Source organism: Anolis sagrei, chromosome 2, assembly GCF_037176765.1.
Source record: "Anolis sagrei isolate rAnoSag1 chromosome 2, rAnoSag1.mat, whole genome shotgun sequence".
NCBI lineage: Eukaryota > Metazoa > Chordata > Lepidosauria > Squamata > Dactyloidae > Anolis > Anolis sagrei.
This window is the reverse complement of record NC_090022.1, coordinates 223,344,902-223,477,055: the sequence shown is the minus strand read 5'-3', so window position 1 is coordinate 223,477,055 and position 132,154 is coordinate 223,344,902. Positions and strand designations below refer to the sequence as shown.

The following is a 132,154-nucleotide window of genomic DNA, read 5'->3' as shown; positions in this document are numbered from 1 at the left end:
TTTTTGCTCAGAGGTAAGGTTGGTATCAGGCATATAACCGGGGGGGGGGGGGCTCAGGGGGCTTCAGCCCCCCCCCCCCCCGAAATTCTCATGATGGTTCGCGAAAAGGCCTTACTGGTGCATTATTTAAACTGTTATGTTTACACATATCTGATCACCATACACAATATATCCCATATGCATGGGGGTATTGATACAAAAGGTTTGCTAGGCTAGACCCTCTTTCACTCAGACTCAGCCCCCCCCCCCGAAACTCAGCCCCCCACCCCAAACCCCCCCTGAAAAAATTCAGCCCCCCCCCCTCCGAAACGAAATCCTGGCTACGGGCCTGGTTGGTATGTAACTAATGTGTGGTATACGTGACATTCTTTGGTTTCGTTGCATGGCGTCTTTACAGTAGTGTTGCCACTATTAAAGTTCCAACCCTCGTATATGCTCATATACCATTAATGGGATTTCAGCCATAATGAGAGATGATAAAGACCATATCAAGTAAATTGCAAACAGCTGCCTTCAAACCATAATTTGAACACTCTTATAAAAGTCCATGCAGTTTGTTAGTCCTCGAAGCTTTCAGAATCCTACAGGGCTGTAAAAATAAATAGAAGGTCGAGATTCATCTTGTTATTTCCCATAGCCACACCCTTAAGGCAGGTTTTTAAAAAGTGGGTTGCTTGTTAGTGATTCTTACAACAGCAAAAAGCAGTTATCACATTCATTTCAAGCACAGTGGGGTCTTCTGTAAAGCTAATGGGTCTTAATTTCCCGCTCAAGTCCAAGCCATCCAGAAGTACTCAACATATAGCAGGGAGATTTCACAAAAATATGATGTTGCAGGAAAACAACATCCCACCAGTAACCCAGCACTGAGTAAGTATTGTGATTACATGAAGAAAGAAGAGGTAAACCTGGGATTATTTTGCTGCCCCTGATAATCTAGAAATCCCAGGGCTCTGATTCTACAAGCCCTGGCTCTTTTACTAGATCCTTACCATCTGATTGGGATAGGGGTAGGGGGAGTGCAAAGTTGCAAAGTTCAGAGACACAACAGGATTTCTATGTGGGCCATGAAGTGAGCTAGTTACAGCCATTTCTTCAGCTTCTGCAATTTGAAGATGCAGACAAGATACTTGAAAAGATAAAACCTATCAAGTGTATTCTTACCCATGAGGACTGTTGGTAAAAGGCCAAGAGGCTAGGCAGCAATTGGTACCAATACCGTCTTAAAGAAAAGTGGAGTAATTCAGGCACTTTACTAAAAATACTGGAACACGACCCCAATAATTTTAATAGCCATCACTCCATTTCAGATCGGTATTTGGGGCAAGAGTATGGATATATGGAACTGATCATCAGAGTGCCCTACTTAAGGACTCTTCATGCTTTCTGATTTATTATCTTGCCCAGTCCTGTTGAAATAAAAGTCAGGTTCTTTAATTGGTTTGAAAGAGATGATTTCACCTGGGGTTGCTTGCAAGATAAACAACACCTGCTAAAGTTTTTCTTCTTCTGCAGAACTCCAACTATGTTAATGTTATGGTTGGGGGTTACCACAACATGAGGAACTGTATTAAGGGGTCATGGCATTAGGAAGGTTGAGAAACACTGCTCTATACAAACAACTAGGAGAAGATAATATTGCTTGTGGGCTTTAGTGTTCCGAGTTGTGTTGTGAATACCATGATCCATCATGAAGATATGAAGTTGCTTGAATGAAGTACAAAATGTTTTGCTTTAACCCGGCCCCACTGAAGACCACTAGCTAATTGTCTCTGATATGTAAGGTAGATCTGGGAAACTCTCCAGATTTTTTGGGCACCTTACCATTAGCCATGCTGTGTGGACCTGATGGCTGAGTTGCAAACCAAAATATCGGGAGCATCAAAGATGTGTTTCCAACCTTTCCTTGAAATGCTGGGGACTGAATTTGAACTCTTCCACAGGCATAGAACAATATGTGACCCTCAACTGAGTGATGGCCTCATTTCTAATGCATCTTACAGCACCCTGTATATATTACTCAGCAAGGCTGGCCAAAGACTGTATTTTGCCTGAGGCAAAGGACAGAATGTGTCTCCCTAATGCATATGCAGAAGCTATTTGAATTGGCAGCTGAAACTTACTCAGACAGTTACTGACACAAGTGTTAGCATTTTCCAGCATACTATACTTAAGAGTAGCAAACAAGTTTATGGCTCATTTGTGTTTGTGGGACAATTCAATTGGATTTACTCCATAATTTAGCTGGCTGGAAGACTGTAGAAGTCAATCATCCAAAAAGTTAGTTCCGAGTTCTAGTTTACTCCTAGGTAACGAGGTATGGAATAACTTTCCCAAAGTGGCACCCTCCAGATCTTTCAGCCTCACTTGTAACAAGCATAGAAAACAGCTGGGGTAGATAATAGCAATAGTTAGCAATGACTTACAACAGGTTAGTGGAAGATGCATCATTTTGCATCTGCACTTCCTGCCAATGTGCTCCTCTGGGGATGGAACACACCCAACCAAAGGCAGTAAGTGTACTTGAAAACTCAGCATATCATCCTTCCACAGCTGTTCCTAATGTTCAGTGACAGGTGATTTTCTCCAAACGCAGCAACCAATTACCCATATGAAATGGGCATTTTAAACATATCTTCAGAGCTGGGTCACACACTGGTAACTAGTTGGTGCTTGTTTGTCCAAGGTGCTTGTTTGTCCAAGGTGCTCTGCTTCGCCGTATTGATTTATTGTGTCAGAAGTGAGTTATTTCATACATTGGTATCCCATCTTTCTCACCCCTGGAAGGGGACTCAGGGCAGCCTCACAATTAGTAACCTTTACATGCCCAAACAGAGACAATTATAATAACAATTTACATATAAAAGAATTGCTAAAATATAAAATATAAAACATCCAATTAAAGTTCAAGTCATATCCAGGTCAGTCAATTGTCAGTCCAATAAATCATTCTCATTATTATTGCTTTGTCTGCTGCTCGAATGCTTGGTCCCACAACCAAGTTTTAAGTTTTTTCCTAAAGGATGGGGGGGGGGTGAGCCAATCTGATTTCATTAGGGAGGATGTCCCACAGCTGAGGGGCCACCACTGAGAAGGCCCTATCTCTCATCCCCATCAGCTGCTCTTACAAGGGTGGTGGGATCAAGAGTAGGGCCTCTTTCGATGATCTTAGTCCCTGAGGATAGTTATAGAGAGAGATATGTTCAGATAAATAAGCTGTGCTGGAACTGTTTAGGGCTTTATAGGCCAAGGCCAGCACTTTGAATTGTGCTTGATAGCAAATAGGCAGCCAGTGCAGCTGATGCAACAAGGGTTGAGAGTACAATTAAAACACATGCAAAGTTTCAAAACTTAGTATTATGCTAAATGTCCTTTGACCAGAAACTGGCCACTTGGAGTGCCTCTGGTGTCGCTGTGAGAAGGTTCTACATTGTGCATGTGGCAGAGCTCATTTTGCATTGTAGTAGGTTTGCCATGAGGAATGGTGAATCCGGCATCCCATGCCTCACATCGCATGAGGGAAGCGTGAGTGCATGTGGCGCACACGGCTTCGCCCCATAGATCATAGCAACATGAGAAGCCTCCCGTGTTGCCGTGGGGGTGTTGTGCCGGTTCCGCCCTCCTTCGTCCATAGTGCCGGCAGAACGTTGTCTGTTGGGAGCTGGCTGGCTCCATGAGTGACAGCTGCCAATACTTTGCCACCGATTCTAGCTCCATATGACAAAATAGTATGAGCAAGTCACACTCTTGGAGGTCTCATCTACACTGCCACATAATCTAGTTTCTGAATCCAGATTATCTGATTTGATCTGGATCATATGGCAGTGTAAACTGTGTTGGAATTCAACCTCACACCACTCATGTCTGTAGCCCTTCGTGAGGAAACAGATAGATAGAATCCAGTAAGGTGAAGGGAATCCCTTCTCCCTCATTCCTGAATGCCTCTCCTTTCTTCCCTCATCCAAATTCATGATATAGAATGGAATTCTTCAGGGTGTGTGTTCCTTTGTTTTAAGCCCAAGAAGAAAGACCTCATGGTCATTCTTTCAGTCTGTGTCTCTCTAATTGTGTGTGACTGAGAAAATGCAGTCTTTAGAGATTTTTTTCCCTTTATTTGAACTTAGAAGTAATGAAGTTAGTTAGAAAGCCAATTTCTAAAATCAGTTGGAATAGTAAAGGTTAAAGCAATCCAAAAACATGGAAACTGGAAAGATTCACACTGGCTCCCTTATTTTTAAACATTACCAGATTGCTCTTCCTAAAACAGTAACCTTTGGGCAGCGTTAAAATAAATTATTTATTTTGAGGATGAGACATTTAATAACAGCTCTGGACCAGACCCTCGGGAAATGTATAACAAACGAGAAGTCGGAACGCAAAGGTTTCCAGAGGCAAAAGCCCCTCAACTGAAAGAATCCAGAAACAAGTTAAATATTTAAGAGTAAAAAAAAGCTCATCTATTAAACAAAGCATTGTGCAAATAAATAGAAAACATCTGTTCCATTTTTGTTCATTGCTCACAGCTTAAAAGGAAGGAATGTGCTATTGGAAAGGGCATTTGTGGAAACCTAGGACACACTTATACACATGGATTCACTACATGTGGCCTTCCAAATGTTATTATTGGAGTACAACTATTAATCTGTGTTACTGGCTGGCTATGCTGGCTAGGACTGATTAAGGGCCCTTCCAGACAGGTCCTATACTTCAGGATCTGGTCCCAGGTTTTCTGATTTAAACTAGATTATGTGAGTCAGATAATCTGAGATAAACAGATCCTGGGATATAGGGCCTATCTGGAAGGGCTCCTAGAGAGCCAGTCTTTTTGCCTCTGCTGAAATACAGAAAGTAGTGCTGGATTGAATATCTCACTTATCCATAAAACTAACCATACAGCAGAGTATCCAACAAAAATGGAAATATTTAAAAAGACAAAACATTTTTTTGTGTATGTCAAGAGCGACTTGAGTAACTGCAAGTTTCTGGTGTGAGAGAATTGTTTGCAAGGATGTTGCCTAGGAAATGCCCAAATCCCATGGGAGGTTTCTCTCCTGTCCCTGCATGAGAACCTGGAACTAACAGACAGGGACTCATCCTGCTAAGCATTGATAGCTAGTTATCTAGGATGTAAATCAGAACCCTAATGGAGGACCTGACATAAAAATGCAACACTTGTTGTTTTTCTTGATGTTGTGTTCCTTTAAATAGACATTGAACCATCTGTTCACCCTACTGTGGGGATTTCTTGGCAATATTTGTGCAGAGGAGGTTTGCCCATGCCTTCCTCTGAGACTGAATGAGTGATACTTACCCAAGGTCAGCCAGTAGGTTTACATGGCAGAATGATGCTTTGGACCTTGGTCTTCAAAGTTGTAATAGCTCCATGTTTAAAACAATATGCCTGAAGTTAAAAACTGCAAGAGGAAAACCAAAGTTTGACAAACTTTTTATTTTTGGTATCCATTTATTTTTTGTTGACTAGAAAAGTAGGAACAGCTATGTCCATCTACTCTGCAAGTCATCTGCAGCTGTGCCAGTGATGTGTCTTTTGGACATGTTTTGGGAATAGTCTTTTCATCCCATTTGATTTTCCATTGTATAATTGGTTGACAGTACACTTCCAGTGGCAGTCAGAGAAAGACACTGAGTAAAGCCATCAATGTTTTCAATTTTCCCATTCTTGTTTCCTTCTATACATATATATCAATTATGTATCAAATCCTCATTGAGCCTTCAAAAGCTATGGGTTGCCTATTTAAAAGGTGTTTCCTATGGTGTGTGTGATAAAACCCTAAATGCTAATGTAATCCTACAGCTTATGGGATGGATAAGATATAGGACCCCGTGTTATTACCCAAAGCTGTTTTTGAAACCTGCTTGGTGTCCCACAGCTCCCATCAAATGCACCTCCTTGAATTTCTGGTCTTCAGGTTTTTCCCCCTGTTCCTGGAGACTTCCACAAATTGCAATTTTTGTGTATTAGTAGTTGTAAGTCTCACCCTGAAAAAATTCAATCCATATGTAGAAATGGTAATCCTAAGTAGACATTTCCTTATTTTTTATGTTGTGAAATCTTCTTCATAAATAGAATCATAGAATCATAGAGTTGGAAGAGACCTCATGGGCCATCCAGTCCAACCCCATTCTGCCAAGAAGCAGCAAAATTGCATTCAAAGCACCCCCGACAGATGGCCATCCAGCCTCTGTTTAAAGGCTTCCAAAGGAGCCTCCACCACACTTCGGGGCAGAGAGTTCCACTGCTGAACAGCTCTTACAGTCAAGAAGTTCTTCCTAATGTTCAGATGGAATCTCCTTTCTTGTAGTTTGAAGCCATTTTTTAAGGATGAAGAATTCTTAATACCTTTCTTCTGAACTTAGGAAGAAAGTAGATTTTGTTAAGTTGTCATCAGAACAACCAATCACAGTACTCAACTTCTACACTGGCCAGTTTCAGTTAGAACAGGAAAGCTCATGTTGTGTATCTCTTTGTATGTAGCTGTTAAAGATATGAAACCCTGATTCAGCCCATAGTCATATTGCCATTGTTCTCCATTGTTGTTGTCCATTGTTGTCCACAAGTTGTTTTCAAATTACTGCAGCCCTAAGGTGAACCTACTGAGTTTGTTCAGAGAGGGCTTGTCTTTGCTTTCCCCTGATGCTGTGAGAACATCAGTTGCTGTAGTTTACCCGGTGGGTTTTTATGCCCAAATAGGCATTTGAACCATGAACATCCTTTAAACAAAGTGCTCAGATTCCTAGGTCTCAAGGGAGGAATGGGTTTTTTACATCCCTCATTCAAATCACTCTAAGGGCCCTTCCACACAGCCCTATATCCCAGAATATCAAGGCAGAAAATCCCACATTATCTGAGTGTGGACCCAAAGCAGATATTGTGGGACTTTCTGCCTTTATATTCCAGGATATAGGGCTGTGTGAAAGGGCCCTAAAAGTAGTCCTTTCCACCAGGTATATCAAGAAATGTGTGAGATTTAAGGAAACAGGTTTAAAAAAGGAAGAGTGTACCAGTTTTTAACGGTATTATCCAGCATCTTGCCCCAGAGGCAAAATTGCAAAGATACCAGAAAACAGCATTTTGTACCTAATGGTGCCATAGGAAACATCATTGTGACATGTTCTCCCTGGGTCTGCCTTTGAAAAGTATTCAAACACTTTGTGTAAAATTTAAGGAAACAGGTTTAAAACAGGAAGTGTACCAGTTTTTAACAGAATTCCCCAGCATCTTGCCCCAAAGGCAAAATTGCAAAGATACCAGAAAACAGCATTTTGTACCTAATGGTGCCATAGGAAATGTCATTGTGACATGTTCTTCCTGGGTCTGCATTTGAAAAGTATTCAAAAACTTTATTTGCCATGTTGATCATAAGTGTGACATTCACACATATTTACATACTGTCTTTCTACGTCAGACCTGAAATGATCCGTCTGATTTTTCTTGAACATCCATGAGCATGTAGTCCCCAGCATCTAGCATATCATACATGTGAAAAAAGAAATTCCATTTGAAAAGAAAATCAATATAAATCCAGTCAATGCTTGAGGTTGCTCTGGAATATAGATATATCAAAGTAAACAGAGTTGTGAATTTAACCAAGTCAGGTGAAGCTCTGCTCTCTAGTGGTGCTTTGGTTTTATTGCATGCAAAAAGGAGGCTACATCAACACGTTGGTTCAGTCATTCAAAAGTCACTTTTGTAGAAATAAAAGTTTTAATGTGAAATCAAATCATATAATTTGAAAACAAAACAGTTTTGCTAGTGCTGATTTCTAAATTATTCAGGAAAGCAGGCAAAAAAATCATAGAGAAGAAATGATAAAAGTCCCAAACATTCAGAGAAAAATCCATAGCAAAACAATTACATTTTCTTTTCTTTTTTATCACTGTAACTATTCTTTTAAAAAGAAAGATTATGGAAAACTTATTATAGTCATTTTTTGCTAATAAAACATGTTTATTTTTAATATTTAAAAATAATACATTTTTTCCTTTTCTAAATGTATTCAAACTGAGTTAATAACACTTACGACCTCATCATACAACAATTTTTTAGAGTCCTAGGATGCTGCCACCTCAGATGAATGACTGTGCCCTCTGCAGCCCATAACACAATGTAGCCTCGCTTCGGCCAGGGTTTGATTGTTTAAACTGGGGCAGCAGCATGGTAGGACACTGTGCCTCCAACACGGGAGCCTCCCCATGAAGGCTGGCAAATCAGCATGTAAAATGCATTTTCATTTTAGAGACAATGCTGTTTGATACCACTTTAGCTGCCATGGCTTAATGCTATAGAATAATAGGAATTTTAGTTTTATGAAATCTTTAGCTTTCTCTTCCAAAGAGTGCTAATGCCTCACCAAACTACAGCTCCCAATTATAATCATTATACAGTGTAGATACACCCTTAAGAGGGAAAGCTCCTAGTTGCAACAGTGGTAGTATTTTTCCAAAACTGATTCAGGGAGCCATCTGATATCTCTTTTTGTTAGCAGTTCTTACATGCAGGGGTTCAGAAATTACCAAACCATCTCTGAGTGATGTCTCCATTTTAGCCTGAGATCCAGCCTAGTGGGCATTTCATTCTACTGGCATATGCTGAATCTGGCCCACAGCGAGCAATCTACCAGGGAAACCCCCAGTTTGAATACCCTAAAAGCATTCGATCCCATCTGATCTTGGAAGCTAGGCAAGGTCAGTCCTTAGTACTTGAGTGGGGGACAGCCAACAAACACCAGGTGCTCTAGGCTAACTTTCATGGGGTCAGCATAACTCAACAAGCAATTTAATGACACTTACATACAAGGACCATGCAGTTTATCTGCTCCTATTCATTGGCATGTGGCTTGAGAAAGATCAGTTCCTATTGAATAGCATCCCCTAGATCAGTGGTCCTCAAACTGTTTAAGCAGATGGCCAGTTGATTGTCTCTCAGATTGTTGGGGGGCCACATTATAGTTTGGAAAAAAACCTGAACAAATTCCTATGTGCACTTCACATATCTTATTTGTGGTGCAAAAATCCATGAAAGAACAATACAATATTTAAAATGAAAAACAATTTTAACAGACATAAATGTACCAGTATTTCAATGGAAAGTGAGGGCCTGCTTTGGCTGAGGAGATAGTCAAATTAATTAGGATTGCTGTGTGCCTTCAAGTCATTTCAGACTTAGGGTAACCTAAAGTCTAAAGTTTAGGGCAGGGGCTGGGTAAATGACCTTGGAGAGCTGCATCTGGCTCATGGGCCTTAGCTTGGGGACCCTGTCCTTGATGTTAGGTAAGATGTTAGGTATGTGAACACACCAATCAGGCAGAATCAACTCTACTTTTCAATATTTAAAACAACTTTGCCATGAAATTTTTACATAGATTTCTCAGACAGAGCACTTTGACCTATCCTTTCCATTTGTGTGCCCTCCTGCTACCATCCCACTCAAAGCAAGAGGGACTTTGAGAGTCGAAGAATTCCCCCAAATATGAAATGCAGTAAAGAAACTACAGAAGGAAGGGATGTCAACAACCAGGGAAGCCTTCCAGCCATACAAAACACCATCTTTGAACCCAAACCACTGAAGATAATAAGAGAGATTAAGTTATTTTTCCCTATAGAGTTTGATGTGTATCAAAGTGAACTTTATATCATCCAGCTCTGAAGCTTTCTACATAAAGTAACCACCCCACTCTCCCCAGAGCATTATAGGGGTATTGATGCTTAAAACAATTTCCCCTATGATTCTATGATTTTTTAAAATAAGTCCTCAAATATTTAGCATTGCCAAAAGTGAAATTCTGAACATCATCCACTCCTAGAACTCCTGTATTGGCATTTTTATATTCCCTTGGTAATGTTGTCTGTCCCATTTCTTTGGATACCTAAAACATATTTCAGAATGCTAAACAGAGGTTTTATGTTACTGCAATGCTATAAATCTGAAGAATGAGAGAAAAGAATATTATTAAGACAGAACAGTGTGCCCATCTGCCATCTTCTTCATCTTCTGTTTATTTCTACACCGGTTTTCTCTCCACAAAGGAAGCTCAAAGCGGCTTAGCTACCACTGGTCTCTACAAATTTAATGACATAATTTATAGTATTGCTTGACCTTTGGAAAATTAGTTTATTATGTGATGGCATGTGAAAAAGTGGAAAAATAATGGAAGGTGATTCTGGGGTTGATGCAATACCTTTTTGAAACCAGAGTGGAACTAGATCCAACTTTATTTTATTGGGTCTACCAAATGAACAGAACAAAACACTGATTTTTATTATATGAAATGAAATGAAATGAAATGATACTTTATTTATAGCCCGCTCTATCTCCCCAAAGGGACCCAGGGGGGCTCACAACAAAATATACAGTGGCAAACATTCAATGCCAACAATAATATATAAACAAATCAGAAACAACTCAATAAATTATAAAACATGTTAAGTAAACCATATGTAACACAACACACATACCATAATTACAAAAAAAATGTAATGATTCTAGCAGTAAGAACACTTTATGCTCAAAAGCAGAAGAATACAAATTTCTGAATCAGTGCCTCAAATAACCCCATTAACAGGCCTAACACCAAGACACCAAGAATGTTTTTGTTGGGTTGTGTAATCTATTGTCCTCACTGCAATTCTGCAGACATGGGGGAACAGCATGAGGCAGTTTAGCCCAGCCCTCTCCCTATCTACTGCTATTTCAAAGTAGGGGATGGAGCACAACCCACCACTCTGTGGCTTGACAGATACCAAGCTGGTATGACACAGAGCTATGAGAGCAGAAAATTACATTCTGACTATTGTATCCAGAATTCTATGAAAAAAATATATTATTTTTGCATGAAACTGAATTTTCTTTTTACACCAACTTTTTTTTTAACAAAAAAGATAGGAAAGAATCTGCTGAACAGTTCTGGTGACTCAACAAACTACAACTCCCATGATTCTATATCACTGAACAATGGCAGTTGAAGTGGTGTCAAGTTGCATTAATTCTACAGTGTAGAAATCTTCCCTCAGTTGCTTCTGTCCCTAAACCTCCAGAGGGAAAAAATAACTCTATGCTCCAGTGGGTTTGATGAAGACTTGAGTTTTGACGACATACAGATGACCCTCTGTATCCCCAGATTCAACCATCCTTAGCATGAAAATATCTCATTTTCCCCTCCCAAAATTGTTCTAAAAAGTAAACCTTGGTTTTGTCATTTTAAATAAGGGACACCATTTTACTATGTCATTGTATATAATGGGACGTAAGCATCCACAGATTTTAGCATCCACAGGGGGTCTTGGAAGCAAACTTCAGCAGAGACCAAGGGTCCAAGAAGCTAAGTCCCAAATAGCCCTTTCCTGCTGGTTCCAGCACAGAATCTCCTTCTGACAGTGATAAAAATTTCACTGGGTTCTTCCCTTCCGAAATACGTAAAGTCCAGCATTGTTCAATGCACATGGCCTGTTTTGTAGAAATATTAGAAAGAAACTTATCTTCAATTATGTTGAGGTGGTTCTCCTGGCGCCCTTGGTTGAAGAGCTCCTGGAGGTCCTGGTGACTAAGACACCGTGATACGTGGGGGAGGAGCTCCTCCATTTGCGACACTGGGCTTTTCTTCCTGCTTACCATCTTTCTTGGGGTTGCTCTCTTCTTTTTCTTTATCCAGAGCACATTGGGAACAAAGGAGGGTCAGGGCAGGATAGATACTTAAGCTCAATGTCATAAAATGTGCATTTCTAACCATAACATATTCCAGAGAAATAGCCCGTGTTTACAATAAAATCTCTTGTAGTACCATATAGACTAACCGTTTTATTCTGACAGAACTTTTGTACACTAATGGATGAAGCATAACCTTAAATTAGCAGTATACGACAATGTTGTCAGATCACCTTCTCATTGCTCTGTGCTACTATTTTGCCAGCTTGTACTTTATTTAGTATATATTTTATTGCTTTAATGAACCATTTTGCTGCTCCATTCCCCTATCACAGTTGTATTTTTATTTTATTTTATTTTCTGGTTTTTAATGCTATGCTAGTATAAATGAATTTGGGATTTTGTGTGTTTTTTTTAATATGAAAGGTAGTATAAAATGTTTTCATCATTAAACAACATCCTTTGTCCTCCCTCCAAACAATATGTGGTATAGGCATTTACATAGTGTAGATGGAGGGGGATTACCCATTTTAGAACTGCTGAATTTTTTGATTTTATTTTTTTTGTGTCAGGAGCAACTTGGGAAACTGCAAGTCATTTCTGGTGTGAGAGGCTTGGCTGTCTGTAAGGACGTTGCCCAGGAGATGCCCAGATGTTTTGATGTTTTACCATCCTTATTGGAGGCATCTCTCGTGTCCCTGCATGGGGAGCTGGAGCTGATAGTGAGCTCATCTGCACTCTCCCCAGATTCGAACCTCCGACCTGCCAGCACAAAGGTTTAACCCATTGCACCACCAGGAATAATTTCTTGATGATATACATTTGTCGTTTACACAAAAACCTATCCTGGAAAGAATTTTTTAAACTACAAGCCATCCGGGGGGGAAATTGAAGTTAAACTACGTCGGAGTACATATCCCTAAAAATCTAAATAATATAATTCAAATAAACTATTATCAATTATGGAAACAAGTCAGCAAACAAATACATAATTGGACTAAAATGGAACTGGGACATAACAAACAGAATCAAGATAGTAAAGATGATTATTCTGCCTAAATAGTTATTCCTTTTCTAAGCCTTGTGCTATAGCATTCTAAATAAAATGAAACTTCTGCATCAGGAGGTAATAAAAGTAGACTCTTAATCCGATATTCTACTCTCCATTAGAAAATGGAGGGTGGAGAGCAACTACCCTACAGAGCTACTTTGAAGCTTGTCAGTTAGTGAAAGTATTAGAAATTGATTGTGATGAGGTATAAAGATGGGAGAGAAAAATAGAGAGAAAAATAGCATGTGGGAACATTGCCTGTGTTTAAAGGAAAAAGTGGACAATAAAGAAATAAAGAGAATGAAATGGGGCCACTGATTTCAACATTGGAATGTTGGAAAAAACTGTCAAAGTAAATTTCCAGTGGGAATTTCCAGTGGGAAATGGTCAAAAGTATGAAAATTGCATTAGGAACAACAGGGCTTTGCCAGAGTGGTGATGTCTGGCGGTCAGGATGGCTTCGCCACCACCCAGATTTGTCATGGAGGCTGGCTAATCATGACACTGGACTTCATCAATGTAATGTGGTCCCTAGACCAAAACTTAAAATGGAAAATAGAGAAGGAGAAAGGAATGGTGAAATTTATATATAGAAAAATGGTAGAAAAAACAATACAATTCCAATACAATGGTAAGAAGAATTAAACAGTAATGAGAAGGACACTGAACACTGGATAAATTCAAGCACCTAAAGATTAAGGAAACACAATGGAAAATATTGACAAAATGGGATTGAACCTCACATCAATTAGCTCATCTTACAAAAAGTGCATCAAAACTATGTTGGCATAAATCTGGTCAAATAGGAACTTTTTTATATGTGTGGTGGGGCTGTGACAAGATACAAAATGTTGATAGAAAAATAAAGTGTGAGATAGAGCTGAATAAAAACCAGATTTTTACTCAGCAAATGAAAGTTAAAGATGGGAATAAAGAATGGGTAGCTATTATATAATGTATTATAGGAGCAGCACAAGTGATAGTTGGCCTGGGATGGAAAGAATATAAAGAAATAAAAAATTGTAAGATTATCTAACAGATTATGTGCTTCAAGGTTATATTATTTAAAGGTAAAATAAATATACAAACGGATATCCAATGGGGAACTGGAACTCGGAAAGATCTGATAGCCAGAGTAAAAGGGAAAGGAAAATACGAGGAACTGAATCAAACCATCTTTATGATCAAACAAATAAAATAAAAGTGTGTGTAGAAAATTGGAAATTGTGTGTGTGTAGTTATAATAGAGATATAACAGTTCCTGGAGGGAGGGGGCAAGAGTGGGAGGGACAGATATAAGTAGGAGATAAGTACAGAATTGGAAAGGATACGAAAACAGGCTATACCAGAACTATATAAGTTATATCTAATTCTTATTGTCTCTTTTCCTCATTATTCCTGCAACATGATTGTGAAATGATATAATCCTCTTATACAACCTAATAAAAAATTTAAAAACACCTATATATACATTTATCTGAGTTGCCATAGCCCTAGTACTTCCAAAGAAGAGAACCCAACCTGATGTCCAAGATCCCAATATAAAGTCTGCATAGGCTCTCCTTCCTACTCCCTTTTCGCATTCCAGGCTCATACACTGCATATTTAGGGAACCTATAAATTGTTCCTAATAAAAAGATTGCCTACCTGAAGCTTTTGTATTTTGATACTTGCGTGCTGAGAGTTTTGTGATTTGGTGAGTAGGCTGTAGCTAGGAGCATGTGCTTGAATTGTTGGCTCATATAACCTTTCTTCTCCTTGTTTTGTGCTTATATTGGTTTGGATAATGTTCAGATGCATTCAGGCTGACTCAAAAGATCTGAGAGTTCCAAATTTTGTTCCTGTTCTTTCCAGTTTTCTTTTGGAGATCCATACATGTCTCCTAGCATATTTTCTATCAAGTCCTGATACAATCAGAAACTTTCTGTACCAGCTCCCCAAGTCAATTAATTTGAACCCAGTACAAATTCAGAAAGAATGGGAACAAGATCAGAAATCCAAGGCCCTTTATCAGGGGGTTGTGTGTGTGTGTGTGTGTGTGTGTCAGGAGCGACTTGAGAAACTGCAAGTTACTTCTGGTGTGAGAGTACTGGCCATCTGCAAGGATGTTGTCCAGGGAATGCCCAGATGTTTTACCATCCTGTGGGAGCCTTCTCTCATGTTCCCACATGCGAAGCTGGAGCTGACAGACAGGAGCTCATCCCACTCCCCGGATTCAAACCACCGACCTTTCAGTTAGTAGTCCTGCCAGCACAAGGGTTTAACCCATTGCACCACCAGGGGTTCCCTTTTATCGGTTAACAAGTTTGTCTTTTTGAGCACAGTTTACCCCCTGAGCATGGGGTTACGATGATGATCAAAGGCACCTCATAGCCTGCTGATAAAATGCAGAAAGGCAAAAAAGGGGGTGGGATGGGGGATATATCTGGAAGCAAAACAACCCAAGCTGAAAGTACTAATGCAGTTGAACAAACTAAATTTAGTGCAAAGGCTTTCCAGTCCTTTATTACCTTTTGGGTTGCCTTGGGTTGCCTGTTCAAGAGCTTCTCGTGCTTTCAGAGCTCTCTCTTTGTTCTTCCTTTTGTTTTCGTCAGCTTGCTGTTAAAGAAGAATGAAAGTAAATGTCCTGCATGATTCAGAAGTGAACCATGCAACTTCCTTTATCCCTTGCCATTGATTAGCTTAGGTTGACTCGGACTTATGGGAGCTACAATCCAACACCATTCAGTTTTTTTAATAGTGTCAGAAGCAGCTTGAGAATATACTGCAAGTCACTTTTGGTGTGAGAGAATTGGCCATCTGCAAGGACGTTGCCCAGGGGACAGCCAGATGTGTTACCATCCTGTGGGAGACCTCTCTCATGTCCCTACATGGGAAGCTGGGGCTGACAGATGGGAGCTCACCCCTTCTCATGGATTCAAGCCACTGACCTTCAGGTCTTCAGGTCAGCAGTTCAGCTGGCACCCATTGTGCCACTGGAGCTCTTTTAATAGCATTGGTAAGGCTGTACAATTTCTAACCTTGTGTTAATGTTTAAAATAGCCCAAATCAAATGTTTTTTGCAACATCCTTACACTTTGTAGTTTCTTCTTCAGCTCCAGGTTCATAGCCTTGTACCCTTTTGAGGTAGCATTGAGATAGTAGATACTCAAGCTAAAGGGAGAAGAAATCATATAGCTATTGTATGATGATAGTAATCAAAGATCACATCAAAAATGCTGATATAACAACTATTGCTAATATAAAATCTTTTTGACTGCTGAATTATTTCTGCAAGTTAACAGGATCCTTTACAAAAGAGTGGCTTGATGTCCATATAGTGGGATTACACCCAATGACACATATTACACACAAACATACACAGCCACACCTAGTTGTATCTTGTGTCTTCCATATTCTTGAATTTAATGAGGTTGTGATCAGTACAAGAAAAGAAGCACAAAAAGGAAAATGAGCCCACCCAACTCTACTCTCAGTCTTCCTAATCCCCTTCTCCTGATCCCAGTGTATAGTCTTACTGAATTATACGTGTAAAAATTAAAATATCAGGAAGAGGGACAAGAAGGAAGGGCATTATGGTTTAGTTGTGAGAGAAAGGGAAGTGAAATGTGATCCCTGAGCCATGGCAAGCCCAGGGGCCCCATTTTACAGCTCCCAGAGAATCCTATAACCCTTAGTTCCCTCATCATTTTTCTGGTAAAAAAATAAATAAATCACTACCCAAACACACAAAACAAAAATCCCACCCAATGGTTGTTTGGATCCCTTTTCCACACCAAACCTTCAGAATTGCTAGGTTAACCATATTTGGGTAGATTTCCAGAAACAAAAGTGAGATGACACAATTTCCAGTCATTCCAGTTATAGCTTGGCTTGCAGTGGGATTATAGAGGGTTGCCCATCCCTGGGGTACAGTGTCAAATTGAGACTGCGCAGACTCTAGTTCAAATCTCCCTTGGTGATTCAGAATCATTATCATAATTCCTGAGCAAATCATTATCATTTTTAGGAGAATAAATTCAGGGAAAGGGCTATGTATGGTGTGCCCTGACCATTTGGAAGAAGTATGCAAGAGAAAGAAATGTATTAATTAATAAATTATACATTCCCAAGAAAGCAAAGTAAACATGTAGTACGTACACCATCAGCAGTATGAAGGGTAAAATCACACCAGGATTTGAGGCAAGATTAAAAAATTTCCGAAACCAAGAAGGAAAATCGTGCTCCAGGGTTTCTCCGATGACTTCAAACATTCTAGTTTTTCCGCTGTCCATTCACACATAGAATCAAAGAAAGACAAAATAGAACTCTTTTTCAGTAAATGACAACAATAAAAGAAATAGTTACAATGGCAATGTGCACATGCAATAATAACAACAACAGCAACAATAGCAACAACAACGTTATTCTTATATCCCACCACCATTTCCCCGAAGGGACTTGGGGCAACTTACTTGGAGATCAAGCCCAGTATAAACAAGGGTTACAAAGTAACATACTTAAAATATATAGCATATAACAGTAAAATAGAATTAAAAAAAATAAAATCAAACCAATAGAACCACCTTTTTAAAACTTCAACCAATATCGTGACCAGTAGCTGGGAAAAGTGGGCATGTTCAATACTGATAGGTCAAGGCAGGGGTTTGTGCAAACACAAAACTGTAGGGCCAGGCTGGAAATAAAGTGCTGGGTAATCAAAGCAATAAGATAGGTTTAGGCAGTCCTAATCAGGCGCTAAACCATTATTCAAAGGTATGTAACCAGTAGCCAGGAAAAGTGGGCATGTTCAGATTTGATAGAGCAGGGCAAGGGTTTGTACAAATGCAAAAAAATGGAGGGCTAGGCCAGAAGTGGAGTGCTGGGTAATCAAAACCATAAGTTAGGGATTGAACAGTCCTAATCCGGTGCTAAACCGTTATTCAAAGGCATACTGGAACACCCAAGTTTTCAAGTCTTTCCGGAAGGTGGACAGACATCGTATTAGCATGTTTGACTACTATGGCAGATTCATTACATAGTAAACTACACATGGGTTTCATGGTTGTAGGATAGGGAAAAAAATTAAGGCTCAGAGTGGATTGTGGATATGGTTAACTTAGTCAGGTGTGACTGCTGATTTTCATGCCAAAAGGGCAGCCAAATCACCCCAGTTACAGTCTGAAATTTAAAGAAACTATTCATTGTGTTGAATCTATTTGAAGGATAGAAGCCATCCAGTGCTGTAGCTAAGTCTCTGAATTGACTTGTGTCTCACCAACTGGTGGTATGTACACAGCAGGAACTGATAAATTGGCCAGTTTTGCTCCCCCATTCAAATTTTTATAAAGGACCATTTTAATAAATCATAGTGTACTCAACATATCCGTGGGTGTTTGGTTCCAGGATTCTCTGTGTATAACAAAAACAAATGTGTAGGACAGCAGTGGAAGCTGTGGCAAACCCTGACCATCAGGCACATATTCTTCAGGCTCTCCTGGCTTGGGATAGCATGCTAGATGCCTGCTTCTGCCTTTGAGGCTGCAATACCTCGGTTCATTCCTTTACAAGAAAGAAGCAGTTAGCAGGTAGGCTCACAAGAGTCAAGAGGACACAAAGATTTCACATCTGGAGGTTGTGGCTCACTGCCACCTCCACTGCTGTACTATGCCATGTTATTAATAATGAACATAAATAAGACCTTATACAAGAGAGGTCTCATGAATAGTAGAGGACCGTATTGTATACCCCCCCCCCCAAAAAAAATCAGGTACTCCAAGTGTCCTTGTTGCTACCATTCCTCAAAGCTTGAAGTTGTTTTGTGCAGATAACACAAAAGATGAGAGACTGTAATGTAGAGAGACACAGGGATCTTTGAAATGGAATCAATCTAAGAATAAGGTTTAGAGACCTTATAAGAAGACTGATGAGACCGCAAAAAAACAACAACAGCATTTTCTACATAGGAATAATTGAAATATTATATTCTGTACACGAAATGCTGTTTTCTGTGCAAAAACACTATCCCCAATTTTTATAGAGAAAAAATCCCAAAGTACAAATAGTTTTCAAAATGTATGCAGTTTTTGGAGACTTGTTCAAAAAGAAAGTTGATAAGTTACTCACTTCATTCAAAAATGGTGTTAGTGAAGATGTGCATTCCCAGAGTTCAAGGACTACCAAAAGAAAGTCTTTCAGAACAAAGCCCCAGAGTGTATGCTCCTCACTTTCATGGGGAACTTGTTTCACTAATCACTGGGAAGTGATACAGCTATCATAGATGACATTTGCTGTGTATTATTCCCGGGACTCCTAACCATTTCTCCATCTTGAAGGATAGAGTAATTGGCCTCAAATTACCAGAAGACCCTGTCCTGTAGCCAGTGTTGAAGTAAACTTCTACTTGACGCCCAGTTGGCTCCTGTACCTGTGTGTGACATCTTTTTCTTTGCCTCAGGCACCAAAACGGATTGACTGCCCCTTGAGGCAGATTAAGATAGCAATAGTACATGATGGTTTAGAGCAGTGAATCCCAGCCTGTGGTCCTCCATGTGTTTTGGACTTCAACTCCCAAAAATCTGAGCCTGCTTCTTACCCGCTATTAGGGATTGTGGGAGCTGATGTCCAGAACACCTGGAGGACCAAAGGTTGGGAACCACTGGTTTAGAGGTAAACACAGACCTCTTTGCCTTCATCACTGACATTCAAGCCAGGCTTTTTGCTTTTGCAAACTGGATGCTTTTCATCTCTACTTAGAGCCAATTGTTGTGAAGAGTAGTTTCATCATGTTAACACTCACCCTCCCTGAATTTAAACATTTGCAAAGGGCTGTAACTATTTGTACATGTACAGTATCCTGCTTGAGAAAGTTTTGTTAAGGACTATTACATGCTTAATAGAATGGGCTGAATTGTTGTTAGTGATGATGACGCCAAAAGTGTACATATTGTGAGTTATTCTTTCTTCACTTGATACCCATTTGTGCTCATACTATTTGCCAAGTCCTGAGACTGCATGAGGCATTTGCACAGCTCCACCTCTAGATGTCATCCATGATTTTTTATAATTTCAAATCAAACTGGCTTTCTTCAATATCATCTTGATCCACCTTCCCTTTTGTCCTGGACTGAACCCAGATTTAGCCATGTCTACATTAAACCCACTGCAATCAATGAGACATATATAATCATAGCCAAGCTTACTCTCATTATTTTCAGCAGACTCAAAACATTAATGTGTTCATTACACCTATTTTATCCTTGTGAGGAGAGTGTTAAAGGTAGCTCATCTATCTGTTAAACAGACCCACAATAATTTGCAGAGGATGGAGCAATCAAGGAAAATATGTGAATTTCCAGAAGATTTAACAATCATCCCTATTGACACGTTCCACTTTTCTGAGGTATGTACAAGGCAGAAACAAATCAATTAAAGAGAGGAGAAGAAATGATGGAAATAAGACATAAGTGATAAAGTTATACAAGCACAGCACCATGAACTGAGTTTTAACTGGCATTAAGAACATAGACAATATTTGGTTTTGTTGGAAAGTGTGTGTGCACGTGTGTGCGCATGTGTGTATGTGTTTAAAGGAGACATCTGAAGTAAATGCCAAAATACTCTGAGAACATTAGATCCCATCTGATCTCTGTAAGACTTTTATTTATTGGTACAATTTATTTGGGCTTTTTAATTATTATTTTTATTTTCATGGGGAACCTGTGCCACTAATCACTGGGAAGTGGAGGGTCAACTGTAATAGTCCACATACCTTTTTAAAAATAGTCCATAAAGCAGTGGTTCATGGAATGCTTCAGAAGACCTCTCCCTGACCACCACCCCCCCAACTCTGTCCTTGATTTTCCCTGCACAATGTGAACCCACAAACTTCTTCCTTATTTCGTCTTCTTCCATTCCCTGTGTGTTTTGAATATTGTATTAGGATTTAAAATAAAGAGATTTAAGTTTCATCTGTAAAGCAGGGGTGCATTGAATTTCAATTAAATCTTCATACTTTAGTATGGACTTTCCAAAAAGGTTTTTAGAAGGAGGGAGCAAGCCTTCTTGGTAGTTGCTCAACTCTGGAACTCCCTGCCTGGGAAAGCCAGAATGGCCCCCTCCCTGCTCTCCTTCCAGTGGCAGGCTAAAACCTTTTTATTCAGACAGGCTTTTAAAGATTGTTTGGAAGAACAAGTCAGGGGGTGATGTGGTTTTTAACTTTGAATATGTTTTAATGGAGTTTAACTGAATATTTGATACTGTTTATATTTAATTCTGTTTTAATGTTTGCATATTTGTATATTTTAAATGGTATGCTAATGTTTTTATGTTAAGTCGCTTTGAGTCTTCTTTGGGAGAGATTAAAGTGAGATATAAATAAATATAATAATAACAATAACACCAAATTGAACTGGCATTTGAGTCAGTATAACTTGGGAAGATGGGAATGACACATACACAATGAGATGGGAATAGGTGTTGAGTCAGGAAGAGCCACTTGGATTGCTGCTGCAGTCTAAGGCAATTGTCACACTCTGACTCATGTTAAGATCAGTCCATGACCTTCTGGTTATTGATGTTTGTTTTGTTTCATTTTATGGTTGTTTTATATTCTGCTGTTTTTTTAAATTTTATTTTAATTAGATTGTTATGTGTGTATTATATTTTTAAATATTTTTTTTGTAAACCTTGTGTTGTGATTGGTCTCACTTGTAAACCGCCCGAGTCTCTTTGGGGAGATGGTGGCGGAATATAAAAATAAAGTTATTATTATTATTATTATTATTATTATTATCATCATTATTATATTAATTTTTCCAAAGCTTCTTGTACTGTAATGAAGTTATTTTGTGTTTGTGCTCCTGACAAAGAAAAATACATTCAACATAATAAATGCTGCACATGAAATGCAGACATGAAATGCAACAGAGACACTTCCTTGCAAGTATATATTTTTCATTGTGGTTCTTTACACCTGCTGTTATAGAATGCAATTCCAGGTGAAGTATGCCTACAACACTTTTTTCCCAATGCTTTTTAAATTAAGCTAAACCAGTTCCCTAAGAAGGTCCACAAAATTTGTAGAGCTATCGCTTGAACAGTCCTCCATCAGCTAGCAAAGAAATAGATATGAAGAGTAACAGACCTGAATGGACCACAGTCAAAAGATGGTGGAATGGAGACTACAGTGTAGACAACTGGTAGTGTGGAGAGGAATAGAATGAATAGCAACATGGCCATGTAAAAATTGTTTGATCTTGATGCTTTGAAGACTCTTGCGTGGGGGACATTACAGCACATCACAGCCCAGCACTGCAGATACATGGAAGTATGGAGACGGATGACGTTGATCGCAGGGAGGCAAGGTGCATAAAAAGCACCCATCCTAGAAATATTTAATAAACAGCCTGTCATCAAAAGGTAACAAAAGGAGCACATGACTATCACTATTACATGTTTATTATTCCTTTTTCACACCATCTCTGCTCACTATCTGAGGCTAACAAACATTTGCCATTCACCAAACCCCAAATCATTTCACTTGTTTGATGTCACAGATCTATTTCCAAAGCTATAAAAATGGACAAGTTATAACTGTGCTCATCTCATGCTTAGAAAATCAATATAATAACAAGCAGCTCTGTACCTCCAAGATAATATTCCATGTACACACACAAAAAACCCCACTGACTATAATGGCACAAAACCTTTTCATTTGTAAGGTCTTTAAAACCTTATTGGTCTTAGAAGTCTCATGCTAGCTAGCATTTATCTGCTCCCATGTCACTAAATTGTATCCTTCATCTATATGTTTCTGAGTTCTTTATAGTTTGTTTGGCTTGATTTTTTTTCTACTCTGTAGAGCAATGTTGGATTGGAGAACAGGAAATTAAATGCTCAGACATGTAAAAATTCAATAAAACTGCACCAGTAAACACAATAATAACTTTCTATTAAACGATTTTAAACCCTACTTCCATAGATAGCCATCCCATTCTGCAAAGCTATGAGTTGTGACTTTGTAACAGGTTGGTTACTGTTAACATTTGGATTCCATGCAACTTTCCAAAAGTTGTCTGCCAGCAATTGCTTCAGAACTTTGACAATTTCGGCCAACATCCCACTTGGCAAAGTTAGATATAAAGGAATAGAGGTCTCCTTCTGCACTTTTAGTGGCACTGCAGAAGAGATAATTTCAACAGATATAGTTTACATAACAAGCCACCCTTGCTGAAATATGCTATTCTGGTTAAAAACCAGGAACCCCATTCATTAGGTGAGGAGAGGGAGAGAAGAGGAGAACAGTTGCAGAAACACAAAGAAAAAAAAGGAGGCAAAGAAAGAAATGGTGCCCTTGCCCACTCTTGGATATGGTCCTGTTTCCCACTAGCTGAAGCCAGTGATACCATCAACATACAGGAGTGTTCCTTGTAGCCTTCAGCCATTCAGAAATGAAAACCATACCACGTGTTCAAACACTATCAGACTATGTATTGTCAAAGGCTTTCATGGCCAAAATCACTGGGTTGTTGTAAGTTTTTGGGCTATATGGCCATGTTCCAGAAGCATTCTCTCCTAATGTTTTACCTGCATCTATGGCAGGCAACCTCTGAGGATGCCTGTCATAGATGCAGGCAAAACGTCAGGAGGGAATGCTTTTGGAACATGGCCATATAGCCGGAAAACTTACAACAACCCAATATCAGACTTTGTCCAACATGGCAAAAATTGTTAATGAAGAAGAACATGCAAACTAGAAGATTTCTGGAACTTTGGGGCTTAGAATTCCAAAGACTCCAGAGGATTTTGTCATGACAATTAAATTAGATTCATAGCATTATAACACAATAGTGTACTGTTTTATCATGTTGTACTCTGCCTTGACCCATGTTCCTTGTTGTTGTTGTTGTTGTTGTTGTTGTTGTTGTTGTTGTTGTGTGAAAGTGATCCTAAACTAGAAACACTTTATTCACCTAATGCCTTTTATCTTTCCTTCCATTGTGTTTAATTTTGCACTGTTTTGTAACTGAAATCCTAGCAATCTAGCTTGCATCACCAATGAGGAAGGATGTTGGTATTTGCAGTCCAACAATATATGGAAGGCCACATGTTTCCTACCTCTGATCTGATTTGAAGTATAACTCAGCAAAAGGGAAACAGAATTTCACCTAAATGAAGCAAACAAGATGACAAGATATGGCAATGGATTTTGATATAAATCATCAAACTTTCTGGGAGAATTTTTTAAAAAATCCAAGCAAGTGTCCCCTTTTGGTTAGTTGATGTCATGTATATAGAGTCTTATATCAGACAACCAGAATCAATATTAGTGGCGTTGGATGTGCAGTAACAGATTTGAAAAACAAGAAAAATACAAGAAAATGAATTAAAATATTTTGTGACATTATCAATATTTTTAATGTTACAGCTAAATTTACAAAATGAATAAGCAAAGGCATAAATGTCCACCTATATTGTGTTAATTTGTGACACTGAAGCATATGGCACTGATTGGCTAAGCTAGTAAATGGTCCAAAATTGTTTAATTGCTCAGAAAATCTAGCAGTTTGCAACTCAGCTGCTGTGTGGGATGAGAAAGTTGTCAGTCTGCCTGGGAGTAAACGTCACATGAATTGAGAACTGGAAAGAAGCCACAATAAACCTACATTGCTGTGATATGATTGTACATCCAGGCATTTCACTGTGGGGATGAAAAGAAAAGAAAAAGTTGCTACTGTATGCAGTAGGGATCTGCCACTTCAGGATGGGTTTATAAATACCAGGGCTCTTGACATTCCCCAGCTGGTAACTCTCAAAACAGAGGCGGTCCTTTAGAAAAAATAACTAGTTCTAGTTATTTAGAGGAATTTTTCTGAGTGGTGGAAATTTTGGGTTCTCAGTCCCAAACTTGGACTGAGTTCTCAGTCCCAGTTTGGGACTGAGAACCCAAAATTTCCACCTGATAACAATATGAGGAAATATTCTAGAGCCCAACATTAAACGGATAATCTGTAAACACTTAGAAAGGAATATCATGATAATGAAAAGACAACATTATGGTATGCCAAACCAATCATATTAATTTTTCTGATAGAGTTACAAGCTTGATAAAGGAAATACTGTAGATGTACAATATCTTGATTTCAGTTAGACCTTCAATAGGGTTCCCCTTTATATTTTTGCAAAAAAGCTAACAAAGTGCGAGCTAGATAATTCTACAGAAGTGGATTTCTAACTGGTTGACCAACTGAACAGAAAGGGTCCTTACTGCTTACCAATTGCTCCTCCTCATCCTGAAGTGAGCAGTGGGTGCCATTGGGTTCAGTCCTTTCCCTAGTTCATTTTCACATCTTTGTCAATTAATTGGATGATGAAATAGAAGGCATACTTATCAAATTTGCAGATGATACCAAATGAAGAGAGGTAGCTAATACCCAGAGGATTTGGTCAGAGTTCAAAACAACAGATTGGAGAGTTGAGAAAAAAGTAACACAATGAATTTCAACAAGGTATTACACTCGGGCAGAAAAAAAAATGGAACGCACAAATATTGGATGGGTGACACAAATATAAGATGGCTCTTAGTAGACTACAAGCTGAACATGAATCTACAGTGTGATTGTTCACAGGGTCTAGATCAAGGAAAGGAAGAGTACCACTGTTTGCTTTGATTAGTTGATTGTGTTCAGTTCTGGGTACCACAATTCAAGAAGGATATTGACAAATTGGTATTGTCCAGAGGAGGGTGACTAAAATGAGAAAAGATCTGGAAACCATGTCCTATGGGAGGCAGCTTAGGGAGCTGACTATGGACGGGCAGGAGGGAAGTGAGGGAAAGAATTGGGAAGAGTGAGGAAACCATCTTACTGCATTCTTTCCCAGTGAGGTCCATCTTTGGGGATGGCCTGCCACCCTACTGCCTTTCCCTATCATCTTTTCACTTTCCCTTGCTTCTATCCACTTTCTGGAATCAGACTTCTGAGAATGGAGTATGCTGGCAGGATAGTGGCCCTGCATCATGCGATGGCCTCTGTGTGCAAAAAAGGAGAGAAAATGTTTGCCAGTGTGCAAAAAAGGAGAGAAAATGGAAGAAAATATCAGAGTGATGAGATCCTATGTTTAACCTGGAGAAGAGGTGACATGACTGTCATGTTTAAATATTTGAAAGGTTTCCATATCAACAAGGAAGCAAGTTTGTTTTCTGCTGATCCATAAAGTAAGACAAGAACAAATGACTTCAAACTACAAGAAAGGAAATTCCACCTAACATTGGGAAGAACTTTCTGACAGTAAGCTGTTTGACATTGGAATATGCTCCTTCAGAGTGCAGTTGAATCTCCTTCTCTAGAGGTTTTCAATCAGAGGCTGGACAGTCATGTGTGATGGATGATTTGATTGTCTATTCCTGCATGGCCAAAAGGTAAACTGGATGGTCCTTGTGGTCAAGCAATAGGATTCTATAATTACTTGTTATAACCCACAGAAGTCTCTGATTTTTTTAAATTACAGAAGATAAATAAAATGCAAGGGACAAGAAAAAAGTACAGAACAAGAAACAAGCTTTAACTTTTATTCTCTATTATATGGCATACCTAAGGACTAGAAAACTTGTGGTCCTAAAGATGTTGGACTCTGATGTCAGTCACTGTGTGGCCAAACTAGACATTAGTGAACATTATGAGGGTTTTCAGTTATCAACTTCCATTGTGTCATAGGTTCTCTACACTGTATTACACAAGCACCCAACGTTCATCTCCAGTGACATCCCCGGCCCATCCCCTGTTCAGATATCAGCCACCACGCCAATTTAAATCAAGAAATAGTTTTCTAAGATCTATAGAGATACTCACTAGGACACCTCAACAATTGAGAGTCCAAAAGTGGCAGGCTAAAACCTGGAACCTCAATCAATGGCTGATACCAAAAGAGAGACTCCATCCTGGGCACACAGAAAACTGGGTGACTTGGATGATGCTGAACAGACTGCGCTCTGGCTCCACAAGATGCAGAGCCAACCTTAAGGAAATGGGTCTATAAAGTGGAGTCCATGACATGCGAGTGTTGAGAAGAGCAAACCACAGACCACCTACTACAATGCAACCTGAACCCTGCTGCATGCACAGTGGAGGACCTTCTTATAGCAATACCAAAGGCACTCCAAGTGGCCAGCTACTGGTCAAAGGACATTTACTAGAATGCCAAGTTTGCAAACTTTGTTTTTTTAAAACAAACAAACAAACAAAGCAACTGTTTGGTTCGCTCCTGATACAATAAATAAACCCAATGTTTAAAAATTACATCACTATATCTTCAGTAAAAGAGCATGATTTATCATTCTGTTACTCTCTGTTTGTGCCAGCTACTCTTATAGCATCCATGCATGATTTCACTTCAGTTACAACACAATAAAATTGGCAGACAGAGATGCAAGGCCAGAAATGACAGATATATTCCTCCTCATTTTACATTAGAGACTTAATAAGCAATATGAGAGAATTCACAATTGAGTTCGCACACATGTCGTAACACAGGTACATTATACAAGAACTGTTTTGTAATATTGCTGGGGGATAATCTTACCAGATCATGCCTTGATTGAAGATCAGACCCAGCACATTCCCACTAATATCAAATTCTGAGTATGAGGGCTGGTGGGGAAACATGTGAGGATTCTATTACAGTTACATTTTTAACACAAAATATAAAAACAGTTTATATAACACAATGACTGTTTCCACAGCAAACAAAATCATGGGCAAGAATGAATACATCCCAAAACAAATCATAAATATAATATGCAAGGGCAGGTGGCAAAACTCTTGCTCTTTGTAGTTCTGGAAAAAAATGCTGTGATTAAATTTAGCATTTTGATTTTTTTTTTAGTTCTAATTTTTAAAAAGCTACAAAATGCACAGCAACATTATGTTTGATTAGTGCTGAAATGTCCCAAACAAGTCAAAGATTACAATCCCAGGTGTTTTCCCTCTTCTCCCTGCTCAGTTTTTACACCATGAAAATTGAAGTCAGAAGCAGTCACTTCTGTTCATTGCTTTTGCTGAATCCACTTATATAGGAAATGGAAAGCAATTCACAAAGAATGGGTTAGATGACCCTTTAATTCAGGTGAGAACTTGTCCAAAAGAGGTATTCACAACATCAACATTGTGAAAACAAGGAGGTCCTACTTAGCAGTACTTTCAAAAGTACTTTTCCCAAATTATATTGGAAAGCAAGAAAGAAGTAAACTATGGATGTAAAGAATACTAGCCAATTTTCAATTCTACCCAGCAGGGATAAAGGTTATGTGTTTTTGTATCAGAGCATAACTTAAGCTAAGATTTATATTCTTAATGTGAACACTCCTTGTTATTGCTGTCAACATTTTTGTTCTTTCTGAAGTGTTTCTGTGTCTTCACCAGCTGTATGACAAGCAAAATCAATCAGCAGGTGGGAGTTTCCCTTGGTACACAAATGAAGTGCTGGAGAAAAGTCTCTTTGTTGAATTTCTGTTTGTCACACAGCTGTTGAAAACACCAAAGCCCTGAAAAAGGAATGATGATTCTAATAAAAATGATGATCACGGTATCCTTCTGGGATGCCTCATAGACATGGGGCTCGGGGGCACTGCTCTGCAATGGCTCCGATCCTTTCTTGAGGGATGGTCCCAGAAGGTGTTATTGGGTGACACCTGTTCGGCCCCACAACCGTTGTTGTGTGGAGTCCCACAGGGTTCAATTCTGTCCCCGATGTTATTTAACATCTACATGAAGCTGCTGGGAGAGATCATTCGGAGTTTCGGAATGAGATATTATCTCTATGCAGATTATGTCCAAATCTGTCACTCCTTCTCACCTGTCACCAAGGAGGCCGTCCAGACATTGAACTGGTGCTTGGCTGCTGTGTCAGACTGGATGAGAGCTAACAAATTGAAACTGAATCCAGACAAGACAGAGGTCCTACTGGTCAGTCATAAGGCCGAACAGGGTATAGGGTTACAGCCTGTGTTAGATGGGGTTACACTCCCCCTGAAGATGCAGGTTCACAGCTTGGGAGTGATCCTGGACTCATCGCTGAGCCTGGAACCCCAGGTCTTGGCGGTGGCCAGGAGAGCTTTTGCACAATTAAAACTTGTGCGCCAGCTGCACCCGTATCTTCAGAAGTCGGATTTGGCCACGGTGGTCCACGCTCTTGTTACATCCCGGATAGATTACTGCAACGCATTCTACGTGGGGTTGCCTTTGAAGACTGTTCGGAAACTTCAATTAGTCCAGCGGGAGGCAGCCAGATTGCTCACTGGAGCGTTATACAGGGAGCATACCACCCCCCTGTTATATCAGCTCCACTGGCTGCCGATCCAGTTCCGAGCACAATTCAAAGTGCTGGTTTTGACCTACAAAACCCTATATGGTTCCGGCCCAGCGTATCTGTCCGAACGCATCTCCCTTTACATCCCATCTCGGAGTCTGAGATCCTCTGGGGAGGCCCTGCTCTCGACCCCGCCTCTGTCACAAGTGAGATTGGCGGGGACGAGGAGCAGGGCCTTCTCAGTGGTGGCCCCTCACCTATGGAATTCACTCCCCGAGGAGATCAGATTAGCAACATCCCTCCTTTCCTTCAGAAAGAAATTAAAAACATGGATGTGGGACCCGGCATTTGGGCAATCCGGCAGATGAATAAGGGACTGTGACGATGGATAGGAACTGAACTCTGAGTGGCGAACGCTGTGTCTGAGATTGGCTACTGATTGTGTGATATATTGTTGTTTTAATTGTTTTTAATTGTTGACCATTTAATTGCTGGTTTTATATGTTATTGTATTTGTGCAGGCACCAAGACGTGACTTTTTGTAAGCCGCACTGAGTCCCCCCTCGTGGGTTGAGAAGGGCGGGGTAGAAGTATACGAAATAAATAAATAAATAAACCTTAAATGCCTGCCTGGATGCATTGTCTTGTTTGTTGGACAAGCAGAGACATTGTTAGAATCTCTTGTGATACAACACCCCCTCAACTGTGATGTTAGAATTTGAATGAATCAGATAATCATGTATTTTGAATATGGCATTAATCAATCATTATTGGGACCTCATCACACTAAAGAATGAATCCACTTTAAATCTGGTTTCTGCCTCCTGCAGAATTCTGGGGTTTGTAGTTTAGGGGAGAGCCTTTAACAACCTCACTAAACTACAAACCCCAGAATTCTGCAGGAGGCAGAAACCAGGTTTAAAATGGATTCGTTCTCTAGTGGGAGAACGAATCCATGTTTAAAGACAAGTCATTGTGTGTACTGTTCTAACAAGTAGCATACAGATGAAATCAAAAATAAGGTCCCTGTCTATCATGTTTGCTATATTATGCTGTGTGTGTGTGCAGATAACATGTAAAGTTCGGTCCTAAGATATCCATCAATTACAATTTGACAAATTTGCTCTCACCCAGGAAAGCACTTCTTGTTCAGGACTTGTCCTTGGTTATCTAGCTCTTCCCATAGAAAGTGCAGCCAGCCCTAAACATTTAGAAGGGTTAGGGCCACAGGACCCCTGCAAAAGTGGGAAAACTGTGACTATTTCTAAGCCCCCTATTCCCAAACTAGTTAACTCAAAATCATGCTGCTATGGTGACTGGACCCATCTACATGTTTCCTCATGCAGTCATTTGCTTGTTTGGGCAAACAAACAGAGAGAAAATTGAGGGATGAAGGGTCAGGAAGTGTGGGTATCCATGTTCCTTTGTGCACTCACTCAATTAGGCAGGTTGGGGAAGAGGACAGGATAGAGACAGAAGCAAAACAGGTTGGTGATGTCTCTGGGTGGATGGAGGGAATGCCACTACCATAAGAACAGCTGCTGCAGCCTGTTTCTGCCTGGCCTCCTCCCACAGCCAGTGCTCCTCCCACAGCCAGTGCCACCCCACCTGCCTGCCCCAGCTCTCTCTCCCTCCTCCTGCTTCTTCTCTCTGCCCTGGAGACCCATACACCACCTGTTTTCCCATTCTCTTCATCCACTTGAGTAATGGCATAAAGGGACATGTACATCCTCCCATTTTCCATGCCCCTTCTCCCTGCCTACTCATCTGAGCAAATGAGTGAATACATGAAGAAACATGCATACCCTCACCTCCCTCATCCCACTCCATCTCTTCACTTTACATGAAGGAAATGTGTGCACCTTCTCTCCTCCCAAAGCCTCTCCCTCTTGTAGTCCTTCTCACCACCAGTTTGATTTCCTCCCATAATACAAAGATTTGACTGGTAACTTAGCCTGACTTAACTCAAGGGCTATTGACTAGGCTTGGGCAATCAAGAAAAAATTTGGCTCTAAACTCGCTTCGTTTCTAGGGGGTGCTAGCATTTCGAATTTCAGAGGACTTCCGGAATTCATGATTTCAAAATTTTGAAATTTCCGAAATTTTGTTAATTACAAATCGATTCGTTAATGGTGGACACAATTGCGCTATACGCGCAATACATGAAAAAAAACTCCAAACGGGACAGGGGGAAGTTCTGAAGCTTCCCTCTCCCTCTGTTGTTGACTGTTGCTGATAAAACTAACAACTAACCAAAACCAAACTCCAGTCTTTAAAACGCTTTGAAACGGTTTGTCTAAACCCAGCTAAACGTCTTCTTCCTGGCCCAACAGTTTAAAACTATCATTATTATTATTATTATTATTATTATTATTATTATTATTATTATTATTATTGGATGGCCATCTGTCAAGGGTGCTTTAATTTGATATTCCCAGCATGAAGGCAGAAGGGGGTTTGTTATTGTTTTTGTTGTTGTTGTTGTTGTTGTTGTTGTTTTTAAGAATGGATGGCCATCTGTCAGGGGTGCTTTAATTTGATATTCCCAGCATGAAGGCAGAAGAGGGTTTGTTGTTGTTGTTGTTGTTGTTGTTGTTGTTAAGAATGAGATGTGTGGTCCATCCAAAACCAATCCGAAGTCAGAATGGAGGAGTCAGCACTCACATGAATCCAGTCTTTAAAACGCTTTAAAATGGCTTGTCTAAACCCAGCTAAACATCTTCTTCCTGGCCCAACAGTTTAAAACTATTATATCCCAAGATCCGATCCAGGTTATCTGCTTTGAACTGGATTATATGAATCCGCACTGCCAGATAACCTGGGATAAACAGAAAACCTGGGATCAGACCTTGGGATATAGGGCCTGTCTGGAAGGATCCCTAGACCCCTTCTACACTGTCCTTATATCCCAAGATCCGATCCAGGTTATCTGCTTTGAACTGGATTATATGAGTCCACACTGCAGATAACCTGGGATAAACAGAAAACCTGGGATCAGATCTTGGGATATGGGGCCTGTCTGGAAGGGCCCCTAGAACCCTTCTACACTGTCCTCATATCCCAAGATCCGATCCAGGTTATCTGCTTTGAACTGGATTATATGAGTCCGCACTGCCAGATAATCTGGGATAAACAGAAAACCTGGGATCAGATCTTGGGATATAGGGCCTGTCTGGAAGGGCCCCTAGACCCCTTCTACACTGTCCTCATATCCCAAGATCCGATCCAGGTTATCTGCTTTGAACTGGATTATATGAGTCCGCACTGCCAGATAATCTGGGATAAACAGAAAACCTTGGATCAGATCTTGGGATATAGGGCCTGTCTGGAAGGGCCCATAGCCCCCTTCTATACTGTCCTCATATCCCAAGATCTGATCCAGGTTATCTGCTTTGAACTGGATTATATGAGTCCGCACTGCCAGATAACCTGGGATAAACAGAAAACCTGGGATCAGACCTTGGGATATAGGGCCTGTCTGGAAGGGTCCCTAGACCCCTTCTACACTGTCCTTATATCCCAATAACAACAACAACAACAACAACAAACCCCCTTCTGCCTTCATGCTGGGAATATCAAATTAAAGCACCCCTGACAGATAGCCATCCATTCTTAATAATAATAATAATAATAATAATAATAATAATAATAATAGTTTTAAACTGTTGGGCCAGGAAGAAGACGTTTAGCTGGGTTTAGACAAGCCATTTTAAAGCGTTTTAAAGACTGGATTCGTGTGAGTGCTGACTCCTCCATTCTGACTTCGGATTGGTTTTGGATGGACCACACATCTCATTCTAAATAATAATAATAACAACAACAACAACAACAACAACAACAACAACAACAAACCCCCTTCTGCCTTCATGCTGGGAATATCAAATTAAAGCACCCCTGACAGATGGCCATCCATTCATAATAATAATAATAATAATAATAATAATAATAATAATAGTTTTAACCCCTGCCCAGAAAGGCAGGAGGTTAGGCAGGCAACAGGCAGGTCTCTGTGAGTGCTGCACTGCTGTGTCCTCTTTGCCCAATGCAGGCCAGAGTGAGGAACGAGGTGAGGTGACCGGCAGGAGGAGAGGGGGAATTGATCCGCTTAAGCGGAGGCCAGGGACCCGGAAGTGGGGTAAATGCCGACCGCTTGCAACCAGGGAGAGGGGAGGGAAACTGTGAGTTTTAAAAACTTGCACCAGACATCCGAAATAATTACGAAAAATGGGGAAATTGTTTCAATTCTTAATTACTCCTCACACTATTCCTGCTTGGCTCGATATTGGGTCGTAAGCTAATTTAAATATGAATTAATAATGAGTAACGAAAATAACAATCTGGATTGCCCAAGCCTACTATTGACATCTTTATGAAAAATGGTGGTGGGGATAACAGCAAACAATTCACTAATAGTCACATCTGTGAAAGTTAAACCCACAATTGTATAGGAGCAATTGTAGAATGAACAGGCATTATTACTTTGGAAGAATTGTAGTAATGCAGCATCCAGCATTATCAAAGTGTCCCAGTAACATAGCTCAGAGGTCTTATCTGTTATTCATTCAGTTGCAGTACTCATATATGGAACTTCCTACATGATGCAGGACTTCACATTTCTTTTAAAGAACATTTCAAAATGGATTTATTGGAAGAGGCAAAAGAAGAAAAGAAGTTGAATACTTACGAAGCCATATTCCAAGTCCCAGCACCAGCAGTAATTGAAAAACCTGACAAAGACAGCTTTTAGGAAATCACCAATTAAAATTGTGACGTAGGTTGTCACTGTGTCAGAGACTGTCAACCGGACAAATTCCTGCAAAACAGTATTTCGCTTTTTCAGGCAAAGCAATTAAAGGAAATTGTTTCATATATTAGTGTGATTGGTATGCACTATTGGTTTTTGTTTCTGTCGTTTGTAACTGGCCACTAGGATACTTTACAACAAAAATGTAGGGACTAAAGTTTTGGGGCTAAATTCAGCTGTGCTGTTATTTCTCAGGAAACTACACCCCTTTTCCATAATAATAGTGTTTCATGGCTTCCTCATATTTGTATGGATAATTTCCTAGTCTAAAAAAATTGAAGTGTTTCTGCTAAAATATGTTCATATTTTTAGTGCCAAAGTTCTGCATTTGCCCACTGGAATGAGACCCAAAGAAGTCCCTTTAAATTGAACCCAGCCCTTCAACTCAAAGAGGCTTCCTACTCTTGCTTTGTAGCATTGATGGACAAAGTGTGGTCATTTTGTAGGTCATTTTGTAGACATTTTTATATAGCTGAAAATTAGGATTTCGACATAAAAGAGCACATAGAGTTTTCTCAAGCCCTCAAAAGCCACCAAGTTCCTTGAAACTAAAGTAGACCTCCAGAAATCAGAACCCTCCAAAGTTGTTCATCCTTCTTTTACAAGAAACTTAGGTTACTTTTTAATCACATACATAAGTTAAGTGGGAATAATGTTCAGAGAAATGGATGATCTTGCGGCTGAAGAAAGAAACATCCTATGGGTTCAAACAAAACCAGGGCACATCCAGACAAACACTTTATTGCAGAAAAATCTGAAATAAAAAGGGGGCTGTCCAGATGACATCCTGGACAAACCCAAATTAATCCATCACAAACCAGGAAAACCCAGGTGGACAATTAATTTGATCGTGGGTTTATTCCATGCCTTCTTGGAAGGCAAAGGATAAATCCACTACTTTGACTGTCTGGCCTGCTTCCTCAAAAGTTCTAGACTTTTGAAAGGGCAGTCTAGACAGTAGTCTCATTTTCCAGGCTGATTCAGCCTGGACAATGGCAAGGACTGCAACCCCTTTCCCAACCCTGCCCCCACAAAACGCTAAAAAATAAAAAGGAAAGTTACCAGGAGCCATTTGACTTCTCCTTCTTTCTGATGGAATATACCAATGACACCTGAAATGAAGGGGGGGGGCTCAAATTGCTCCTAGCTCCTCCTATGTTTTATGGCATCATGGGTATGTTCCCTCAGGTAGGAAGAGAAGCTCCTGGGGAGTCTCCTTTTTATTTTCAAGGGTTTTTTTTGGGGGGGGGGGGCGGGGGTGTATGGCCATATGTTATCCTGGAAGTATTCAGGATAGCATGTGGACAGCCAAAGGGAGAAACTAATTTTCTCCCCTGCCTGTGTGGATTTAAACCCACTTTGGAGCGGGTTTCTTAAACCCGCTCCAAAGTGGGTTTAATGTATGTCTGGAACTGGCCCTGAATTGTTTCAAACATGAAGCAGGCTTACCTGCCCAACCATGGTTTCCCAACATGGGCCTCTAGGGACATCTGCAGGGTCCACATCGGGGGGAGGACCAGTGACGTTTTCAGGCAGTGTCCCATTGTACAGGTTAGCTAACCAAATGGTCATGTTCTGCTTTACAATCATCTCTTCTTCCAGCTACCAAAAAAAATTTAAAAAAACAAACAGGTTTTCTCCAACAGCACATGTTCTGATATTTCATCCAGAGTAGGGCTGCAATAGCTGCTGATAAATGCTAATTGGCATGTTGAGATCATTTCTCTAATGAACCCAGTAGGGGGCCCCAAGCTCTCAGGAAGGACATCAATCTCCATAGACTTTCTTCTTGTGAGCACCAATAAATATTTTTACCATTTCTTCGCCAACTGTGAACACGTTCTTCAAAACTATTCACACTTTGGAATTTAATCTGCGGGAGGGGGATGTGACTGTTTTCTATGCAGATAACATATTTGTGTGTGCGTGGACAGAAATGTTGTATTTGCTGCAAAATACCATAGATGTTTTGTTTGGTTTTTTTTTGTGGAGAATAAGTCCCAAATTGTGAAAAATATCATCTGTCCAAATTCTCCTCATCAAGGCTTCTCAACAACTAGGAAAGCTATTTTTCAACTCCCCCACCCCATCCCCGATCCCCAACATAACATCTCACTTTACCACATATAAACTAAACACATGGTTAAGACAGGGGGGATTGTAAGCAGGGGATGTATATGTAAATGTGAATGTACCTACCACATGAGAGTAATAGTTCATAAATCTGATAAAAAATTAAAAACTTAGAGCATAATAAATAATGCCAGAAACTTTCCACCCAAAAAGTTGACATAGAAAACCATCTGGAAATTTTTGATAGTCTAAAGAAACCACCCACTCAAAAACCAATATAACCCTTATTAATACAGTACTACTACCATTGCTACTGCTGAAACTGCTACTATTACACATATACTTCAATACAGAGGCATCCAAGACTCTTTGCAACCATCCACACTGCAGATGTATAGCAGTATGACAATGCTTTAACTGCAATGGCACCATCTGTGGAATCCTGGGATTTGTAGTTTGTTCTGACACCAGAGCTCTCTGACAGAGAAGTCTATATCTCACAAACTCATTGGACTATGGTATTTAATGTAGTTCCAAACTGATGCAATTCTAAAGTGTGGATACAATCTTTGTCCCAAAACCAAGTAAAGTTAGAATTAATTCCAACAGAAATAATTTAGACTCAATTTACATACACTAGTTGATTCAGTAGATTTATTCAAAACTAACAAGACCAAAAGTGTATCAGATATATGATCCAAATTTTATTGGAAGCCTTAACTAGAGTAGATCCATTGAATCAACAGGGTTTGTGCAATTGACACACAACTGACAAACGGAGTCAATACATCTATTCTAATTGGAATGAGGAATCGAATTCAGGTCATGGACTGAATTCAGAGCTGTCTTCCCTCTGTAGACATTCTTCTGCAGGTAAACAGCCTCTGGACAATATCCTCATCTGCACGGCTACAGATTATTATTATTATTATCTATTATTTCCCTTTAACTGCCTTGGGTTCACTCTATGGAATCCTGGGATGGGCAATTTAAGAAGGGAAATGCAGAATTCACAGCCAGAGTACCCTAATGCACCCCCCACACTACAATGGTGGAACTATGGCAGTTAAAATGGAATAATACCAATAATACCACACATGTTTCCCCCCCCCCCCCCGAATTCCATAGTTTTAATAACAAAGATGCTCTGCTGAATCTTGTCCCATGCCACACATCCCTTTTAAAAAAAAAGAAGAAGCTCCAACTGTATTTGTTCAATTGGTTTCAATTTTGCTGATTTAGAAGTAACTAAGGACCTCATAACATGGATGAGGTCCTGCAGGGCGATTTGCCACCACCCATGTCAAATCAGTGGGGCATTCCCCACACCCGACATCCATCTCATCCACAGCTGATGCTTCCCCATCCCATGTGGGGATGCATCGCTGCCACAGCTTGACCCCATAGTTTTCTACAGAACATAGGAAGTCTCTCGTGTTTTGAGGAAGTCTCCTGTGTAACATTTGGAACACTTCCTCCACGAGGCCTGCCGGAAGTCAATGTATGTCATGTTATGGTGTCTGGCAAGGAGGAAGTCTTCCAAAAGTGTCCTAGGACCTCACTACCTCTGAGGATGCTTGCCATAGATGCAGGCGAAACGTCAGAAGAGAATGCCTCTAGACCATGGCCATATAGCCCGAAAAAACTTACAACAACCCTGTCCTAGGACACTTAATTTGCCTCATGACATGAAGCTGTAGACCAAGGACAAGTCTTCTCTTTGTACCCTTCTGGAGTTCTGAATGGAATATCCTACTACAAAGATGAAAGTAACCACAGTGTGGATGTGATGGCTTCACTTGCCTTAAGATTTATTTCATCCATGAGAGCAATAATGAAGGTGTACAGATTGCCCAGGAAGAGAGCAAAGATGCGCCCCAGTTGCCAACGAAGTGCTATTCGAGGGTGATAGTTTTCCAGGGCACTAATGACATCAAATAAAGTTGGGCAGAACATTCCCAGGAGGGACATGACCATGTTCACCTGTCAGAATGGGAAACAAAATTGATAGTTATGCCCCTATGATCTTCTAAGGATGATCATCTTAGAAAATCTGGTATGCAAAGTAAACTGTTATTGAACTTTGTCATCTTTAAAGTGGAATGATGCTTAAAATTAAGATTTTATGCGCTGAAATGAATATCAATGCTTGGATTTTCTTTGTCTTCTCTGCAGTGTTTACATTCTAATGACAAGACTAAAACTTTATAGTACTGTTTACTAGCAGGTCCATTGCCAGAAAAGCTGCACATGGACCTAGAGACCGTAGGAACAGAAACACTACAAATATGTTTCAGTAAGTAAACATTTATCAAATGAATGAATGAATGAGTGAAAAAGTTAAGCCATCTATTAAGTCATCAAGAGCATTCTGTCTTTGAAGTCATCAGAGATAATACTGGAGATAATTCCCTGGGTTTCTCAGGATCTACAGTCAGTTTTCCATGGTTGCTGGTGTTAGAGGCATAGGACCCCCATGAAAGTGAAAAAATGTGAATAAAGAAATTGCTATTTTTTTTAACCTGACAGGAGTTTCTAGATCTACCAGCATGACTCTATGGTCAATTCCTGCTGGAAGTAGACTATAGAATTACACTGGAGGATCCAGAGATTCCTAGAGAGACATTCTTTTTTGAAATCTCTAGGGTCCTCCAGCATGACTCAAGGACGTTGACAATAGGGTCACATTGGAGAAACCAAAGATTCCTAGACAGAACACCTTTAGTCGAATATGCAAATAATCAAATCCACAAAAGTCAAACCTGCAAATGTAGATGTATATATGTGTTTTGTTTGGTCAACTCCTCAACCGATTTAAAGAAAATTCCATAAGAAGTCTGGAAGAAATTTATATCTGTATTGTTTCTACCAAAAGCAAGTTACTTGGTCCTCCAGATGTTTTAGGCCTACATTTCCCAACAGAACTAAGAAACACAGCAGATAATCAGAGATTATGGGAGTTTTCACCATCAAAATATCTTATTAGACCTACTTGCATATCCCTGGTTCATAACAACACTGTTAATTGTGACCAAACTACCACAGGATCAATTGCTCCATTTTTTCTATTATGAATAAATTAATAAATGAATTTATTCCAAAAATCAGTAAACTATAAAGCAGTGACAAAAATAGATTTCTCCTGACATAAAGTTGAACAAGCAGCCAAGAGGTTAACCACCATCAAGATCAATCTTTAGTTTCAGACACTGAAGCCTTGAAAATCAGTTGTCTATAAAGCTGCTGTGATTCCCCAGTTTTTAAATGTCATAATGCTGTTTACAAGCCAGGCTGAGAGTAACAGCCAAGTCTAAATTCCACTCTTAAGCATTCTTCTGCATGCTGGCACCAGAAAGAGTATTTAATCATGATGACTTGCTATTAAAATGATAAGAATTAACAGTTTTGTAAATCTAAATCATGTTCTCACAACCCACACTGGGTGCAGTAATAATAGCCTCGTCTAACATCCCTCCTGCAGAAGGCAACAATAAAAAGCCATCTTTCATGCAAGCATATTTGCATTTTTACATACTTAGTAGAATAATTAGAGGGTGGGTTATTTATTTATTTATTACACATAAAAAATTGAGGTAGAATTCAAAATGATATCTCAAGACCTTAACTTCTAATTTTATAACAGATTATTACTTTCTTGCTAATGTTTTCCACTTTGTCAGCAGTATCTGCTCAAATTATCAGTTTTTGTTACTGCATATATTTTGTTCTTGTTTTTTACACCATTCACATGTCATGATTTGGCAGGGACCTAGTCTGGTAAATCCCAGTGTTCATTTGCTTTTAAAATTCCCCCTTTTCTCTCTCTTCCTCCTACTTTCTCTGCTTGCCCTCAGCTTACTTTCTTTAGTGCAAACTGAGTTTTGAAAAGTAGTTTGCATATAATAAATGCAACAGATGGCAAAGAAAGCAAGGTGGTAAGGCTCACGTAAAATATAATTGCTGCAGCCTGTCCTAGTTTTGTATGTGTTCTTCTTCATTAATAACCTTTGTCATGCACTGATACTGAACAGAGGAAACCTAATCCTCACCAAATACTGGAGTTTAAGGTGGATAAAATATTTCCTTTTCTAGAAAAAAATTCTAAGTGGGAAGATCTCCATCATCACACCCACATTATGATCTCACAAAGTCCTAAGGATACAAGACAACTACCAGAAATCTTTAGACCAGTGGCTGGGATAAAACTTGGAAAAAGTAATTTTGGGTCCCAACATTCTCCATCTGATCTGTCTGGGTGATTTGAGTAGCTGCAGTTCAAAACTTATGCTTGTAAGAACTGTCTTTGGGCATTCCAGTTGTAGGACAGGAGGAGCCTTTGAGCCTTTAGATCAGTGGTGCTCAACCTGTGGGTCCCCAGGTGTTTTGGCCTACAATTCCCAGAAATCCCAGCCACTTTACCAGCTGTTAGGATTTCTAGGAGTTGAAGGCCAAAACACCACTTTAGATTAACAGCTCTCTCACTTCATTAGCACATCCATGGATCAGGCATTATGCCTGTACAAGCTTGAAACAGCATCAATATCATCCGCTCACTGGAACCAATGAGAGAGGATTCACCCTCCCACCCCCACTCCTCCAAAAAGACAGCATGAAAGTAAATAAGAGGGTTTACATATTTTCACTTCCTAGCCTAATTGGAACAAGGCAATGAATAGTCAGTTTAAAAAGCAATGAGCTGATCTAAGTTCAGAGATCTATCCACAAAAAAGGGATGAAACCAGAACAATTGTTAGCTCCAGGAGAATTATGTCAGGACTTAGCTGCACTTCAGTAATGTTGCAGTAATTTACTAACCTGAAGTTATCCGAAGGTGTGATGTCTCTCAGGCTTGACCAGCTACTGGACCAACTATATAATTTCCTGGTATCTCCTTTTGCTTTGTGGGTTCCCATGGTCAAGACAGGAGACACCCAAATATTGGAAACCTCCTTGACTCATCTGCCTAATCAGTTAACCATCCCACCACCATCACATCTGAGAGCTTTTCTACTGTGCTTGTAGCGTTCAGGACTTGGACAGACTTCAAGGAAATTTTTAAAGGAAAGCTCAACGGTGCATTAGAAAATACACTACTCTTTGTCAATGAGAAAGTAAATTCCAAACTAAATGTATAGTTTTGATTCAATTGTCACTGTGACATCTTAATGCCTTCTTAGAGCCTTAATGTAACAAACTAATGATAATGCACAGATTTCTACAATCATATAGCTGGAGGCCTAGTTTTCAATGAAAAAAGACACTCTTGTTTTTAAAAGGAGCCCTTAGCACCATGCTGTGAAACTGTGTGAAGCAAAAAACATCAGGCCACTACCTCAATGCTTCTGAAAGCATACTTAACATATAAATGATACAGCTAAGTAATTATAGCAAGTGCTCTGAAGATTTGTTCTCATGTCTGTACTAAGAATTTCAGTTCCAACTTCATTGCTAATAAGCATTAAAGCCTAGTTGTCTGCCTTAATTCAGGAAGTGTTGATAATACAATCCTGGTCAGTGGCTCCTAAATCTAGTGACATGTTGTATCCCCATGGCCTTCTGGGGCATCTAAAAACATGCTCTAGGATTTTCCTGTTCTCTGAAGCAGGAGTTGGGGCCATATGGGCAGCTGAAGATGGAGTTGGGGCCATATGGGCAGCTGAAGGTTTCATGAAAGTCAGCACTGATGTTGGAAGGTTTTAGTGTCTTCTGGGGAAACAAAGGTTGACATATTTTTTCCTCTTTGCAAATAAGAAAGAACAAATATGTTCTCCCCTATGATTATCACACATCATTATACAGTCTGAGGTGAAGGAGCAAGTATGCCCCTTCTTGAGCTATATATAAAGACCAGCTGATTGGGTCCTGCCTATCTTCATGACCACATTTTCCCCTATGAACCAGTGCAGACCCTAAGATCTGCTGGGGAGGCCCTTCTCTTGCTCCCGCCACCGTCACAAGTTCAATTGGTGGGGACGAGAGACAGGGCCTTCCCAGGAGATCTTAGGGTCTACACCAGCTCTGGAACTCTCTCCCCAGGGAGATTAGGCTACCACCTACTCTGTCTACTTTCTGCAGGGACCTTAAAATGTGGATATTCCAATGTGCATTTGCAAATGATTAGCCCCCTGTCTATGAGTGCCCAGACCTAGTTAACTGCTAGATGGAACTCAGCACTTTACCTCAGCTCTGACACTATAATCTCTTTCTGTGCAAGCCCATGCTCAGCCTCCATCCTTTCCAACACTGATGTGCCCATTATAATCTGATTCTGATTATAAAGATTGGTTTTTGATCAATTGAAATGATGTTTGTATACTTTACTGTTTTAATTGTTTAATTAGTTGTTATATGTTGATGGTGTTTTTAAGTGTGTTTCATTGGTTAACTTGTTATTATTGGGTGTGGTCCCACTTGTAAGCCATCCCAAATCCCTTTGGGAGATGGTGGCGGGATATAAAAATATTATTATTATTATTATTATTATTATTATTATTCACCATTGCTTATGGAACAGCATTCACTACTATACCAAAGAATGTTATTGTAGATGGAGAGAACAATCCATGTAGACCAACCCTATTTCTTCCAAATGTTTGCTGCCATCTCCCAGTATCACTTGCCTAAATTAATTATCTCCTGCTTCACAACAGCAAAGCTAGTTGGCCATAATTTTCCCTGCATGGTTGCTGATGTATCTTTCATTCAGCTAGATTCTCTTCCACTGTAGTCCTGCACCCACTCATATCCCATCAAACTCAGCAGACTTTGCTACATAGAAGATGTGTATAGATTACACTCCAAGGTAATTTAGTCAATGTGTTCTCATATAATGCAGTTCAATGCAGTGAAAATGCATTATATGAGGCTTCACTGACCATACAATGCAGCTTCAATTTCCATTATATGACAGTGTAAGTGAGGCCTTACACTTTCTTGCTTATACCTACTTTGTCTATAATTGTCATAAATGTAGTTTTACATATCCATCTGATACCATCAATGTGATGCAAAAGGAAATACTGTTAAATTGTCTGAACTGATTAAAAACAAGAGAACTCTCCTCTAGACCCTATTATTAGAAGTGTCTCAAAACATAATGCTCTCTGAGCCAAAGGATAAGATGGCACCCCTTCAATTCAATATACTCAAGCAAAGTAGAATGACCACTGAATCTTACTTTGACAATACTGGTAGAAAAGTATTTCTCACCCCACCAGAGGTATTTAAGTATGTAATGGGAGTTTAGGAAGCATAATCCAGGATACATGGCACAAATAATTATCTTTTCATCCTATATATTGATTCTAGTATCCTGCTCCACATCACCTGGCACCTGAGGTAGCTATTCCTTTTATACCAAGTGGTAGGGGCTACTCTGCAATCATTTATAAAATACGTTTGCTGCTCAGTTTCAAAGGGCTTTTTGTATTGTCAGGTTAAGGTGGTGGCAGTGGGGTTTCTTCAAGAAGCACAAGTTTAGATAAACAGATGTTTGGATCTGTCCACTATCTGCAACCAATACATTTGTAAGGCTCCAATTGCTACTGTCTAAAGATCACTTCACTTGCCATCTCTCTGTGTGTGTCTAGATCAGTGGTTCTCAACCTGTGGGTCTCCAGGTGTTTTGGCCTACAACTCCCAGAAATCTCAGCCAGTTTACTAGCTGTTAAGATTTCTGGGTGTTGAAGGCCAAATCATCTGGTGACCCACAGGTTGAGAACCACTGGTCTAGATTTTTTGGAAATTACTACCACTCAATCAAATCAGTGGAATCCAAAGTCAGGTGTATTGTATTTTCATGGGAATTAATGCCACAATCTTATAGGCCTGGAATTACTTCTGAGTAGACATGTATTGGGGTGCCATCCAATTTTGTGATATTCAACATTTGTTCCTACATATATTTTGGATTTCAACTCCCAGAAACCCTAAGTGGTACAACAAATGATCAGAGCTGAACTCCAAAATACTGGCCAACAAAAGGCTAACTTCTAATGTAGTTCTTGTGGAAATGAAAAACTTCAAAGGGGTGCTGCAATTACATTAAGCATTGTGCACAGTGGATTGACAGAAAAGATGAAAAAACAGATTTGGAAATAGATATCTTCTGTTATAAAAAATTAACCTTGCATTTCTATGTTCTAACCCCATCCCTAATCAAAGTGATGATTGACAGTAAATTTTGGAGGAAAAATTACATTTTTTCCAACCCCTAATTGTAATTCTACTCCTACTTCTTCCAATTTAAATTTAGAAAGCAAGCTGAAACTAACTTCATTTCTCTCCCACCAGCCATAATTTTCAAGGCCTTCCAAAGCAAATTTTTGGGATCGCCTCACAACAAAATAGATGAGGTAGCCACTCCCAGCCAGTGTACATAAGGCGAAGAAATTAGCAAGAACTCTCAGGAAACGGGTCAAGTGAACGTTCTCATCTCTTCGGCTTTCTTGTTCTTCGACAATTGCTTCCTGTACTTATTAGAAACAAACAAGAAAAGCATTCATTGTAAATCAACAGACTGACAAGACATATGATAGTGAATAAAATGCCCCATGTCAAGGATATTAAAAAGACTGTCTTCTCCCACATAAGTCTGTCCACCCACTGGTCATCATTAGAGGGCTTGTTTCATGTCACATAGCCTTTCAATATATGCATAACTAGCATCCAGGACATGGCTATCTTTCCATGGCACCAATACTGTAGAAATCCACATTCATTGGGGTTAGGGGTACAAGAGCCCCCCCCCCCCAAACTGGTAAAACTATGAACAAAAATGTTTGTTTGTTTTTTACCTGTGAGAACATCCCTGTGAGAAGATCCTACAGCATGATTTTATAGTTAGCATCTATTAGAAGTTCATGCTGGAGGACTTACAAATTCATGCTGAAGAACTTACAAATCCCTTGAAAAGTGCCATATCTAGGAATTTCTAGGTCCACCAATGCAACTCCATGGTCAACTTTTGGTACAATTCATAGCATCACACTGGAGGGTCTAGAGATTCCTAAGGAGAGCATATTAATCAAATCCACAAATAATCAAATCCACAAAAGTGAACCCTGCAAATGTAGAGCACCAACTGAGTACTGATTTTAATTATTTATTTTTACTGCATCTTAAAATTAGCTTCTTGTGAGCAGTATTAGAGGTCTACCTGCCAAAATACAAGATAAAAGGTTTCTATGCCTCACTTTCGCTGGTGTGTGATGTAATTACCCATTGTGACGCAGGAGTTGGGTTCTCCCCTCAGTTAGAGACAGTCCAGATATTTGCAGCTGGTTCCAAGTGGAAACCACTTGGAACTGGCTGCAGTTGTCTAAACAGTCATCCCATATCTCCTAAGGTTCAGGTTGCAGAAAGAGGCAGAATGGAAGTTCCCTTCTAACCCCTTCCCCCATCTTGCTGCTGGTACAGCAATGAGAACCATCTCCCACCAGCTACTTAATTCTCCAGGTGGGCGGGGCATGTCCTCCTTTCTTTGACCAGATTGCATGGGCTGCAGAAGAGGTTAGGAGGCAGGAGAGGGCAGCTCTCCACTTTCTCCTCCCAAGGAGGAGGAGATTAAATAAACAATAAAATAACACACACGCAATTCCAGGCATGTTTTGATTAAAAATGCTGTCTGCATTACAAGAGAAAACATCTGCTGATTTACAAGGGCATTGATTTTACAGTATTATCATGTTAACAACTCTATAACCTCATTCAGTGACATCATATTCTTTAATGTTTGGTCTCAGGCTGAGTAAACAGTGGGTCATATATTACCTTAAAGCTAGTTGTTATTGATGCAAATTTGTTGTCCGCTGTTTCAGGATTGCCAATTAAGTAATCCCAGCTTGTGAACATTTTCCAGCTAAAGTTAAAACTGGTATCATCGCCTCCACCATCATCATGTGCATTCTTTGCCATTCTAAAACATCCCAAAATCGATTGTTAAAAATTGATGAAAAGGTATGAACAGTTCTGCTAACACCTTAGCAGAGCAAGAAAAAAGTTTAAGTTCTACTTTGGTTCATAAATATTGTCAACTGAGTAAATCATATTAATAGATTAGTAAATCAATTATCTGCCTTGACTAATTGTTTAATCCATCAAGTTAATTGAAATAACATAGTTGCAGTATTTCACACTACATAGATGCCTGCTTGAGAAAAGAAAAGAAATATGAGATCTGTTTCAAATTTGATTAACAAAAGCCCAACCAATTAAAGCATTTAACATTATTGCAGTGAAACCTTGGTTTGGGATGGCTTTGTCTAACCTAACTCTAACCCTATCCTCAATCCAATCACATTACACTGTTATAGCACTATTATTCCACTTTAACTGCAATGGCAACATGGGATCCTGAGGCTTATAGTTTAGAGAGGGACCTTTAGATTTCTCAACAAGAGAGACTTTGGCCCTTTGTTGTTCATTCGTTCAGTTGTTTCCGACTCTTCGTGACCTCATGGACCAGCCCACATCAGAGCTCCCTGTCGGCCGTCACCACCCTCAGCTCCTTCCAGGTCAATCCAGTCACTTCAAGGATGCCATCCATCCATCTTGCCCTTGGTCAGCCCCTCTTCCTTTTTCCTTCCATTTCCCCAACATAATTGTCTTCTCTGAGCTTTCCTTTCTTCTCATGATGAAGAAAGTACTCCTTCCCTCCAATGAGCAGTCGGGCTTTATTTCCTGAAGTATGGCCCTTTGGCCCTTACTCAGCTACAAACCTAGAATTCCACAGGATGTTGCCATATCATTTAAAGTGGAATAATCGCACTACAAAAGCATAGTGTGCTAGGGCCCTCAGGCATCTTCCATTGCCTGTTTCAAATTGGCAGGAGTTCTTCACAGGTCTTAAAACAGAGATCTTTCCCATCTCTTGCTCCCAAATGACTTGAAAGTAAATTGGGATTGTTTATCACATAAATGTGATTGAAGAGCAACCCCAAAGACTATAAAAATAAATTGGCATCAGAATGGAAATCAACAGTCAGAAATGCAAAGATGGGCACTCCAACAATGTCCTGATTTTGTCACCGCAATGACCATTGCCCTTTCCTTCCTCTTTTCTTTGTTTTGCTATCTATCCAGGCAATAGCAGAAAAATAGCCAAACGAACAAAAAACTCCATTAGGTTTTGCACTTATCATATTGTTTTCAGTGAAATCATCCACAAGCCAAAGAATATAAGAGGATTTACTCTTAAGGTTATCTAAATATAGATCAAGATTATCTTGTGGCCAGATGGAAATTTTGCAGAACATGCTTGCCCAAGGGTATTCCTTTTGTTTGTTCCTCAGGGATAGGGCCACAAGGATTTGATTTTACTTGTTTTAAGTGGGTGACTTGTAGCTATAATTCCCTGAGAGGATTCTGTAGACTATCAAAGAAATATTTTAATGGCTTCATCATAACTGGGTCAAAAAAAAGAGTAACTTCTGTGATGTTTTTGGTTCTTTAGCAAAGCATACAGTGGACCCTCTGAATCTGTAACTTCCACAGATTGTGGATCATGACCTTGCATACATAAATGATGGTGGTGTAAACAAGCTGAAGTGTTCATTTGCCTGTCACTACCATTAAGTAATACAGGACACAATAATTCACTTTTTTGGAATCCATGAGGGGTCCTGGAGCCAACCCCCCCCCCCCCCAATGAATTTAGTGATATCTCAGAAATAGAGACTAGGGACCTCATCAGATGAAGTTACCTAATGCGAGCGACAGCAGGGGGATTCACCAGGCAGTGTAGTGAATCTGGCAGGCAGCAGAGAGATCCATCACCTCATGCTCTGCATCACCCACAGTGACACCTTCCTCATCACACCGGAGGGGGGGGGGCATCTCTGCCCAGCTTCCCACCACACTCACCCCATGGCTGGCAACAAGAATATGAGAAATCTCCCATGTTCTCCCTGCCTCTTCTTACGATGCATTCAACACAGTTTGGGGATGGAACACCACCGAAAGGTGCTCTACGTCATTTAATGAGATCTGATGGGCTCTGTCCTTGAACTGTGCTGGATGCATCTTATATTGGGTAAAAAAAGCCCATGTGATGAAGTGGTAAAATACGTAGACTTTAATTGGCATTAGAAATTGATCTCAGTTGATGTTTGTGGGGAAGAGGGTACAAATAAGAACTAGTATAACTCAGTTAATGAAATGGATGTGTTCCTGGACATTTAACAGAAAGTTTTGTACCAGTGGCAGAAATAACATGGAAAGAATATTGATAAGTGAAGGAGAATACTAGGCCACTCGAGATTTCTCTTGAAATGAAGGATCCCTATATGATTTCTCTAGCTGTCTCTTCATATCTGACTACATTTATATATGTAGAGACAGCTAGAAAAATGTCATTTTGGATTCTTATTTGAACTTATTTGATCTGCAGTTTCTAGAATAACATATACTTTCTAACACAGCCATCATTCAGATTTCACACTTCTTCGGATTTTACAATTTGTTTCAAAAATAAGAGAGTATAACATTTTGGTCAAAAGAAAAAAGAGGAAGTCCTCTTTAGTTCATCCTGTGACAAAGAGTCAAAGAGATGGAAATTATACTTTATATTATAGTATGTTTATTCCTACTTTAATGGGTTTTTTGTGCCTAATGCTTGAAAACAACTATGCAAGTGTGCACTAGTTGACCACTGCCATCCTGCAGACAGCCATTTGCTACACAGTGGTTTTTGTGTCAGATTCTTCACCGTTTGTTTTTCCCAAGAAGTGCAGATAAATACTGTAATTTCTGGGTGTTACTTGACACTCTGCCAGATGCAAAGCTTTACAACAAATGTTGACATATCTGCTGCCTTTGTTACAGGTTTATTTCACACTTCTTAGCTCCATAGAAGATGTGATGCTATTTTAGTAAAGGTTCCTTTCCCATCTTTACTGCACTGTGGAATACCTTCTAGAAGGAATATATATATATTGACTTCAAAACACAAAGTAACAGTTAGGGTTTCATACTCATCTCTCCACCCAGACTAATGCTGATCAACCTTGATGCAGAAGGGGCAACCAGGGAAAATGGACTGAGTATAATCAAATTGAGAAAAGAAGCATCATTTTGATCTAATATCCTGATTAGTTTTTAACTGTGAATTTCCAAGACCCTTAATGATGGGAGCATAAGAATAAAATTTGTATGGTGTAGTGGTTAGAAGAGCGCAGATCTACACTGGCCCAATAAATCAGAGCCAATCTGGTATGATATAGACTGGATCAGTTCCAGTATGGGTCACATAAGCACTCCTGCATTTGGTATAGTATAGAGTGGATCAGCCCAGAATAGGTCTCATAAGTACTCCCACAACTTCTCTGAAGCTGACAGGAAATCTCGACTGCCTAGTGGTACCAAATGTAGTGGAACCTACATGTCATGACAGCCTGTGGCTGCAATATGAATCCTACCTGTCATCTAGCACAGGTGATATGGTGACCAGGAGGAGAGGAGGGATGAAACCCCCCTCCTATCTTGTATTCATTTCCAGATCACACTGGCTGGCATCACTGCAGGTGACTAGTGGCAGGTAGCACCTATGTTGCAGTTGGAGATCACCTGTCATCTCATGTCCCCAGGCTTCCAGAGGTCAGGAAACATTGGATGGTAGTGAGAACAGAATGTGAACCAGAATGTGGGCTATCCCCCAACTTTGGTTAATGTGGAGCAAGGTGGCTTTACCCTTTGTTATCCCAGATCAGCTTCATACAGCATTTGATTGCCATGAAGTTGATCTGGACCCAATCCAACCTAAGTGATCAGTGTAGATTGCCCAGGACAGGGCAAATTTAGTGGGTTAATACTTTGCCCCTGGGTTCCTTCAAAGAAAAAGATCTTCCAAAAATGAATGTTCAAAATTGCTAAAAATATTAACATATTACATAGTCAGAAATAGCTGACCATCTACTTCTGATTTTTAAACTTTGACCTTGAACAGTAGGGAGGCTCTGGTTCCTATCAGGTGTGAATTTCTGCCAGGTGTGCTTTGACTAGTCACCATCTCTCATCCTAACCAATTTTATAAGTGAAATGAGTACAATCATTTGTGCTGCCTTCAGATGAAAAGCAACTCAAAATATAATAAATAACAGTAATAAATAAAAGCAGACTTCTACCAACCAGTATATACATTTCCCTTTTTTTTTAATAATTTCACATCAAAGGAAACTTACGTGCGGATGACAACCATGAAGCTATAACCAATGGACCCAACTCCAACCAAAAAGTAGGACAGAGGTAGTCGAAACTTCAGCCAGCCAATTGTTCTCTGATTATTGTAATAACCATAAAAGAGCACGGAATATTGTGCAAAACCCTAAAAAGGGGGAGGAATTTAGGAATTTATTTCTTATAAAAGTAAAAGACTTCACGCAACATTCCCATAGCAATTGTGTACTGACTTGAACCTTGCAGGAACTACTTTGCTTTAGCTCCATCAATCTGAGCTAGAACCAAGTAATTGCATACTCTACGAACAAAACATAATTGCAGCATTTAGGGAGAGTGGCTTTTGTCATTCCTGTTGCTGAATAGGCTTTTCTCCTTTCACTGCCATAAGTCAAATGGCAGCAAAAAGAAACCAAACATCTATGAGAAGATCCCAATATAACTCCTGTCCACCCAGGTCCAAAGAAAAGATTTAAGGAATTGCAATACGTTTTTTAAAATACATTGTAAATAAAATGATACCTTTTAAAAAAACTAATCTGAAGGTATTCCACAATCCTGGAAACTTATGGAGGAGTAAAAAAAAAAAAAGGAAGGAAGAAGGCAAGGGAAAGAAAAAGAAAAGAAAGGCCAGCAATTCCCAAGCAGTTGTTGTTTTCTTTCCAAACACCCATTCAACATCAATTTTAATTGAGCACTCAATAGGGATGGGTGAATCTGGTCCCTTCCATACTGCCCCTATTTCCCAGGATCTGATCCCAGAGTATCTGCTTATCCCAGATTATCCGGAAGTGGAGACTCATATAATTCGGTTTAAAGCAGATAGTCTGGGATCAGATCCTAGGATATAGGGTAGTATGGAAGGGGCCTCTGTTAGTCTTGGTTTTTCTCAATTTCTCAGGACCCTTCTACACATGCATTAAAACCTGAGAGGAAGCGTGTTAAAAGGGGGCGGGAGTGACTAAAATCCATTTAGTCAAAGTGCAGGAGGAATCAGGAGGAATTGGGTTAAGGGCTGAGAAACATGTGTTTAAAGGGAACCCTTTAAACCTGATTCTTCCTAAGTAACATATACCTTTCCATGCCTGTGTATCCCAGCAGGCATGGAAAACGCATGCTTCCCTTCCCCCATGTGGATTTCTCCAAAGCACGTGTGCTTCTGAAAAACTATCAAGCAGAGGCACAGGTGCCTCAGAAAAGCACAAGTGGAAAACAAATACAACTCTCTCAAATTCTGTCTTTTACACTTTATAATGTTAAACAGAGCTTGAATTAACAATTGGGGAAAGACAAGGATTTGAGGCAAGATTTTTTAAAAAAATTGTTCTGTTATGCTCTGGGCCTCAAATGCACATGTGTACATATGCACATCTCTGGAGTGATTTTTTTTAAAAGAAAACTTTCACCGGATGTCCCCCACCCACCCTCCATTTTATTTGCTTCAAAATACAGCTGTGAGGATGGCAGGGGACTATGCAGCGGGGCTGACAGATCTGTGTTTAGACTACCTTTGAGATCCCACATTTTAAAAACCTACTTCTTTTTCCCGCATTTTGGCGCTGTCTGGAAGCACCCTCAGTTTTCCAAACTTTAGATCTTTCCATGTTAATATGCAACTTAAAAAAACAAAATGAAAATTTGTATGTACCTTCATGAACCTTTATTCCACATTTTTGTGTGCAGACACATTTTTGCAGGACATTTTCCTGAAATAATATTATTTTTGCTTATGCACACACACACACACTTTCTCGTAATATACAGTATAATCCCATACCTAGAGAGAAAACATTCCAAGATGCCTCCCATGAATACCTGAAACAGGGGACAATAGCAAACTTTATATTTTGATTATACAGGGTGAGGCAGCATAACTTCCTTTTTTAAAATGCGCGCCATTCAGTCGGTTGCAGACATAGCGGAATGCTAGTACTTGGGCTGGAATCATACCATAGAATAGCACTGGAAGACCTAAAAGAGCCCACCAATGCTTCCTGAGGGAATGATTTTGGAGTTTGGGTAACTTAAATTGTGGATATTCAATCGATGGATAAGGGAGAGATAGTGTATGCATTTTGTGTTTATTCCCTAATGCAGTGGTTCTCAACCTGTGGGTTCCCAGATGTTTTGGCCTTTAACTCCCAGAAATCCTGACAGCTGGTGAACTGGCTGGTATTTCTGGGAGTTGTAGGCCAAAACACCTGTGGACTCTCAAGTCGAGACCCACTGCCCTAACACATATATTTTGTTTTTTGCATCTTCTGAGGAGTATAACTGTTATGGAGTAACTGTTTTCCACTTTGGCACAGTGATGAGGGAATTGAAAATTTGACTTCAACTCAAAATGAAAAGAGAAACTCAAAATGTAAAGAGAATAAATCCCCTTAGGAGAGAATGCTCTAGACCATGGCCATACAGCCCAAAAAAACCCTACAACAACCCAGTGATTCCGGCCATGAAAGCCTTCGGCAATCCCCTCATTACTATTCCTGAGGCAAGAGCATTGCAAGCTGATGAGTGTTTCTCTTCACTTTAATTGAAAATACATTGTCATGATCCTGGCTCCAGTAACCCTCTCCTGTCTAAACTCCCAATCTTTCGACAACATGTCACAACAGATGCCCTGTTTCCTAAATGGAGATTAAGCTCTCTATAAGAAAATGAAACATATGCTCTGAGGTTCATTATATTAACCAGTTGCTAAATTTTATTCATGTGGTGGATATAACAGATTAACCCTCCAGAGCTGAGGGCAGACTTGATTGATCTTAAATATCCTGGTGGAACGTAAGATAGAATACAGCCTACATAAGTCATCATGGACTTTGTAAGTCAGAGCAGTTATATGTATTCATGTGCTTTCAAATCGTCTGTTGACTTATTGTGACCCCATGAATTTCATATGGTGTTCTTAGGTATAGGGTCTAAAAAGTAGAAGAGAAAATTAATAATGATAAGCTATTAAGATAGATAGATAGATAGATAGATAGATAGATAGATAGATAGATAGATGAGAGAGAACATTAATTACACTGAATCCCTGGTATCAACTAGGGGTTGAATCAAGACCAAAATCTGTGGATTCTCAAGTTCCATTGGATACAATGGTGTAGTATAATAATGTCCTTTAAATACATTGGTAAATTCAAGGCATACATTTTATTCAAATTCCAATTCATGTATGAAGGCTCATTAGATGGCCTTGGGCAAGTATCACTCTCAGCCTCAGAGGAAGGCAATGGCAACCTCACTGTAAACAAATCTTGCAAAGAAACCTTCTTGGTAGGTTTGCTTTACAGTTGCCATAAGTCAGAAGCAACAATATTTATATTAAACAAAATTACTGATGTTTTCCAGTATTAAGGAACAAGCTGTATAATATGCTTGGCACAAAGAATAAAAAATAATTGACACAATGGGACAAGGGTTTCTTCCATTTTTCAAAGGTGGACCAGGGCTCAAAGCTTGCAAGTGGCCACAATGATTTTGAATCACACATTGTGTTGCCCTTGTATCTGCCCATGGCTCACATATGAATTGAAAAGGGCTTTAATTGACTGTGGTAATGCAGAGGGGCTTAGTCCACACAAGAGTGAAATGCATCTATTCCCTTCTGCTGTTTAGCTGCTGGTTATTTCTTAAAACTAAACCATTAGTAGATTAAAATGTCAATAGGCTAACATCCTTCTGTTTCATTTAATCTCCAGCCATGCATTTGATGTATTGCGACTGTCAGGCTGCCTGAGATGAGTCAGAGTCTTTCTCTACTAAGCCTCATTTGCAATCCCAGCTGTGGTGAAAATGAAATATTAACACATGACAAGTAAATATTAATAAATTTCTAAAATGGTTATCAATCTGTTCCTGGATATTCACAACAGCCTCTGCTGAGGAATTATCAGACTCCTCGGTTGTTAGTGTTTAATTATTTGCAGTACATCAATGGAGTATGAAGGATGCATACTACAGTTGTCACCTATCGGATATTAGTTCTCCTATGACAATGCCCTAAACAATTGTTATGCTAGATGTATAATGTTTGGCACTGAAAAAACATGCAAATGTATGCTCACTAATTTCATTCCTTTTTTTAAAAAAAATTCTCCTCATCAGAAGCCAAAACCTCCATGATGCTAAACCAGGGCATATCTTCTAATATTTCATAGCTGAAAAATGGGACATGTGTGGCCAGGAAATTTGAGTATGGTCAAGATGGCAAATTTAGTAATGAGGAAAATACACAAAAAAGGAGAGGCTGCAGCGGGTTGCTTCTGCATGAGCCTACTGAAAAGGGTAAAATACTATTTCCTTTTCTCCTCCTCCCCACTGAGGATGTGTGTGCACTAGCCATAAAAGGTTGGCTCAGCATCAAACTGGTGCAAACAGCCAGCTGTTGAGCTGCTCCAATCTCTGGATCATATCCACACAGCCGAGCAACACCAGAACCAGTTCGGTTCCACTGGACTACCTCCCTTGCCTTACCCCTGTCCATCTTGCCCTGCTATGCCCACTGGACCTGAAAATGGCATTGGTCACTGCTCAGCACCTATAATGACAATCGACAGAGTGATAAAGCAACACAAGAGAGGGGAAATCTTCAGTCTTTTCATCTATCTTTCCTCTGCTTGTTTCTCTGTATTTCAGTGCATTGCCATGATTTCTGGCATGGAAGGGTTATCAGCAGGATTCCTAAGCTGTTCTTTGAGCATAAACATGATCTTAACTATAACAGCAGGAAGTGTCTGGACACTCCAAGCTTTGTTTTCTAACCTCCATGCCAGATGTTCAAAAAGATTTCCCTGCAATTGTTTTCAAAGATCACAAACAATTACTTATTCAAGGTAGATTCAATTTGGCCTTTTATTTATGCCAGTAATAGAAAAACTGTTGCTTCAAAAGAAGAACTTCTCAATACAGTCTGACCCCAGTTTCCATGGAACCAATATATGTGGTTTCATTTATCCATGGTTTCAATTTTTCAATTATTCATTTAGGGCCTCCTGTACAAGTTGGACCCTTTTCTCGGTGCCTCCATAATACTTCCCCTTACAAATAATAGGATTCACTATTTTCCACAGTTTCATATATCTATGCACAGCCTGGGAATATATCCTCTGTAGATAAGGGTGTTGTAATTTGTCATACCATAATAAAATCACTGTATCTTGGAGATATACCTAACTGAGGTGACAGGATTTTTACTCAGTCTCACTAAGGTAGTGAAATAGAGGACTAATCACAATGGTAAATGATGCTGGTACTTCACCCTTACATTAACACATGGCTATTATAATCAGAATGATAATGTTAAGGGCCTGCCCTACCATAAAGGTAAAGGTAAAGATTTTCCCCTGACATTAAGTCTAGTCATGTCCGATTCTGGGGTGTGGTGCTCATCTCCATTTATAAGCTGAAGAGCCGGCTGCATGGAACACCCTAGCATAAGATGAGTGAAATAACCACCCTGGGCAACAAAATCAGTTAGTTTTCATTGCATTTTTACTGCCAGGAGAAGAATAGGAAAGCTTTTGTGAGATCTAGCAGGCAATTGGAGAAGATGGCCTTTGTGGTTCCTTCCAGCTCTGTGAATTGAAACATGTAGATCTAATGGCTATAGTTTTTGACTGAACTTTAAGAGCTGCTCAAAAACTCTAAACTACTTTCAATACCTTTAATATTTCTTTAAATTTCATAATACAACTAGTACACTGACACTGGAACAACCACTGATACTGCATAGGACACTCAGTAGATTAGGCCTGGGCAACTGTGGCCCATTAGAATGCAAACACTATCAGCTCTATCTAGCACAGCCACTGGTGAGAGCTGATGGGAATCACGGTCTATCAACAGCTGGAGGACCGCTGTTGTAAAATAAAATAATTTTGGAAACAATGGTTATAGGTTAGGAACTCTGCATATATGAGGTGGTAGATATGCAGTGGAATGCAGGTGAGCAAACACTGGTGCTTTGATATTCAACTTTGCAATTCCTATCATAGCACAAACACCATTTTAAACTCCAATTGCCTTTAAAAATGAGGTTGCTATGCAGCACAGTCACAGGTTTTAAGAAGAAAATATAAATGGAAAAACATTGCCTAGATATATCAACCATGCTTCTTTCAATCACAGCTTCTATCTTAAGCTATAGCTCTTTGCCAATACCTTTGCTGGCATTTATCTTCAATTAATTTATGCTTAATATGCAATTAGGAGCCAATTTTGATGTAATATTTTTTTATTCTACAGAGGAACAGATGCAAAGGAGATTACATCAGAATATGGATTTTTCATAGAAAATCTGTGAACAGATGATTGTGTTCATGCCAGTTCCTGCCCGCAGATCTTTTCCACAAAATTTTCCCAACCTGTTGAGCCAGAACATTCTTGTTACTCATTGAACTTCACAACTAAGCAGAAAGCTTTATTTCCCCATACAGAAAAGGCCAGAAACCCACTTAAGCAAGTTGGAGTCTATCTTGATAATATTTCACTGCTCAGGATGATGCCCAAAGAGACATTTCTAGGTGCTCAGGATATCATGATATCATCATCATCATCATCATCATCAACAACATCATCTATTCCTTGCTTTTTCTCCCCAAAGGGGACTCAAAAGCAACTTGACCTAAAAGCATTGGTATCCAATTTAAAATATGCAAATACACAAACATTAAAACACAACACAAACAGTATTAAAACATTTAGTTAATATCCACCAAATGTATTAAAAATTAAAAACCATAGCACACACACCCCCCCCCCCCCCAACCAAATCTCAAACACATTCATCTTTAAAAGTCTGTTTGAATAAAAAGGTTTTAGCCTGATGCTGGAAAGACAGGAGGGAGGGTGCCATTCTGGCTTCCCTGGGTAAGGAGTTCCAGAGTCAAGGGGCTGCTACGAAGAAGGTTCCCACAACTGAGCTTGTGATTGAGGTGGGACCAAGAGAAGGGCCTTTTCTGAAGATCTCAGGGCCCTGGCAGGTTCATACAAGGGGATGCGGTTGACCAAATAGCATGGACCTGAACAGTCTACGGCTTTAAAGGTCATAACCAGCACAGAAACAGACTGGCAGCCAGTGGAGCTGCTTCAACAGAGGGGTTGTCTGCTCTCTGTAGCCAGCCTCAGTGAGCAACCTGACTGCAGCTCTTTGGACTAGCTGAAGTTTCCGAGCACTCTTGAGAGGGAGTCCTACAAAGAGTGCATTACAGTAGTCTAGATGGGATGTAACTAAGGCATGTACTACTGTGGACAAATCTGCACCAAAGAATGGGTGCAGTTGGTGCACAAGATTTAATTGTGCAAAAGCCATCCTGGCCACTTCTGACACCTGGGCCTCCAGATTCAGTGCTGAGTCCAGGAGGAACCCCAAACTGCAAACCTGTGTCTTCAGGGGGAGTGTAACCCCATCCAGCACTAGCTGTATCCCTATTTCCTGATCTGTCTTCTGACTGACCAGGAGTACCTCTGTCTTGTCTGGATTAAGCTTCAATTTGTTTGCCCTCATCCAGTCCGTTACTGATGACAGGCACTGGTTTAGGTTTTCAAATACGCTCTGGCTCGTGCTTGGTCAGATTCACTTCAAGTTCTTCACCAACATTGGTCTAGTCTCCATCTCACTTGCTTCATCACCCCCAACTCCTTGGAAAGCCTTGGAAAGGGGCTGATTTGGCTTTGCTCTGTGAGAGGGGACATTCAGGAGCAATTGTCTCCACCGCCCTGATCATTTCCCCATTTCAGAGATCAGCCAGAACTTCTACAGAATCACTGGCTCAAGTGACAGGAAAATCCCCAAGAGATATCAGGAATTCATCCGAATCCATAAGCCTCCTGGGGCACACCTTTATGTAGACCTTACCCATGTGTAACTCCCCACTTTTATCTGGGCCCAAAGAAAGAACAGTAGGAAGATCTGACACTGACCATATTTGTAACAGACTGATCCCACAAATCATTTGTTATGTAACTGGAGGCCATTTTGCTATGCACCAAATGGTCAGAGAATCAATCTGTTGTGAATATGGCTGGAAACTACTCTCTTTGTTCTTCCTCGACTCACTGGATTACATTCATGAGATTTGGAGCTGCACTGGTGTATAGGCAAAACATATACAGTATGTTCATATGTCTTTCCTTCTGGACTGGACTGTTGGGTGGTTCCTCTATATCACTGGATTCTGCATTCATGGATTTAACCACTCATGATGAAAATATTCCATTCTCCCCTCCCAACCCCCCTCCCAAACTTAGATTTTGCCATTTTATATAAAAGTTACTATTTACTATGCTATTGTATATATTAGGACATATTTTTGTATGCACGGGGAGAGGAGTGTGTCCTGGAACCAAACTTCAGTGAATACCAAAGACCCACAGTATGAGCTCCTCTCCCTTACTCCTCAAAAAAACTGGCATTCATCCGTATTAGACCCAGCAGCCTCTGACAGTAATTTGCTTCCTCTTTTCCTGCCAACAAGGACAAGTAGAAAGGATTAGCCACATGGCACTTTCAATAACTGAAGAAAATTCTCACAGTAATTTTACACATTCTGGTATGTAGGTTACTATAAATCCCATAGCAGTTGGCGATGTGAACAATATCCTTGATCCCTACGGGTTAAAAAAATGTGAAACACATGATTGAGAGCTTAGGTCTACTTTCTCCTCATTTATCTTTCTTTAGTTCTCTTGTCACTCAGTGTCTGTTTGCAGACTTGTTATTTCATAAATCCACAGAGAGCCAAATTAATCCCTCAGCACAATTTTGATAAATCAAATCCACCCACCGTGGGTTGGGGTTGTTTTTTTACATTGTGGAATTGACCTGGACTAGGTGAACATGGTGACCTTGGAACTTTCTGTGTTGTGATGTGTCAACTTAATTAATCGAAAACAAAATGGCAGGTCTTCAACAGTGTTTTGATTCATTGGTTGAGTTATTTTCCACCCACACCCCCACTTTTGTTCTTATGTACACGTGAGAAATCCCAGTGACAAATCAACATGAAGCATTTTTTCATATGATGGGAAAGTTCTAAGGGGATTTGGTGTGACATCTGATCTGCTTTCCCCACCCGCCAGTTTAGGGAAGTTGGGCAATGAGTTGCTGGAGAGTGAAATCAATATTTTAGTTAACAGAGTGCACACTTACACTAAAGTCCCACAAAGTTGCAAAGTTCATAGCACCTGCTTCTTCGGCTCTTGGCACAGTTTTTCTTGGTAAGCTCCCATATGGCTTTGCCATCAAAGCCTACAGATAAGCACAGAAGAAAGTATTCAGAACTATAAATGGAACCTAAATCAGGGGAATCCGGAAGAAGAGAAAACTACAATCACACCACAGTGAGGAATGATGAGAGCACTGTAATTCAAAGAAACTGGATGACCACGTCCTCCCCAACCCTTATGTAAACAAACAAAACAACAGCATGGAAACAAGTGGAAAATTAGCTTCCTATCCTGGGTCTTAATTGCTTTCTTGTTCCCCTTCTGCTAATTTAACATTAAAAATATTGAAAATATCCAGATGAAAAATTACAGGCACTGGTTTAGGCTTTCAAATACGCTCTGGCTCGTGCAAATCATATCAGTGAAATGTCTAACATTCAAGTTTCTTTGGACTTAACATGTCTTTTAGTGCCATCCTGTAAAATGGAAATTATATTATATATTATATTTCTGGTAGTTGTGTGTACCAGAAAAAAGAATTTGACCATGGTAGATGAGGACAACTGGAGTATATGTTGTATCAACAACCAAGAGAAAAGGTTTTACAGCAAGTATACATGTGGGGGATTTGTGGCCAACCAGGTATTGGACTCCATCTCCCATCAGCCCCATCTTGTAGTCAAGGAAGCTGGAAGTAGTGTTGCAATAACATTTACAGGGTCACAGTTTCTATTCTAGTGATCAATATTTACCACATCTACAGCATCACAGTTTGATTCAATGCTGATTTTCTCTATGGAGAAATAATTTAAACAAATGTTTATTGTTCCCACTGTTTTAGACTTGAATGAATGACCCCGACCCATGTTCCTGTCTGACAATTAAACCTAAAAACGAATGGCAAAATAATTGGCCATATGAACTGAATCATCCTTACCTCAGGCACCATGATAAGACCAAAGGTCAGCCCAAACAGAATAATATTTATTCCATACATCCAGCGCAAGAAAATGAAATAAGATGCAACTGAAGAGCCAAAGTGACCTACAAAACATGAATGAGATGAAATGGCAAATGAATCATTATTTTGCCAGTTGAAAGAAAGAAAGAAATTATGCTTATGTTTCCTTATCATATAAATCAATGTACTAAACTTCATGATGTTTCTCAAGCTCAAAAGTGCTACCTGATTCCTTATATCTTTTTTATATTGAAACAGATTAACACAGCTATGTCTCTGAATACATATAAAACATGCGATATACCACATATAAATGTTTTTTTTAAGAATTATAAATAGGTATTTTCAGTTGTTTCACCTGATAAAGTTATGAGGAGTCCCCAGTCAATGCATATATTAGCATGGGTTATTCATGTATAAATGTATATTATGAAATTCCAGCATTTTTTAAGAGGTTCATTGGTTGGAAATTGAAATAGATTAATGATAACAAAAACCATATAAAACAACAGAATTTAACTTGTAAGGGTTCTTCAAAAATATTTAATACAACTACAGATTTACTGACATTCCACAAATCAGGGCAAATGCAAATCAAGGCACTTGCCTACATAACACATACTATGTTCTCAATATATGTGTCCCAGAATATTTTGAATTTTGTTCATTGCCAACTGAGCCTTCATATCACCCTTGTCTTAATTTCTCCTTCCTCCTATCAAAACAGCCTCCAGTCCTCTGAGAGATGCAAACCTTTTCAGGATTATTCAGTGTATGTAAATGGGATGGGCACCAACTTAGTAATAGAACATTTGCTTTCCATGTGGAAGTTTACAATTTTAATCCATGGTATCATCCTATTGAATTCTGACTATGCCATTTAGTGAAGAATCAGAGGATCTCTTTGATTAGGAATTCTAAATACCCTTCCCCAGGCCTCAAATCCTAAGACTCAATATTTTGTTGTCATGGCCATTAAAGCAAAATTATAGTGTTATAATTGTGTCACATGAAATGACTCCTGCTATCAACCTTTGTAGAGTAGGGGAGTGTGTGATGCTGGGATATTTTTGGATTTATATCCATTTGGACTGATATTCCCATAGTTACCATAGTCGATGATGAAGAAGGGTGGATACTTCAGTCACCAGTCCTGGTGTAGAGACACTACTGATCTTGATTGAACAAAGTCAGTCTTAGTATAAATTGATTCCAAAATTCTATAGCTGAACTTTTGTGAATATCGTTATTGAACTCAGGTTCTTTCATTCATCATTGAGTTTCAGCAAGATATCAATTAATTCTGTTTTCTTCTGTTTCCCCATCACTTACTTTCAATTTCTTTTATTTTCATTTCCCAGGGTATGCAGGCTGTTTTAAAATTCTCAAAATCACGTTGAAATTTTATCCATTTCTGGAAAAAAGATAATAGTGAGGTGACACATTAGGGAATGAGATGAGAAAAAAGTGAAGCAGAACACATTCAAAAGGCAAAAGAGTTATACAATCTGAAGAGAAACCAAAATATAAGCAAAACACATTCAACATATCCTCCTTTAGATTAATGCAAATCCTACTGTTTACTTATTTTTTTAAAAAAATCAACAAAATCTATAAATTGCATATAATTCAAATGGTTAGAAATTTGTTTGGGGACTTCATCCCACGATCTTCATAAAATGATGTGAAGTCACTTCTGGTGGGGCTCTGTGGTGCTCCATTTTCTAAGTGCATGGAAATGGAGCCCAAAGACAGCCTTCAGTAATACCCAACTCCAAACTGGAGAATACTGGGGAAAGCAGGAAGAAGATGGGGAAAAGCACAGTAAGCACATGAGATGGCTGGCCCTCCGTGAAGATGAGGAAAGATGGGAAGGAATGGTGTTTCCTTCACTTCCCCTACCTGTCTGATCAGGTCATTGGTACCAGTGTTCTACCTAGAAGCCAGGGAATGGATCTTGTTTCTTTAGGCTCCACACTTTTCTATCTAAATCGTTTACATGTTCTACACTATTCCAACTGGGGTGATCTAAGAATTCTATTTTTCATAAAATAAATAATTAAACTTTGACATCTTTGAAAACCTACTAATTCCTCATGTGTATTTTTCATAATCTAAATTACTCTGAGGACCTTATCACACTCAAAGCAGGAAACACCTTTTGAGAACTGGATACACACTGAATAATACAGATAACCCAGATCACTCTCGCAGATCTCTCCTTCGTGTATCTATTCAAATAACATGTGTTGACTTATCACATGGCAGACAGATTACTCCTCCCAACCCATCCGATGTTCCTCTACATTACAGCTTCTGGGTTGAGACTCCACATGAGGTTGTCATAAGTGTTCCCAGTATTTCCTCTCCCAAGCACTCACCTTTCTCCCTGCCTTCCCTCCTGTCCCCAGTGCCACTCTCTGTCTCCTTGCCATCCCTTAAAATATCATATGTAGAAAGGGGTCACAAGTAAAATAGCCCTAAGAAGCACTGCCCCACATCACTGCCCTTCCCCTTTTTTGACAGATCTTAATGCAACTGCGCAAGTTTGATGCCTCCAACCCAACAAGGAATCCAAAAAATATATTTCTGTTCCCATGGAGCTGTGCAGTTTTGATATTTAAACAAACCAAAAAAGGAAACAATACTGTGAAAGTGGAAAACATGAATGGCTTTACTCAGGTTCTCTCTCTCTCTCTCTCTCTCTCTGACTACCAACAGAAGTGTATTGCTAGCCAATTCAACAAAGGAGAATCAATTGATAGGAAAACACCACACTCAAAACACATCTCGAGGGACACATCACTGGCACAGCTAATGAGATGCATATGGGAGTATAATCACATCTGGGAAGCCATGCCTGATGCACACTACGAAAAAAAACTAAAAGTGAAGACAATTTGGAATCCATCTTACAAAAGCTACTGTCTGCATACCCTTCCCATAAGAGCCCCTACAGGTTACATACAAAACAGGCAGAGTGTCATGTGATCATACCCACAAGGACTCATATGCAAAAAGTGTTAGAGATAGGGGTTTTTCCTTTTGTCCTGAGTTATGCTTCTGCTACACAAAGGTTCCTTCACTCTACCAATTTTAATCCTTATGTTTGGTAAAAGTTGTTTGTTTCTGATTTGTTTAAAAAATTCTATCCTGTATGAAAGCCAAAGATTCCAAGGTGGACTACAGTAAATAAAACAACTTAAAACAATTTTAAATTGAATCAAATATTTGAAGCAGTTTGTCATAATTAAAATAAATGACACAATCCAATAACCAAGACAAAATTTTGATCACCAAGCCCCAAGGTCTTCCCAAGTCAGCCAAGTTTATACTCGGAGCCAAAATGAGGTCAACACTAGCACCAATTAGATCTTCTAAGTGAAAGGGGAATTACACAGCCAATATGCCATACCAGACTGCTTGTCAATATGCTTTGCTTGGGACTAAATTCCTAAATGCACACTACATAATTTATTCACACTAATTTTAATGTGAGTAAATCAGATTTCTTTTTAGCTGCACTGCCTATGCCATCTAAGCGGTGTAAAGTTATGCTGGTGAACAGGATCACAACCCACTGATGTCTGTGAGAGTGTCTAAAGACCATCCAACCAAATCCAAATGGTAGAGAGTTGGAAAAGACAGAACAAGCTATCACAGTTCACCCATTTCACAGAAACAATTGCTTTACCTTTGACATCATCACTTTAAAAGCATAGAACTGTTTGTTTTTGCCTTTTCCAAGAGCCCCTTCAAATTTTTCCACAAAATCCTGGGCTTCCCTGAAAAAGAAATAGAAAAGTGAAAGAAAAATATTTGCCAGGGTGTTCTAAAAGCATTGTTTCACTGATTGGTCTTTTTCTACTGAAATACTGAGAACTGTTACTCAAGATTGATCATCATAATGTGTTACCATAAGGCAGGAAGGAGGCAATGCAGTGGCTGCAGGGGCCAATTTCATCCATCTATAGCTGGCTGTATTATCCAGAACATGGCAAGAAAACAGCCTAAAGTGGCCATTTTCAAAGACGTAGCCATGTTAGTCCTGGCAGCATAAAAGGGATGAAGGAAAGGGAAGAGTCACATGACCTAGGAGGTGTCTACGGACAACACCAACTCTTCAGCTTAGAAATGGAGATAAGCAACCCACCCCCAAGTTGGACATGACTAGACTTAATGTCAAGGGAAATCTTTACCTATACCTTACAACTTTTAACATTACTTACATAATTACAAAGATATGGCTTCATAAATGATGGAGGAGGAATATTATATGATTAATTGGTTAATGTGGACTGTGTCTCATTCTGCCACAGCCTTGTGCTCTGTTGTGGGTGCTGGACTAACAAAGATAGAGCGGCAAGAGAGTGTTTTTGTACCAAGGTCCAGTGAATTACAGCATTCACATGTTTAAAATAACTGAAAGTATCTATTTTATGGATAAAGTTATCATGAAAGGGAACATGTTTTCTATACAATTAACACATTTTTCACTCTACAATGAGATTTCCCACAGATGTGTGCTTTGTTAGACCTGCAAGTCAAAACTACATTTGTTTTCCAATAACCTATCACAAAGCAAAACATGCTAGATATGAGAAATGTAGAAGGGGGAATCAAATTCTATGACAAGAAGTATACCACTTGGGAAACAATCTTATTAAAACCAATAAGAGTCATCTAGTGGAGGATCGACAGCTATAATCTATCTAATCCTAATGTCTCTTATTTTGAAGAATAAGAATTAGAATTAGAATACAAGAATTATTTTAAAATTGTAATGAGGATAGAAATTAAGTACTTTCTGAGTTTGGGGATTATACTTGAAATGAATTTGTTGCTCAAGTAATTGTCCATGGTCTAGATGTAACAGTAAATTAGACACACAAGTTCATATTCTATGACAACCATGCATTTCACCCAAGAATATTGAAAATCCGGTGCCCCCCACCTCACACCCATGAATCTTCTTAGGTTCTTTCCAATTCGTTACATTTATCTATAGAGCTAGGAGCTTCACCCATCAAAAATATTGATTTTGCTTTTGTTTATATGGTTATTTACACTGAGATGAAGAAGATCTCTGTCAAAAGACTCTAATCTTGCCAAAGACATCACATCACTCTGCCATTCATTCTCTGAAAGGCAATGGCGAGGAACTAATGTGAGCTCAAAGGGTGCTATGGAAGGATTTCTCTCCAAATCACTATAAAAGAATATGCACATGGCTCCCCACTCTTTTGGTGAATATATGAGAAGGAGTCAGATCACAGCTTGTAGTCCCAAGCATTTGGCATTTGTGTGAAATGTGCCTTCCCTCCCACAATGCTGGAAGTCTTGGGCAATCTATCAAGAGGGAAAGGAAGAGACCTGTGCATGAATATAGGTTTACATACACAAAGAAGTTTTTAAATAAATGCCAAACTCAAGGAAATGGCTAGACAGTGCAGACAAGACAATTTCATTCCACTCTGCCTGCACCCTGTGAATGAAATGAAGAGGATGGAGGGATCTCAGCAGTGCTCGGGGAGCACACAGCTCCTCTGTTGTACCAGCTCCACTGGCTGCCAATTTGCTACCAGACACAATTCAAAGTGCTGGCTTTAGTCTATAAAGCCCTAAATGGTTCCGGCCCATCCTACCTGTCCAAACGCATCTTTCCCTATGAACCAGCTAGGAATTTAAGATCTTCAGGGGAGGCCCTGGTCTCGATCCTGCCTTCATCGCAGGCACGCCTGGTGGGGATGAGGGACAGGACCTTCTCAGTGGTGGCTCCTCAGCTATGGAACTCCCTCCCTAGGGATATTAGATCAGCTCCCTACTGACATTCTGAAAAAAAAACTGGCTTTTTGAACAAGCCTTTAAAAACGGAGTGTAATGGATGAATATGGAACCCAGGAAAGAATGAACATGAAATGGCTTGACAATGTCTTTGGAAAATGAGCTAATAGGAAGTTACTGGTGTTTTATGCTTTTAATGCTTTTTACAAGGTTTTTATAATGTGTGTTAATTGTTTTTAATTTTGTTTTAATTTTATTTATGTTCATTATGGCATCAAATCGTGCCAGCGTAAGCCGTCTTGAGTTGCTTTTGGGCTGAGAAAGGTGGCATAGAAATGCAGTAAATAAATAAATAATAGATCTTATATGTAGGATCTTTTTACCATTAGAGGTGGAGGTAGAGGTGGAGAGGGAGAAGGTGCTTCCGTACACATCTCAATAAGAATTTCATTTTAGAAAGCATTCCCGCTAGACTTCCTCAAACAAAATATATGAAAAGCCACTCTACTGCCTGAGTAAAATTTCCCCAAAGATGTCCAAGGGGTAATGATGCAACAAACGTGCATGCTATTATGTTCAATGAGCTAATTAAAACAAAGTCTTTGTTGCTACTGCAGTCATCAAGCCACTGCTGCAGAATGCTTTATCCTTTGTTCACCTCAAATAGTCTCTTCTAGACACTGCCTGATTTTATACAGCTGTGCTGTCATTCAGATGTTTGAACTACAACTACAATAATTCCCCATCATGCTGACTAGGGAATTCTGAAAGCTATAGTTCATACATGAAACTATTCCAAGCTGTGATAAAAAAAAATACTAGTTGATGCCCTAAAATCTGCATTGAAGAAAAAAGCAACCAAAAAAAAAAAGTATCTCCCAAGGCCATTCTATACTTTAACAGAGTGCTGGTTACCTCTGGTTCTAGGGCCATTTATAGTATGTGGATTCTATTCATTTGGCCCTTGGTCTAATTTTGAAATCCTTCTGCAAGTAATCCAGATTGTTCTTTTCCTAGCAGCCTGCTAGATGGATGCACTTGAGCAACAAATTCATTGCAAATATAATCTCCAAACTCGGGGGGGGGGGGTGAAGCATAAAAAGGAGGCATACACAGAGAGAAAGGGTAATAGCAAGAGAGAATGGAAAGAGCTAGGCCTGCTTGTTTGAGCACTGGCTTCATTCATACTGGCTTCAACTTTGCCACTGCCAGATCCGGCCAGATTTTCCCCAAAAATGTGACCCCTACTTTAAACCCTGCTCCCCTGCAGGACACAGAATGGATGTTGTTGCAGTAAACACAAGTTGTCATTCAGCCACAGCAGCATAAAGGGCTTTTTATGGGAAACGAACAGTGTGTATGGTCATGAGAATGATAAAGATGGTAAGTGAAGCACCACCTGCAGTTTCAGAGGTGTAGGTGGGGTCTGTATTTGATGGGCCCTCTATCCTTGTGATAGGATTTTAGAACTACAATTTTACTTCCCAGCATATGACCACAGAGCATTAGTTTGAAACACAGTAGGCTGAAAGCCCACATCAGATATTTTATGGATCACATTTGGCCTCTATATCCACGGATTCAACCATCCACAGCTTGGAAATATTCAGTTGAAAATTCCAAAAGCCAAATCTTGATTTTTGCCATTTTCTATTAGGGACACTGTGCCATTGTATATAGTGGGACTTGATACCAAAATCCACAGATTTTGGTCTCCACAGAGGGTCTTAGAACCAAATCCCAGTGGATAGCAAGGAACCACTGAAATTAGCATCACAGCTCTTTGTTTTCTCATTCAGGGGCCCCAATAGGCCACTGTCAATACACTGTCAATACAGTGGATACCAAAAATCTGAGGATTTTAGTATCCACAGAGGGTCTTGGAACCAAATCCCAGTGGATAGCAAGGAACCACTGAAATTAGCATCACAGCTCTTTGTTTTCTCATTCAGGGGCCCCAATAGGCCACTGTCAATACAGTGGATACCAAAATCTGAGGATTTTAGTATCCACAGAGGGTCTTGGAACCAAATCCCAGTGGATAGCAAGGAACCACTGAAATTAGCATCACAGCTCTTTGTTTTCTCATTCAGGGGCCCCAATAGGCCACTGTCAATACAGTACCAGTAATCCTTCCCATGTTCTACCCAGGAATATAGCAGCTGTCGAAGGATGGCAACTGAATGTATTCAAATCTCATTGAATACATTCTTAAGGCAGGGATAGTCAAATGATTCTGAACCCTGCAATTTGTATACCTCCACAGTCCTGTTCAGCACATCCAACAATGAGGAATGCTGGGAGTTAGAGTCCAGTAACATATTGCTACATTTGTGCAATATCTGAATGTAAGTAACACTCTTTGATCGCCCCATAGCAGTATGTAAATACTAATGAAAAATGCTACCTGTTTGTAAAGTAACTTTAAAAATCAGACTAAAACACATACACACACACACATACACATCCTTACTCAAAGTACATCCTTACTCAAAGACTGGAAAGTGTCAAAAACACAGGAAATACAAAACTAGGTTTTGTAACTGGTCAGATCATGTGTTATGGTAAAATTATCACCAGGCCCAAGCCTACTCCCTGAGCTAACTTATATTATTAAATTCAAAGGAACATTAATCTAATTACCAACACAAGGGACATCAATCTTTCATGGACACAGGTATTATTGTCCTTAAATGGCCCGACTTAATAATTAATTGTAGGTATGGGGTTACAGCTCCTAAAGTGCTAGGTGTACTGTACACTGGCTGTTTCAGAGCTTGCAGAAGTAGGGAACGAATTACCAGACTGAAGAAAATGCTGCTAAAGAGGAGGATTCAAACGCGTTGCTCAACTTTTCAGTAACAGGTCAAGATGGTTCCAGGCACCAGCTCAAATCTCATTAAAGAGAAATGTGATGTTAATATTGAACAGCCTGGGCTCTTCCCGGTCAACCCATTTAACAGACTGGATTTTAAAACGTTATAAATTCAATGATCACCAGGTTGCAACTCCATAGGAAGTATGATTAGACTGGTTTGGAATATTTGACTCAACAGACCTTCACTGTGGCAGTGTTACCACTGTCAGGGCTTTTGGCAAGGGCGGTGAATGTGGAGCTAGTGAAGCCACTCAGACTTGAGTGGTGAATAGGGTGGTGAATAATGGTGAACAGGGTGCTGAATAGGGTTTTGTAATATTTTGAATAAATTGCTCAAAGTCATGACTAACAGCCTAATCACACTGGAGCAGTGGTTCCCAACCTTTTTTGACCAGGGAACAGTTGACCAGGGACCACTTTGACCAGGGAACACTTTGACCAGTGACCACTCTCCAATATTAGCACCAAAAGGGTTACAAATCAGTTTTTGGTCAATTTTAGATTCAGTTTAGGGTGCTGATTCAGAAAATTACATTGGATAGACCACATCGGCTGTAGTTTCTGATACAAAACATCTGCCATGGTCAGCGACAGGGAAGGAGTGGAAGGTGGCATGAAAAGAGCATAAATAAATAAATAAATCTGCAGACCAGATCTATGTCCTTGCAGCCCACTAGGGTCTGCAGCCCACAGGTTAAGAAACACTGCACTAGAGCATGGATCCACTTTAAATCCGGTTTCTGCCTCCTGCAGCATTCTGGGGTTTGTAGTTTAGTGAGGCCCAGGAACTGCCTAGCTGAGTAGTTCAAAGACTCCTCCCTAAACTACAAGCCTCAGAATTCTGCAGGAGGCAGAAACTGGATTTAAAGTGGACCCATGCTCTGGTGTGATGAGGTCCTAAGACCTGGAATAGATTCTTTGATTCAAAGATATGGGAGTCAACATATCTAACATTTTGGTTTTCTTTTATTCTCATATGGGTATCAAACATTTTTTAGAAAACCATGATGATTTACATCTGAATCTGTGAAATTATTTCTTTTATAGAGAAGCAAAATCAACAAAAAGTCCTATGGTACTTGACTAGGTGTTTTTTTTCAGCTCTCATAACAATAGCCTACTCCACTGAATTCAAAAGAAACAGTATCAAGAAGTACTGTCTCTCAAAGGATATCAAATATTGACATGTGTGAACTTGTCATCCTTTTTTTTCTTTTATAACATATATTTACACATATTTTTTGTGCAGATTTGCCAAATCTATGTATTTTGGTAATCATTATCCAATTTCTAAGTATGTTTGAACTCATTTTTCAAATGTAGACATTTGAATACAATTCGTTGTTGAACCAATCCCATAGCAAGCACAGAAATAAAATAAAGTTTCACATTGTTTGAGTCCATGCTGAGTCTCACATTAAAATAAAGACTCACATTTTTCTCACCCATCCTTATTCTGCTAGTTTTTGATCTATGCTGTTATGAACACAAAAATGTGAAGCACCTTTTAGATTAGCATATGGCCACAGACAAAAAGATCACCAGGTGTTTTGTTTTTCCCAATTCAAACCAAACTCATTTTTGCTATTACACCAAAGTTAGACACCTAGAAAGGAAAAAAGAACTAGTTGATTTCTGTGAGCAAAACAAATGTGCCATTCTGAGTTTCCAAGGCTATCAGAGGTGGGGCAAGTGATGACAAGTAAAATAACTTTTGGTGGTGAGATGGGTCTTCCGCATTTGCTGCTTCCATTTTAAGCTGTGTTTTTAATGCTACTTTATATCATCTTCATTCAATTCTACTATAACTTCGTTATTATGATAAACTATGTCAGGAAGAAATGATGAATTTCTTTAATTCACTAGAATGATTAATGGAGATTGGAGATGAATATTAGATGACATATGACTTCATCACTTCAGTAATTCCTACATCAATCTGAAGGGGCATTCCTTACCAGATTTAAGATGAAGACATCATTGATGAGAGCTGTTTAGATGACTGTTTGATTTGTATGCTTACCCTGACTCAAATACCAAACTCTGGCAATTGACTAGATTATGACAATCCTATAGAAAACCCCCACACAAAGGAACAAGTTCTCATTAAAATGCATCCACATTTAAGTGTTGCTGCCTAGTTTGCTCGTATGAATTAATCATGACCATGAGAAAACTTCTGTTATGATCTCCAACACAATGGTTTTCAGAGGCATCTACTTCCATAGCCCTCTCAATGTGAGCAATCAAGAGCTGAAAAATCAAAGGAATGCATATTATGAGCTTTCTAGTTGGTTCCAATTTATGGCAAGCCTTAAGGAAAATGTATTAAGGGGTTCCCATGAGCATATTTACTCATAAAGAGTTTTGCCATTGCCTTCCTCTGAGGCTAGGAGAGTGTTGCTTGCCCAAGGTGGCCCTGTGGGTTTCTATGGGCATCTAGGGTTTCTTAGTCTTAGTCCAATACCAAAATGACTACATCACGGTGACACTCATACATGAACACAGCCTGCAAGCTATTTTTTTAACCAAACCAGAACATACTTCAATGTTTTAAAGCAAACCAGAACATACTTCAAGACTTCCAGTTTCTTCTTCATTTTCCAAGATTTGTTTCGCAGTGTGGCAATTAGCTTCTTTTTCTCTTCCAGTGCTTCTTTCAGTTTAGCAAGTTCCTCCTCTGTAAGCTCTTCCTCAGATTCAGAATCAGAGCTATATAATTGAAGAAGATATGAATAAGATGTATGGAAGCTTATCTGGAAAGCTTGTGGGTAGTTTAGGAAACAAGTCAATATTGCTAAATCATTAAATAATCTAACTCCATAATATTCTCACATGACTTGAGGAGACCTTTATATAAGCCTGCATCACATGTTCCTCATCTCCATTGCCTTGGCCTGTAGAACCGACAGGCCAAGGCAACTGCCAACTTTGCTTGCAAATCCTAGAGGTTTTTTATATACCATATGTGGTCATCCTGACTGGCACCTGCTCTCACTAGATCAAAGAATATGTAATTTGGGACTGTTCTGTTGCTGAGACAAAAACATACGTAGCATAACTAGGACCCACTTCCTATAACTAGGAGCCACTTCCTATAACTAGGACCTTCTGCCTATAACAGTCAATATTTCACATTTGTTGTCAAGCAACATGGCTCAAGATGGCAAATAAGGAAGAGCACACAAGCTAGAGAAGTTGTAGTTGTTTGCTTCTCAGCCTTTTTGGCTAAGATCAAGTGTAGTATCTGTACTTATCAGTTCAATTGAGCCCCCGGTGGCGCAATGGTTAAACCCTTGTGGCGGCAAGACTGCTGACCAAAAGGTTTGCAGTTCAAATCTGGGAAGCGGAGTGAGCTTCCATCTGTGAACTCCAGCTCCTCGTGCAGGAACATGTGAGAAGCCTCCTACAGGATGTTAAAACATCTCAAGTCGCTCCTGACACAAAAAAGTAGTTGCTTTTGCCTGAACCTACTGGGAAAGAAACGATTTTATCTCCTCACTCCTAAATTACGTTATCTGAGGACAAAGGGAGAAAGTGGGATGACAGATTGCTCAGGACTGTGCCTGAAAAACTGGGACAATTGGAAATTATGCCTTTTACACTACTAGGCCCTTGCTCTGTCTTCATCCTTCACTCCCACTGGCTCTGTACATCATCCTATAAAGCCCTATATGCTTCAGGTCCAACCTATCTTCGAGACTACATCTCTTTCTAAAAACCTGTGTGGGTCTGAGATCCACAGGAGAGGCCCTTCTCTCAGTCCCACCACCTTCTCCAGCACGGTTGGTGGGGATGAGAGAGAGGGCCTTCTCTGTGGTGGCTCCTTGGCTTTGGAACCCCCTCCCAAAAGAGATTGGATTAGCTCTCATCCTTCAATCCTATCCTGAATGTTCAAATAGGCCTTTGACCTTGAGTAGACTGAATGGGCCCATATGAAGCTGACACTTGGCACATATGAATTGATGGCAGTTAGTTTGATCTACTGTTGTTTTAAAATTGTATTGTTTTGACTTTATGCTCCATGTGTTGACGGGGGGGGGGGGGGTTGTTGTTATAATTTTATGTGACTTGTTTTATACTTCTGTACAATTTTTACATATTGTATGTCATATGTGCACCCTGCAGTGCCTTGTAAGCCACCCCAAGTCCCTTCGGGGAGATGGTGGTGGGATATAAATAAATCATCATCATCATCATCATCTTCATCATCCATGGAGTTCAATTAGAGTCCTTAGAGTCAATGTGATATTATTCCTCATTCCTTCCTGATATAGCTTGGATGATGGGCATCCCAGCTAATAAAATGGGCATCCTCAGCTAATAAAATGGGAATCCTCAGCTAACAAGGGCTTGCCTTGAGAGAAATGTTCTTTAAAGCAGTGTGAAAACCAATCAACATTAAAATCAGCACTTCACAATGTGTGACTTCTAATAGTATTTGTACATTGCTTTTAATGCTTTATGCTTTAGTGAAAACCTGATGCAAGTGAGTCCCATTCCAATAATTCCCCATTTATTTGGAAACATGTGTACCAGGGTATAGAGTAAAAAGGTGCCTGGGAAGTCTTGGTTGTCTTCATTTGTTGTAAAAAGTGAAAATAAGGCTCTATCTAGTGCCTCTATCCTGAAAAGGAGCAGGTTGGATCCATCTGGATAGGACAGGTGGAAATAACATTTGTAAGATCATTGTTCTTTGCAGCATCCACATGCCTACATTCTGGCCCAACTTCAATATTTCAATTATTTTCAAAGTAAGACCATTTTTGTGCTGCAATTAATGCAATCAGGACATAAATGATAGATGTTAGACTTGGCTTTTCCACAGAGCCTTTCAGTTGGTAAACCAAAAACATTTCTCAAACCTTTTTCTTTTCACATTTTGACTGTATTTTATTTAGACTACAACATGTAATTTTCTGACAAACCTCCTGCGGGTTAAAATCTGTGATGAAAGGGTTCTCATTTGTAACATTTTGTTTTTCTCATATATACCACCCCCCCCCCCCCAAAAAAAAAAAAAAGATTGCACTCTGGCCAATCACTCAGTTGAATAAACATTTAGCATTTTTTTCAATTTTTAAAAGAATTTCCCCAGATAATATTAAAAGAAATAGTGTAATTGCCAGATTATTTACCTTTTTACAAAGTCTGTTTTTGAAGAAAAAAAAACAATTTAAGGCTCTCAGCTGCACACAACAGATGCCCTTTAGAAATTATAGAACAGGTTTTACTATTTTGTCTTACTCAGATTTCATCTGAGGTGAGAGGATACTGAGAGGAGAGAGTTGGAAACCCCTCTCCTTTCCTCTGCTTCCCCGCACACCATGAAACCACGTCCAACATCTCTGCATGTAATGGCAGATAGGTAGGATCCATGATGCAATGGGGGAGGGGACTGCCATCCTGTTTCCACATGCCACCTGAGCCTGAGAAACACAGGATGGCAGTGGGGATAATTGTCCCCATAGGCCCTTAGTTGGGAGATAGTCCAGAATGGGGCAGAATTTGGACTTTCACCTGATTTTGGTTAATGCAGGGCCCCATGCAGTGTTAGGCTGCCATGGGGCTGATCTGCCTCTACACCAACCTAAGTAGCCAGCGTAGATAGGGCCTCAGTTACCACATCAGAAAAACTGAATCATTGCCACCCAAAGAAAATAACCACAGTGCATTACCTTGAACCTTTTCTCTTTTTGCCTTTCCTTTTCTTCCTCTTCTTGCTTTTTTTGAAATCCCCTCCATCCTTGGTCTTCTGATTGGCTCGGTTTTTCCTGCTTTTACAGGCTTCCTCATATTCCTCAACATCAAGTCCAGCTTCCTTCAACCTGCGTTTTTTGTATTTTTTCCTGCGGTCTGCAGCAGTCTCTTCATCCTCCTTCTCTTCCTCCCCATCTTTTTTCTCTCTGTTCTTTTGACTGGCATCTTTTTTCTGTGGAAATTCTTCCTCTTAAAATCATGGGGAAAGGATGGGAAAAGGCATTGGCTGAGATCCTCCACTGCCCAGCATAGCACAAGAATATGTGACTCTCTACTCACACACCTCTGGACTCATATGTTTGCTGCAAACCCCCCCCCCCCCCCCATGAATTCCCATTCTGTAGTTAGTGGAGAAAGGGGAAGGAGGAGAAAGAAGTTTTTAGTTATGTTCTAACACAGTGGTTCTCAATCTTCCCAATGCCATGACCTTAATACAGTTCCCCATGTTGTGGTGACCTCCAACCATAAAATTATTTTTGTTGCTACTTCGTAACTGTAATTTTGCTTCTGTTGTGAATCATAATGGAAATATCTAATATACACGATATATTTTCATTCACTGGACCAAATTTGGCACAAATACCCAATACACCCAAATTTAAATACTCATGGGATTTTTTTTGGGGGGGGGGGGGGAATTGATTTTGTCATTTGGGAGTTGTAGTTGCTGGGATTTATAGTTCACCTACTATCAAAGACCATTTTGAACTCCATCAATGATGGAATTGAACCAAACTTGGCACACAGAACTCCGTGGCTAACAGAAAATATTAGAAGGGTTTGGTGGGCATTGACCTTGAGTTTTGGAATTGTAGTTCACCTACATCCAGAGAGCACTGTAGATTCAAACAATGATGGATCTGGACCAAACTTGGCATGAATCCTCAAAAAATGTGAACACTGGTGAAGTTTGAGGAAAATAGACCTTGACATTTGGGAGTTGTAATTGCTGGGATTTATAGCTAACCTACAATCAAAGAGCAGTCTGAACCCTACCTATGATAGAATTGGGCCAAACTTCCCACACAGAACTCCCATGAGCAACAGAAAATATTGGTCTTTGGCAATCCTTTTGACACCCACCTTGTGACCCTACCGAGGGGCCCCGACCCACAGGTTGAGAAATGCTGCTCTAGCATGAGATGCAAAATGATGACATCATCTATCAAAACCCACCAGGCTCTCAGCAGATGATGTCATCAGTCTGAATTTAGCTATGGGAGTAGAATCTCAGAACTGTATGGCAACAGCGCTGTTAGGGAGGGGCTATCTTTGATGGCCTCAATGTGTCTTTGTGTCTGTCATGAAGTGTGCATGAAAGGGTTGAATTGAAGTCAATAAAAAGCTTATTTGCCCACTCACATGCCTCATTTTGGTCACCACTTCATGGCCCTCCCTCCTGCCTCCATTGCACTGTGAACGTTGCTAATTATCTTGGGCTGGATAGGAATAGTCTTTTTCCTGATATTTTACTGCATCTAGCTCACTTGGGACAATTGACAATGAGTTTTTTCTGTAATTAAGCTTTCACTTGATAGGTAGCAGGTGGCAAATATAAGGGTTTTGGTGTACACTTGCCACCCTTTTGGTGAAGGCTAGCACTATGGAACTGCTTCGTTAGGTCCTGGGACCTGGGATGGAAGGGAAAAGAATATATCCTTAAGGCAGAGCTTGTGTTGTAGTTCAGCGTGTTGGTCGAGTTGCTACTCCTGGTAGCAGGAAAAACAGGTCTACTCTGGAGTCGGAGGGAGAACAGCAGCGTCAGCGCATTAGGGAAATCATTATGGCTCCAAGTGATACTGACACGTTTCCAGGCTTCTCCAGTTGTGAGATGAGGGATGGGGAGGTGAGCAGAGGTGTAAAGAGGGCTGCTCACGAGCCAGAGTCTGAGGGGGAATTACAAAGGAAACGTATTCGGGAAATACTTTGTGCACCAACAGAGGATGAAGATTTCTTTGGGTTTGAAAGAAGTTCTGGGTCTGGGAGTGATATGGAAGAGGAGGAGGAATTAGATTGGACCTGTATGCAAAACATAAGGGACATCTGTAACCAACCCACCTCTAGTGAGGAATTTGAGGGGTTCACTGGGGATTGGCAGCCAGGGGACTATTGGCAGGATCTGAATCCTGACAATCGTTGGCAGAGGTGGAGGAATGGGCACTCAGCTGCAGGTTTGGGGGCAGCTGAGAGTGATGACGAGAGGGTGGGGAGCTCATCAAGCTCTGAGGAAGAACTTTGAGATAAAAGTTGGTTCAGTTTGGATTGTACTTCGCAGAAGGCAAAGTATCTTTATTGGACATAATTCTTTGTGCTGCCAACTTTCAACCTTGGTTCCTGGGCTACAGTTTCGTGTGTTCCTGTACTCCTGTTTCCTCGGTGATTCCAGCATTCCAGCCTTGTTTACCAACGGATTGACCACGGACTGGTTTGACTACGCTTTTGGCTTTTCTGGACTTTAAACTCTAATATCTTTGTGACTGAAACATTTCTTAGTTTTGAAACCACGTTTTTCCTGCTTCTGTGACTGTGTTTTGGTGCCATTTCGATTTTCAAGCAGTTTGCTTCACTTTTTGTTTAACCTGAATTATAAGGCAGCGCTATAAACCGGATTCTATTTTTGTTCTTTGTAACGACTTCTTTTTGATGCCAAATCACTCCTGAGACCCTTAGCACTGAAGTTAAGTGCTTTGTAGGTCCATTTGTTTACAATAAAGCTGTGTTTGAACCTTTATTTTGTGTCTGGCATTGTTTAAGGCTTCTGGGTCCTGACAGTTTGGATTTTTTCTTTCACTTATAAAATCTTGGGACTTGGACAAGATGAGTGTCTTGGACTTGACTTCCAATAGATGGCCAACAAGGGAGCAACCCAATTATCGGATTGATTTGAGGTTCAGGTTTTTTGCCAAGAGAAGGTAGGCAAGATGTGACACCTGGCCTCAGCTAAACCCATATCACGTTATTCCCATTTCTTGTTACTTTCCAAGCTCATCAAAGTTAAATAGAATCTAGATTAATAAACTGGCTCTTATGTAACTCATCTATCTGTGTCTGGGTCTTGTTAGTCATGAAATAACTAGAAACTTCTACAATTTCCACTAGCCACAAAATGATATTTCAGGTAATCATCACAACAAAATGATGAGTCCCAGGAAGCAATTCTGGCCCCTGTGGGGTGTGGAAGAGAAAACCAATCTCTGCAATAATTTAAAAAGGCATAAGCAGACATAAGTTGGAATTTCGTTTGAGTACGACACTTAAAGGACATCAACCATTGTTTGCTAATTGTGGGTATCAAGTAGAAGGGTACAGTATTAATTAATTACTGTTCACTTTTAACCACCAATTTCTGACAAAGCTAAATTGTTACAATTAAAACAAAACAAAATCACTAATATGTAAAACATTCGCAAAATTATTTTTGCAAGAACAAGTAAGGATTACTTGGTATGCAAAACAAGACTCTAAAGCAACGATAAGAGTTGTACAGCCCTCCTGGGCCCTTTTCATGTTATGCAATTATAGAATTATGGTTCCACTGTTATTGCAATGACAGTGTTCTATGAAATTCTGGTATTGGCAGTTTAGAGAGAGGTATTTCTCAATCAGACTGCTCAGGTACTTCCCCCAATTACAACCCCAGGATTCCCCAGAATGTTGCCATATGTAGCGGCATCACTAAAGTTTGTGTCACCTAATATGGTAACTCATGGGATCCTACCCATTGACCTCTTTCCATACCAGACCATGCCATAATATTGCAACAAAAAGAGTTTTTAATAACACCTGACAGGCCATACAATTCCCACTTTTGCCCTAAGATTTGCCTTATTTTTGTGTAGATGATTAAAAATAATCACACAGATCCTTAATGCTTAAAAATGAAGAAATTAAGTTACTTTCAACACAGTATATGTAAGCTCTGTTTCAATTCACCCTAAATTGGTGTCATCTACAGTGTCAACGTATCTTATTTTATTCAGTCCTCTAGAAGTATATTTGAAGGGCCAAATGAAGATCAATGATAAAATACTTATCAAAAGAGAGAGCAGGAGCTCTGAAGTTACCACCTACCAGCTTAGGGCTGATGCAAAGAGTTCACTGAATCATTGTCTTCCCCACTATGATGAAATTGATGAAATTTCTTTTTGAAGTACAGTAATTATTTCTTAGGCCAAGAACTAATTGCATACTGAGCAGAAAGACTCACCAGCAAAATATGGCAAGAGTGGGCATTTTCATTGACATGGGGTCCTTCTGCACTGACCTGCCAAGCAGACTCAATTCAGCATCCTCGACACCTGATTGAACCTGCCTGGGACTATTTCAGCTGTCTAGGAATTGGTTTGGAGTCTCCACTGCCAAGTCACACCAAAATAGTTCAGTACCACTGGGCAGCCACCTTCTCAGCCCCCAATTCCCCCATATGATGACTGGCACCCCTCCTACCTGAGTATTTGGAGCAGTGTAGACTAATGTGCTAATGTGATCCAAAGTGCTGCTTGCTAAGGTGGCTGGGAGTGGGAGGGAGAAAACCTCTACTAAAACTAAATCTGATGTTTTGTAAATACAGGTTTCATGTTTAGAGACCATATGCTTGCACAATGGGAAATCTTTATTTAACACAGCATTGTCATCTTAGCACACTCAACCTAAAATAATTAGTGACTTTAATGTTGCAATGTTTGGTATATAAAAATCAAAATGATAAAATAATTGCAAACTGAAGAATCGTTTACATATGAAGATCTCTTTGTTTAAAATGTGAATGATTGCCCACAAGGACATGGCATTTGAATTCTTCCTGTCTGGTAAAAGTCTACAGTGGCCTGCCCCAACCTTGCAGCCTCCAATATGCTGTTGTGCCATGTTGACCAGGAATGACCAGTTGTCCTCCTAGATAGCTGGAGGACATGACGCTGAGATACAAACATATGTTGTTCACCTCAGAAATACCTGTAGTATATCCTTACCTTCTTCACTTTCAGCATCGCTGCCTTCGTCATTATCGACTTCAACTTCCACTGGGGATAAAAAGCAAAAATTCACTTCACTGTGAAATCAAGAACATGGCCACTTGGAAAGGATAACTGTGACTTTTCTCAATCCACTTAGGTGTCAAGTGTTGCTAGGTGACTTCAAAACTTGTTACCTTTAATCCAGAATTTGCCTGTACAGTATTTAAACAGTGTAAGCTTTCCAACACCCCTTCTGACAGTCCTTGAAATGAAGAGTGTATTGTACATTCTCACAGTGTGTTAAGCACACAGAGAACTAGTCTGCTTCTGCAAATCCCCAGAGCATCACATAAACCTGATACTTTGCCTCAAGTTCTGAATATTGTTTCTAACTGCTTCCCATACAGGAATATATGAAGTTGTTACATATGTAATATATAGCCAGTGTAGATAATTGCATTATATTTTGAATTAAAGAAGAAATGATCTACAAGGAGAAAGAAAAACAGAGCGGGAAAATATAACTCGCATTGGACGTAGCAGGAGAATGGAATGGATAGAAAGCAGCAGCAGCAGTAAATTTATAAGACAGAGTGCATCTACACTGTAGAATTAATGCAATTTGACTCCACTTTAATGGTCATGGTGTAAAGCTATGTAAACAGGGAAGTTGTAGTTTTAAAAGTTTTTTGCCTTCTCTGTCAGAGTACTGGTATCTCACCACACTACAAAGTGGAATCCATCACATGCGAGTGTGGAGAAGAGCAAACCACTGACCACCTACTGCAATGCATCCTGAGCCCTGCCACATGCACAATGGAGGACCTTCTTGCAGCAACACCAGAGGCACTCCAAGTGGCCAGATACTGGTCAAAGGACATTTAATCAACTGCCAAGCTTGCAAACTTTGTGTTTTGTTTGTTTGTTTGTTTTTGTTAAAAATGTAATACAATTGTCTGGTTGCTCCTGATACAATAAATAAATAAATAAATAAATAACCAGACTACAACTCCCAGGATTCCATAGCATTGAGCCATGGCAGTGAAAGTGGTATCAAACTGCATTAATTGTACATTGTAGATGCACCCACGGTCCATTATATTTAGGCTGTAATTCTAGACAAATTTACCTAGATGTATGCCTCATTGAACTCAATTGGTCTTACTCCTGAATAGACATGCAGTGCAAGGCCTACATCTGATAAACCAAATAATAAATAGTGCTGTTGTCTTGATTCAGTCCCCTCCCAGCATAAGAACAGACAAGAAAAACAGCCATAGATCCCATCTGTCACATCAGCACCAAATTGTTCTAAGGGTAAAACCAGATGCCTTAATTTCTGGTGGACATTTTGAGACTTCCCCACAATCCTTCAGCTATTTTACTCCCTAATTTCATTCATAATTTGGATCAAATCTCCTTTAGTTCTATTTAAAATTGTGTGGCAAATACAGTATATAATCTATCCAGTGAAAAGGGAATAGCAGCCAGCATTGCTTAAGAAAGGGAAAAAATATGAAATATGTAGCTTAGAGAAAAGATTACTTATGTCAAGTCTTATTTCCTTCTTAGGGGTCATTCTGAATATTCAGAAAATTCTAAATAATTTGAAGACTGGTATTCAGAAAGGCAGATACGTGAGATGCCAAAATTCTTTTCCCAAAGCTCACAGCATGTTATGTTGTTTTCTACAACATCTGCATAATCCCCCATCCACAATTTATGCAAAAAATGTTACATGATATCGACACTGGAATGTGAAAATTAGCTCTCTTTTGTTTGCTTTGGATATATGCTTTCTGTTGGAGGCTGTAACTGGATCCACGTTTACAAAGATCACCATTGAGCTCTTGCAGTGATGAAGACAGATGCTTCTGTAAAGATGTTTGGGCATGCTAGATGAAAGCATTGTCTTTTATTTGCATGGAATGCCTTCCCTGATCTACTCACAGCCAAAATTGGGGGGGGGGGGGGAATCCCATGGAAGCATTCTAAAAAAATATGGGATTGACTGTGCAGTTGATCCCTAGGAATACAAAGCAATAAGCAAGCAGCTGGAGGTTCCCGATATACATTGAAACCTGTATTAAACACAGATTCCGCAGAAATCAACATGCCTTTATCTAAACCAAATGAAAACAAAGCACTGTACATAAAAGAGGGTTTAAATGCATCGTCAATGTAATTGATTGAATTTAATTAAGCACAGCAGCTCAGAATAACTAACAAGCCAAGCAGAATGGGCACGATAATATGTTGATCTAAACAAATTGTGTGCTTATCCGACTGGTAAGCAAAGAGAGAAGGAATCCCATTTCCTCCACATAATAGGAAGCTGTGTGTTCATCTATCCAGCCAACACAATGTGAAATAAGAATAATTTTGCAAAGGATGTAAAGAACAAAGCTAGCAGCAAAGAGAATAGGGTCTAAATCTGGTGAAAAGACGAGGAACAATAGTGCCTAAACATAAAAGCAAAAGCAAAAAGGCAAGGCTTGGAGTGCACCATATCAAGAACAAATACTCCAGATGAACTTTTGTTTTGCTTTACTTTTAGAAAAGTTTGCAATGGAAGCCAACTATTTATAGACAATTTATAGCCCTTCTGGTCTCTTACATTAGAACAAGCATGCTGGTTCTTCAACTGTCTTCATTTGCCTTTTCAAATATGAATGACGTTCGCCATGAAACACACTGCCTCTGGGCAGTCTTCATGTTAAGACTTTTTAAAAAAGTCTTTTAAAATAAGCAAGTCTTTTAAAATAAGCATTAAGCAAAGATCAATTGCTCTGATCTTTGCTTATTGATATGCACTCTGCTGGTTATTTGAAAATAATGGAATGCGCATGTACTCAGTCTGGGGTTTCTAGGCTTGCATCAAGCCAATCATTTGAATTCATATAAAACTGAAAGGAGGGACATGACCATGCATGTAAACTCTCAAATGTCTCCAAGCACCTAGAAGTTAGATCTCCATACATTAAGAATGAAAGTCTGAAGATAGCTTTGTAAACTGTTTTTCGTTTTTCAGGATGCCTGGGCACAGGAGCTCTACTACTGCACTGAATTGAATCTGGTTAGGATGGCAACTCTGACACATAAACTTTCTGATGCTACTGGTCATGAGAGTCCCTGGAATTGGGACTCCCATGTGTGAACACATTTTCCCCTGCATTAGCACTCCATGAGAGCAGGAAAATAAATTGTTGTTGTTCAAGTATTAACATTTCTTGATTAACAGACAGTAGAAATAAAGAATCTGGGTGTCTTGTATAACTTTTATGGAGTTCCAAATCTATTCATAGAAGTATTGTGCTATTCAGGACAGATGTAAGCAACTCTAGCAAGTTCAGCCCCATCTAAACTATTAGACATACAGTCAGCCTGCTACATTTGCAGATGTGACTTTTGCCAATTTAATTATAGGGTCTCTCTAGAAATCTCTTATGTCCTCCAGCACAATTTTGTGATTAACTGCTTGTAGAAACTGTCCATAGAGTTGTGCCGGAGGACATAGTGATTGCTAAAGAGGCGCTCTCTCAGGTTAAAAAATGTTTTTAATTGGTGGTTTACGCATGTTTGTGGGGGTCTTGTACCCCTAACCCCCAAGAAATGTGAAGGCTGACTGTGCAAGTAGTTCAATCCATAACACTACAATTGCGCATTTTAAGAAGGTAGAGATAAGATGTATAATTAAAATTGTCATTACCATTACTCGGTGAGGCAGTTGGCTTTTCACTTCTAGGCATCCTGACTGTATTTCACAAGGCTCTTTGCGCTCCTGCCTGCATAGGCAATTACCAGCATAAGTAGTTTGAGATAAAGTATCTAGCACACCAACACACTTTTGTCTGTCGATGAAAGGGTGCTGGTGCAGTTTCATTCTGTGAAACATTAGAAGGTACTAATTTCCTAAGTCATTCATTTTTTATGAATCTTTAGTTTGCCATTTAGGGGTGGTGTACAAGGATCACTAGGACTGAAGGGGCCATCTTGCCTTGTTCCCCTCACACACAGAAATGGAATGATGTTTCTTATAGGAGAGGAAATCTTATTGCAAGTTGGCATAGAAGTAACACCTGTTGTACGGCTGAGATTTTTCCAAACATTGGAAATCACACTTCACAACACAGAGGCACAGCTCTCAGGTCCTAGTCAAGTAAAAAACATACATCGTCCAAAGATTTGTGAATTATCGTTTTCAGTTAAGCCTAGGTTTGAGGACCAAATGCAGTCTTCCTGGGTGTTTCATGTGAAATGAAACAATTGTTTTCAGTAGCTGTCAATCAATGCTCCCTATTAACGTAAAAAGAATTCTGCACTTGGCTGGTGACTGAAACTCAAAGTTGTTCACAACTCTTCAGGTCACAAATGTCAACTTTATAGGTCTAGTTCTGTGTAGCTGTGTAACATTCCATGACTCTGAGGAAGTAGAATGTTTTCTCTGTTTCAATAAAGATTAAAGCAATACGTAGCTAGAGTATTTGAACTTGACAAAGGAAAATATGGTGATCTGTCTCCTTGGAAAGAATTTTCAGATGATTGAGGCTCGACACAGCACCATGTTAGGATGCTCTGAAGAGATGAGTAGAGAAGGGAGAGAAGGAAGTCTTTGCTTTCCCTGGCAGCTAAAGATGGTGTCATCTAGTTCAAACTTTGAAACGTACTACTGGAGGAGAGTTCTACAGATATCATGGACTGCTAAGGAGACAAATAAATGGGTCATACAGCAAATCAAGCCTGAAGTCTCCCTTGAAACCAAAATAACAAAATTGAGACTATTGTATTTTGGATGTATTATGAGAAGATAGGACTCATTAGAAAAGATAATGATGCTTGCTAAGGTGGAAGGCAATAGGAAAGAGTGAAACTCCATTGTAAGGGCCAAGCCCCGAGTTTGCAGGACTCGATAACAAGGAAACTTGTAGGTCTCTTATTTATAGGATTACCATCAAGTCAATCTGATGTCTAATAAATACAATAGTGATGATGATGATAATAATGATGCTCCAATCAATTATTTTCTTTCGGTGTCTGAGAGATAGGAGGATAAAATTACTTCACTTTCCAAGGGCCCTTCCACATAGCCATATAACCCAGAATATCAAGGTAGAATATCTCACAATATCTACTTTGAACTGGGTTACCTGAGTCCACACTGACATATATTCCAGTTCAAAACAGATAATGTAGGATTTTATTCAGCTATGTGGAAGGGGCCCAACTGAGTCAAAGAGACAGACCACAATGTTTTCAATCTCTGTTGCCTGGAGTTATGCACTTGTGGATATTACATATTCATGATCCTTACCTAATGTCTACTGTGAGAGCATTAAATCTCCTATTTACTGGGCAGCTGCTGCTATCAATAAGGATCTGTTCTTCTCTTGATCAGGAAGCAACTGAATGAAGTTCCCATCCCGCACACATAAATAGGAATTCTGATACAGGGCTTGCTTATGCTTGTCACACTGGAAATTGTTCACATTAGAATTGGAATCATCAATCACCTCCTTTGCAGACAACAGGGGAACAAGCCCCCAAAAATTGCAGTAGCTACTTCCTGTTAAGTTTGGATTGGAACAGTTGAGCAGGATTCAGAATGCAGCACCTTCCCTGTGATGTTTCTGGGTGTGTATATACCTTCAAGTTGCCTGTTGACCTATGGTGACCCCGTGAATTTCATAGGGTTTACTTAGGCAAAGAATATTCAGAGGTGGTTTTGCCCATTCCTTCTTTTGAAATATATCTGAGCACACCCAGAACTCATTGGCAGACTCCCATTCAAGTACTAATCAGAGTTAACCTTGCTTAGTTTCCATACATAATGCAACCCCATATAGAATTCTGGCTGTTGTTGTTGTAGGTGTTATTGTTGTTAATACATATTGCAATATTACAAACGGCCTTCTCCCAAAAGAACTCAAATAAACACTCCCCCCCCCCCCCCAAATGTCTCATTTCTTGGAGTAGTGTTAAGAGTAGCATGTCAGTTTAAATAATCATGCTTTTCTTAGACCAATATATTAGATCCACTTCTCACTATATTAATAAGCCTCCATTTAATTTTAGCTACTGAAGAAATGCTTTAAAAATAAACCCCAAACCTTCCATTTCTTTGCACACTCTCTTCCTTTCTAGACCAACCCAATCCTGAAACACAATCACTTCATCTCATGGCACCCCTTTTCATTTCCCTGCCAGAAGGTTTCAATCACCTCTTTTGTCACAAACTAGTGTTGGCTTAGATCTGGTAACTGCACTGCCCACTGAGCCAACTGCTTCTCTGACTCAGTGAAGAAAGTAGAGATCTTTGTTCTCAGTTAGACTGACAGTCTCTCCCCTCCTTTATTTTCAGGTCATGTTGTGCTTTACAAACAACAACAACACATCACATATCGAAATATGATCTTAACAGACTTCTTTAATTTATACCAATTGACATGTTTATGACAGTTGAATGACTTTTGTTACAGAATCTGGCAAACTATGCAAAATGTATTTGGCAACCAGGGGCCAGGTCAGGAGAAATGAAACTCTTGTCCTCAGCTTGGCAACAAATTGCTGCTTCAGTAATATGGGAAGTTGTATAAGCCAGGCCTCTCTTTCAAATCATTTTTAGCTGAACTAAGCCCAAAACATGACAGACAATTGCCTTTCAGAAATGTGCCTTTGGATTCAATATATGATAGCAGCAGCAAGACCACTGTTTGTTTAAAGCTGGAAACGGTCCATGATACTGACAAGAAAGAATAGATTGCTAAAGTTGCCAAGTTAATCCAAAGTAACATGGTCTATAAAGGATAAACCAACTGAAAATTTTCTGAAAGATTGGAAGCAGTTTATGTGCTTTTGCAATCAATCTTATTCAATCAATGAATAAGACTTTTTAAAAGGAAGAGAGGGAGGAGAAGGAAGGAAGGAAGGTGGTTTGGGGTGCATTCTTTCACCCTCAGTGTGCCTTCAAGTCATTTCTAACTTATGATGTCCTGGAGGCAGAGGCGGCTCAAGCATTACTCAGGGTAAGCATTTGCTTGCCACTCCAATCCCTGGGGGGCGCTATTGAGACAGCCTTCTTGCTCCTCTGAGGAAGATTGAGCGAGAGAGCCCTATATCCCAGAATATCAAGGCAGAAAATCCTACAATATCTGCTTTGAACTGGGTCCACACTCAGACAATGTGGGATCATCTGCCTTGATATTCTGAGATATAGGGCTGTGTGGAAGGGCCCTGGGTCCACACTGCCATATATCCCAGTTCAAAGCAGAAAATGTGGAATTTTATTCAGCTGTGTCACCTTCTACCTTATATAATAACCAATTTTTCAGTGATTGGTTGGGGGGGAGGGGTGCGCCAAAATACTGTTTGCTTACACTTGAAAATTACCTAGGGCCGGCCCTGCCTGGAGGCAACTAGATCCTTGAGTTTTCTTGTTAGGATTTGTTCAGAGGGGTGTTGCCTATGTCTTCTGAGGTTGAAAGTGTGACTTTCCCATGTCACCAGTGGGTTTTCATGGCCGAACAGGCATTCAAACTAGCGTCCTAGTCTAACACTCAAACCACTATACAACCAGGAGGAAAAAAGTCCCTGGCCTTTGCCTTCAATAACTGCATGTTCTGCAAAAATCAGCAATTGCAACTTTTTGCAACACAGAGTATTACCTGCTAATGTCACCATGCTACTAATAAAAGCACAGCTGCAAAGGCCAGTTGAAAAAAGACCCACTTAACTCTGTGGGGATTCTCCAGTTGAGATATGAACTTTTTTCATGGGATTTCTAAAGTATAATTACAAAGAAAAGGGTGGAAAGAGAGCAGAAAAGGGGGGAAATAAACAAGATATAAATGTGGGATAGATAGATACATTAATATAACCTGACCAGAGTCTTGGTCCAACATTCAAACTACACTACTCTAGCCCTCCTGGAAAGAAATATTTTCATTTAAATAGATATAGTACATTTCATCATACTAGGAAAGATTGAGCAGGTGACCTTTGTGTCCACAGAATCTGCCATCCTGGTGCTAAGTGTGAATGGGCAGGCACTTTCCTGCTGTTTCTACTCATGGGTATTTATGTCTCAACTAGACTTGTGTCAGACCAGCTCTTCAAATAATGCATTATTGTATTTGTTCCTTCCTTCCTTCATTGATTCATTTGTTTGTTCACTTGTTTGTTGATTTATATTCTGGTCTTCCTTACAATGTTCCCAGGATGATTAACTGCCTCTACAAAACACAATACAAAAACACTATTATGATCACAATCACAAATGTTTAGTAAAATACAATACATGCATTATCAAAAACAATATCATCATATAAACAAACAGAGGCCTTCTTCAAATAAGGGACCAATTGTTGAGCTTGAGAAATAACTTAAAGCAAGAAGAAATATTTTAGTATGCTGAGGTCAGCAATAGTAAGATGTTCTAGAACACAATCCTATTACTGCTCAGTTATGAATGGCTTCAGTATGCTGGCCATTCTTTCTCAAATTCACTTTTTGGCTTTAAAAGCTCTGTTTTGTAAAGTAAATCATATGATCATTTTGCTCACAAATATTTAATTCCTATTGTTAGTCTCAATTAGAGTAAATCCACAAATCCATTGTAAGTTAACATTTATGTAAATCCTATTGGTTCAGTGTGTCTCCTATAGATGGGACCAGCAATGATATGTTGGGAATATATAATAAGCCCTCCATTTTTGGGTGCAAGGCCTCCACCAAAGTGGGGAAACACCTATTTTTTAAAATGCTGTTTTTACTTGAGAGACCACTTCTCCAGGAATCCCTAGGCCCTCCAGGGCCATTATTTGGGAAACATCTGGAAGATGACCATAGAATCAAGCTGAAGAACCTAGAGATTCCTAGCACTATCACATGTGCCCCCTATCCCTCCCCAATCACGCTAGTTTAATTTCAGAAACATACTGGTTTTGTGTGCTGTCAAAGGCTTTCATTGCTGGAATCACTGGACTGCTGTGAGATTTTTGGACTGTGTGGTCATGTTCCTGGAGCATTTTCTCCTGATGTTTGCCTGTATCTGTGGCAAGCATCCTCACAAATTTTTCAGAGGTGAATCCTTCCCTGAAAGGGAGAGGAAGGGAAGGAGTTCAGGAAGGGAAGCGGAAGGGAAGGTGGTATTATAAAATCATGCCCACTCATATTACATGTCTGCCTGAGAAGTTGACTGCAACAGGCAGAACTTTTGCATGTAAATTCACTGTGAAAAAGCAGTACAATTGGGAGGCTTTGATGGGTTTTACCAATTAAAAGAGGCACTCCAAGAACAGTAGAGATATGAGACCTTGCCACACTGGAATATAATTCATTTATATCAGTATGCTTGCCATTTTTTTTAGGACTGGATACATGCTCTATTGAGATGAGATGCATACTATCCCCAATTACTATGATTCTTACATTTAGAAAATACTACACTTTGATTCATCACACCATGGAAGGCTGGCTCCTCCCAATCCTCTCATATGCCTACCTATGTCACTTTCCCCCATAATATTGCATAGTGACACAGCCAGGAAGTCTCTAACTCCTGTTTTCACAAGATTTTAGCTGAAGGAATGCATACTGTTTTCCCATTCACACGTAAAAACAGTGCTTCAGCAACATATAAAATCATAGTAAATTAAAAAAAAAACATGATTAGAATCCCATGTGCCATTACTCCATTTCTGCAACATTTTGCAGATGAACTCCAACAAATTCCTGACAGTGGGGCAAATGTCATGTGATATGACCCATTCATAATTGTGTTCAAAGAGTGTCAGAGAATATTCCTATCTGATAAGATCCATGAACAGGCTGCAAGACATAAACAACATCGTGTGGTGAGTTTCATGGTCATCAACTTGTTTGGTTTGGCTTCTACTGCTGTGTGCTTGGAAGGGGTTAATCTGACTCAGCTGCTTGAAAGAGGTCAAGCAGACCTTCCCTTCTTAAAAAAGGTTTTAGAGGCATTAGGGATTAATAATAATATGGTACCTTCTTCGCCTCTTCTTTATTATTAGATAATGTTTTATTCCCCAAGCAACCTTTTCCTCACTGAATTTAATTCAAGCCATTCTGTCTGATTGCAAATGCTTGAACTATCTGAAACTACTGTCTGCATGAAAATGTACTAGAAATTTCCAAGAATGACTGTTCTGCCAACTGATACATTAGGTGTGTTGGCTGATAGCAAAGCTCATATTTCGTAAGATAAATGTGGTTCACCTCTTGTGATCTCGGCTGATATGGTAGTTGGCGCTGGTTGCAGGAAATGGAATACCGTGTGATATACTAAGAGAAAAATGCATATATAACTGCTTCCAGCAGGTGGTGATACATGGCATTTATTTCTCACTGTTCAGGATGGGCACCAATCAAAAACAGTTCTACAATACAGTTTAATTCCTAGCAACATAATGTTTGGTGTGAATACAATAGTACTGGGAGAATATATAGGTGTGGTGACAGTTATGACTGGCTGGTCATATCCTTTTTGAGGAAAAAACTTTGCTTGTTTTGCAGTTTAGTATTTTACCATTTGCTCAGTCTAATAATTCCATTATCCAAAGGGCTTTTGATTTAGCAAATGCTTCTGTTATGGGGAAGACAGATCTGAAGCTCTGATGTTTTTCAAAAAATTGTCCTAGTTTACAAGGGCTCTTGCAAACAGACAGGTTGTTGTTATTTGCTGTCAGCTTTGCCCTCTGATGACTTCACGAATGAGAAACCTCCACAAGCTTTTCCATTTATAGAAGAGAAACTTTAGTTTCGGAGTGCGATGCCATCTGTACGCAGATGATGTCCAACTCTGTCACTCCTTTCCACCTGCTACTAAGGAGGCTGTCGAGGTCCTGAACCGGTGCTTGGCCGCTGTGACGATCTGGATGGGGGCGAACAAATTGAAATTGAATCCAGACAAGACAGAGGTACTCCTGGTTAGTCGCAAGGCCAAACAGGGTATAGGGTTACAACCTGTGTTGGACGGGGTCGCACTCCCCCTGAAGACGCAGGTTCGCAGTTTGGGTGTGATCCTGGACTCATCGCTGAGCCTGGAACCCCAGGTTTCGGCGGTGACCAGGGGAGCATTCGCACAGTTAAAACTTGTGCACCAACTGCGACCGTACCTTGGGAAGTCTGACTTGGCCACGGTAGTCCAGGCTCTGGTCACATCCCGCCTTGATTACTGCAACGCTCTCTACGTGGGGTTGCCTTTGAAGACAGTCCGGAAGCTCCAATTAGTCCAACGGGCGGCAGCCATGATACTAACAGGAGCGGGGCACAGGGAGCACACAACTCCTCTGCTGTACCAGCTCCACTGGCTGCCGATCTGCTACCGGGCTCAATACAAAGTGCTGGCATTGGCCTTTAAAGCCCTAAACGGATCTGGCCCAACTTATCTATCCGAACGTATCTCAGCCTATCAGCCTGCCAGGTCCCTAAGATCTTCTGGGGAGGCCCTACTCTCTATCCCGCCGGCTTCACAGGTGCGGCTGGCGGGAACGAGAGACAGGGCCTTTTCTGTGGTGGCCCCTCGGCTTTGGAACACCCTCCCTATTGAGATAAGGTCAGCCCCCTCGCTGATGGCATTTCGGAAAAAACTAAAGACATGGATGTTTGAACAAGCATTCGGATAATCCGACGAAACGAATCTTGACGATTAAGGATTGGTAATTACAGACAACGAATTTTGGATTGTGATTCCAGTTACGAGATGCATTTAGATTGTTATTGGTGGCCCAATAATTCTGTATTTTATATGTGTTTTTATGTTTTTAAATTGAATATTGTTGTTTTTAGATGTTGTAAACCGCAATGAGTCGCCGACTTAGGCTGAGATATTAGCGGTATACAAGTGTAATAATAAATAAATAAATAAATAATAAATTTAGCTGCAATGTCTTGTTTTTATTGTAAGCTTGTTCTGAATGTGACTCAAAAAGCTGGGGTTCATTTTAAAGCCCTGAAGCAGCCTGGGCTTAGATTATTTACCTTCTCCATTAGCAGCATGTCCCTAGGTTGAGGGCCAAACTACATATTACCTGACCTACATAGTTAATAATAAAACAGCATTAAAAACAACTTGTTTGGATGTCCCTTTTAATCCTAAACTTGATGTATTTATTTTATTTTATTTACCATATTTATATCCCGCCTTTCTCACCTCGGAGTGGACACAAGGTGGCCTTACAACAGGCAGCAATTTGATGCCATACACACATATATCAAATAAACAATTATAATTAAAATTAGAATTATTAAAATCAACAATTAAAAGCACACGAACTAAACCATAATCCAGGGCCATTTCATTTGTCAACCACATTGTTTCAAAGTCACTTATTGCACTGCTCCAATTACTTGTCAAAAGCTTGATCCCAAAGCTACATCTAAAGTTTACCCTACAATTCCAATGAATCACCCCTTTCCCCATTGTGTGGTGTAGTAGTTATTAAGAGTAATGGGATGGGACCTGAGAAATCTATGTTCAGGTTCACATCAAGACATGAAATTCACTAATGGATCACAAGCTAATCATTTTCCCTAGCTTGAATTACCTTATGGAGTTATTATTGAGACCATAAAGTGGAAAGGAAGAGAGAATGTACATCATCTTGAGCTTTTTGGAAGCAAGGCAGGATAAACAAATATGTAATTGAAGGAGGGAGTGTAGATGTGTGAGAGAGAGAAACATAAAAAGAGGAGGGAAAGGGAAGAGCAGGTTAGAGTTGTTGGCAATGGGTCCCTGGGGGATATTTTGGCAGGTAAGCCTTGCAGTAATACCACCTCCAGATCTTGGCCCTGACCACAACCTCATACTCAAAGCCACTCCCAGAACACACAGAATGTTTTGTAGGAAACAGGCTTGTGACAAACATTTGCTCATTTTGCAATCTACGTCTTGTCACAAATAAATAAGTAAATATCCACCACTCCCCAAAAGGTTGTCCTCTTTTGCAAGCAACTCTGTAATCTCTCTAGGCTGTCTCCTTACCGGCTAACAGACTAACCAGATAGGGCGTCAGAGTCATTAGAAAAGAGACCTGAGACTGTAAAATGATTCCTGTTCCTCCCCAACTCTGTCTAATACAGAATGGTTGCCCAGCTCCTGTACTTTGACAGATCCTTGACTGGCAGAAGTTAAAGTGATGAAGCTTTATTTGGTATAAAGAACTTAGAAAATGATCATAGCCAAGGATTCTTTGATTTTGTCTGTTATTCCTGAATATTTTTGTATCTATCTCATGCACTTTGCTGACTCATCATTCCGCTTTTCTCTCAGTTGCTTTGCTGCTAATGCCATAGGCGTCGAGTAGGTGAACCCAGAAGGTTAGCTGAGAGCAATTTGAAACAGAGCCCTGGTGCTAATTGCTGCTGTAGCAAAGGAATGAAACTCCAGCGCATAGCAAAGATGCCTCCCAGGTACAGCTGAGAGTGTTCCCTTTCAAACTCTGGAGCTCATTTGATTCCTTTTGGAGGGCTGAGTAGAACATGCATTCAAGGTCACATCTCCTCTGGGTTGTTTTTCTCCTCCAGTCCTGCTTGCTGTAGTCAGTTATACTCTGAAATGGTTAAATAAACAGTGTGGAGGAGGAGAGATTTATTGGCCACTAAGCTTTGAAACCTGAGAAATACAGGTTCCCAGAATCGCAGTGCATAGAAGTTCTAGCTAGACAGAAACTGGTAAACCCACGTGAACTCTAACCACTTCAAAATAGCCTTGAGGACTCTTCCTAAAGCTCTCCATTATTGATTCGGGGAAAATTCAGAATACATCCCCTTTGGTATAGGTAACAAAGCCCTGTTTAAATGGCTTGACTTTAACACTCTGCTCAGGATTATATGTCAGGCAGTCCTTCCCAAATGTGTTTCTGACACCTTCCTTTAAAAAGAAAACAAATTAAATATATATTACACATCTGCTGAGCTGTTTGGAGCATTTTATACTTGTAGTGGGTTTGAAACACACACACACACACATTACACTGGCCTGTTTCTAACTAAAATCAGGAGTAGTTAAAGTAGCAATTCTGACCAATGCACTTAAAGTGAGGCTCTGTTCTGTTGGCTCACTGGATGCCTTTCAGAAAGTAAGAAGGCCTAATGTCTCAAGTTACTCTCTGATGATATGTCAGTGGAATTGATAATACTAAAAGGTGTCTAAGGAACGCAGCGGCCAGTCATAATATTATGTGGAAGGAGGGCAATGAGCAAGATTATACAAAGACATTATACTCCCAACGGCAACAGATATGATCATGCCCACACTCCTCTCACTGGTACAGAAGTTGGCTGAACTGGCAGCTCTATCTTATTTCACTACTGGCAATAGGATAATGTTGCCCACCCAGGGATGTAAATGTGCATTTGTATCTTAAGAAGCACATGACCAAGCAGTTTCTTTCCTCGGAATTCAAGATTTTTAAAATTATTTTTTTAAATCCAATCACAAACATGTTTACTGGAGAATAACATTATGTTTGAGGCTCTGAAACATGCAGCTTCAGAGCCTCAGCTCTGACTTCTGAGTAAAGCCAAATTCAGATATGCTGAGGCCTTAAGTTGTGTCATGTTTAAGGGACTCCATTAATAACTGGTAAAATATGCATTATTCTAGAATGCAGTTGGGCCTCTACTTTCATGGGTTTGACTTCCTCAGATTTGTCTGTTCATGGGTTTATAGCTGCGATTAAACTAGCTTCTGATGGAGCTAGAAAAGGCTCTAAATCTATAAGACTTCATAGGACTGGGCTGACACCACCATCTTATCCTCCTGGCCTCCTCCTCCTATCTGTTTTCCCACCAAGAACCATGGCCTCTACTTCCTTTTCCTACCTTGCTACCATGATGCCTTTGCTGGACCTGCATTGCTTCTGCTTGTTCTGAGACCCTCTGCTTCCTAGGACTGAATACAATGTTTGCAGTAGCCACAGCAGGTTTGGAACAGTAGTGGCATCATATCTTCTCCCCCTTCCTTTCCATCTCTATTACTACCAACAGCCCCAGCCTGTACTTTCCAGTCTGCTGGAGGCACCACAATGCCACCGCCATCTGTCCCCAAATTCCTCCCTTAGCCCTAGCTTTATCTCATCATCTATACTTTTCTGGCTCGTAAGAGATTGATATCCTACTATGTAATTTGAAAGTCATATTTAAAGAAACAAAATACTGTTATTGGCATGCACAATAACTTGCATTCTGAATCACTAACTCAATATGAAACTTTTCTTTGCATAGCCTTTTGGATTTTAGTTGTCTCCCCAACCCACACCACTATTTGAAAATGGATGTGAGTGGGTTTTTTTCCAGTGTGATATTTTAAACTTGAATGTAAAATTGCATCCCTGAAGGTTCAGAAGAATAGTCACCACTTGGGTTTAGAAATAAAATGCAGAAACCTTGTTGCAATCAAGAATGTCAGTCCACCTTTTCACTCAAAACACAGGAATATGCAATATTTTGATGCTCTTGCTTTTAACATACCTTCAGGGATGTGATCTTAAATCTGTTCATATATTAAACACCGGGTCTAATTTTATTGGCTTTGTTTGCGGTGTGAGTGGGGAGGGTGGGAACTTTTGGCTATGACACATAGATTAATTTTAAGTCTTCTGGATTTCAAAAGTTGGCAGGATGGATTTGCAATAAGATGTTTTCCACCTATGAGTCACCTCACTGGAAGTAACTTTGGTTGCTTCTTTAGGCAACTCCTTCAATGCTATCAGCACAGTTTCAGAAAAACACAGGGTGTCCATACTATAGTCTTAATGAAAAATTAATTAGCAATTGAGTCTTTATTAAAAATAATCCTTTCTTGTTGTAGATCTGGTGATGTCAGACATTGAAGCAGGGAAATACTGAAAAGGGCATTGACCGTAACAACAATGTGCTTTTCTTTAATAAGTGGTGAGGGGGTGTTTGGTCTTTTTATGAGTACTGAGCAGCATTTTGGCATTTTACAAGGAAAAGTGGGGGGAGGATTAACCCAAACTGTTGTAATTTGTGTTAGATGCATTTGCTCATCATTTTTAAAAAATTGCAGCTATTATGTTTCCAGCTGCACAAAGCAGGTGGCAACGGTGATAGCGAGGGGCAAACCACGTCTTCCTTATCTTGCAGCTGGGGAGGGTGAAGAGGGACACACTGGAAGCTCTCCATGCCCCACTGGGCAAGCCAGAAGATCTTGGCCATAGTACTTATCTTTTCCCTTCCTCATGCCATCCCTCCTCTGTCCTCTCACCAAGACAGAGGTTTGCTATTTCTTGCAGTTTCATATTTTCATACAAAGTCTAGGAATGCATCTCTTGTGGATATTGGGACTGTACTGTATTCCCAAAAGGAATTATTTACATTCCTTAGCGTTGTACCTGCCAGGCTGGTTGCTATCATTAATGTTGCTTTCCTAGCATGCAATGTTGCATACATGATACACATGTTTCTACTAACATTATAATGGTGGGTTTGGAGTTTTAATGTTACAAGTATTGTTTTCCCTGGGTGACTCTTGGAATGCTGTTGAGGTTGTGATCAAATACACACTGCACATTGACTTTTATTCATCGTTGTTAAAACTATTTTGCTTTCTACTTCCATTTCTTTTTTCTTTTCTTTTTTAATGCCACCTAAAATCAGTCAAACATTGGCCAAAAATGACTCTGAAAATGACACAACATTACTTCTGTTTGCATCAGGACCAATGGTGTGCTCTCCAGAGAGGTGGTATGTCAAAAACACCCCTTCAGAGTTGCCCAACCTTAATTTATGCTGTATATATATATATAGAGAGAAAGATTTAAAGTGCATGCAAATTGTCTTGCAATTTGTGTTAGAATTTTGCCAAGCTGAATGTTTGTACAAGATTTGCACAGCAGATGCTCAAGAGATGAGAAAATATGATTAACACAATCTTCTCATATTTTTTCACATTTCTGATACTTGATTTTCTGCATCACTGATGAGACAGGTGAGTGCCTGTATCATATCAACCCTGGAAAACAGATTGGAGCTTGTGCAACAGGAAACCCATTTGAGTAGAAGTTAAAACTTCATGTCTACACACATAGGCTAAGAGGTCCAACCCAAGAGTTTCTTCTGTCTGCGATAAATATAACCCAAAGCACATGAATCATGGCGTGACAATCTGCACTGGAGTAGCTCTCCTTTTCTGAAAGAGCCATGAATCAAAGGGGATTGCCTAATAGATGTAGTATTTACTTACTTACTTAGGCGATCCCTCGTTGGACAAGTAAGATGGTCTTCCTTGATGACTATTTTTGTGGGTTTGTAGGTGGCTGTGGAGCCCTATTCTTGACCCGCATCTTCTCCCACAGTGAAGGCATTGGTTTCCAGGTGGAAGGCGGTCCCAGTCGGGGTTGGCTTGACGCACCTTCCTCCTGGCACGTTTCTCTCTTTCACCCTCCACTCGTGCCTCCTCGAATTCTGCAGCACTGCTCGTCACAGCTGACCTCCAGCTGGAGCGGTCAAGGGCCAGGGCTTCCCAGTTCTCAGTGTCTATGCCAGAGTTCTTAAGGTTGGTTTGAGGCCATCTTTAAATCTCTTTTCCTGTCCACCAACATTCCGTTTTCCGTTCTTAAGTTCAGAGTAGAGCAACTGCTTTGGGGGACGGTGGTCAGGAATCTAGACAACGTGGCCAGTCCAGCGAAGTTGATGGCAGAGGACCATCACTTCAATGCTGGTGGTCTTTGCTTCAAATGCTGGTGGTCTTTGCTGGTGGTCTTTGCTGGTGGTCTTTGCTTCAAAGACCACCAGCAATAGATGTAGTAATTAAGGAGGAGCTGTTCAACATCAGACAGATGCAGGTAAAAGAAGCAACCTAGGTGATTTACTGCTGCGTTTCCTAACAACCCTGGCCAATGTGTGCAAGGCATCCCTATTTCTTCAATTTGAGGGGTTTTATTGTTTCAGCCAAACCTTAAACGGACAAGTTGTCCAACCTGACATTGATCTGAACAACCATACCTTGCATGTTCCTGACTTAGTACAAAGCAAACAATGGATATGATCCTAGTTTGGATTTAGATGTGTATATTGGGAGGATCAGAACTGGATCAGAACAGTGAATCCAGTTCTGATCCCCACCCCCCAATCCCACTTACCAGGAATCAGCTACTGCAATCAACAGCAGTCTGTTAACCTGATGATTGGGAAGCAGTTGACTGACAGTCTCACCCTTTCCTAGAATTCTTTGATGCCAAAGGAAAAAGCAGGAGCCATGAACATACCCCATACTGTATGCTTCCAAATGCATCAGATTGTACCTTCAGATCTGTGCCCACATCCAGTGTTGTTTAGCACATGGAAACTTCATTGCATTTCCTTGGAAATAGCCAAATAAATGACTTGCTCTTTGCGACTTTCATAATTCTACTGTAATAATAGGGAGCAGTGAAGCTTACAGGGGCTCTTATCTATTTGGCACAGAAGGCTCCACTAGGCTGAGTAGCCTTGCAAGCAAAATAAATGCAAACCAGTAGTAGTAGTAGTAGTAGTAATAGTTATGTAATTATTTCTTCCCCATCCTTCCCTGTAGATCAATGTGGGGAAAAGATAATAAAATACAGCAACAAATAGACACATAACACAGTTAAAAATGCAAACCCAATTAAAAATACATAATCAGTTAAATGGTCATAACCTCAATATTAAAAGCATACATATAAAAACAAATACATTAGTAACTTTAAAACTTGTAATCTGGATACACCTGCCAGAAGTGATTGGTGTTTAATACAGTTTCAAATGCAGATAGTGTGTCATGCTGTTGGAGCTCCTCCAGCAGGTCATTCCATGATTTGGGGTGGATGGCTGTGTTATATTTTCTCCTAGAAGATCTGATTAGATTATATAGGGGAAGGTGATCCCGTAAGTAACCTGGACCCAAACCATGTCAGGTTTAAAAGGTACTTTGCTCAGAAACTAATTAAAAACCAGTGGTGTGGTTTTAATATAGGTGTAATATAATCACTCCTAGATGCACCAGTAACTGCAGCTCTCTAAGAATACATTTTCCATCTAAATATCAGATCAATGCCATTTAAGAAATAACCTTGTCACTGGACATACAGAATATACCTTTTTTTAGAATCGAGTGCTATGCCCCAGTAGACAAATTGAGCGGCGGGCCATTCAGTCAGGATGCCAAGCACCAAGCAAAGACCTGAAAATCAGCAATACTGCTTTCAGCAGATCTCATGAACCAGAAGTCATCTAGGTTGTGTGCGACCAAGTAGGTATGATAATATTATGCTATTAAGTTTGCTATGCTGCCATTCCAAAAAGATTTTGAATATTGCACAGAATACTGAACATCCACTGGGCATGCACTTCTCTTTGAACAAAGAACCACCTAACTCAAACCACTGAAGAATCTAGAATCCTGCTCAGATCAGTGGGGACTTAAATGCCCATCTAAACATAGGAAGAAAATCAAACAGTTGAATTGTTTCATGGCCCTACCAACACTTTCAGGTTACATTCTAAACAGCAGTGAGATGCAGGGAAGGGCCTCTAAAGTCAATACCAATATCAGAAGCAAATTTGTCCCTGCAAAACTAGATCTCCCTCCCTCCCTGGACAGTAAATAAAGGAGCCCTGGTTTAAAAAATATGAATACTCCCCCTATCTGTGAGGTGCCTCTCTTCCAGTGAGTTGTCTATAAAGACAAAGCTATGCTAGTCAGATCCTGTATACATAGACTGCATTTGTTTATAGCTTCTTGAAATTTATATTACTGTTTTTCCATACAGGATTATTAGCTCAGAAAGGCGTGGTTGCATTTTTATTCTACCAGCAGAACTCGAACGTCAAAAAATGTGAAAAAAAAAATAATCACATTTGTTGCGGAGCAGATTCTGAATAAGTTCAATTACGATTTCTTAAACTTAAAAGGGGAGATTGTATGATTGAAAATACAAAGACTGAAAAGACAAATACTTCGAGACTGCACAATGGTAGGCAATGGCAAACATCTCCCTTCTCACATGGAAGCAGGCATGTAGCCGGGGGGGGGGGGGGGGGGCTGAGGGGCTTCAGTCCCCCCCCCCTCCCCGAAATTCTCATGGTGGTTCACGAAAAGGCCTTACTGGTGCATTATTTAAACTGTTATGTTTATTCATATCTGATCACCATACTCAATATATCCCATATGCATGGGGGTATTGGGGTAACGATACAAAGGGTTTGCTAGGGTAGACCCTCTTTCACTCAGACTCAGCCCCCCCGAAACAAACGTAGCTCCCCCCCCCCCCCGAATCGAAATCCTGGCTACGGGCCTGCATGGAAGCAGATTTTAATTCAGATATAAGGAAATTCTAAGGGAAAAGCTTTAGACAGAAAGAAACTGGAATCAGAAAGTGATCTCAGATTTTGAAGTAAAATATGAGTTCATGGAGAGGAGTGTTGTTTTCTTTTATCTGATTAGCTCCCTTCAGGCATTATAGATAAATATATACAAATCAACTTCTGAGCGTAATGTAATGAAACCAGCTGTGGTTGATAAATAATCTTTTTCCTGACTCATCTCAACCCACATATCATGTAAGACACACCTTCTGTAATACTGCTGTCAGTCACTCTAGTATGTTTTGAAGAAAGAACTTCCCTTTCCTCTTATAGTAATCAATGACAACACTGAAACCTTTAATCTCCTTACGGTATCATGGTTTTGAAACATGTTTTTGTTCTTGCACAACAAACCCAGCAAAATATACTAGGAAGATTACAGAAACCTTGGCATTGTAATCCAGTTCAGGTCATATTAAAGTCAGCTCCTTGAGTAGGTGCAATGACTGTAACATGGCAGGAGATATGGGAGTGAAGCAATGCACAATCAATAAACCCGAGAATTGAAGGCCATGAATTGCAACACTTAAAATCTCCAGAGGAAAGTGGTAGGTGGACTATTTCAGAGTCTTCCCTGAGTCAGTCTACACAGGTCCTTATTAATGTTATTAATCAGTACACTTCAACCTGTTTTTAAACCACAATTATGATCATAACAATAGTGATAGCAATAGTAATATGGGTTGCTTACTGATTTTGTCAATAAACTGCTTCTTGGCAGGGGGTTGGACGGCATGGCCCACAAGGTCTCTTCCAATTCTATAATTCTATGAAACTCACTAGAATCAGTTTGAATTACGTCACTCAAATCAATCCATCCCTTTATTTATCATCCCCCACCCCCACCCCAGGATTGGGACTCAAGGTGAGTTATAGATAAAATAATTACAAGTAAACTACATGTATGCTAAAACGTAACAAAAAATATCAGCATTAAAATAGCATTGAACTACATGCAAAATTAAAACAAAAAGCCAAGTTGGCTAAATTGAGACATTGTACTTTGAACATATAATATAGAAAGTTATTCCCTTTTAAGGATTATCAGCTAGTTACCGGTGATTACAGAAAACAAGTGAGCTCTAATTTGTCATTTAACCCTTGTGGGTATACTGTCTGCAGTTTAGAGATCCAAAATGCTTCTCTCTGTAGTAAAGTGAGTGAGATTTTTCTATGAAGTATCCTAAGATTCCAGTATTCCATATACTTCCTAAAATTCATAAAGGAGTTTTTCCTCCTCCAGGGAGACCTATTATTTCAGGCACAGCCTCTATCTTAGAACCTGTAGCTCAATTTTTAGACCATTTTCTAAAACCTTTTGTATCCCTCTCACAATCCTATATAAAAGATACTAAACATTTCATAGAAATTATAAATTTGTAAGAAACTGTGATTGTACTCATGTTCTCAGCTCATTTCAAATCTGGTTGCTTAATCATTCAGGCTCTAGAAAGACTGGTTCAGAAAATACAGTGAAACTCCCCCACCCCATTGCAGAATTTATAAATGATTCCTGACAAACAATAGCACAGGTATTGTATCATATATATATTGTATCATATATATTAAAGATGTGGAAAAAATGAGATTTGTTTAATTCTGAATCCTAACATCTATGAAATTTGAAATATTTGTGAGTTACACATTTCCACAATTTTCAAAAGACAAACAAACAAATAACCAGTACAAAGAGAAATCTAGAATACAGACTACTCACACAGTAACAACTGAATAAATCTGCTGGTGGTGTAGGTGGGATGCTAAGTGATATCATATCTCAGTCAGAAGATGTTTATTAGTCATGTTCATGTAGGAACTGTTATCAGAGTATCATAGCAGCTGGAAAATTATTCTAGCTCAGAACTGTATGTATGTACAGTATGACTACCATATCCATGGGATTAATACCAGTGACTTCACTTACCTATGATCTATGCCTGCTGCTACCAGGCAAAATCTTTCCTCACTTTTTTCATCTCTTTACTCCACCAGGAGTAGTCTTTTCTGATACCAGAAGCATTCCCATATCCATTTGTTTCAGGAAAAAAATGATTAAAAGGTTATACTCATCCACTGTATAAACATAATAATATAATCTTTTTTTATGCAATCCAGAAGTAGTCTTCTTATGTTCTATGTACAGTATAAGCTTTCAATCCTCTCTTAAACACATTTCCTGCTTAAGTCCTGGACTGAAGTTTTGATGCTTTAAGAACAGCCTTTAAAACAAAAAGCAACCATTTTGTAACCCTTAAATCAAAAACATAAAGTCTTATTTCATTCACAGAATTATTCCTCAAGCTAAACAGAATAGAGGCTGATCATTTTGGTTAGGAAGAACTTTGCGTCCAAGCTGATTCATTAGGTGCTGCTCCTTTGAGTCATTGTTTATCAAATCATTCCAGAGTCAGGAGGAGGAAGGTATTTTTTCACTAATGAAAAATAAAAACAATATTCAAAATACCCATAAAGTTTGTTGACATTAGAAATACGAATTGGGCTAATTTCAAAATAGTTGAGGTGTAACTTTAGCTAGATGATACATCAATGTACAAGTTCCTTTTCTAAAAAGTACTAGAAATTTCAATTGAAATGTCACACTTCTGCATAATTCATATGTCCAAATAATTGCTATAAGCACAATATTTGGACATGTATACTCTAGATAGTCTGGAGGCAGGGTCCACAAAATGCCTAATAATTGGTAACTTGAAAATGTATGGACAGTGTAATGAAAATGAGGACAGAGTCAGGCATTCTAAGTTCCTTTAAGTTGATCAATGGAGCAAGTTCCATTGCGGGCACAACAGCCTATTGCTTCTCTCATACCTTATTTCCTACCAGTGTTCACCTTTTACATCAGATACAGGAAACAATGTTCAGCCGAGGCAGGACAACATTCCCATAAATGGTAATCTTTTAGAGACTGCATGGGAATTGGCAAGGCAAACCTCTTTATTTCTCTGGGACTTTATCACACAAGGCAGGCATTGAAGCTGTACTGTCATATTTGGTGACAGTCCCTATCACATGACACCTTACACATCCTATTGCCAATCTGCCTGTTCAGCATGATTAACGTAACCTTTTCTATTGACATGAAAAACCTGTCCATTGCTCACAATCTTGTAATTTTCATGTTACCTACCTTCATGCGAGAAATCCACTCTGCTTCTATACTGGCATATCATCAGTAAAGTGACATCAGGAGGTAGGATTCTCTTTCTCTCCTTTTTTGCTCTCACTATTCCCAAGATGTCTGTTTTCTGTTTTCTATTTTATAGTTATGTTTGCTCTTTTTTGTTTTTCATCACTAAAATTGCAAATTGCCTGTAATTTTTTTAAAAAATGATGGCACAACAGAAGTGCAGGAAAATTTGATTATGAGGGCATGTGGAAGTATGATTGCAGCACCAGAGATTATCAAATCAGTACAATTTCAAACGAAGAGATATGGGATATCAAAGATACTCATCTAAGTATGTAACTGCTTTCAACAGTTCTGCGACTGCCATGGAAAATACAGCTTTGTGCAATAAAGTCCTGGGTCTATGTGATAAACACAAGTGCAACTCTAAGGTCTGCGTGGTTTTTTACTTGAACTCAGTTAAATCTACACAACTATGACTAAAATAAGCATGTGTAGATTAAGAAATCTTAAAATTTCTGTCATCTGCCATCTCCAAAACTCCACTACCTTGCCAATCGTTACAGGAAGAAACATCACTGACACCAGTGGAGTCCCCTCATTTTTAACAGCTGCATCAGGGTTCAATTAAAGTGTTTTAAAACACATGTGTGTTTTAATTGTAATCTTGGGCGTGTTCCTTGTAAGCCACCCTGAGTCCCCTAGGGGAGATGGTTGGTGGGGTATAAAAAATAAAGTTGTTGTTGTTATTATTATTATTGTTGTTGTTGTTGTTGTTGTTGTTATACCACTCCCACTCATGCACACTGGTCCCGATCTAGACCAGGACCATGTTTTATGTATTTTGCTGTAAGAAAATAAATATACTACTGAAATGCATACCAAATGTTTAATGTTTTACACATTTCCTCTCTTTTTATCTCCTTTGAGGGGGCTGCGGATGGGTACTATTTTTCAGACAGGTAATTTTCTTCAGGAATCTGAAGTGATCACTAGAAGTCAGCTTCTGAAATTAGATTGAGAGTTTCACAAGCCCAAAAGCCATTGTTGCCTCTTTATGCTCCTTGCAGTTTTTCTTTAAACCTATCAGTGGTTACTTGTCACAATGGTTATATATAATTTGCAGTATCAAATATAATAGGGAAAAAGTCAACTCATCTGAAATGTGGTGCTGGAGAAGAGTTGTATAGACACCATGGACTACTAAAAAGACCAATGAGTGAGTTTTGGAACAAATCAAGTTAAGTTGACTGAACTTTGAACCTATTGTGAGAAGATATGAATCACTATACAAGACAATAATGTTTGTTAAGATAGAAGGCAGTAGGACCACATTCCAAATGGAAGCCACTGCACCAAATCAGCAGGGCTGTTGTTAACAGGGTGATTTGGAGATCTTTCATTCATAGGATTGCCATAAGTAGAAGTCAACATGACAGCAGTTAATAAAAATCTTTCCAAAACACTTTCCTTAGCCTTTACCATTGCCCGCAGCATACATTCTAATTACTAAAATATTAAGCAGCATACAACATGCTAATTACTAAAATATTAAGCAGTATACAACATCTGCTCAATTCATACTAAGCAGATGTTGAAAAAATGCTTCCCTGTAATGCAATTCTGCATTGCCTAGCCTAAGGAACAGTTTAATGTTCTGGTCACACGGGAAACCCTAATCACTTCCCACACAAGTATTTTCACACCATGTGGAGTATTTGCTTTCCTTCTTCCCATGGTAATGCATGCACTGAACCAAAGAGATAGTACAAGCAATTATAATCTTCGTGTGGCTGTGTAATATGTTTCTATAAGTAGAATTGATCAATAAAAATGGATCCAATATTATATTAGAAGAGGGGTGGGAGAGTTAAATTCCAGTTCAGAAAGTGCATCGGGACAACATTCCACCAGAGCATAGAAACCACTGACACAAGGCATGACCTAAGCAAAGGGCCAGGAAGAGGTGTAATTTGGACATTTGCCTACCAGAGCATGTTTACTCAGGAGCAAAATGGTAAATTATTTTCAGTTACGAGTGATAGTCTGTCTCCTGTAGCTTATCTGCTATCTTTGGTTGCTGCTTGAAGAAAATAGCAGAAGATGATTGAAGGCCGGATGGGGAAGCCTTGTGAACCAAATTTGCACGCAGAGGTTGCCAATCAATGACTGGCATCCTGTTAGTGGCATACATAGATCCAACAGAAAGTTAAAATTTGCATATTAACTTTGTTTGTCATTATGAGTGAGGAATTCAATCCTTGCTTCATAGAACATCTTGGAGGATGACATTGTCTTTGTATGGACTTTATCCCATGGGCAGGAGGGAAGAGGGGAGAAGTGGAGGAAAGTGGGAGAAAGTGTCCTTAAGAGTAGGGACCAGACTTAACCCTACAAGCTCTATGTTTGGGAATGGCCAGCCATCCCACATTCCCCTGTCTTCTTCCAGGTTTCCTCCACTTCCCACTGCTGTCTTCAATCAGGAGTCAGGGAATACCCAATTCCTGAAAATTAAGTCTTCTGACCATCTTTGCATGCTGGTGAGATGGATTTCCATGCACAGGCACCAAAAGTGGCTGTGCATCATGGGATACCCTCTGTGGGACTCTGTTTTGACCTCATATGAAGATGGTAAGAAAACTGAGGGAAGTTAGGGTGGGATAAGGTCATATGTCTGTGTATGTGTGCATAGCCCAATGCTTTTTTGATGCCATTTACTCTCTACTGGCTACTTAACGATTACATTTAGAGGAGAAGGAATCTTGTAGGAGGAAAATGAGTTCTGTGCAAGGAGGGGGGGGGGGGGGAGAGATGTATTGTAGTTCTGCCTAGAGCTGTTGCAGCTCCCACAGCTATTCCATTTCTGGTGATATCAGTCAGGAATAGGATCATAGCTGGATGGTTCTCTGCTCTCCACCACTCACAGCAGGTATAAAATTATTGTGTGTTCAGTATCTTTATAGCACCTCTGGGGATGGATGGATGGCCAACTATAGTGTAATTCGGCATGCTATAGAATTGTGGCTGCTAGCTGATACTAACATTACTTTATTAACAAACCTTCAAAATAGGGCCAATCAAGTAATGTCCCAGTAAGGAACATACAACCAGAGTCAATACTGTTCCTTAGTATTGTATGATGGTGTAGAGATGTGTTCATTATAAAGTGTTATTTATAATGTGTTTAAACTGTATTTATAATGTTTATTATAGAGTGTTTAATGTACTGTGTTTAAACTGCATTTATGTATTACATTTATTGCCATGGCCTAGCTGTGAGGGATAGGTTGCCATGGTGACAAGACAAGGCAGAAGAGGAGGTGGGCGGAGCTTAAGGAGAAAAAGGTTGGAGTGTGGCAGTTAAGCTCCAGTCCGGTGGAGGAGACCCGGAGAAGAGCAGAGCCAGTTAGTTAGGGCTCTGTTGTGAAGCTGTGAGAATTCAGTAGTTCCTAGAATTTGTGAATATTTCTTCAGCAAGAGAGCTGAAGGTGTTACCTTGTTAGATTGCTTAGGTTAAAGGAATCTAACAGAGGGGGTTTTCAGGATTGCCAGTAAGGAAAGACTGGTGATCAGTGGTTTGTTCCGAGTATAGGGCAAACAGTGTGGACATTCACAATAGGGAACTCTGGAATAGTATAAGCACTTCACTAAAGAAGGAGTTTGTAGATTTGTAACATTCAGAAGCCTGAAAGTATCTCAAACCAGCCATTTTGTAACATCAAGCCTTGTGCCAAGTTCAAACTCTCAAAACTGCAACAATTACGTTCTGTTAACAATAAAACTTGTTCTCTTTTTATTTCAAACCTGCCTCCTCCATTGCTGTTATGCTTGGTGCATTCCACACTACCAAAATCACCTCACAACCCAACTAAAGATAAACAGAGACATAAACCAGCGTCTCTAAACATATTGGTGGCAGCTTAATAGATATTTAAAAGAAGGTTCCTCACAGAATATTGGTGGCATTAAAGAAGATTAATGCTTCCTCACATAATTTTTGGTGGCATCTAGTGAGATTAGCGCTGCTTCTTTACATTTTTGTTGACAAGCGGTGGGATTAACGCTTCGTTACAGATGGAAGTTTGGGTTGGGGTCAGTAAGGAGACGTAATGAAAATGTGTAGCAAGGTAAAGCAGAAAACAAGACAGTAGAAGCCTATGCTAAAATAGCCACAAGCTGTCAGGACATCCATTGCTTTAAAGCATTTGGCATTATGGTGGGAGGTTGATATGATAGTGACAATTACCAGACAAATCTTGTTGCTATAATAAGCACTTTCTGCTACAAGAGTGACTCATTGCAAGCATCTACTCCATTATATTTACCTTGTACACAGGCTGCTGGGTTTGTTGGTGGCTTATACTGGTGGCTCAGTCAATGCCAAAATGTTAATCTTACCATTTATAGGAAGAAAGAGAAGTCATTCCTTGGGTAACCTATGTTCCTGCTTTGGACTGTAATGATACACCAAGGACACTGACTATTGCTGGGAGCTGGAACAGCAATCTACTTGGGCTTTATTCAGAGCTTGGAGAAATTTCTTTTGGCAGTTCCCCAAATCTCTCCATTAACATGGCTGGGAATTCTGAAGACTGCATTCCAAAGAATACCTTTTCCAACTCTATTTTTCATTGATATAGTCTAATGAAAAAAGGTAAATTAAATACATCAATTTTTAATCAAAGCGATTGACTTAAATTGGACTTTTTCAGTTGTTTCTTTATCCAAAACCTAGTTTCCCCTAGATTTTGCAAGCTAATAACATAATAATAATAATAATAATAATAATAATAACAACAACAACAACAACAACAACAACAACAACAACAACACTTTATTTGTATTCCGCCATATCTCCCCAAGGGGACTCAGAGCGGATTCTAGCATATAGACAGACACAGAGAAACATTCATTGTCTTTCAAACACAAAATGAAACACATATTCATAGACAAAGACAAAAGCTTCCTCTTTTGTCTCTGGCTCTGGGAAAGGTGCTCATCTCCATTTCCAAACCGAGAAGCCTGCATTATCCGTAGACACCTCCTAGGTCACATGGAGTGCCTTTTTACCTTCCTGATGAGGTGGTACCTATTGTTCTACTCACATTTGCATGTTTCAAACCACTAGGTTGGCAGGAGCAGGGGCTGACAGCAGGAGCTCATCCCATCCCACGAATTTGAACCGCCAACCTTCAGATTAGCAAGCTCAGCAGCTCAATGGTTTAATCCATTGTGCCACTGTGGCTAAACTAATTCTTGCTTAATCCCTCAGCATTGTTGAATTACAATTTTAGGCCAAAATAATAAAACCACTTACTTACAAATGTAGTTCGAATTTGGCACATGATAGTGGGCCACTGAATCAGTCCCAGATTTTACTTTGAACTTTAAAGGAGCTACCAAAGGTGCCACTTAATTCAGAGAAGGGAATGGTTCCTTTTTTGATAAAAGGGTTAAGACACAGTACTCACTTTAACCCGTGGATAATTTGATCCAGTGGTCAAATGTGCCCAGAAATAAGACTAATATTTGAGGCACCAAAATATGTGTTGACCATATAAGAACATGTTGGGCTCCTGGGGGCAACTAGTTATCAAGCCATCCTTTTTGCTGAATGTCCACTCTAACATTATTTTTTACCATCATGATGACCTTGTGAATAAGAGTATATCTGAATGATATTCCTTTTTGGAAAAAAATATGAATTCATTAAAATCTCAAGTGTATTATATTCAGGGCAGAAAATCTTGGAGTTTTAAAATGTAGATGAGGGACAAGTCAAGAATGATAGATTCATCCAGTTTGGATTTGTATACCTTATATTCAGGGATCCCAGAATTGCCTCATAGCTTCCATCTTTTCCTCCCTGAAGCCCCTCATTTGTACAATAAGCAGAGTCAACATGATCCTCTATTCAATTTTGAAGGGTTTATCCACATTTGCAAATGTCTTCATATTTGAAATGCAAATTGATGTTATTTTCCACTCCTAGCTGGAACATCAGATGCTCTGACATGGGAATCTTGAATGATTTTTAAAATCACCTGATCTGTGACACATTTCTACCAAGAATTATGACAATCACAATATTTCAAAAGTGTTGGGGTTGTTGGAATTGTTTAGCCAATTCTTGAAATTATAATTCCTAGGGTTCTTGTTGTCTTATTCAGTAGCTGTTAACTTAAACATCAAGCTTGAGGCCAGCACTTATAGTATCTACTACGCAGCATATTTATAGTGTGGTACATCTTATAAAATCTTATAAAATCTGTTAAATTAATAAATAAAAGACTTCTTCCCCTTCCATTCCTCCTCCTACATTTTTCTACTGTCATTAAACAAATAATGGAAAGAACTGAATTTTTTAGACAATTCAAAAATTAGAATTTTATTGGCAACACCTTTCAATTCACAGTATGGGAGAATGATTGGTTACACATAATTCTAATGGTATTAGAATTTGCATACCACATATTACAGAAAAACACAAAAGATAGATCCAGGGTAGTAAGAAAAAAAACTTTTAAAACTTCTCATGTTTTTAAAACATAGAATCATAGAATAATAAAATAATAGACTGGAAGAGACACGTGAGCCATCTAGTCCAACACCCTTCCATGTGGGAAAAGCACAATCAAAACACACATTCAACTCATTTATTAAAAGAGAAAAGAGTGGATTTCTGCTACACTAATGCTACTTATTCACCTTGTAAGATTCTGCAGCCTGGTAGCCATAATCTATAATTGTCCAACTGAACAATTCTATCTTCTCCAGACAGAAGTGCCTGCAGTTATTAGGATGTATGGCTTAGTGACACATTATAGAGTCTGAAAATTGTATTAAATATTTTCAGTGGGGAATAAGACATTTATGAAGGCTTTGGTTGGGGACTGCTATTGCTTTTAAATTCTAACAACTTGACTATTTCTCCCCAAAGCATGATTCAGAGCTTAACTTTATAGTTCCCAGCAGTGGGTAGAACACAAATTAAATACGTGAGGTAAATAATAAAAGTGGCCAGGTAAAAATGGCATCCCCCCTGTGGCTTCTTAGCAGGTTCAGCGCTATGGGCAGTCAGAGAAGGTAATTTTAATGTGTGTGGTGACACATGAAGGTGGTTGTTTTCAGGACTGTTGGTGCACTAGAGAGGCAGGAAAAAGAACTATAGTGTAGATCAAAGGCAGGCAAAGCAACAAAGTTGAGAAGTCTGCTTTTAGAAACACTCAAGATGAAATTGCAAATTAAAAAAAAAGGTCATGTTTTAAAAATATCCTTACACCTAGAAGCACTGATCAATCATTTTATTTCAGGACAATAATGTTTAACTTTTGATATGAAGGCTTAGTACACATGTTCATTAATTGTTTATAAAGGCATCAATTAATGAACATGTGAACATGGACCGATTAAAAACAGGAATTATTGAGAAATAATCAAATAAGATCCTTGACACTCAAGAGAAGACCCTGCTTTTGTCAGTTTCTTATTTCTATGCATTGTAGATGACAGAAAACTTGTTTTATATATGAAAGGTCCGAAAGTCAGTTCCAGGTGAATCTAAGGACTTCATTGCATGGGATAAGTAAAGTATTTGAGATTGTTGTTTTTCCCTTAAGCTTCACAATGCCACATTTTGAAATTAAACTGATGATTTCCTGCCCCCATCACGCAGTTTCCCTCTTTCCAGTTTCTTTTCTAATTATCTGTTTGTTTTCTCATCACATGAGAGACATATTTCTCCTCCCACTGTCTCCTCACTTGTTTTCTTTAGATATTACAATTTCTCTTTATAACTATGGATAGTTCTTAATTCAAAAGGTAAGTCTATTTATTTTATTTTTAAAAAGAGATCAAAATTACTGTTTCTTCCTCCTCGGACCCAAAATGGTAATTGTTGAAGAAAGGAATCAATACTGACCACCTCTGCTCTTGCCTCCATGATGACATCATTGTTAGGTTTACAAGCAGACAAGGGAAATTCCCATCACATGTTAAAGTGGGCATTTTTACACATCTCTACATGAGGAAATGAAAAAGAAGTTGATTGCCAATCAACTTAGGAAGTGTAGGGGGAAAAAAACACACTTTAGAAATGGCAAAATATTTGGAATCCATTATATGAACTTGCATCATATGATGGCCTGCAGCAGTAGTTGTTTCTTAAATGTGTAAAAACGCTGATTTTATTCTGTGTGAAGTCCTAATCCTGCATAAGGATGCATCTACTCTGTGGAATTAATGAAGTTTGACATCACTTTAACTGCCATGACTCAGTGCTATGGAATCCTAAGAGGGTTTTTACAGGGTTTTTATCCTTCTCTGCAAAACAGTCTAGTGCCTCACCAAACTTCTTCAGGCTTGGAGCACCCTCTCGTTCCAGTGGCTTGCTTTCTTCAAGCAGCTGTGTCTACAACATTTTCCTCCTTCTGCCACTACCTACAGCAGCATCTTTTTATGGTCATTCTAGAGCTAGATGCTGGGGAAAGGATGAATGTAGCAAATAATAACATACTGAGTCACCTATTGAAATCAGGATCACATGAACAGATTGAAGGACAACTATTGTGTATATCTACTGGTTCCTAGGTAACACCATAATGCCAAAGCTCTGTGAAGACAAACAGGGTAGAACCACAACAATAGGCCCATGAATAATTTTAATGCCATGGGAATTAGTAGACTGAGGACGAAATCTGTTTTAGGAAAACTTGCCATTTGCTCTTCATTTGGCCCATCAAATACTTCGCGATTATTTTCAGAAAGGAATGGAAAAAAAGATAGAAGCTCTTCTTTCAGCCATTTCCACTTAATGGAAAGGTCATCTCTCCAATGTGGAGCACTGAGCTTTGGTCAGGAATGAATGTGCCAATTGTAGAAAGCAGCACGAAGATTTGATTTTCCATCCTTGAGGTCTTTTGTAGATTGGACTGCTAATGGAAAGGGTGATCCAAGAGGACAGGACTCCTAGCGAAAAAGAGAAGCAAAACAAACAGACTGCAGATGACACAGAATGTAGAAATCTTGCTAGGCACTTCCCCGGCTAGGGCAAGGCCAAAGTATTTTGTCTAAAATGAAAGACAAGACAGCACTCCCCCTTTTCAATGCTCAGAAGCTACCAATTACACATGGAAAATGAGATAGCATCTAACATCACACCCAAGGACAGCTGACTAGTTTTGTCAATACATACATAGTTCTGACTTCCAGCGAGAAAAAAATGAATGAGAAACTCAAGAAGAATGCTCAGAGGTCTGCTGCCATTCCTTCCAGTATCTACCAAGAGAGACCATTAACACACTTTGTTAAATAGTACAACCAGTCCAAACGTCAGCATTCATGGTACCACCAAATCCCACTAGTGATAGAGTAGCATGCCACTCATGCCCTCACCACTGCTAACTTTGCATGGAGCACACCAATATATGCTCATTGACAGGGATGTAGCCTATGACATCACGTGCAAGATATCACTATACAAAGTAAGTGCTCCTCAACATTCCCAGGTTGGAGAGCTTATATGATGCAGACAAAAAGACCATGGAAAACTGAGGAACTGCAGTATCCATGTGAGTGGGTGCCTTCAAGTCACCTGCTGATTTATGGCAACCCCATGAATTTCACTGTTATCTTTGGCAAGAAATACTCCAAAGTGGTTTTTACAGTTACTAACTCTTGGATTCAATATCTGGTCTCCTGTTTCACCATGCACACAGCCTAAGAAAAACAGTTTTGACTGCACAGCATGTAAAGAAGAAAGGATGGGCAGTATGGTTCCACCTAAATAGCATGGTTTAACACCTTGCCTGACATGTAAAGGAAGGTTCAGGCTCCCTTGAAGTGAGGTTCAGGTCCTGCTGGGAATACAGAAACATCTGAAAAGGTTTTTTTTGCCAGAGAGTGGAAAAGACAGAACATACTAAAAAAGCTATCCATGCTTTATCACAAGGGTACATGACCCTGTGATGAATTTTCAAGATGCACCATGACAAAGAATAGAACAAGATAAATGTTAGATGGTTGTGTCATAGGGATTCCTTATTGCACATACAGCCCTCAAATGTCAGTATAATTGTAGAAGCCACATCAACCAGCCTCATATTGTTTGACTAAGGATTGCAGGAATAGTAGTGTAAAACACTAGGTTGGGGCAGGCTGATTGATCCATGCAAGTGTTTCATTTTCAGGTATGTCATGGGGCCTAGAGCATGGGGAGCACAAGAGCTAGATCACTGGTTCTCAACCTTCCTAATGCCGCGACCCCTGAATATAGTTCCTCATATTGTGGTGACCCCCAACCATAAAATTATTTTTGTTGCTACTTCATAACTGCAATTTTGCAACTGTTATGAATCATAATGTAAATATCTGATATACAGGATGAATTTTATTCACTGGACCAAATTCGGCACAAATACCCAATATGTCCAAATTTGAATAAGGTGGAGGATTGATTTTGTCGTTTGGGAGTTGTAGCTGCTGGGATTTATAGTTCACCTACAATCAAAGAGCATTCTGAACTCCACTAATGATGGAATTGAACCATACTTCCCACACAGGACCCCTATGACCAACAGAAAATATAGGATGGGTTTGGTGAGCACTGATCTTGAGTTTTGGAGTTGTAGTTCACCTTCATCCAGAGAGCACTGTGGACTCAAATAATGATGGATCTAGACCAAATTTGGCACGAATCTTCAATATGACCAAACATGAACACTGGTGGAGTTTAGGTAAAATAGACCTTGACATTTAGGAGTTGTCGTTGCTCAGATTTATAGTTCACCTACAATCAAAGAGCATTCTGAACCCCACCAATGATAAAATTGGGCAAAACTTCCCACAACCCTATGACCAACAGAAAATACAGTGTTTTCTGATGGTCTTTGGCGACCCCTCTGACACCCCTCTTGCGGCCCTCTCAGGGGTGCCGTCCCCCAGGTTGAGAAACACTGAACTAGATTAACATTTGGATCTATTTTGCTACTTTTCACATTCCTAACATTCCAGGTGTATGCATGTGAATGTCATCCACTAAAGTCCCTGAAAGTGCTAAGAAACACATGGACTTGTTGCTTTCTTCATATACAGCATATTTCCAAATCTTTCAAAACACAAAGCACCACCACCATCAATTACATATTATCCATATTAATTGTCACTTTCCTTTGCTTAGGATTCATATTTGAAGGCTGAAAAAACTGATTTGATCACTGGTGACTGCCTAACTTGTTAATTCTTATATGGCAAAAAGGATAAAGAGCTCTCCCATTTTCATTTGACCAAAAGTGCATAAAGAGCCCTGTTTTGCTGATTACTCCTCATTCGTAGATTTCCTGCTGTGTCTCTTGAGGCAGCAGCAACCTCAGTGCCCTGTTCTCCTTGCCTCCTTCAACCTTTCAAATGGAAAGCGACACCCGTGTTCAATAAAAAATGTGAGTATCAAGGAGTTTGTTGCAAAATAAAGCCAGCTACGCAATCATGTGTGCTGAGTAATAAGTCCCCTCCATCATTTTGTTATGCATCATTCTTCTGACACCTTCTTGCATACATAAAAGGACAACAGACTCTGAGTTTGTGTGGTGCTCCATGTTTCCTTCCCTGCACTGCTTTTGCTATCCAGATCTAGGCATTTTAGCAACAGCACTGTCTTAGGAGAAACCGTAGTGTTATGGTGATAAGCACAGAAATAACTCTACATTGTTATGAATGCTGATTACTAGGAAACATAGGAGCCCCCAGTGGCATAATGGATTAAACTCTCTGACAGGTCAGAGGTTTGAATCCAGGGAGAGTGCAGTTGAGCTCCCTCTGTCAACTCCAGCTTCCATGCATTGTTACTGCAGTATTCCATCACATGCTTTGATATTGTCCCAGTGATATATAGCTCAGTGTTGGCAACTGCTTTGAGTCCCTCTCATGTGTGTGTGTGTGTGTACAAATGAAACTAAATATTTTTTAGAAAATTATTAAAATATTTCCAATCTTCTCCCATAGCATAGGATCTCGTTCATCTGATCAGTTTAAAACAATGTTAAAACAGTTAAAAACATAAAATATAAGCAGAGTAAAAGCATATTAAATAATTTGGATATCTTTATAAAATGCAAGGCAATTCAAAACTGCTTATTATATTTAGGACCATTTAAAACCAGGCTATAGAATAACACTGGAGGATCTAGAGAAACTCCAAAAGAATTCCAAGAGTAGAAGAATAACATTTGGAGTGTGGGTACGTGAAACTGTGGTTGCACTGTATTAAGAACTGTTACCGGGGCTCCTCTTTGTGTCTCACCCAAAAAGGATTCCTCTAACAGTTTTAAAACAATATAACTGCAGATTTAATATTTACGGTTTCACTTACCCACATTCCAAAAATTATTCCACCCCTCCCCAAAGTGTTTGGAGGTCTCCCTGAGTCCTCCACTGCTATTTGTAGTATGCTTTCAGGTCAAGTACAGTTAAAGAAAAGGTATAGGGTACACTAATCTGCAGTTTTGAATATCCACAGGGACTGTCTTAAGACACATCCCCCAGGGATGTTGGAATAACGCTGTACTTATTAATGTGCTATTTTTGGATATTACTCCCTTTTGTTCATTCTTCAGTGGATACTTTGATAATTTTTGTATGTTTGTATTTTAATTTTTAATGTGAACTTCCTTGGGAAAGCTTGCCCTGGAAAGCATCTTTCCCAACAATAAATGCATACATATTTTAATAGCGATCCCTATCATCTGACTAGCCTGGCTCTGGTTAATCTTGCTTGCTGGCAACACCACAGCAGAAAGTTCATCAAAAGGTCATGAATGAATGAATGCAGGCTTTTGTTCCCAATCCCATTTGATACTGTGATTTTGGGATGTATTTGGAGAATGAAAGCATCATTATTACTTCAGCTGGCTTTGTCAAGCTAAAGGAGCAACATACTAGCAATTCTCAATGCGTACAGTGCCCAATGCAACAAACATGCTGAAGCAAAAATCTAGTGGCATTTTAAAGATAAGATTTTACACATGAAATACTTTTCATTCTAGTAATTGGAATGCACCAAACAACTATTTAATCTTTAACTGGTTTTTAACGGTAAGAAAAGGGATAGGAGGAACAGAGGGAAAACAGCGGAAGTGGGTGACATCTGAATCTTCTACAAATTCAGCGAAATGTCATGGGGGAAAACCTTTCTAAAGACCTCATCACATTTACCTTTGGAAGCAACCTATAATGCTTCTAGTTCAGCTGGAGGACAGATGGGCCCACCACCCATCACACAACGTAAGGGAACTACCTGTGGAGGTCTCTCCTCCAACTGGAAGAAAAGTGCTGTATAACACTTCCTGCGTTGTGCTGGAGCCAGCACACATCTGTGCTTAGGACTGATCCATACCCTCCACTCTCCCTTCATACTTTGTGGGGTCAGTTTCTGTTAATTCTCTGTTGTCCCACTTTTTCAACTGCTTTCTAAAAATTTCTTTTCCTCCTCTTACTTTCCTCCTTTGTCCTTAGCTTACTTCAGTTACTGCAAACTGAGTTCAAAGTGCAAAAGTCAATTCCAGAATACCTGTCATACTACCTCATCAGATGGGCTACTTGGCCTGCTGTACACCATTTGTTCTCCCATTTTAGGAAGGAGTCCATTACACAACACATGTGTACTTCCAGCTGGGGTCCTTCCAGTGTTTCTTTACTAGCAGTGGGGGAGAAGCAGGGTGGTAAATCCATGGGCCTTTGTGATGAGATCCTGAATTTCCTTTTCCTCAGTATAATAAATACCAAGAGGACAGCATCACTCACTCAAGAATCACACTACTTCCACCCAATTCATCTCTGTTGGATTAAATCTAAAATAGCTATTCTCTTTGTTCCTTCCTCCATCTTGTGAAGAATTTGTTGACAGTGCATTTTTGGCTGGGCTTTAGTTACAACAAATAACAGGTTGAATTTTCACATTACTACCACATCTCTCTTTTTAAATGTTTAGCTATTTGTTTTATAAAAGCCCCACCCAAATCTTCAGTCTTGCTTGGAGAGTTATACAAAATCACTAAAATGAGACCACTGTTGTTCCTCTCCCTTTGTTTTTTTACCCAAATGTTCTCTACCTCTTTTCCATGTTCTAAGTTACCAATCTCCCCAAAGAGGTACGTATCTTTGAGATGCCACACTATTCTTTCTCCTCTCCTTTGGTCTATTTCTTTGGAAGAGTTTATATCCTTCCATTGCTACATTCCAATGACAAAACTCATCCCACCATGTTTCAGGGATGTCCTTTAAATGATATTTGCCTTCCTGTATTAAGAGTTCAAGTTCATCTTGTTTATTTCCCATTCTCTGTGAATTAGAGATCCCTGAAACCATTGATATTTCTTTTTAGCTACTGCTTACATGTTTTGTTTCCCTGCCAACTCTTAGGTTCTTGTACTATCAGCCCGATTCCTCCTGAATCATTGATGCTATTGTCCTCAGTATTTTGTGTCCCTGAGCTCTGGAAATCCCCTGCTTCTTGCGGGTAACTCTGTTTAATACCTTCTGATCAGGTTGCAAGAACTCTGGCAAATATGTTCTTATGAACTACTACAAGGTACAAACCAGCTTTTTAATTGATTGGTTGATTGATTGATTGATTGTATAACTTGCCTTTCAACTGAAAAATCCTACAGGAATTTATAATTATACATTACCTTCAAGGCTTGCAATTTAAGTAAGATACAACATACAAGGAGGAAATGGCAATGACGGAGGGGAGTAAGACCACAGTTATTGCCTTTTCTTCTTTCCTTCAAAGATCACAGCAATGGCAGTTGGGATGCAGGGAAGGTCTTTTGTTAACTGCTGGAACTGTGCCCTGCCTTCTGTTACCAGAAAATTTTCTTCGTGAAAGTGCAGACCACAGTCTAAGAAGTTAAATCTTTTTATAACATTATATGTAGAGATTGTTCACTTCTGGTATTCTTTCCCCTCTTTCCATGCCACATCCATCAACAGGAAGAAGTGATGAAATAACTACCCCCAAGGTCCCTTAGCATCCTCCCTAGAGCCTCCTAATCCTTTGCCATATGTTGAAGACTATATCTTGTAGTACCCTTTGTTCTCATGTGGATTAAAAGGAAGGGATAGTTGTGGGTGGGCTTAATGGCTCTTGACAGCCTTTCTGTTACATGATGGATCTTTGCCCCAAGAGACAGCACATTTCCTGAGACATCTTATCAGACCAACACACTACTATTTCTGTTCCTTCCAAGAAGGAATCATTTGCTGTAACCACGCATCTCTTCTGAGAACTGACAGGAATCCTTCCATCCATAGCACCCTCCAAGGTCACATCCATGATTTCTGGGGAGTGAGGTTGCTGTCTTTTTTCTTGTACCTCTTGATTACTGATAAAGGGGAGAGCTTGGAATCAATTGTGTAGTTCCAAATTTCCAAATGGTTGTTCTGTTTTGATTTGTCACTTTCTTCTAAGTATCAGCCCCCTGTATTTTGAGAATTAGCCCCCTCACTATGTCTTGTCTTTCCAGGAGAGTCTGGTTCACTTTTTTAAAAAAATGTTTCATCTCCTTGGGCTCATCTACATGGTCACCAACACCCAGTGCTGCTCCGGAGCCCTGCTGCTTAGGACCAGCCCCAGATTCAATTGAGATGTTTGTATTCCCTGCTACCAAATTATGGCAGTAGTGAGAGTGAAATCCAGACTGTCCAGTTGAGCTGAATCTGCTTTGCCCATGCTGGATGGTCACCCATACCTGTGCTGTGCTTCGTCACTGTGGCAACAAAAGACAATCCAAGTAAGTTCCATGCCATAAAAAGTGGGAAAAGGAGATGTTGGCACAGGACCAGTGGACAGCTGGAAGAGTTTCTAATTAGAGCCAGCCCAACTGTCCACACCAACTCCAAAGTGCAGAAATGCTCTGGAGTTTGGTAGAAATTCTAAAGCATTTCCCAACTTCTGCTAACACAGGAAAAAAACGAATTAACTCAGGGCAACACCGTTTTCCCATATATTATGGACTGGAAATCCCTGGGGCTTATGTGTGGATGTTCAGGGGATTTTGGACATTGAAAGCAGGCCTCTTAATAGGCTGATGCCCCATTCTGGACACCACAATTCAAGAGCAATATTGACAAGCTAGAAGGTGTTCGGAGGAGGGCGACTAAATTCAAGGGTCTGGAAACTGCACTATGAGGAACCTGATGAAGAGAAAGTAGAGAGAAGACATGCTTCCTTTAAATTTTTGAAAAGATGTCAGGCTTGTTTTCTACTTCTCTGGAGACGAGAGCTTGGAGCAATGAGTTCAAATGACAGGAAAGGAGATTCCACCTGAACACTAGGATGAACTTCCTAACCATACAAACTGTTCAACAGTAAACTCCCTACCTTGGAGTATGGAACAGGCTCCCGCTTTGGAGGCTTTAAACAGAGGTTGGATGGCTATCTATCAGGGTCCTGATTGTGCTTTTCTTTCATGGCAGGGAATTGGACTGTGTGGCTCATGTGGTTTTTTTCCACCTATATGATTCTGTGACTCTGTGTAGACATACATGGGACTCAAGCTTTATGAGCACATGGGGCTCATAAAAGAAGTACTGTTTTCAGTCCAGTTTTCAGCTGCCCGCCCCCCCCCCCCCCCGTTCCGTTTACCAGGAAATGCCCAAAATTGGGAGGGGGGGTGCTGTTTTCATTCTGGTAAGATTTGGTCCATTGGCGCCAATGGAGAAACTTTAGAGGCTTGTTTCTCTGACATTTTTAGGCCTGTCAGCATGAATCTCACCTCACTTGTAGGTCACATTTATGACTGCAAGGCTGCCTAAACATTTCACCCATTCATTGATTTTTGGGAAATTTTTGCCTGTTTTGTGAGGCCACCCACATACCACAGCCTCCATCTCAGGTAGACTGCCTCTCAGCCCTATTAGCCCGCATTAGCTGAAAGATCCAGCTGTCGTGATCCTTTTCTGGCTGCCCCTGCCCAGTCTGTTTTCAGCAAACCAGCTGCCAGATCATCTAATTTGCCAAATGGAATCATGCATAGTCCTACTAGCCATAACTTTGCAATTCTTCTGGCAAGAAAACAAATATGAAACAATTGTTGCAGAACATGGCAACAACTATGGCTGGATCTACACAGTCATAGTTAAATTGCATTACATGGGTCTATGCTGACCATATAATGACATTTCAAATTGCATTATATGGCAGTGTAGATCCAGCTTCTGTCACTATTCATGTCCTTCATCCTCTGTAGACAGCAGCACAGCTTTCCAGACCTCATTTTCAAAGGCGCACAAAGTGCCGGGGGGAGGGGGGGCACCTGCTTTCCTCTTCCTATTTTCTGAGCTCCAGAGACTGCAACAGCTGCTATATAGAGCAAGTGGCTGCTGGCTCTGCCCCCAACCAAATCAGTGACTCAGCAGAATCTCCAGCCTTTGGAGCATGTGCTCATAGAGAAGACACAACCACAAACAAACAAAAACACCCTCACAAGCCTCAAAATAACATAGCTAAACAATCACATTGATTCCTCCCCCCAGCCCAAAAAAAGATCATTCTCCTCTCTCCAGAGATCAAGCTCTAGGGACTGAAACAACAACTATATGGAACTAGTGAGTGCCATCTCTTACTCCCAAAACTGGATCAGTAACCCAGTAGAAGCGTCATTCCCAGAGGCGGCCCTAGGTAATTTTCAATGGTAAGCAAACAGTATTTTGGCGCCCCCCCCCCCCCCCCAAACCAATCACTATCTATCTATCTATCTATCTATCTATTAGGCCTGGGTAACAACGCAAAAATTTGTTTCTAAAATCGTTTTGTAATTGGGGGTTTTTTTTGTTTCAATATTTAAAATAATTACAAAATTTTCCAAAAAAAAAGTTCGGTATTTACGAAATTTCGTAAATATTTACAAAACATTTTGTAAAGATGGCGCCCTTTTTTTTCAATATTTTTTCAATATTTTTTAAATTTAATTATTAATTTAGTAGAATAGGGAGGAGAAATTAAAATTATTATTAAGGAGGGAAGGCAGGCACTCACTCTGGCGGGCCCTCTAATCAAGGTGGTCAGTTGAAACATTCACACCTCGCTCCAGCAGACAAGAGTCCTTTGTCCCACCCTGGTCATTATTCCACATAAATATATAAACCCTTTTTCCTACTTCCAACAGACCTCACTAGTACAGGATGCTTGCCATAGATGCAGGCAAAACGTCAGGAGAGAATGCCTCGCTCGCCCCTCTCGCTCGCCGCTCGCTCGCCCCTCTCGCTCGCCGCTCGCTCGCCCCTCTCACTCGCCATAGATGCAGGCGAAAAGTCAGGAGAAAATGCCTCTAGGCCATGGCCATATGGCCTGAAAAAACCTACAACAACCCAATCAGGGACATCTGTAATCACCTCTCAACAAAAGATTGCTCCAGGCACTGCCAGGCCATCAAATGCTAATCAAGGTGGTCAGTTGAAACATTCACACCTCGCTCCAGCAGACAAGAGTCCTTTGTCCTACCTGGTCATTATTCCACATAAATATAAACCCTTATAAATATAGACTTCACTACCTCTGAGGATGCTGCTTGCCATAGATGCAGGCAAAACGTCAGGAGAGAATGCCTCGCTCGCCCCTCTCGCTCGCCATAGATGCAGGCGAAAAGTCAGGAGAAAATGCCTCTAGGCCATGGCCATATGGCCTGAAAAAACCTACAACAACCCAATCAGGGACATCTAATCACCTCTCAACAAAAGATTGCTCCAGGCACTGCCAGGCCATCAAATGCTTATCAAGGTGGTCAGTTGAAACATTCACACCTCGCTCCAGCAGACAAGAGTCCTTTGTCCCACCCTGGTCATTATTCCACATAAATATAAACCCTTATAAATATAGACTTCACTACCTCTGAGGATGCTGCTTGCCATAGATGCAGGCAAAACGTCAGGAGAGAATGCCTCGCTCGCCCCTCTCGCTCGCCATAGATGCAGGCGAAAAGTCAGGAGAAAATGCCTCTAGGCCATGGCCATATGGCCTGAAAAAACCTACAACAACCCAATCAGGGACATCTAATCACCTCTCAACAAAAGATTGCTCCAGGCACTGCCAGGCCATCAAATGCTAATCAAGGTGGTCAGTTGAAACATTCACACCTCGCTCCAGCAGACAAGAGTCCTTTGTCCCACCCTGGTCATTATTCCACATAAATATAAACCCTTATAAATATAGACTTCACTACCTCTGAGGATGCTGCTTGCCATAGATGCAGGCAAAACGTCAGGAGAGAATGCCTCGCTCGCCCCTCTCGCTCGCCATAGATGCAGGCGAAAGGTCAGGAGAAAATGCCTCTAGGCCATGGCCATATGGCCTGAAAAAACCTACAACAACCCAATCAGGGACATCTAATCACCTCTCAACAAAAGATTGCTCCAGGCACTGCCAGGCCATCAAATGCTTATCAAGGTGGTCAGTTGAAACATTCACACCTCGCTCCAGCAGACAAGAGTCCTTTGTCCCACCCTGGTCATTATTCCACATAAATATAAACCCTTATAAATATAGACTTCACTACCTCTGAGGATGCTGCTTGCCATAGATGCAGGCAAAACGTCAGGAGAGAATGCCTCGCTCGCCCCTCTCGCTCGCCATAGATGCAGGCGAAAAGTCAGGAGAAAATGCCTCTAGGCCATGGCCATATGGCCTGAAAAAACCTACAACAACCCAATCAGGGACATCTAATCACCTCTCAACAAAAGATTGCTCCAGGCACTGCCAGGCCATCAAATGCTTATCAAGGTGGTCAGTTGAAACATTCACACCTCGCTCCAGCAGACAAGAGTCCTTTGTCCCACCCTGGTCATTATTCCACATAAATATAAACCCTTATAAATATAGACTTCACTACCTCTGAGGATGCTGCTTGCCATAGATGCAGGCAAAACGTCAGGAGAGAATGCCTCGCTCGCCCCTCTCGCTCGCCATAGATGCAGGCGAAAAGTCAGGAGAAAATGCCTCTAGGCCATGGCCATATGGCCTGAAAAAACCTACAACAACCCAATCAGGGACATCTAATCACCTCTCAACAAAAGATTGCTCCAGGCACTGCCAGGCCATCAAATGCTTATCAAGGTGGTCAGTTGAAACATTCACACCTCGCTCCAGCAGACAAGAGTCCTTTGTCCCACCCTGGTCATTATTCCACATAAATATAAACCCTTATAAATATAGACTTCACTACCTCTGAGGATGCTGCTTGCCATAGATGCAGGCAAAACGTCAGGAGAGAATGCCTCGCTCGCCCCTCTCGCTCGCCATAGATGCAGGCGAAAAGTCAGGAGAAAATGCCTCTAGGCCATGGCCATATGGCCTGAAAAAACCTACAACAACCCAATCAGGGACATCTAATCACCTCTCAACAAAAGATTGCTCCAGGGACTGCCAGGCCATCAAATGCTAATCAAGGTGGTCAGTTGAAACATTCACACCTCGCTCCAGCAGACAAGAGTCCTTTGTCCCACCCTGGTCATTATTCCACATAAATATAAACCCTTATAAATATAGACTTCACTACCTCTGAGGATGCTGCTTGCCATAGATGCAGGCAAAACGTCAGGAGAGAATGCCTCGCTTGCCCCTCGCCCAAAATCTGGCTACCAGTACCCTCTAAAATAACCCTCTAAAATCAGAACAATAAATAAAGAGCAACACTAAAAAGGGGGGGGGGGAATTCCTGACATGAAGCAATCAGGGCCAGTTAACCGCTCCCAACAAAGGATTCCTGGGCAGCAACTAGCTCGGCTTCGAAGCTGCAAGGCCATTAAATACTCATCAAGATGACCAATTGCAACATTCACACTTACCTCAAGCAGACATGAGTTCTTTTTCCCACCCTGGACATTCCACAGATATACAAACCCCACTTGCCTAGTTACAAACAGACCTCACAGCCTCTTGAGGATGCCTGCCATAGATGTGGGTGAAACATCAGGTGAGAATGCTTCACCAAGCACCAAAGAGCATTCTGAACTCCACCAATAATAGAACTGAACCAAACTTGGCATACAGGACTTTCATGACTAACAGAAAATACTGGAGAGGGGGTTGGGAAAAATAGACCCTGACATTTGGGAATTGCAGTTTACCAAGCACCAAAGAACATTCTGAGCTCCACCAACAATAGAATTGAACCAAGCTTGGCATATAGGACTTCCATTATTACCAAATACTAGAGGGGTTTGGGGGAGGCATGTACAGAAGATGACATTTGCAGTACCTTTTGACCAGGCCTCCTTGCTGCCCTGAGAGGGGTCCAGGCTCAGCTGCAGCAGGGAAGGAAAGGGAAAGCGAAAGAGCCTGGCTGGCTGGCTGGCTGGCTGCCTCCCTCCCTCCTGGCAGCACGTGGAGGGAGGGAGGGAGGACTTCCCTCTCGCCTAGTGGGCGGGGCCTGCGCTTCTCCATTAGAAGAAGGCTGTGGAGGGCGCATGGGGCCTGCAGGAGGAGGCGTGGCCTAAGGACAGAACAGCGCCCCCTGGCAAAAAAAGTATTCCGCCACCGCTTACTTCGAGTAATGGACGGGCCGCCCCTGGTCATTCCCTTAGACTGTGAGTTCAGAGAGCATGTGCCCCACAAACAACTTAATCAGATCGGGAAGTGGGGAAAACTGTTGGGGAGAGTGAAGACCTGTCTTACTCCATTTTCTACCAGCAAGGGCAGGCCCGTAGCCAGGATTTCGATTCGGGGGGGGGCTGAGTTTTGGGGGGGCTGAGTCTGAGTGAAAGAGGGTCTACCCTAGCAAACCTTTTGTATCATTACCCCAATACCCCCATGCATATAGGATATATTGAGTATGGTGATCAGATCATGATATGAATAAACATAACAGTTTAAATAATGCACCAGTAAGGGCTTTTCGCGAACTACCATGAGAATTTGGGGGGGGGGAGCTGAAGCCCCTCAAGCCCCCTCCCCCCCCCCCCCCCCCCAGCTACATGCCTGAGCAAGGGCCATTTTCAGGGATGGCCAGCCATCCTACATACTTTCCCTGTCTTCTTCCTGCTTTTTTCAACTTCCCCCTGATTTCTTGAATCAGGAGTCTGTGGCAAGACAGATTTCCACCGTTGTGCATCATGAGATGGCCTCCATGGAATTCTGTTTTACCAGCATGCTAAAACAGAAAGAAAATGAAGGAAAACCTCCATGTGATGGTCCAAAAAGGGGCCCACATAAGCATTGAAGATTGCATCCTTCTGATTCATTCCAAAAAATGAAGATCCAGCATTTTCCTTTCCTGTCTCTTCAGATAAAAATACGGCAGTTTAATAGACTTCAGAGAAACAGAACTAACAATATGCAAATGTGAAATAAATATGAAATAAAACCACCAGGTCAGGTAAGTCTTGCATCAGTAAACAAAAACATTTGTAATCTAACAAACATCTGAAGACTTCTTCCAATTGCAAATACATTTGTCTTGTTTTTTTCACCTAGCATGTTATTGTAGAAATTCAAACAAGCACAGTTTTCTGAGGTTTCTGTTGCAGGAGATAGGCTGAGTCACTGAAAACTTTGAACAGAAAGGGTCACCCTGAGTTAGGAGGGGGCTTTTAGAGTCTCGTACAGTCACTTCCTGTCTCTGTCTCTTTCTCCTTTTCTGTAGGCAGAAAGAAACTGCCCTGCCTTGGAGATTCAGTTTCAGTAAATGTTTGTTAACAACCTATAAACCATTTGGAACTGCCTTATATGGTCAGTGAGACCCAGTCTGCATTATATGGACCTACACTGACCACATAATGCAGTTCCAAATAGCATTATTTGACAGTGTAGTTCCAGGCTTACAACCTTGTCACACAGCTGCTGGAATTGCTGCATGTGGATTCCAGTGGCAACACCCCATATTGCTGTGGTGGTGGAATGTGCCGTCTCCGCCCTACTTCACCAATGGAGCCCTACCAATGTCATTTGATTGGGTCTGGCAGGCCCTGTGGGTGACCTGGGCTAAAGCAATGTGTGCTGCCAATTTTAGCCTTTTGTGATGAGGTGGTTAGACTCCTGTACAGTCCATACGGATAAGGATTTGATTCGTTACTATAGCCTTAAGCTTGCTAGGGTGACACTGCTAGGAGTCTTTCTGCTTTCACTGAGCCCCCTTTCACATAGCTGTATAAAATCCACATTGAATGGATTATATGGCACTGTGGACTCAGATAATCCAGTTCAAAGCAGATATTGTGGATTATCTGCCTTGATACTTTGGGTTATATTTTATGTGGAAGGGCCCTGAATGGGAAAAGTGAGAAGGACTTTCTACCCATGTGCAATCAAACGCCTTCATAAAAAGAATCACTATAAAATTAATGCAGTCTGACACTTCAGTTACTATGGCTCACAGATATGAAATCATGGGAGGAGTAGTTTTGGAGGGCATTTAGCCTTCTCAGCCAAATAGTGCTGGTGCCTCATCAAACCATAACTTCCAGGATTCCATAGCACTGAGCCATGACAGTTTAAATAGTATCAATCTGCATTTATTCTACAGATGCACCCCTTGTTTTCAGAGGCTTCATTAACTACAGTACATATGCCTGTATAGTTGTTCCACCACATGTTCAGGTTTAACTTTTGTAGATTTGATTATTCATAGATTTGATTCATATGTTTTCTCTAGGAATCTCCAGGTCCTCCAGTGCTACCTGATGATCAACAGCTACTGATATTTTAAGAAATGGTGAGAGGAAGAGAAAAAGATTACAATGGAACAGAGCAGCATTTATACAGTATTATTAGTCTTATCAACACAACTCAGAAACAGTGCAGTGATAAAGTATATTCCAAAATTAAATCCTGGTATCTCCAGTTACAAGTGGCAGGTAGAAGGGCTGTCAGTATAGGAATGGCAAGCTGGTCTGGATAAGAAATAGGCTGGTCTGATATAAAGCAGCTTCCTACATTCCTTTACATTTTAAAATTATTGATGATATTGGACTGGAACTTGAAGCAGCCATGCTATGTTTAAGGAGTTGTAGCCCAAAGTATTTTCAAACTCCATGTTGTTCTTCTTGTTGTTTTTGTCGTTGTTGCATACAAAAGAAATGGTCAGTGATGGTGAGATAATTGACAATCATTTTTATCATATATCTGTGTGCACATGTGTTACAAAGGTTATTGATCCTTTCTGTTAGAAAAACAGGAAGCAGAAACCTGGTGGAAGCTTCCTGTCTCTTTTGATTAGGCAGAGATCTAAGCTGTTGCTCAAAGTCCATGCCCTCTAAAAACAGCCCAGCAGCGGTGGAAAAAACAGAACAGCCTCTCATTTAGCATGATGTGTGCCATGACACAACACAGCGTGACCGATCTCTGACTTCTCACGAGATACAAAAGGCAGGTCAGAGTGGGATTTGTCTTTAGAGTACCTCCCTCTGCTTTATGTGCTTAGCAGAGGAACACCCAGCTGTTTCCTGCTGAGGGCAGGGTTTTGTGTTCCAGGCACTAGCTGAGATTTGTGGATTTTGGGGCGGGGGAGCAAGTTAGTGTGTATATCTGTGGCTTGCTGGTTATTTTCTAGACAGATTAAAGATTACAATAGTAGATCAGAAACATACATTTAGGTTTGCAGCTCTGTGCTTCGACAATGTGAGCAGTGCATTCCTTTGCAGGGACAACAATTTGGGCACTTTACAAGAAATTGTAGTTTAAAATGGAATTGATAACTCTGTTTAAATCATCATTGTAACATTTGTTCTTCAATAATTAGCCATCAAATAATCACCATAGCTACTATTAGCTGTGTAAGGGTATATATATTTTGGGAAAACCCACAGTGCATGTACTTCTGACTAAGAAAATCTGCGCTGACTGTTATCCTTGGGCAGGCTGAATTAGGCTGCTTCAGGCAGTAAATTTTGAGGCATCACGATAATGTAGCTAATTATTATTATTATTATTATTATTATTTTGCTATTGCTTTATTTTCACTGCCAGAGGTGCTTGTGGGATTTTCAGCCCTATGTCCTAAAAGATACTTCCCCACCTCGGGTAGGTATGAAGCATCCTTGGTTTTCTACCTCAAGCCACAAAAGGTCTTGGGATGATACTGAAGAGACAAGTATAAACAATTTGAAGGGGATCAAGAAGAAAAGGAGGTAAGACTTTTTTTTCACTTCACTCTTACACATTCTGTTCTCAATTTCCCATTTCTAGTGATTCTGGGGCCACATTGAGCTCTTTCAAATACAAGGGTTCCACCATTTGTTTCAACAGAGAAGAAAGACTCTTCCGGCCAAAGACTCAAAAGTGACATTGGATGTGACCCATTTCAACATCACAGTTCTGAACTTCAGAGATGCACTTCCACACGCCAAACATGAGCTGATTCATGGAACACTTTTTATCAATTGGGCCCAGAGAATGGTGAAGACACGTGTTGCTGATGTAGAGTTAAAGCTAAGCAAATCCCAGCCTCAAAGTTTAGAAAGTTATTTTTTTTTTAAATGAGAGGTTTTACTCATAACTTTGTTATTCCTTGTTACACTTTACTGAAGTCCAGAAAGATAACTCATGTGGATAACTCATTTACTAAGTTAAAATACTATTGTGACATTGCAGAACACAGGAAAACACTCTTTGTTTCTTGGTTCAGCAAGCACTTCACCTTGGGGATTCTGAGAAAAGTGCAAGCTTATAAGCTTTCCTCTTCCCCCTCCCATTATTCAGACTAGAAACAAATAATAGGCAGACAAACCAGTTTCATTCAAAGGAAGACAGATATATCTGTTTATTAGGCCTGGGTAACAACGGAAAAATTTGTTTCTAAAATCGATTCGTTTTTTGGGGTTTTTTGCGTTTCGTTATTTAAAATAATTACAAAATTTTCCTTTTAAAAAGTTCGATATTTACGAAATTTCGTAAATGTGAAAAAAATTACAAAACATTAACGAATCGATTTCCGAAACAATAACGAATCGATTCGTTAATGGCGGACGCGACCGCGAAATACGCTAAAAAACCTCCAAAAACTTCTGAAGCTTCCCTCTCCCTCTGTTGTTGACTGTTGGTGTGATATTATAATTTTTTTTCACTAATTAAACAAAAAACAACCATAAAACTTGCCCCAGACATGCGGAAATAATAACAAAACGATGTCAAAACAATAACGAAACGAATACAATAACAAAATACGAAGCATTTACAAAACTATTTAAAAATTTGTTTTTTTAAAAAATTGCTCCAGAATGGTTCGTTATCGTTTTGTAATTGAAAAAATTAACGAATTATTAACGAATTACGAATTAACGAAACGAAACCGCCCAGCCCTACTGTTTATTGATTACTCCACTTACAATATCAACAATAAAAGTCAAAAACAAAATACACAGACTAATAGACACTAATCACTGTGATAAAACTCCTATGACAATTAACTAAAATAAATTAAAACATGATAAAACTTGATTAAATAATACATTTGGTAAAATGGGACGAAGAAGAAGAAGAAGAAGAAGAAGAAGAAGGAGAAGGAGAAGAAGAAGTTTATTTTTATATCCCACCTCCATCTCCCTGAAGGGACTCGGTGCCGCTTACAAAGGGACAAGCCTCAAAAGTACAAGTTAAAACAAGCATGGAAAATACAATCAACAACAAAAAATCTATAAAATATCATAATCAGACAATTAAATTAATAGATGAAAGCAGAGGGAGTAGAGTGATGTCTGTAAAAGAATCAGTTGGAGAATTTCATTTTGCAATGGTATACGAGAAAGTCCAGAATTAGGGTGGGTGGGAATGTATTCAGACTTTCTCTCAGGGGCCATCTACATGGGCCGCATAGGATAATGCTGATCCGGAGTGGGATACTCCAGATCAGCACCACTGGTGGCTGGATAGAGTTCACACTGCCACAAAGTGTGCGCGAACTCTTGAGCTTCAGGGAGTCCATTCACCCTCATTTGGCCTTTGTAGCTGGGCCCTAAATCTGTCACAAAATATCTAACTTTACCCTCTTCCAAATTCAGTATGCATGCTACAGACTAGGCTACAGACAACTACAAATACCCACTGGCTTTTAAATTCAGCCCAAATTTGTTGACGTTTGTTCAAAGACAAATTCAAGATCTACAGACCAATAACTAGTGTAACACATATATTTAAGGCTTTCTCTTCATTGCCATCCTGTACATGATCTCTTACGGAGATCATATTCCTCTAGTCAAAAGTATCATTCCTCCAGGAAAAAGCCCATGTGACTCTTAAGGACACTGGAATGAGCTGTTAAAGAAAGAAGTATTATTTCGTGATTCTCCTGATGGCATATTTAACTATCTATCGTGATACATACCTTTGTCCTTCACTTTCATATAGTATGAATAATAAACCGCTTTGTAACATCACTGGCATCTCATGGCAAAACACTCAAAGGATCTTTCGTTATTGAGGGTTACAGTAAAAGGTAGGATTTTTAAACCTATGATTCAATCCATCTCAGGATTCATCCTTCTGTAATCTAAAAGATACAAGAAATGCACACATATTTTGGGAAAGAAGTCTAATGTTTTGTCCATAATGGAAGACTAGAGATGGTGACTGCAGTAAATGTAGGAAATCCTAATAAAGGTGTACTACATACCAATATGGATTCCCAGTCAGCAGGAAAAAGCAAGAAGATAATTTAGATATTTGCTAGTGTAGCATAGTGGTTTGAGTGTTGGACTGAAACTCTGGAAAGTAAACTTCAAATTTCCACTCCGTCATAAAAGCCCTGGAGAAGTCACACACTCTCTGCCTCATGATAGGGTTACCATAAGATGGAAACGACTTCAAGGCACACTATACTACTACTACTACTACTCATGTGAAGGGACTATCACCAAAGGTGATGGTCCTACTTCAATGCCAGTTTGTTTCCCTCTTGCAATAAAGTCCTAAACGTGGACACAGAGAACTCAACCTGCAGTTCCCAGCACCATATGAGCAGCTCTGGTCTAAGAGCTCTCACTTCTTCTTTTTTCCAATCTGGAAAACCCTTAGTGTTGTGAAAGCATAACTCCAGGTTGCATTTGACATTAACCTTGTTTTTGGCTGGATTTGGCAACTCATGATCCAAAATGATAGAGTGAGTCATTTAACATATTGCAACAATAGTACACTGTGACCTGCTTTGCAAGGTTTAGATCAATTATAAATAATGATAGATGATCCTGTCTCTGGCACCTAAACTGATTCAGGCAATATTTCATTTCACTATGATAATTTGTTATCAGTCTTCATAAAAAGTTAGGGTAAATTCAATTAAGGATTTTGTTATTACAATGGTAAACTGGTTTTATTTATATTGGTTTGACTGGTGGATTCACAATCAGCTACAGAACAGATATGGAAACTGAACAAATATATATATGCAATGTGTGTGTGAGCAAATGTGTAGTATATGTCATTATATAAATACCTTTAAACATAGTTGTATCACCAAGATCCATAGTGACTTTTATTTCAATTAGTGCATTTGTATGTTTCTTCCAAATGTTATGTTCCTGGTAGAAATCCTTATTTCATTCTCTTTTTTTTTATTTCTGTCCATATTGCATAAACTGATCCTAGCCATATTGGGTGAAAGCATTGTCCTAACTTCTCAATGCACAAGTAGATTGGTTTTATTAGTGTTACAATGTCTATTGCAAAATATTACAGTCATAAAATATAACTATTCAAACACATGAATGGAAACAAAGCATATGGAAGACACAAGTTAAAAAATATAGGATACAAATTAATATTGTAATAGTGTTGCTGCAAGCCAACTTTAACCCATACCCTCTAGGTGTCCTTGTTTGCCTGGGATAGTCTCAATTAATATTCTGTCATCATACTTTTTCATCTGCTTTTAAAATGCCCTGGTTTCTCTTTCCTCCTCCCTTTTGTCCCTAGCTTATTTAAATTGCTAGTGTGGGGTAGTGGTTTGAGTATTGGACAAGAACTCAGGAGACCAAGGTTCAGCTATGGAAATCCTCAGGGTGACCTTGGGTGAGTCATACTCGCTCAGAGGAAGGCAAAAGCAAAATTCTCTATGGCCAAATCCTGCAATGAAAATCCCATATTAGGGTCACTTTAGGGC

The 132,154-nt window shown here is 39.9% G+C and overlaps 1 protein-coding gene and 1 pseudogene across 1 annotated transcript; one reads left to right on the top strand and one right to left on the bottom strand.

The window, feature by feature from the left end:
* Positions 1-10,566: 10,566 nt before the first annotated feature.
* TMC1 (transmembrane channel like 1) lies at positions 10,567-74,785 on the bottom strand. Its single transcript, XM_067465578.1, has 18 exons — positions 74,522-74,785; positions 71,418-71,555; positions 63,876-63,966; positions 61,514-61,595; positions 60,158-60,264; positions 59,204-59,302; positions 50,052-50,194; positions 45,646-45,790; positions 44,148-44,342; positions 37,678-37,857; positions 35,251-35,403; positions 33,682-33,810; positions 27,273-27,340; positions 21,838-22,077; positions 16,854-16,979; positions 15,788-15,866; positions 15,224-15,311; positions 10,567-11,659 (listed from the first exon to the last, which is right to left on the bottom strand). Exons 2-18 carry the CDS (start codon positions 71,441-71,443, stop codon positions 11,562-11,564), a joined length of 2,049 nt encoding a protein of 682 aa, XP_067321679.1. The 5' UTR covers positions 71,444-71,555; positions 74,522-74,785; the 3' UTR covers positions 10,567-11,561.
* Positions 72,051-72,141, top strand: LOC132769527 (U2 spliceosomal RNA; annotated as a pseudogene).
* Positions 74,786-132,154: the final 57,369 nt, after the last annotated feature.

Bases quoted from the DNA above. Each gene is read 5' to 3' on its own strand.
- TMC1 (XM_067465578.1), bottom strand. From the start codon at position 71,443: ATGAAGAAGAAACTGGAAGTCTTGAA. The intron at 61,596-63,875 runs GTAAAGCAATTG...TCTTTTTTCCAG, and splicing joins TTAAAGTGATGATGTCAAAG to AAATGGATAAAATTTCAACG. The intron at 15,312-15,787 runs GTAAGGATGTTG...CTTCTTTAACAG, and splicing joins TGAAGAAGAAACTACAAAGT to CAAGCTGACGAAAACAAAAG.